This window comes from Micromys minutus (genome assembly GCF_963924665.1).
Source record: "Micromys minutus genome assembly, chromosome: 1".
Classification (NCBI taxonomy): Eukaryota; Metazoa; Chordata; class Mammalia; order Rodentia; family Muridae; genus Micromys; species Micromys minutus.
The window spans coordinates 91,731,083-91,845,282 of record NC_137969.1 but is presented as its reverse complement, the minus strand read 5'-3'; the positions used below and the strand labels follow the sequence as shown (position 1 = coordinate 91,845,282).

General features: G+C 43.7%; 3 protein-coding genes across 8 annotated transcripts; 1 reads left to right on the top strand and 2 right to left on the bottom strand.

Moving 5' to 3' along the window:
- Nucleotides 1-4,343: 4,343 nt before the first annotated feature.
- CDC14B (cell division cycle 14B) lies at nucleotides 4,344-79,993 on the bottom strand (the record flags this gene model as incomplete). Of its 4 annotated transcripts, none has more annotated exons than XM_080938529.1 (14): nucleotides 4,344-7,695; nucleotides 16,700-16,846; nucleotides 18,947-19,044; nucleotides 19,605-19,764; nucleotides 19,869-20,007; nucleotides 24,024-24,254; nucleotides 24,700-24,787; nucleotides 26,713-26,775; nucleotides 27,479-27,545; nucleotides 31,389-31,465; nucleotides 49,604-49,696; nucleotides 52,496-52,571; nucleotides 53,139-53,229; nucleotides 79,822-79,993. In XM_080938529.1, 13 exons carry the CDS (start codon nucleotides 79,979-79,981, stop codon nucleotides 16,732-16,734), a joined length of 1,458 nt encoding a protein of 485 aa, XP_080794655.1. In that variant the 3' UTR covers nucleotides 4,344-7,695; nucleotides 16,700-16,731. The 4 variants fall into 4 exon arrangements, with proteins under 4 accessions (XP_080794655.1, XP_080794652.1, XP_080794654.1 ...); XM_080938526.1 differs by lacking the exon at nucleotides 16,700-16,846 and adding an exon at nucleotides 7,969-8,031 and having other exon boundaries at nucleotides 79,822-79,981; XM_080938528.1 differs by lacking the exon at nucleotides 79,822-79,993 and adding an exon at nucleotides 54,345-54,439.
- On the top strand, nucleotides 22,217-22,582 carry LOC308437460 (small ribosomal subunit protein eS25-like; the record flags this gene model as incomplete). Its single annotated transcript, XM_080938551.1, has 1 exon — nucleotides 22,217-22,582. One exon carries the CDS (start codon nucleotides 22,217-22,219, stop codon nucleotides 22,580-22,582), a length of 366 nt encoding a protein of 121 aa, XP_080794677.1.
- A 928-nt stretch (nucleotides 79,994-80,921) lies between the features above and the next one.
- On the bottom strand, nucleotides 80,922-110,347 carry PRXL2C (peroxiredoxin like 2C). Of its 3 annotated transcripts, none has more exons than XM_080936814.1 (6): nucleotides 110,140-110,347; nucleotides 109,913-109,981; nucleotides 106,576-106,629; nucleotides 106,249-106,354; nucleotides 98,863-98,994; nucleotides 80,922-81,118 (listed from the first exon to the last, which is right to left on the bottom strand). In XM_080936814.1, exons 1-6 carry the CDS (start codon nucleotides 110,329-110,331, stop codon nucleotides 81,114-81,116), a joined length of 558 nt encoding a protein of 185 aa, XP_080792940.1. In that variant the 5' UTR covers nucleotides 110,332-110,347; the 3' UTR covers nucleotides 80,922-81,113. The 3 variants fall into 3 exon arrangements, with proteins under 3 accessions (XP_080792940.1, XP_080792939.1, XP_080792941.1); XM_080936813.1 differs by lacking the exon at nucleotides 80,922-81,118 and adding an exon at nucleotides 94,406-95,290; XM_080936815.1 differs by lacking the exons at nucleotides 80,922-81,118; nucleotides 98,863-98,994 and adding an exon at nucleotides 94,406-95,290.
- Nucleotides 110,348-114,200: the final 3,853 nt, after the last annotated feature.

The following is a 114,200-nucleotide window of genomic DNA, read 5'->3' as shown; positions in this document are numbered from 1 at the left end:
ACTTGTGACCCAGAAGCTGCTGCTAGAGATGTCTGCTACAAGGGCTTCATTAGCAGAGGGTCTGGACACTTGGCCAGGCTGCTCTGTAAAGTAGCTACAACCTAACATCTTGGCTGTTACCAGGCAGGCCAGGCAAACACCCTCACAGGGTGTGAGCAAGGCTGGAGCAGCCATAGCCTCTTGTGAACAGAGGAAGGTTTATCTTGCCACCCAGCTTCCTGTGAGGATCAACCTTCGAGGGTCCTATCTGCTTCCGGGACATGCAGCCCGAGATAGTCCTGAGTGGACCACAAGCATGGACAACTTGGTACTGCCTCACAGACTAGGGGCCACCTGCTTATAGGGTAAGGGAATGGATTAAGAAAAAGAACAGGTCCACCTGAAACCTTCCTTAATTACATGAAACTGCAGAACTCGTGATGACGAAAGCCTGATGACCAAGACACTTTCCCCCAGGGACCATGCCAACTCCCACCTCCCCTCTGTGTAAAGCACCATATCCTGACCCACCAGAACTATTATTGAAACAGTGCAACTCAGATCCCACAAGCATGGGTTGCTCCAGTTACACCTTCTCTTGGGCACCCCGGCTTCTCTGCAGTCTGAAGAATGGCCCACCTGTCTGTGGCTGAAGTGTGGGTGTCTGGAAAGAGGACATCTGTCCTGCCTGGCCACCCACAGAAAGGTAGCCAGAGATGAGAAGAGGGCTGGGCAAAGGCATGTCCCTGAACCCCAGTGTCCTAGACACTATAATGAAGAGACAAAGGGCCACGTGTACCATGCAGGACACAGGAATCCATGGTATATGGCATTTTTTTGTTTTAGCTACTGCAAGGGCCACTACCACAGGTACTGGGGCAGACTAGGGGCCAAGCTTCCAGTAACTTGGTAACAGGAATATCCCCAATCAAAGCATAGAAGTGCCTACAACTCAAAAGGAGAGTGACAAAGCATTCTTCCCAAGAACACCCAGTTCCTGGTGGTGAGTGTATGAGTCACAGAATTGAGAGGCGTCAGCCCATACAGACTCAGCATTCCTGAGAGCTGTCAAAGGCACACCAAAGGGTACCTGTGTGTTCATTCGTGATAAACCCACAGAACTGCAGCAGTGACACTGAGACACTAGCTGGTGGCCCCCATGGCACAGCAGCAAGTCCCAAATGCTCGGGAATGCAGTTGATAATGAAAGGGGCCACAGAGACATTTTTGGAGGGGGAGAAAGGGAAGAAATAATACCAGGTACCCTATGAGGGATACTGTATACCCGAGCGGTGCCTCCCAGGCCTGCTGTGTACCTGTGGAGCTTGCCACACTGCTCAAGTTGATTGAAGGTCTTTTGCCCCCAGGAGGCACTCACCAGGCTTGGAACTGAGCCACCCCCAGGGTTCAAGTTGCCCTCCCCCTCGCCCACCAACGATGCGACACCTAAGAGATATACTGGAAGAAAGAGACAGACACGTTTGCTGGGTGGCTGAGGCACCAGCCTAAAAAAATCAGGCTTCCATTACACAGGACAAGGAATCCCAGTGGGGAGAGCAGCGCCGTAGTCAGAAGGGACCTCCAGAGGACTAGGCCCTGCGGACCCCAAGCCACATCAATAGCCGGTCTAGAAAGGTTACAGCCCGAGACAGCCAGCCATCACTGGAAAAGGAGGAGATGGTTAGGCTGTTCTCAAATCTGTTCTCATCCCCAGTCCAGGGCAAGCCATTGTGCTCAGGCAAGGTGTCCACTGAGACCCTTGCAGAACTGTCACACCATGAGTCACACTACAGTGGCAGTCACTGGTTCCCTTTACCATCCTGTCCTGCCAATCTACAATGCCAGAAGACTTGCCAACCCCAAGTCTAAAGTGTTCCCTATGTTCTCCAGCTGGACCCTCAGCAGACCTCCTCCATCCCCAGGGGTCAGGGATAATAGATAATATTATAAAGACATCAAGAATCGGGCTGGAACCTCCGCCCTTAGACGCTCTGCTTCTCCACTCTAAGTGAGGTCTTTTTTTCTTCCCACTGATCTAGGGGCAAGGAATCACTATGTTAGTGTGGTCTCTAGGGCAGCTGCTTTGATGCTTCTAACAAATGTTGCATATGCACTTAGCCATTCTGAGGCGGGGCAGCAGGACCCCCTGAAATGGCAGAAATCTGGGAGGAGGGGAATGGGACTGTCCAATGGTTGGGAGCCTGGCTGGCACTGATTAGGTGTGGGTGGAGCTATGCCAGACACCCTTCCTACTCAAAGGAAGAACTGACGAAATGAGGAATCTGAAATGATTTGCTCCCTAAGCACAGGACCAGTAGAGTACCACCCACCAGCCTGCCTCCACCTCCTCCTCCGCTTCTCTCCCACCCAAAGCCTCCGTTTTAAAACCGTGCTGCCCTGTGAGGCCACTGGTGAGATCTGGCCCTCCAGGCCAAGGGCTTCTTTACCTGGCCATTTCCGACTGGACAGAACATTGGTCATCCAGGAGCTCGTCAAAGCCATGCAGACTTGCTGGCAAAAAGATGAGACTTAGTTAGAAACAAGGCAAGGCAGCAAGTGCGGCACAGGGCAGCACATAAGATTTAAACACACACAACCAGTGCCCTTGGCAAGGGAGCTGGGAAGGAGACTGTACGGATTACCCACCCCACCCCCAACAAATATGGTAGATGATAGCATACTGTGCCAACCACCAAGAACAAAAACCACGTCAAATCTGGATAACGGGAAAAGGAAGAGACCCCATGACCTCAGTACTAGGGGCCAATGTCCTGTCACTCACTAGCTCATGCATGTCCCACTGGCTGCTAAGCGGAGCAGTCACCATCCATTATAGGCATTACAGCAGTATTTTCGTTTTTTAACTGAACATCATACAGATATATTAGTACATGTCAAGTTCTTGCACCGAGTGGCTCGTGGCATTAACACACGCCACTCACACCCTATCCCAGCTGGAATATTACCATCCTCATCTCATGAATGGAAACAGATCTATGTAGGTTGACTAAGCCCAATCTAGAAGTAAATGGCCAGAGCCAAGTTTTGTACAAAACACTCTGGGCTCCAGATGATTCTATCAAGTGCTCCTTCATATAGGATATAAAACAGGCTTAAAAATGGCTTGCCATTTAATTTATGTGTCTCTTGGGATAGGGCATGTGCATCCTGTGGAAGGTGTGTGTGTGCATGTGTGTGTTGGGACTGGGGCATGTGCATCCTGTAAAGGGTGTGTGTGTGCATGTGTGTGTGTTGGGACTGGGGCATGTGCATCCTGTAAAGGGTGTGTGTGTGTGTGTGTGTGTATGTGTGTATGTGTGTGTGTGTGTGTGTGTGTGCATGTGTGTGTGTTGGGACTGGGGCATGTGCATCCTGTAGAGACCTGAGGACAGTTCTGTGGAGTCAGTTCTTTTCTACCTTTATGTGGGTCTAGGATAGAACTTAAAGTCACCATGCCTGTTTGGGATATTTGTTCATCTACTGCGCCATCTTGGAAGCGTTTTTGCCTATCTTTGCAATCTCAATCCCTTAGCAAGACCTCTACATAAGCCAAGACTCACCTGTATTGATCATATTCCCACCTTTGGGTAAAGACGATGTGAGTTATCACACTCTGGAGCATGAGATTGCACACCAAAAATATCAGAAACGGGGAACCATAATCTACTAAAATCAATCTTAAGCAGGTCACCCAGGGAGCTGAGACATTCAATGCAGACAGAGGGCTTTCCCTAGTCCTGCCAGCTACAGGACAAAGCTGCAAACCATGGCCCATGGCCTATAGGATTCTTGAGTCATATCCTCCAGTCCATCAAATCTCCAAGTTGTTCAAGTTGGCACAGAGGAGCGTATGGAATGATCTCAGAGCAGGAATTCACTTACTAGCCTCTTGTGTCCCTTAAAATTGATGTCCTGAAGCCTTAACCCCTCTGTACCTTACAGTCGGCTACATCTGGAGACGGGACCTCTAAAGTGACAAATGTAAAATGAAGCCAGTAGGGTGGCCCTAATCCATTCTCCCAGCTAAGCTTCTACACAGGAGGGGGAATATGACGTCCAGCATCTCTGAGTAAGCAGAGAACAAAGCCCTCAAGAGAAGCCCATCCTGTCGACATCTTGGTCAGAGCTTCATGCTTTTCTGGCACTAAGAGGGGACACAGTTTACTTGGCCTACTTAGTCTATAGTATTTTGTCATGATGCCTCTTCTAAACTAAGAATTAGATCCATTAGATTTCATAATTAAATATCTATTGGGCATGCTCAGTAAGTGAATACAACGAGCCAAAAGACTGTTTAATATTTTTAATTATATGATTGCAAATTATACAATTTCTACTATTCAGTATTTTGTATAAAACCACTTTACAATACACAAGATTTTTCAAATGCAACAAAAAGTATCAAAAACTACATATGTGCCATGTTAACAGGCTATGGTGAAGCTTTTATCTTAAAAATACCTTCATGAGAATAAACATCCAACCAGTTCTCTCAGCTTTAAAAAATACGATTAGAAATATGCAATTTAATAAAATACCAAGACAATGGCTGATCAAATACTGACTCATCAGTAACATTTTAAAATTCCATCTGTACATGAGTGTACAATAAAGTCTTCAAACAATGGATGCAAGACCGCAGTACTGTACCGACAGACATGTCTATCCACAGTGAGTTCTACTGGATCAGCAAGGAGGTCATTTCTTACACAGTAGAGGCCATCTTTTAAACCTATCTGTAGTGTTTCCACTCCGTGACAGGGGAAACACTCAAGGTTTATGAAGAAATGCAAGAGTTGTGGCTATTCTCACTAGTCCACGGCAGAGGGAGAGAAATCTTAAAATAGTTTTTGTATCATCTGTTTTTTGAGACAGGGTTTCTCTGTGTAGCCCTAACTATTCGGGAACTCGCTCTGAAGACCAGGCAGGCCTTGAACTCAGAGAACCGCCTGCTACAATCACCCGGCTTTAAAAAAAAAAAAAAAAAATAGGTTTTAAGGTTTCTGACTAACTGCTTTCCAAAATGCAAGTAAGAACTGTTAAAAAAAATATACAAGGGAAAGCAGCTGATGTTTCTAGAACACACACTCACTTGTCACAGACAGATATTCAAGCTAACGGAGGCCTGAGGAATTCCAGGTACAAACTACTCAGAAAGCTGGAAGGGTCTGCCGGACCTGATTCTGCTCAAAGAGCCCCATGAGAACACCTGGGAAGCCTCTATGACCTGTCAGGGCCCAAACCAAGAGGTAGAAGTCACCCCTGAGAGGGGACAGTAGGGCAGGGCAGGACAATGGATAGGGCTAGGTTTGGGGGATCAAGTTAAAGCTGGGAAGTTAGTGAGGAAGAGCAGCATGTGGCCATGTTAGTTTGGGCAAATACTGATACCCTTGAATCTGGATGATGCTCAGGGTCTACCCTTGCCTCAAGGCAAGAGTTTAAGCTGGGCCTCAGAATTGTATTAATCAGTCTACAAGTCCTGAAGTCCATCCAGCTTTGCAGACATTGCTCTCGGGAACTCCGGATGGTATGAGTTTCCCAAAAAGCATCAAGGGCACCTATAAATATACTTTTCTAATTTTAATTCTGCTGGAAGAAGACTTGATGTACTTACAAAGGTATTTAACGTTCTTAAGTTAAAGGGGTTCCTCTACCCAATATCCACTGATTCGTGCCCTATAGCAACAGGGTCTTCCATCCTAGAAGCTTCTGGGTAGTTGTAGTTTGGGCAGAGGAAGTCCACTAATTCCCAACAGGAAGGGACTTCCCATTAGTTTGATCAAAGACTTCCTGGGTCATGGATGTCACCAGTCAGTTGCTATGCAGTCCTCCCCAGACAACATTAAGTAGGTTTTCCTGGCAATATGTCCTCACCAACTCAACGTTTCCTAAGTAAATTCCACAAGGGAGTTAAATATAGGGAAGAGCCACAGTGGCAGCAATTCTAGCTAACGGAGCTGCCAACACAAAACTGTGCCTTTTAAAAAGCACCTTAGTTCAATTCAGCATTATTGGTAAATGAAATGTTTGTCTTATCTAGGTCTTAAACTCATTCATATCCAGGGATAACAACAAACCTTACCTTAACTGCCTTTCTGCCTTGTTTGAAAGCTATGTGTTGCCTAGGGAGGGGCTCTTTGTGTGAATTTACATTGACTCCTCAGGCCTCCAATCCAAGGCCAGCCAATGCAGTTTGAGGACAGAAACACTGAAAGGAGGGACTTTACATTACCTATCCTTTATCCTGTCAATACCAACTACAAGGAAGGCAGCTTTTTCAAGTGGGATTGCCTGCTCACCTGACACATTCACCTGTCTTAGGAAGGCGTTGGCTATCAATGGCTTTCAATATTGCATTTCTCCAGTTTCTAAACTGGGAGAGTCAAAAACCATTAGCCTTGATTGTGGAAGTAACCAAGACAACTATACAATATTTTCTAATTAATGGGCTGTCTTTGTTTTTTGGCAACAGATAGATTCTGGTTTTGCAATTGCTTCATGGCACGGGTGCTGCTGGCTTCCAGCAGAGTGAAGAGAAAAGGCACGCTACAGTTTCTAGTCATATTCCCTAACCAAAGGCAACAGTGAGTTCTCTTACGCAAACAGCCTAACTCTGGAAGCAAGTGATTGTCACTAAAATCAAACTGAATCACAAGGGAAAAACTCCACAGCATTACAGAGAAAGACTCTACAAAGGGCTAACAATTTTGGGATTTTTGGGGTTGGTTTTTGTTTTAGAGACAGGACTTCCTTGTGTAACACTGGCTGGCCTCTCAAATTCAGAGATCCACCTGCCTCTGCCTCCCAAATGCTGGGATTAAAGGCTTGTGACACTACCACAAGGCTCACAATTTTGTTGTTAGAGCCACCATTATTTAGGATGCTTTTCTAAAGAAAAATGCTAGGGTTGATGTTTGGTTCTAATGTAATGGAGTAAACACGCTTGTAACATGTGACTGAGCAACCCAACAGCATCCCAGCTCTGAAATCTTCATCCTAAATGACACAAGGAAGGATTTGTAGGAACCATTTAACCGAGAACGGGTTCCAACTCCCTCATCCACATTCTCTAGCAGGTTTCTGGTAATCATAACCACATACGACAGTGTTTAAATGCAGCGTTCACAGACTGTTAATAAAGCACTCTTTGGTGAAAGACAAGCAGCTTGGGTACTTCACGCAGTGAACATCACAACAGTGTTAACAAGAGTAAATAAAGTGAAGCTGATTGTACCAAGTCATACCTTAAGATGGAGGGCACCACTGGAGGGATGTTCATCTTTCATCTTTATAAACTGCAAGTCAGGGTCACAGGCTGAACAAAAAATAAATACCTAAGATTGCCATCACAGGGACACACATGTACCACACTCACCAGACAGCTCTCTGGTGGCAGAGGACAGGGTATTGACACCTGAGACTAAATTCACAACAGCAGCATTTGTCCAACTCCAGATTACAAAAGGGAGAGTCAGGCCCTCAAATCGTTCAACCACACCCCAGAGTCAGTGAGTGGATGAGAGGCCAGTGACATTTTCTTCATTGAATGAACTTCTTATGTGGAAAGAAGCTAAGGCCATTGCAGAGTCTGCTTTGTTCTCAGATCGATTGGCTAAAAAATCCTTCTGGGGTTTTCTGTTCCTAGTCTTCCCTGGAGTGCTGGTCACTGGTTTTTTACTTTAACGTAAGACCGTCTTAGTCCTTGAAATGGCTGGACTGAGGGAAAAAAAAAAAAGAGAGAGAGAGATTTACCACAAAGATTCTAAAGTGTCCCAGAGAAAAATTCCAAAGACAAGGAAGGCAACACAATGAGAACATCGACATGCTAAGATTAGCACACACTTGTGTGATTTTTTTAATGGCCTCCTTTAGAAGAGACAATACAACATCGACCACAAAGGCAGACATGAGAGAAAGGCAGGGCAGAGAAAAGTTCAAAGCAATAGAAATAAACAAAGACACAGCACGGGCAGCAGAGAAGACAGGTACCATAAGGCCAGCATGGGCGCTTGCTGCAAAGCACGCCTCCTCCTCTCCCTCCAAGGAGCCAGGCTGTGGGGAAAGAGCAGAGAAGGAAGAGATAAAAAGGGATTACTGGGTGGTTTCAAGCCTGGCCCAAGTTCTCGGAGCACTTGGCCTGTCTGTAAAAGAGATCTGGGCAGGGACCGCCGGCTCACCCAAAAATCAACCTGACTTACCCTTCCTCTCTGTTTTTTTTTCCTCCCACATTGTGTTGGTATAACTCAAACCAATTAGCAACTTTCCAAAAAAAAAAAAAAAAAAAAAAAAAAAAGGAAAAGAAGAAAGTAAAACTAAGACAAGACAAACCCACCCAGAAAAACTACCTCTGACTTGGAGATGACCCTGCTCAGAAAGAGAGGGCCGATCTGATCAGGTGCATACTTCTTCCAGACATGAGCAGAGGTTGGCGGACTGAGTCAAGTGGACACCTGTCTGCCGTTCTACACGGTGTTAACTATTTTCAAGTTCAGAGGGAACCAGCGCTTAAGAATAGAGAGAGATCATCCTGGGACTCCTGGAGACAATGGCGGATGAAATATGAACTCCCTGAAACAACGGACAGGAACCAGGAGCTGAGCCCCAGAGAGCTTGATGCCATGACAGGCAGGAATTTCACGGCGATGACTCCCTCTAAAAAGCAGAATGAAGCATCTTAAAAATAAAGAGGGCCATATTAAGGAAATGGGATGAAGTAATGGAAAAAGAAAAGATGACCGAAAAGAAACCTTAGAAGCTTCCAGAAACACAGCGGCAAAGAGATACAGAAAGACGTGTGAACTGAGATGAATGTCCCAAATAAGGCATCTGCGAGTTCTCCACTTGTAGATGTGATGGTGTTCAAGATTTGTTCTGAGAGTTAGTGTGGGAACACGGAAGAAAGAAAAAAAAAGGTCAATTCATTAAGTCAGTTATGAGCTGTTATAATGGATTTATGGTCCTAATAGAAAGTTTAAGTTCCTAATAGAAAAACCCATGACAACCGACTCCGCCCTACACAAGCTGTGTGCTCCACACACAGAAGCCACAGGACTGGATGTGGCTTCCTTCCAAATGGACACAGGACAGAAGGCCATCGGACAAGAGCAGCACAGTGGCGTTTCTCCAACAGCAAGTACCTCTGTCACAACCCGCCATCTTCTCAGGGCAAGGAGCCACTCTTTTAGGTTTTGTTGGGGAAGTCTCTGAAGTTAAAGTTTCTCTTGATATAATGTCAAAACTCAGGAGTAAACTCAGTGCGAAGGGAGGGGGTGTGAAAGGAGACACAGGATTAAACAGGATTAAACACCCATGCTGCTGTGGGTGTCACAGGAGATATATGAGTAAGGACCTGGAACACAGGGGGTCTCTCCCACAAAAGGACCAGGAGGCCTGGTGAGCCTGAAGGGAGACATAGAAAGAAAGTCAAATTTTTGTTTTGATGTGTGTTTTTTTTATTTTTTGTGGGGGTGGGGTGAGGGATGTGCTATTGTTTAAAAGGAAGAGATTTCAAATAAGTATGTTAGAATTACCCAACCATCTCAGCTGAGAGTCTCCCCCCACAGGTAGATTACATACCAATGTTAATTCCTTTAATCTCACTAAACAAAAGCTGAACATTATTCAGCAGGTTAAATGCAGGAGGCTATATCCTGGAAGTCTCTGATCTCTTGTTTCCTAGAAGTGGTGGAGTTGTATGCCTTTCTTTTGTAAGCTAGAGGTGATAATAGTTAAGGTAATAAGAATGTAGGTCACAGTACTCCTATCTCAACTTGCAAATCTCTTTGGCTTATCACTACCCTAAATTCTTGAAAGACACTTTGGTCCAGTTAATTTAACCCAGTTTATTTAGAATCCTCAAAGCATCCAATCTAGGACCTCAGAGGAGTCACTGAAAATCAGAAACCACTATCCAGGGAAGACAAGTGGAGCCAAGAAACCTAGACAGAAGGATCTATTCACAGTAGGCCTTCCTCAACGCAGTACGGCACAATATGGTTCAAAGTTTGGGCTAACGTCTACTACTCAGAATCAAATGAGCAAGTCTGATTTGACTATACCAAAAGATCGAGCACTTAAGATATCAATATCAACACCAAACCTTCTGAAAGTGTTGATGTTCTGTTTTGAGACAACATCTCACTACATAACCCTATTAGACTTTGATATGTAGACCAGGCTCCTTGTCTTCTAGGGGCTGGAATTAAAGGCCACTATTCCAAGGGAACTTTTGACAGTTTGCACATGAAAGGTATTCACATTTCCTGCAACGTAGTGAAAAAGTTAAAATCTAAAACCTCAGCTATCCTACCAATCTGAATCAAGAATGGGGGGGGCTGTGCTTAGTTTGTATGCATACTAAGAAATTTGCATACTGAAATAATTACAATACACTTCTCTATATAAGTCATATTGTATAGTTTCAAACTGGATTTATAGCTCAGAAGCTTTACATGAGATTTTTATTTTCCTACTTTTTTCAGAAGCTTTTAAGACATGGCTCGGGCTGGATATTTAGTAAAGCACTTGTTTCATCCACATAAAACCCTGAGTTCCAGCATCAGCATTGTCAACCAATAAGTAAATTAATGGTTCCTGATTAGTCATTAATTAAATTAAATAAGCACAACTCAGCCCATCTATTTTCCTGTCAGAACTCGGACACTGTGTTACAGTGTACCTAACTCTGACCCTGTTCTAGGACACTATGTTACAGTGTACCTAACTCTGACCCTGTTCTAGGATCCTATGTTACAGTGTACCTAACTCTGACCCTGTCCTAGGACCCTATGTTACAGTGTACCTAACTCTGACCCTGTCCTAGGACCCTATGTTACATTGTATCTAACTCTGACCCTGTCCTAGGACCCTATGTTACATTGTATCTAACTCTGACCCTGTTCTAGGACCCTATGTTACAGTGTACCTAACTCTGACCCTGTTCTAGGACCCTATGTTACAGTGTACCTAACTCTGACCCTGTTCTAGGACCCTATGTTACAGTGTACCTAACTCTGACCCTGTTCTAGGACCCTATGTCACAGTGTACCTAACTCTGACCCTGTCCTAGGACCTTATGTTACATTGTATCTAACTCTGACCCTGTTCTAGGACACTATGTTACAGTATACCTAACTCTGACCCTGTTCTAGAACCCTATGTTACATTGTATCTAACTCTGACCCTGTTCTAGAACACTATGTTACATTGTATCTAACTCTGACCCTGTTCTAGGACCCTATGTTACAGTGTACCTAACTCTGACCCTGTTCTAGGACACTATGTTACAGTATACCTAACTCTGACCCTGTTCTAGGACACTATGTTACATTGTATCTAACTCTGACCCTGTTCTAGGACCCTATGTTACAGTGTACCTAACTCTGACCCTGTTCTAGGACACTATGTTACAGTATACCTAACTCTGACCCTGTTCTAGGACACTATGTTACATTGTATCTAACTCTGACCCTGTTCTAGGACACTATGTTACAGTGTACCTAACTCTGACCCTGTTCTAGGACACTATGTTACAGTGTACCTAACTCTGATCCTGTTCTAATTTTGTCAGGTTGGAACCACAGTATAAAAGAAACATGAACACTTAACTACATATCTAAATAAAAATTTAAAACTGGTCTGGGAAGACATTAAGAGCACCTGCTTCTCTTCTACAGGACCAGCACACACATTGGGAAGCTAACAGCCACCCAGACTCCAGCTCCTGCTTCCTGGCTTCTGTGGTCACCAACACTCCACACATATAAAGCCCTTAAAATTAAATCCTGAACTTTCCAGTGGCTGACTGAAGATTCTCAAATACCCACTTAGGTTCTTCTTCTTGCTCTCAGGAGACTAACTCCGAAGTGAAATGTTACAAACAACTCAGCAACAAAGAAAAACAACAAAACTCAAAAGCATCCCTAAGAATCCTGAGTGCCCAGAGCTCTTGGGACAGACAGTGATGGCAGACCACACCAGGCATGAAGGTGAGAAAGCTTCCATCAAACCGAAAAAGAACAGATAAAGGAGGCAAGTAGAATGTAGAATCTGACCCTGTTTTCCTCAGAGCCACCCGTTTTTAAAGTCAAGTATCTCTGGATGGTGGTGGTACATGCCTTTAATCCCAGCATTTGGAAGGCAGAGGTAAGAAGATCTCTGAGTTCAAGGCCAGCCTGGTCTACAGAGTGAATTTTGGGACAGTCAAGGCTGCATAAAGAGACCCTGTCTCAAAAAACAAAGCAAGTGAAGTCACCATGACAAGTGATGGTGCCTGAGCATGAACAGGGCACCTGCTTTTCACAGGCCAGGAAGGAGCCAGGGCTGGGACTCAGAAGATGTGATGGAGAATGCTCTCAGAGCCTAGACTAAGTGGAAGTAACAACCGAGGAGATACAAAGGAAAGCAGCAGGTGGTTTCGGAAGAGCTGAGGCAGGAGAACAGGACATCAGGTTGAGAGCTCTGAGGCTCCGCCATGACACACTGAGCTATATCTGATGCACAGGAGAAGAAGCTTCCTTCAAGCCCAACAAGCACTTGGGCAAAGTTCTAGGGTGACGCTCTCAGCTTCCCCATATCAAACCACGCCATAGGCCACACTTCCAACAAGAGAGAGTTCCTCTGAACAAGTAACACAGCAGCTTCCATTCCCATCACAGAGCCTCCAACTTCCTATCTTCTCGTCAGACTCCGGACGCAGGGTCCAGAAGAGTGAACTGGAAACAAACGTGAGACTGTCCGGAACGGGAGTCTTTTCTCACCTTTTAAGACTGCTTTTCCCCGAAGCAGATCTGGTGGTTCGTTTAGTAATGCCTGCACTGCCAGAAAGGTTAGGTTCAGGGGCTTTACAGCTCTGAACACTGGACTGAAGAATTACTCTGAAAACAGTTGGAAAAGGTAAGATTATATTCACTAAGACAACTGTTAAATAGATGCTAGAGGAGGCAATTTTGCATAATCACATTTGCCATTTACACAGAAAACAAACAAACTTTAAGCACATTTTTGTACCAAGCATCTCATTTCTCTTTGAAGGCTATTACAGAAGTAGCCAGGGTGCTTTGCTTTAGGGAAATGAATGACCTGGCATTCTGTACAATTTACACACCAAAGAAAACTATTAGTCAACCCTGTCAAAGCAGGGTCTAAGGTTTCAGTCACAAGTCATAAACATAAATTTAATAAAAAACAAGTGTTTAAACATAAATTTAGTAAAAAAAGCTATAATATTCACTGGTCAGAGCAGAAAGTATAATAAACAACAAAGCAATAATTTTATGCCAAGCTAATTTTTAAATATGTTTTAAAAATTTTCAGTTTTGTCTGCATTGTAACTAATTACTAAATTTTCAATTATCATAACCAAACTAGTTACTTAAATACTGTGAAGCTTGCCTTTAATTAAAATCTAAAAGCCTTCTCATAACAGAAGACTGCCCAGGAGGAAAAAATCGTGAATCAGAAAGAACAACTACACAGAGCACTGTCTCTCTGTAAGTAATGCTCAGTAAACTGTCAGAAGAAAAATAACAAAGAACATCAAAAGATGTTGGCAGGTAATCCTCTGCTTCAGAACCATGCACACCAATTTATTCCCATCGCTGTTTGCTAGAGGAAGAAAATACTGACCAAAAAGCTTCCTCCCTTCAGAGTCAAACTACAGTTGGGAAAGCAACCTGTACGAGACCAGCTTCAGAGAGTAAAAAGAGGTGATTCCAACTAAGGAGGAATCTACTTCACAGGCCTGTCATGACCAGGGTGACTGGCACCAGTGCTTCTACTGCGGCCAAGGTTCCTAAGCTCAGATGATAAGTGAAGTTATCCACAGAGAAGGAAGCCGAACAACTCTCCTTGGCTCGCCAGTGTATGAGAAGAGCAGTGTAGCCCTGGTGAATCAGCCCAACTCTCAAAGCTGATCTGAAATACTCCAACAGAAACAGGCTCACACAGAAATGTGACTCGAGGAGGAACCAGCTACCCCAAGGCATGAACTCTCCTCCCCCAAACGGGATTTATTAAAAATGACTTACAACACTTTAGTAGGCACACCATCAGCATGCATATTTTCTGAGCGTGATGACTCACTTTTGGGGACATAATGTGTGACAGTAAGATGAACAACTAGCTCAGACATAGCCTGGTATGTCACACCTCCCTGTTGGGAACCTTCAAAGCCCTCTCTCCTTAAATTCTGTTCGTTGTTAATCATGCTTACCCTGTACTGGGCTATATAGAATATTAATGCTGCTTCTCTTATCCAATTGCTACACTTTCTGTTAATACAAATTAAAGAGGAAATATTTATTTATTGCTTAAGGATATGAATCTAGAATTTTGCTTAAAGGTAACAAAATCCATCTGCTCATTTCTCCAGGCAGAATGTATTACTTGATTCTCCTCTGCTGCTTCTTTAAAAGAGAGAAAAAATGAGACTTCTTTTTTCTGAAACACGACTCTCCCATTTCAGATTATCTGAAGTCAAATGCTTGGTTACTTTTTAACACATATACACATACTCCCACACACACCAATGCCTGCTCAAGAAATCTACCCCTGATCTTTTAAATTACTGAAATGCTTAAATGCTACACAAAACAAAAATCCACTGCTAAAATCAAAAAATATTTTCTTAGGCTAACTGAAAATAGAGTATTTATTTTTCTAAGAAATAGTTGTAAACCAATGTGAAATAATGGTATTACTGGTTACTAATTTCTGGGGAGCTTTGAAACTCAGGGGGAGATTTAGTAATACATTAATCACACCAGGGAGGCCTCAGATCACCTGGCCTGAGCGAGCAATTAACCCATTAATACAGTGGAAAGCTCCAGGTCCACACTTGCATATTACCAACGAGCAGCTCAGATAGGCTGAGGAGGCCAAATTCAAGTGTCACTCTGCCGCAGAAACACGGGATTCACTGCCACCTGCCCTGCCCTCATGGTACATCCCATGCAATACAGAATATACATTTTTTTTCTCTCTCTCCCTTCCCCAACCAAGTTGCCTTTGGGCTCCTGACCCTGTGCCCAAACCATAGACTGTTGCCCTGTCTGTGATATCTCTAAAGCCTCAGCAGCTCCAGATTTTAAGACAGTGACAACGGATGAGACACATAGCAAAATTAGAAAAGCAATCTTTTGGACCAAGAGTGTCCTGCCAACCCTCAAAATACCTGGATGGCTTTCTGTAGGACCACTGCCACAGAGTTTTCTGGAGGATACCCACAGACCCCTGTACCGTCCTGTAGGAGCATTGTCCCCCACTGTGTGCACTAGATAGAAAACAAAAAATGCAGCTCACAGCAGTGGCCAATCACTATCACCAAGAGCTCGTGCCTATGGAAAACACACTTGTCACTTGCCTCAATAACAGAAAGCTTCTTGCTTTTTAAAAAAATTTCAAGTCAGTAGGCAGGCTAAATGGAACACCCTGTTTTGGTCTTGAAATGCAGTGTTGACATCATCTATGGGAGTGATCTAACACACTTGCAGAAGACGCTGAAGAGGAACTCCCCAGTAGAAGCAACATTTAAGCTGAGCCTGAAGACAATCATTATCAGCAGCAACTCCACCCATTCAGAATATCTTGGCCTCTTGGAACAGTTTGAGAAGAATTAACTATAAAAGGCATCACTGTTCTTCAAAGGGTAGAAAAGTTAAAAAAAATGAAATTGAGATTCTAAACTCATCTAAGATATACAAGGAAATGCCGTCTTATAGATATGTGTTCGGCATGTTTTCTATAGTTTTAAAGAGTGGACTCTGATTCCTCTTTAAATCTTTCTTAGCTCCATGAAACCCTCAACAGAACCACAACGGCCAGGTTGCCTGTGACAGATTTTCACTTTGGAGGAGATCCTAGAGGGCAAGTCTGCATGCTTTGCTAATTTCTAAATCCAAGCTGGGACAAGAAGAGTAAATTTTGGAATGAACTGGAATAAAGAAAGGTCTCAGAAAACAGATACAGGATGGTGGTGGTGTGGGACAGAATCTCCCTCTGCAGTCCCCGACTTTGGTGTTACACATGGAGGTTTTCTGCTGCCTTCTGCTGACAAGTGTCTCCCCTGAGAAAGTGACAAGGTCAGGAGACTACACTTGTGTACATAACGTAACAAAGATGGTCTGGGTGGTGTGAGAAAGGAAGGAAGAATCCAGAGACGACAGAAACACAAGCAAGGGAGACAGCCAGCTCCCGGCTTCCTTTTCTCACTTAGAGAAGATGAGATACAGTTCTACAGACTCCAGACAGGTAGGTGTGAAGAAGCTGAATCGGGCCACGGTCCTCACTAGCCCCCAAGCCTGCAAAGCCCAGTCTTTTGATAAAAAGTAGAAATGATGAGAGAGCTCTTGACAGGAGACACACTTCAGTTCTGAACATGAGAGGTGAACACAGCCCCCTGGTGGACACAAAACCGGGCTAGTTAGCCCAACTACCTGAATGTTTTTTTGACTGGCGGGAGAACTATTCCAATGCCCACATTTATAAACAGCTAGTACAACTTTCGAAACTAGATGTTATTTTTAACATCCTTGACTCAAAAGAATTGTTGAGGCCCTTCTCTGCTGGTACCATCCCGTTCATTGAAAAGATTCAGAAAGAGAACCCTGGAAAACAAGCAAACCAAACAAAGCCAGGAGAGCCAGGAGGAGAAACACATGCACCATGAGAACCACACTGGACACCAGGGGAGGGCAGGAAAGAAATGGAACAGGAAACTTACACAGCAAACTATCTGTCAAAGGGTCCAGATGGCTACTGTGTTCTGAAGCCATCAAGACAGAACAGCAGGGTGGGAAGAATGTAGTCACACACAATCCACCAGATGGCAACACTACACAGTGCAGAGGTCAGCACAGCTAGGGGACATCTGGAAAGGGCGGAAGGGGAAAGAACAGATGTTCAAATTGGGAAGCCAAAATAAATCATATAAAATACATAGAGCCACCTGTGGATTTAAGACACCCTAAAAGGCCCAGGGCAGCAACTGTGATGGAGAGGGGCGGGGAAACAAGGGTGGTGGTGGTCCAGCTTCTGTTGAGACAAAAATGCCGACTTTAGTTTAAACAAGTTCAACACCCAGGAACAAACGGTTAGACTCCATCTCCCACCATACTGACTGACAGACAGTACTTGAGCTTTTCATTACACATACAAAACAGTACACCTGAACACAAGTAGAAGAGGACACAGAAGCAATCCAAGACTGTCTAATATGATCAGGCCAGGGGTCACTGTGACCAGGGAACTCCGCTGAACAGAAACAGAGCTCAGGTCAGTTGGGAGTTCCAGGGAATGGCAATGTGGATTACAGAAGTACACCTGACCAAGGGCCAATTTCACCATTGTGGCCAGGCTATATTTCTGAGACGGCCTCATAACCTCAGGCATTTAAACACTTGGTGTGGTTGAGACAGTTGGGGTAGGTGTAGGATGTGTACTCTTGATGGGGAAACACATCATTGGGCTTGGATTACGATGTTTTAAAGCAGCTTGCTATTCTCAGCTGGCTCTCTGTGCTTCCTGCCTACAGTTCACAATTTAAGTTTTCATTTCCAGCTTCAGCTGCCATGCCTGCCACTTCGTATGCTGTTGCTTCCCCAGGTTAGGGACTCCAACTCCCTGGACTCTTAAGCCCAAATAAACATTTCCCCCCATAAGTTACCCTGGTTATCGTGTTTTATCACAGCAACAGAAAAAGTAACTAATACACACTCAAAATTTGGTATTTATTTTTCCTTCTCTTCCTTCTGTCTTTAGGTCTCCTATTTTGCAGGTTGGTCCTGACCTTTCTATGTAGTGTAACCCACAAACGCTGCAGTTCAAAGGATGTCAAAGTCTCTCTCCCCAAGTACCCCACCAGCAGCAGCAAGGGGCAGACAAGGAAGCTCACTAGAAATGATCTCAGACTACACCCAGAAGCTCCAACAAGAAGCTGCACTATATGGTGAGCTTCCACATGACTCAAAAGCTCAGCTTGGCCCGTGGAGGGGTGCTGTGGGGTACAACCTACCTTCCTCTATCAGGAACAGAATTAGTTTGGGGAGGATTATTTCATAAGTAAAAACAACTAGTAAAAAAACTCAGATAAAAACATTAATAATCATAAAACACAGCATTTGAAGTTAATGTACCTCCTACACTATATTTGTATCTATTTATATGAGATAAATTATACAAAAGGCACTATTTATAAAGTAAGTGGAGAATTCTTAATTGACACTTAAAATCAGAATTCACCCAGGACTTTATGTTGAAAATACTGGCATTTTGTGTCCGGAACCTTCCCAAACCTCCCCCCAAGCAGCACCTGGACCCTGAGGCATGCTGAGAAACCACATCACTAACTTCTTACGGCATTGCCAGATATTTATGACCGAGAGGCACATCTCCATCAGTCTTTCCTCACGAAAAGGCTGGAAATATAGGGCCCCCAGAGAAAGGGGAACACCCGCAAGGACAGGGGCAATGGCCTGGGTGGAATTGCCGACTGGAGAGAGCCTAGAGAAAGGTACAGCTGCCTCAGACTTTGCTTCCTGTATGTGTGTGCTGAGCATGGATGTTCCCAGTAGTTAGATCCATATTAACATGTGGGAAAAAGACACCTAACACGAAACTTCTCATTCTTTTGATAATAGATACAAAGATAAACCTTTGTCTGCATTTTAATCCACCAGACCCCCTCCCCCCAAATTATAGAAACATAATTAGGGGATAGGTTTGTCATAACTCTAAGATATAACATGACAGCTGACTCGACTCTCCTGTGTACAGACTGATGGGGGACATGTGTGAGGGAGTGGAATAAGAAAGTAACCGTTTTAATACCTAGGGACAAATCCGTTAACCAGGTCTTGACATCTGCTGTCATTCTCTTGACAGCGATCATTGCAAAGTACTGGCGTGCAGCTGAGGGGAAAAGTATGCAGAAAACCTAACAGACAGGTGACCAGAGAAGGGAGGCACTCACGTGAGGGGGAGAGCGCTGGCTTTCGGCTGTCTCCGGCTTTTCAGGGCCCGAAGTCTGTCCCCTTGTGTCACTCCACTGACTTCATCATCATCACTATACTACATGCGTTAAAACAACAACAACAACAACAACAACAAATAAACACTGAGCTAACTTAGGTTCTATTGCAGCCCAAGTGGCTACTTACCCAGACATTCAGGCACCCACGCACACACACACACACACACACACACACACACACACACACACACACACACACGCTCTAAGTTTCTTGCTAACATTTGCACATCCATTCATTACACTTAACCTAGTACTGCTGCCTGTTACAACTGTGGTTCTTTGAAAGTTCTCTACATGAACTGCTAAAGCAGTTGAGATGAGCACGGTGTGCTCAGGTTGGGGCGTAACCAGATCCATTTTAGAAGCTTACTCCCTACTCGTAATTGTCATCTGTGTTTAGGAAGTCAACAAAGCATTCTGCAAGCACACAACTTTCTTTTCAAACACTTCTAGAGAAGGTTGTAAATATATGTAAACATGACGGGTAACAGCCCCTAAAAGCCACTTTATTAACTTTACCTACAGTTTTCACCGTGCCCTACGGATCTCAACAGCATTTACAGCAGTAACAACAGTGTGATGGGGATGGTTCCATTACCGGCTCAGGCTCTTGATTGTCTTGATTCTCAAGCCCATTCATCGAAATGTCATCAACATCCGAAAGGTGTTTGGAGAAGGCTTGTCTGAGGGGTCCGTTCTCCTGCCCTCTTAACTTCTGACGAAAATAGTCACCTTCCAGCCAGAGGCTCGATTGTTTCCTATAGTGTTTAAACATCAAAAATACAGCGTTCCATAAGGACACCCCCCCCCATATCCCCACACCCACTAGTTCTTACACGAGACAAGCTTCAAGTGCACTTACATGACCAGGAACTGTTGCTGGGGCCCAATCACTGAGCCAGGTCTACAGATTCTGAGCCAGGCAATGCTCTCGGCTGCTGTCATTCTGTAATGCTTCATGAGGTAGCAGCCTATAAGAGTTCCTGTTCGACCAAGGCCAGCTAGAAAAACAAAACAATCAATGAAATCTGTTTGCACGTCTTCCAGAAATCTCTGAATAAGAGAAAGGGAAAAAAACGTTATAGCCCTCCACAGAGGTTCTCTAAGTCAGTCTGGAAAGGCTAGGTGCCAGGTTTCACCCTCAAGGGCAGAGACTGAATCTAGAGCCTTCTGAAGTTCCCCCCAGAGGATTTGATGCAAAGCCAAAGATTGAAAATCACTTTCTGCACAGGGACTAACTAAGAGTTTGGAGCTGGAAAGATGGCTTAGTGTTAAGAGCACTTACAGCTCTTATAGGGAACCTAAACACCCACACTCAATTCCCAGAGCCCTGCTAATAACTGCTTGTAATTCCATTTCTAGGAAATCAAACATCCTCTGGCCTCAAAGGTACCTGCAGGAGTGTGGTACACACATATATTCAGGTGCACGCACACACACGCACACGCAATGATAACAGTAAGCTGTTTTCTTCCAGGTCTTGCATTTGTTACCACATACAACAGAATCGCCTATTCAACATCTGTGTCAGTTCACACTGCTTTACAGGAGTGTGAGGAACAGAACCCAAACCTGGGACGTTAGACAAGCACTCCAACCTAAACTATACCTCATTTTTACTTTTAACTCTTCCTTTATGTGTCTCTTTATGATGTGCATGTGAGTATGCATTCATGTTTGTTGAGATAATATTTTAGTATACTGTTTGAAGATGTTTCTCTTTCCTTCCTCACCTGTCTAAAGCACCTTCTGATTGGTTTAATAAAGAGCTGAGCGGCCAATAGCTAGATGAGAGATTTGCCAGCCAGTTGCAGAGGAAGAAGCAAGTGCAGGTACTGGAGAAAGGTAATGTGCCATGTAGCCAAACACAGGTTAGTATAAATGGGTTGATTTACGTTATAAGAGCTAGCTGGGAGTAAACCTAAGCTAAGGCCTAAAGCATTCATAATTAATAAAAGGTCTCTGTGCCATTATTTGGGAGCTGGTGCATCATAGATAGTCCAGCAGTACATGTTTGTGTATGATTGTGTGTGTCTGGCACACACATGCATAAAGGAGGAGGCCCTAGGTAAATGTCTAAGAATCTTTTTTGATTGCTTATTCATTAAAGAAGGGTTTCTGAACTGAACCTAACAGATATGGCTGTTTGGCTGGCCAGTCTGATCTGGAAATACCCTGTCTTTTTTCCTCCCCGGGCTGGAATTACTGGTGAGCTACAAGGCCTCCTAGTATTTCTGTGTCTTCTAGAGAACTAGAGACCTGCAGTCTCACATTTGCATGGCAAACACTTTATGTAATGAGTCATCTCCAGCCCTGCTTTTTTCCTCTATGGAGACCATTATAATTAACTCCTATGATGGTTAATGTGTCAAATCAAGAATCAACTTGGAAGGAATTGTGGTCAAGATCGGCATTTTACCCAGTGCCAATTTTAGTAAGCACACTGCTTTCCATAATGTGGGAAGTCCTCCTTCAATCCATTCAAAATCTGAATAGAACAAAAAGATTAGCCTTCCACCCAAAGCAAGTCCTCCTGCGCCCTGAGTTCATGCCTCTAGGTAGATGGCTCACAGTATAGACAAGGGACTCAGTGACTCCAGTTTCCTTTAATAAATCTCTATATAAACATGCTATTGGATTGTTAGAGGACCCTCCATGACGAACATATTTGAGGTTGCTAAAGCAAATACATAAAACTGTGGCAGCAGCTTTGGAAGTGAATCGTGTTGTATGGGAGAGGCCTGAAGTAGCTGTTAGAAAAGCCACCTCAGATGAGGGCAAGCAAAGAAAAGGTTTCAGAAAGAGGCTGTGTGAAGGTAGTTTCCTTCCAGCCCGACTTTGTTCTTAGTGGTTTTATCACAAAAGGTAGGTGGTGAATTCTGTCAAATGCCATTACTATACTAACAAGAGATGATTATGTGGTTTTTGAACTTCAGTTACTGTGGAGACTCACTGACTTTTCTATGTTACATTAGTTCTGTAATTCCAGGAAAATGCTTTAGTAGAGTGAGTTGTATTATAATATATTGTACTGTATTGTATTATCTTAGGGTCTCCTAAACTGCAGACTGGCCTCAAACTCACTATGTCACATTGTAAGGAGAGGAAACTCTCCAGTTACCAGATCTTCCATTAGAAACGGTGGAGGAACCTTTTCTTCTGACATTTTAGTGAGGTTGCTGTGGTCCATACTCCTCTCTGAGCTTCACCATGCTGCCCAAAGATGACAAGAAGAAGAAAGATGCTGGAAAGTCAGCCAAAACAGACAAAGACCCAGTAAATAAATCTGGTGGCAAGGCCAAAAAGAAGTGGTCCAAAGGCAAAGTTCAGGACAAGCTGAATAATCTTGTCCTGTTTGACAAAGCTACATACGACAAACTCTGTAAGGAAGTTCCCAACTATAAGCTTATTACTCCAGCCGTGGTCTCTGAGAGACTGAAGATTCGAGGTTCCTTGGCCAGGGCAGCCCTTCAGGAGCTACTTAGTAAAAGACTTATCAAGCTGGTTTCAAAGCACAGAGCCCAAGTAATTTACACCAGGAACACAAAAGGGCGGAGATGCCTCAGCAGCTGGTGAAGATGCATGAACAGGTTCAATCAGCTGTACATTTGGAAAAATAAAATTTATTGAATCAAAAAAAAAAAAAAGAAAGAAAGAAAGAAAGAAAGGACAGAGGCAGTTAACTGATAAGGAAGAACTTTATAAGCAAGAGCCCTATAAGCCTTCAAAACTCCCTCAAAAATAGAAGAAATCAATCCACTCTCAGAGGGTCTTAGAGTACAGGTCAAGTTGTAACAATTCCCCAAGTACTTTGGCTTTAGAATCTCATCATAAGTATCTTCATGTGAGTCTCTGAGTTTGTTCTGTTTGGAGTTTGCTGAGTTTTGAGAATGTTTACAATCATGTCTTTCATAAAAGTGGAAAATATCTCCAGGCAGTACGCCTCCTTTTGCTCTCTCCTCTGCTGACCTACCCAGCTCCATCTCAAAATTGCTACGCTCTGCTCCTTTCTCTTGACTCCCTTTCTCCTTGTTCCTCAGACCTGGTATCTTTCTTAATGGATCTACTCTTTACAGTCCTGGCCTTTACAGTCTGCCTGTTCAAGTCTGCTTTGGAACCCTGCCAGTAAGTTTTAATTCATTTCTAGAATTGCCTTTTGGGTTTACTTCATGTTTTTTATGTCTTCTATTGACACTTGGATTTCGCTCACATATTTTCTCCCTCCTTTCACACCTGTTCTTTTCACTGTGTGCACTGTTGAGGGAGCTGTTTTTAAATCATCTGCTTGGAAAAAATGCAGTATCTGATCCTTGTCAAGAATAGTTTTTGTGAGTTTTTCATACTTTCCTGGCTCCTCCTCCATTTTACTCTTTGGTATGTCTTGTCATCTTCCATTGCAAACTGAACATTTGAATGTGTGATTGTCGTTAGAATAGTTTTAGCTACAGAAATTACTTTGATGAGTCTTTTTTTTTTAACCTTGCTACTTAATATCCCTTGTTTTCTTAATTGAAGAAAATTCTACATTCACACAGCGCATGATCACAGTCATTCCTGGAACATTTCAATTCAGAAACTGTTGTAGGTCCTGAAGCACATGTTAGTCTACACCAAGCTGCTGCACGACCTTGCTCTGCTCTGCTGCTGGCAACTGGAGGACTCATCTCATAGACAGGACAAACATCTGAAGAAATATACACATTTCAGTGAAATAAGCTGTTGTAGGCTTACTTGTGAAGATAATTTACCATACTCTATACACAAATTAAGGATTTTAAAAATCACTCTTTCTGGGCAGCCAGATGGATCAACTGGTAAAAGTACTTGCTGCCAAATCTGATACTATGAGCTCCGTCCTTGAGAAGTACATGGTAGAAGAGAACTGAGAACTGATTATCGCATGTTGTTTTTGGATCTCTCTCTCTCTCTCTCTCTCTCTCTCTCTCTCTCTCTCTCTCTCTCTCTCTCTCTCTCTCTCTCTCTCTCTCACGCTAACCCAACCTAGCTGCGTATTTACCTTTGCAATGCACTGCAATGGCACCCTCGACATTTTCACAAATATCCAGAAATTCTTGGACAATTGCCTCAGCAGGGGTGCTGCCATCCGGGAAGAAAAGATCATGGTGATCGAATCCAGCATCCGTAAAGCGTTTAGCATCATACATCCTTTTATTCAGACGGATAATGGTAGTTACGTTGTGCTTCTTAAAATATGGAATATAAGTCTCAGGAGAATGTTGGTGGTAACCTACATAAAGAAACACACCACAGTTTGTAAGATGCAGGAAGAAAACAAAACGGTTTCACCTGAAAGTGGGTGGAAATGGTGTCTGGACTGGGGACTGAAAACCAATTTGATTATAACTGTAAAACACAAAGGTTTAAAAGTTAACATCCGGGCAGAACAGTGTGCTCAAATAACCAAGAGTGATTAAATCATAAAGACTGAGTGAAGCTTAGCTTAATTTTGCCTGTCATACCTCCACAGGCAACTACAGGTGACCAGAGCAAGGTTGAGCCCATCGCAGACACCCAAACCTTACACCACACCAGAAGTCAGGACTCAACGTGTCCTCCTGCCTTACTCATACTCACAAAGAGCTGGGACAAAAGGCAAATGCTGCAGTTCCAAGCTTACTAGTCTACTGCAAAAGAAAAGATGAGGCTACACCAGCCCCAGGGCTTTGCATTACCACTTTCCAGCCTGGATCTTGAATGCGGCCCACAGAAGGCAAGAAACCGCTCTGGTATTATCCAGTTGAAATCTCCATTTTCTGCTTTCTGCAAAGGAGAGACCAAACAATTAACCTTTGACCCACACCTCCTTCCTCCTCCCTTCTCAACACTCAGTTCAGAGCCACTTATTGTCTTTAGCATGTCTGTTGTTTATTAATAGACACAGATAGAATCTATTCTGCCCTGCTTTGAGAATTCCCAAGGGACAGCTGACTTCCCTGGTGTCAATCACTTTAAAACTGTTTCTTTGCTCGGGCCATCAGCCTGGAAAACATACTCCGTACTCAGCTGTTTTATTTCACCTACCCGGCTATTTTATCTGAATATAGCAAATGAGTTCCTATTATGAGAGCAAACTTTTCTAGTGTGTGTGTGGAGACTAGAAGCACACCCTCACCACTGTAAGAAACTTTCAATGGAGACAAATTTACTCCCTGAATAAAAAGAGCAAAGTGTCAGATAGAAGCACTCTCTCCACAGAGAGGAAACAACAAAACACACACATGTTGGACAGAAGACAGCCATGGATGCCACTCTTCAAGCCACCTTCCTCCTTTCTTTTCTAGGGCAGAATCTCGCCATGAAATAGCCCTGGCAGGTATGAACTCCTTCCGTAGACTAAGATGCCCTTGGACCCAACAGAGCTCTGTCTGCCACCTGCCACGCCCAGCAAGGTGCAGACTTTTAAGAAGTGAAAAACCAATCGACTTCGATGGAATTGGTACCAAAAGAGGGAAATAATTTTAACAACTGTGGTCATAGAAACATTGCACCTCATGCACCAACTGCCATTTTCAGTGTGTGTGTGTGTGTGTGTGTGAGAGAGAGAGAGAGAGAGAGAGAGAGAGAGAGAGAGAGAGAGAGAGAGAAAGAGAGAGTTTAAATGTGTACAGGCCCAAGGTTGACATCTGATGTTCAATGATTTTCTATTTCACCTTTTGGAACACGGACTCTTACTAAAGCCAGAGCTTGCAGACTCTAACTCAGGCTGGTCTAGCCCACCCCAGGGGTCATCTGTCTCTTCCTTTTGAGTGCTGAGATTACAGGCCTCAGCCATACATGGCTCCCTGCCTAGCATATGTGGATTCTAGGGATCCAAACTTTGGTCCTCATACTCAAACAGCAAGTGCTTTAAGCACTGGGCTCTCTACCAAACCCCAAGAAAGTATATTTCATTTTACATGTTTAGTTTTATAGGGACAAGGGAAAAAAATAGGATGTTAGTAATTTAGTTACAGTTGCTGAAGGAGGTAGTTAAATGCTGCACTTTCGAAACAATGGTATTACAAGATACTGCTGGCAGGAGTGAACCCCAGGATATGCTTTATCTTTGCAATGGAAATTAACTCAGACTTCAATTATAGGTCTTTAGAATTAACAGCCATGTGAATGCATGGAGTGCTGTCTGCAGAGCCTCTTCTCACTCTAAATATCTACAGCAGGACACAAAGAATCTCCAAGCTTTCCTGCCTAAAAAGGGCCCTTAATACTTACCCATATACTTGGAGGAAGGGACCCGAGAATCAAGGGCTTTTGTTTTTCTTAATATTTATATTAAAAAAAATATAGAAGATGCCTATGAGTTTGTCTGCCTAGATATATTCTCCTGCCCCATCTTTTTCATTTGATAAGGCAGGCTAGGACCAGCTCTCCCAGCAGGGACAGAGAATTCAGTCAGTCGATAATATTCCACATTCCAATAGGGCATGGGTGTTAGTGTGTGTGTGTGTGTGTGTGTGTGTGTGTGTGTGTGTGTGTGTGTGTGTATGCACATGCTTAAACATATGCTGTGTGTACATAGGCCAGGTCGACTTCCTCTCCACTTTGTTTTTCAAAACAAGTTTTCTCACTTGAACCTGATCCAATGAAGATAGGAAGCCGCAGGGATGCTGCCCACTGCACCTCCCATTACAACCCTGGGCTCTTTTCACAGGTGTGGGGACTGGGGGAGTCAGTAACCCAGAACTTACTTCATAGTGTTCATATTCGTCAAGGTTAAATGTATTGAAATTAAAGAAGCCATACTGCATTGCCTAAAATCCAAAGAAAATGCTTATGAACAAAGGTATAAGAAAAACACCAATTTTCTACATAGTATTTTCTATTAAGAACCAGGATGTATCTAGAAAGTAATGTATGAAAATGTTCACATTTTCAAAGGCCATACCCCACATTCTTGCAACTTTCTGACAAAGCAACTGTGACTCACTTATTTTTATATAAGACTTTGCAACAAATTAATTGTCCAAATTCTCCTGGTGAATTCAAAGTCCAATGCCTGACGACAAAAGAACTGAGTCTCAGTTACCATGTTGTAAGTGCAAGGGATGGGACCTGACTTGTTGCACACCTTGCAGTTTCTGTGCTGTATATACATAAATATTACTTGGAGGGAAAAGTATTTAACTTTTTTTCCTTTAGATGAGGCACACTCAAAGCTAACACTGTATCTAGAACCAAATTAACTCTCTTGTGCCTGGCTTTTGTGATGATGCTGGTATTAAACCCTTGGTCTCTCACTTGCTAAGCAAGTGCTCACCCAACTGAGCGACAATCCCAGCCTGTCTCCTGTCTGTCTGTAAGTGCCTTTTCCATCCCATTCAAGCACAGAAACAGTCAGAAATTCAGAATGAGCTGTTTATTCTTGGGGGGGGGTCCACTTTATGTTAACTAAAAATGGAATACTTCAAACCTACAGCCCTGTGTAGAAGAACGCACCTTCTGCAAGACACTCACCTTCTTTACTGCCTGGAAACAGTCAAGAAGTGTGATGTAGAAACTGCAGCTTCCGTAGGCAGCATCTCTGAAATTACCAAAGTGTTACTCTGTTAATGTTCTACAGCACACTCACCCCAAGACAAGGCTGACAAGAATTCAAAACCAAATCCGTTCTGCTTCAACAATCTGCTCAGTGTAGAAGCAAGCATTCTGCCCCTATAGTTACAGCAGAACTTTAAATAATTCAGTTTAAAAAAACTGGATGACTTTTTTTTTTTCTTTCTAATTTTTAAGGGTTAGAATCCCATTAAAAACCACAGGAGCGTCCAGTTGAGGCACGATCTCTCAACAAACCCAGAGCCCACCAATATGACTGGCCTTGACAGCGAGCTCACTCTAGGGATACACTGTCTCTGCCTTTCCAAGGCAGGAATGATAGTTGGGTTGTCATACCCACCCACCATTTATGTGGGCTCCCCTAACCACTGAGCCTAAGTAACGTGGGAAGGAAGCTTAAAAGCAGTCTCTGAGAGGGTGATGACTGACTGCACGGAGAGGAGGAAGACTTTGGGGTGATACTCATGTTCTATATCCCACAGTATGGCAGTTGCACACAGGTACACACGTGTAAGTGTTTTGAGCTGGGGTGCAGGCTCAGTGTGTGCCCTTGTACAATGTTCTGAGTCTAATCCCTAAGTGCACATATATGCAATGCTTATTTGACTGTTAATATTGGTGTTTCCTTCCAAATTGTATTTATCAATTTTTTGAAGGAGAGAATGGGCTATGGATATTATGCAAACTCTGTCTTAGGGCAGGTATTTTTTCCCCTTGTTTGTTTTCTTTTGGGCACATAATCCCTGCAGATAGGTACTGCTATTTTTCTTCAGAGTAAGGCTCAAGTTTGTAAAGGACACAGTAACAGCAAGGGTAAAAGTCACTTCTCTAACTGATAGCCAAAGTAGGCCATTGACAACCACGTGATGGGCATGGTGGCGCACACCCATAACTCTGGCCTTGGAGAGGTGGAAACAAGAGGGTCAGGGGACAATGCAAACTCTCAGAAACAAAGAGAAAAAAGAGGGACACTCACAAAAAGTGCAACAAAACTAAGCAGCAGAGCATCAGTACAGACAACAGCAATACACGTGCTCCTTCAGACTGCTTCCCTCACCAAACAGAAGATCAACGGCAGATTTAATCAGAAATCATAGGACACTGGGTGCGGTGGTACACACCTTTAATCCCAGCACTAGCAAGGAACCTTGTGAGTCTGAGGCAGTGTGGTCTATATAGTAAGTTCTAGGATAGCCAGAGCTGTCTCAAAAGGGAGAGAAGGAGAAATAGAAATTAGGGGGGGGGAGGGAAGGAGGGGGGAGGGATGTGGGGGGAACAAATAGGCTGGGCATGGTGGCACTGCCATGTCCAGTATGGCCTTGGTAGGGACAGAATACACGGTTCCTGCCCCTGACACAAGGCCAGCAAGCATGGGCTCCGTGAAAGCTGTGGGCTTAAGCTTGCTTGTATATTAATGTGCATATTTTCACGGTCCTCTGAGGAATGTCCACTATGTTGTTATTAATGACCCCATGATAATAAGAGACAGCATAGGCAAAGATGTGGCTAATGTCTCAGAAAAATAGGAAACACTGGGACCTTCAGGACAGTCCTTAATGTGGTGGAAACAAACTCTAAAAACATGAGTTCAAAAACCTAGTTTCTCAACTATGCAAAAACATAAAGACACACCAACATGAATTATATAAGGGGCTTCACAGTGGCAGTCACAAAGATGCTTACAAATGCAGGCAGATTCCTGAGTTCAGGGTGAGCCTGGGACAGAGCTAATTTAGGTCCAGGCGTGGTCAGAATGGTGACTCCAGGGCTGGGTTCTACCCAGCTGCCTTACTGTCTGGGATCACTTTGCTATCTCTTCCTAAGAGTCAAGGGGCTGGCGTCCTGAAGTGCAGACCTGGGGGAGGAAACCTGGAATAACTGAATTGATGTGTAAATAGAGTGAGCTTTTAGGGTCAGCATGAGACATGCCAGCAGAGCAGTTCTTTTAAAAAAAAAATTCTTTTTCTAGCAAGAGTTGAGTTGTCTGGAGATCTCTGGAGAGAGATCACAGCCCTTCAAGAATTTTTCCTAACAGGATTTCTGGTTTTAGATGGAAATTTCATGGAGAATGAGAACAGCTCTTTGGGGATTTTTCATAGTTTTCTAGCAGCTATCCAGAGAAGGCGCTCTCTCTGAAGAGCAAACGCAGCTTTTTTAGAATATTTTCTGGCTCCTGATTGAGTGGAAAACCCAAGAAGTACTTTTAGAGTTTTGAGATGATCCAAGAATTTTTTTTTTAAGAACGTTTTTTCTGACTTTGATCAGAACACTCATGAGCTATCCAGAGAGCTTTTAGAATTTATACTAGCAGAGAGAGCTGTCTCAACCATGGTGTTTTTTAGAATAGTAAAAAAAGCTGTCTAGAGCAGAGAACACAATGGGGGGGGGTGGTGTCTGGAAAGCCATCTCAGCAGAGCAGGGGCAGTCAGCTTGGACCACGATTGTGACCAGTCATTTTTGCTGCTCCCAGACATCCCTTCTCTCAGAAATCCCTCTACAAACTGAGGCTGATCCTTGGCAGTGGCACATACGTTTTAATTCCAGCCTTCAGGAGGCAGAGGTGGGCAGATCTGAGTCTGGGGACAGCAAGGCCTACACAGTAAGAAAATAATGATAAAACGTGAGCAAGTCAAATTAGGACTATCTGGGGAGGCTGTAGCAGGAACTGGTTTTGAGGATGTCTGTGCTACATTCTAGCAAGAGAGCCTGTTTACATTTTAAGAATGGCAGCAAGGGATTAACACTTTGGAGAGAACTCTCCAAACAAGGTCATCACTGTTCTGTAACAGCAGATCTATATGCTGGGAAGCTCACCCTGCGATCACAGATGCAAAGTTGCTTCTAACAGACACAAACGGTGGCTGCTACAAGTTGAAAAGGTGAGTGGCTTACTTTACCTCAGCACCGCCTTTTCTCTTCCTACACACCTCAAATCACAGAACACTTGGGACAGTCTGCTAGGCAACAAGGAAGAAACACTCTGGCTCAGTCATGGCCTTCAGCTATCACATCACTGAAATCTGAACACTGTCCCAACAATGGAAGCCTTGTTTCAAGGAGAGGATTCCACAGAACTATCTGAGGAGAGTGTCTTCAGTTAGGAAGACATTCCAGAATTCATCTATAGGACACCAGATTAATCAACTCATAGCTTTTTAAACATTTCTTTCCCTTTAAAATTTTTTCAAGATCACCATGCTAGTTATGAGGTAAGGCGGTTATCTACTCATAGGGGAGGAACAAGGAGGGCGGACACCTCACACAAAGGTGCCTGATAAACTTTGTTGCAGGTGTGTCTACATCCCAGCCACACCTACTACCTCTGCTGGCTGTGCTCCTGGGAAAAGGGGGTCCGGTGTTGTCCCATAAAGTTCTTCCTACTGAGTAGTGAAAACCCTCTGGTGAGTTGTACAGGAACCTGGAATAGTAATGCCCGTGGTACCATGAGGATTCTCCCCTGGCTACATTACAACTCGGTTCTCAGGAAAGTCCTTCATCTCCCCTACCATGTCAAAGAGGTAGAAGGCAAAATCAGGAGACATTTGATACTCTGATAAGTGGCTGTGGCTGTGTGTGTGTGTGTGTGTGTGTGTGTGTGTGTGTGTGTGTGTGTAGTCACCAGTGTCTTCAAAACAGAGACCAGAAGTGACAACATTCCAACAGTATCACTGTTAAGACACCTGGATCTCATCATTAACATGCCTTCCTGCCAGGGCTTCATTTTCTGTTCTGCTTCTTTCAAGAATTACCACCAAAAGGTTCCTGGTAAAAGCCTCATCAAATACACCTACCACATAACCTGGGCATTTACCTGAAAGGAATATAGGCTGTATCTCCGAAGATTAGTGTTCTATACGCGTCTTCTGGTGTCCTTCCCAAATATATAACCTACATTTGGAAAGAAAAAGGCATTTTATTCCTCAGTGACACAGTTCTGTCACCAAGAAGTCATTTCTGCACAAGCTGCAGCCAATCAGAGCCAAGTTCTCACCTGATCCTACGGGTGAGTTAATGGCTTGTCTCAACCTGCCAGAGATTCCTCTTTGCCACACCAACAGGGCAAACAACCTGTGCTAAGTGCAGCATTTTAAATGCACATTTTCCAGATCCATGTGTGAGCATCCTCAGAAGTGGACAAGTAGAGGTGGAGCTGCAAACTGGAGTGGGGTGAAGTGGAACTCCAAAAGCAGGGTGGATGAATTATTATTTATTATTGTTACTATTATTTTAGTATTTGTAAATATGGCCATCAGGACACATGTGGAAGTCACAGGACAACTTTGTGAAGTTGGTTCTTTCCTTTCTACCATGTCCGTTCCAAGAATCAAACTCTACGTCCCCAGACCCATGCATCAAGTGGCTTTACCTGCTGAGCAATCTCACTGGCCCCAAGCTATGTTTTTTTTTTTTCATTTATTTTTATGCGATGAGTGTTTTGCCTCTGTGTATATCTGTGTACCATGTGTGGACAGTGCTGAGGAGGTCAGAAGCAGGTGTAGGAGTTACAACTGTCAGTCACCATTCAGTGCTGGGGATTGAACCCAGATCTGCAAAAGCAGCTAGTCTCTTAAATACTGAGCCATCTCTCCAGCTTTCCCACCTCAGAGTGTGTGTGCATTGACAGAAGCTTGCCAGTGAACCACACCCTCTTCCAAAACAAGGCCTTGATTCACTCTCTCCACTGTGGAGAGTCTGCTACTGGACTAACTACATCTGCTTCCTACTTTCATCCGCTTCTGTCTTCAGAACTACTGTACGCTTCAGTTTTCCTCTGGTAAAATACTTTAAAAACATATTTTCTCTTTTTGTTGACAGAGTTTTCATGAGCTTCCGGTGTAGGCCTGGCTGACCTGGAACTCACCATGCTGGCTCTGAACTCCACCTACCGCAGGAATGCCCTACCACACCAGACCAAACCGTCTTCTTTGCCTACTTTGGTTCATGCTAGGAACCAAGACTATGGCCTGCAGTGTTTTCCTCAGTTTTTATTGTTGAGATCTCTCCACTTAAGAGGTGTTCACCCGCATCTACGCAACTGTTACTTTCACTACCTACCACCTGCCACCACTGGCTACAGGGTATTCCCACTCCACACAGGAGCCAGGGACTCTCCTGTGTTCGGTTAGACGCATAAAAAGACCAAAACTAAGTTAAATTCCAAAACCGATCTATGGGAAATATATTTTAAATTACAATAGCAGAATTCAAATCCAGGATAAAACTATAGTTCAGCAGCACAGCACAGGTTCAGCAATGCACAAGGTACTGAGTTTGATTCCTGGAACCAAGACACGGCATAAAAGGGAGAAAATGATACCGGGTTAATTACAAGCTAATTCTTTTTTTGTTTTTGCTGGTTTGTTTTGTTTCATTTGGTTTGATTTTTCCAAACAGGGTTTCTCTGTGTAGCCCTGGCTGTCCTGGAATTTACTCTGTAGACCAGGCTGGCATCGAACTCAAAGATCACCCTGCCTCCGCCCTCCCCCCTTAACTCCCTCAAACTCCTCAAATGCTAGGACTAAAGGTGTGAGCTATCACCATTACCCAGACAGGCTTCTTATCTCCGGTGCTTAATACTGTTGCGGAAGCTGTTTTCAAGGCTGTTTTCAACCTCTTAATTCTGGGTCCAAGCATAGGCTCTAGGGTTTTGCCTATTGTGTTGAACTCTGTACTTGTTGAGAGGCCTGCACACCCAGCACAGCCGTCCCATGCCTGCCGGCTATCTCATACAGTCGATGTAATATGCAAATATTTCATAGAACTTAACACAGAGCAGGGTCACACTGACCATGTCCCCTCTTGTGTTCTGTATATGGTTTTGTTAATCTTAAATTTCACAAAGCTTCACGTAGGACCCATCAAATCAAAGGCCAATATGAACTTATGTCTGAAATGGCTAGAGTCAGAGCTGACCACTGGGCAGCACTTCCTGCACCTGCATGTGAGCTCACTGTGGTTTTTTCCTTTATAAGCCTGTCCTGGAAATGTGTGCTGTCATAGCCTCAGATAATTCTAAGCTATGTCCATGATCTGATCAATATTAGGGTTCAATAAACCATTCCTATCTGACTGAGATGGGTTTCGTCTGGTTTGTGGAGAGAACACTTACGAAATTAAGGAAAACTTAAAATAGTTCCTAAGTAGTTAATTTAAATGTAAGCCTATCACTGGATTAAAAACATTTGCTAAGGGCTGGAGAGATGGCTCAGTGGTTAAGAGCACTGACTGCTCTTCCAAAGTTCAATTCCCAGCAACCACATGGTGGCTCACAACCATCTGTAATAAGATCTGATGCCCTCTTCTGGTGTGTCTGAAGACAGATGCAGTGTACTCATATACATAAATTAAGTAAATCTTAAAAACATTTACTTAAAAAAAAAAAGTAACAGGCATGGTGGCAGGCCTGTGCTTTTAGTCCCTGTACTCAGGAGGCAGACAGGTGGATCTCTGAGTTCAAGGCCAGCCTGAACTATAGAGCTTGTTCTAGGACAGCCAGGGCTACACAGAGAAACCTAGTCTCAAAACACCAAGACAAGGATTAAAAGACCACAGCTCTAGCTGCCATCTTGCACCCCCGAGTGTCTGCCTTCTTTCACCAGGTCTGCCCAAGACCCCTGAGCGTGAATCTTAGTTCCCGTGCGGCCCCATTTCCTGAAAGAAATGGTCATGAACAAGGAAAAGCTCTCCAAACTGCAGGCACCAGTCCACATTGGTGGGAAAGGAACTGCGGAAGATAAAAAAACTGCAGCTCTCCTTAAAGAAGTTAGGGGTAAACAATATCTCTGATATTGAAGAGGTGAAAATGTTTACAAACCAAGGAACAGTGATACATTCTAACAATCCTAAAGTTCAGGTGTCTCTGGCAGCAAACACCTTCAGCATTACAGGCCACACTGAGACAAGCAGCTGGTCTGACTAGTTTAAGGACTGAAGCTCTGCCCGAACCATCTGTGGATGGAAAAGCTCCACTTGCTCCTGGAGAGAAGGATGATCAAGTTCCAGATCTAATGGAGAATTTTGATGAGGCTTCTAAGAATGAAACAAACTGAACTGAAGCAACTTCTGAAGGTGACATTTGCAAAAGCTACAAAAGCTACAAAAGCTACTATTTTATATCATGACTGCTTTTTAAAATGTTGATTATGGAGCTAATAAAATCTAGGTCTCTAACATTTTTAAGTCCAAGCCCCATCAGACACTGCAGCTCTTTTCAGTTTTCGCTTATACCTAATTCATTTTTTGCGTCCAATTAAGTTGAGGAAGCCTGGGAATAAAGTTTGGAAAAGGTTAATAAAATTCTTTGCCTAGTTTAAAAGAGAGACCACAGCAGAGGCAGAGGTTCCATGGGTAAAGGGATTATGACTATACAAGCAGGAGATCTCCAAGTCAGATCCCCAGAGTTCATAAAAGGTGGTCACTGTACAGGTGTCTAACCCTAGTGCTGGAACACAGAAGCCAGGCAGACGCCTGAAGTGCAGAGGTCAGAATAGCCCAGCCAGATTGAGAAGCCCTAGATCCAGTGAAAAATCATGCCTCAAAAAATGAGGTGGACAATAACCGAGAAAACACACGTCTACTTTTGGTCTCTATACATATATGTGCATGCATGCACACAGAGCAAGCAAATTAATAAACCTAGCAACAAGATCTAGGTTTTAAACGTAAAACCAGATCTTAGAACTAAATATAAAAGATTTGACAGTTTCCAGTAGACATTCCAGTTTTTTTTTGCATTAACAGTTATTAATGAATTGTTTTCCCAAGGTCTGAATGGTTTCTTACTAGAATTTTATTCCGTTTACTCTTCACAAACAAGAGCTGTAATAGTTAATCTTCACTATCAACTTGACTGAATTTGGATTCATCCAGAAGGGCTGGAGAGATGGCTCAGTGGTTAAGAGCACTGACTGCTTTTCCAGAGGTCCTGAGTTCAATTCCCAGTAGCCACATGGTAGCTCACAACCATCTGTAATGAGATCTTATGCCCTCTTCTGGTGTGTCTGAAGGCAGCTACAGTATATATTCATATAAAATAAAATAATTCTTAAAAAAAAAAAAAAAAAAAAAAAAAGGAATCATCCAGAAGATACTCTTCTGAGAGTGTCTGAACGAATTCCCAGAGAGGATTAACTAAAGATAAAGGACTTGCCCTCCCTTGGGCTGAGGTTTTAAATCGAATAAAAAGGGCAAAGTGGGGACAAGACAGGATCCCCTGTTTTCTGCTTGTCAGTTGAGAAGAATCCCAGCTACATTCTCCTACATGAACACACCATGACAGGCTCACCTCTCTTCAACCATGAGCCAAAATAAATCCTCCTATTGCGTTGTCCTTGATAGGTATTTAGTCCCAGCAATGGGAAAAATGATACCCTAATTAACAGAGTGCTCGGCAGTAGGAAAAGGTCCAGCAAAATGTCAATCAATCCCAAGAACAAGAGATGTGTTCCCTGGCTGTCCTGGAACTCCACTAGGCTGACCTTGAACACAGAGATCCACCTGCTTCTGCCTCCCAAGTGCTGGGATTAAAGCCTACACCACTGACACCCAGCTAAGAAATGTGTTTTTAAATCTTACCTAATTACCAATGATCACCATCTATACTCTCAACTCATCTTAATTCATCCAACACATACATCTTTTAAACAGAGGCTAACAACGGTTCTATTACTATTTATTTAGGGGAAAAAAAAGACACCACTATTTCATAAAAACTACAAATTTAGAGCTACAGACTGCTCTTCCAGAGATCCAGAGTTTAATTCCCAGCAAGCATACGGTGGTTTGAAATTGTCTATAATGGGATCTGACTCCCTCTTCTGGTATGTGTGAAGTCAGAGCACCCGTATGAATCAAATAAATCAATAATGTTATGCTAGTTGGTGCTATTTAGCTTGGCAAGACCTAGACTCACCTAGGAGTAGATTCTTGCGAGAGGCTTGCCTATGGAAGACTATCCTACCTGCTAATTTAGAGGAAGGCCCATGTGAGAGAGGAGGAAGTTAGCTGAGAGCAAGAATACGTGCATTTGTTTCTTTCTGCTCTTGGTTGTGGAAGTGATAAAAGTTCCTACCTTGATTCCCCTTAACAATGGACTGTAAATTGCAACTGTAAGTCAAGTGAGCCCCTTTCTCTCCTAAAGTGCTTGTTGAGATCTTTTATCACGGCAACAGGAACTAGAACTTGAAACTAGCACATCCTTATAACCTCCAGGTGTCTCCTCCCCTGGCTGAGACTAACCACTCATCTAACGTGGGTCTGAGATGGCCTCCGCTGGCTCGGGTATTAAAGTCTGGTCTTTCAGCGTGTTGCCATGGAGAAGAAGGCCAAAGGGTTTAGGTCACCAGGGGTGTCCTTGAAGGAGACTTTGGGACTTTGCAGTTTCTTCTTTCAACCATTCTGAACAGACATGATGTAAGCAGGTTGCTCAGTCACATGCTCCTTGCCCTAATGCACTGTCCCCTCATCACAGGCCCCAAAGCCCCAGCACATACTGAACACAAGCATAAAGGCAAAGGCACAATCCATCATGAAGCTCCCCTTATTACAAGGCATAACCGCAGGTATGTTTACGTACTAGAAAGGTGACTAATACCCAATAAAATCTTGCCTTTTCTCCATTCCATTAAAAACAAAACCCTCTGAAACCAAAACCCCAAACTAAATTTAAAAACCCTGCCACAATGCCACGACCACCTGCTAACTGGTATAAACAAAACAGCAAGTAGCAACTGAACAAGAGAAAAGGGACTTTGAAACCTTTCCGTAGAAGCGGACTTTGGGGGCATTGTAGTTTGAACACGCCAAGTGCTCAACTAGGCTACACCATGACATTCCCTAACTACTTACCTTCAAAACAAAATAAAACCTGGGGATGCACCGTATGCTTGATATCTTAGGGAGAAAAAATTAAAGTCAAAATCAGGTTCTGACTGCGTGAGAACCAGGCTGTGTCAATGTTTCCAATACTGGCCCTATTGGCGACAATATAGGACAAGATAAGACATGAGGAAACCAGCATTCATGTGCATGTCACTGAATTCTTGGCATCACTCCAACCCATGAATTACAACTTCCCAGGAGCCTTCTAGAAGATAGATAGTTTCGGCTGTGAGTGGGAGGGCGCAGATTTCGCTTTCCATCTCTTGTGACAAAATGCCCAGGATAATAATCTTACACTGGGGAGGGTTATTTTGGTTCAGTTTGGAGAGGTTTAGCCCATGGCAGGCTGCGCTCTTTTGCACTGCCTTTGGGGTGAAAAGCCTTGGTGGATATATGTAAAGAGCCCAAAGCAAATGAAAAACTGATGATGCCACCCACTGAGCCGAACTGGAGACTCACTAGGAAAAGGCAACGTCTTTCTTTCGAATGGACAGTTCTCACATTTCAGGTAACAAGAGGGTGATGCACCGAGCTACTATTTCATCACAACTGTTTGTTTTCCTTCCTTCCTTCAAGGTTCACTATGTAGCCTGTGGCTGACCTGATTAATTGACTGATTGATAAGGGTTCACCTGTAGCCAGTGACTGACTGATGAATTGACTTTACCATGTAGTCCTGTGGCTAGCCAGATTGGTCGATCCTGATTGATTTAATTGATTGATTGGTAAGAGTTTACCATGTAGCCCTGTGGCTAGCCTGGAACACTCTGTATAGAGCACTCCCTGCAACTTACACTAATGACCAAATCAGACACCATACTATAAAATTCCTGAAGGCATGGGACACTTCAGACGAGGTTTCCTGAAGGTTACAAGAGTTATAATAAATAGAACTGTCAAGAAGGAGGGAAAAAAGCCTTAAGAAAAAACTCTCTAAAACAGTATATTCCTTAATGAATCACCGGAACAAATATGTAAAACCAAAGCACCTACTGAAGGAACTGGATTTGCTGTGTATCCCTGAACATGTGTGCTGATACAATTCAGACAAAATCCAGAACCTTTATTCAGAATTTCTGTAGCTTTCTACCTTCTCTACACAAAACTATACACAATTTCCCTTAAACATCAATTTAAAGCAATTTTTATTCCACAAGAATGTAGCCTTTGGTTTTTTTAAATACCAAAATAGTGGTGCCCTGATTCCTTCTAAACTTCAAAAGAAATAGCTTTTAATTTGGTAGTAACTGTGGGTTAGTCTTAGAACACAAGCTCGATTCAAAGTAATGCAGCAATTTTTTCCTATGGGCAGTGTCTTAGTCAGGGCTTCTATTCCTGCACAAAACATCATGACCAAGAAGCAAGTTGGGGAGGAAAGGGTTTTTATTCAGCTTACACTTCCACATTGCTGTTCATCACCAAAGGAAGTCAGGACTGGAACTCAAGCAGGTCAGGAAGCAGGAAGGATGTCACTTACTGGCTTGCTTCCCCTGGCTTGCTCAGCCTGCTTTCTTATAGAACTCAGGTCTACCAGCCCAGGGATGGCACCACCCACAGTGGGCTGGGCCCCCCCCCCCCCCCCCCGCTTGATCACTAGTTGAGAAAATGCCTTACAGCTGGATCTCATGGAGGCATTTCCTCAACTGAGGCTCCTTTCTCTGTGATAACTCCAGCTTGTGTCAAGGTGACACAAAACCAGCCAGTACAGGCGGTGAGGGAACACTCCAGATTCCCAATGATGAATTTTTAAAAACTATTTTAAATCTATTTGGGGAATGACTATACAAAAAATAGTTAACCCTAATGCTGCATTCAAGAAACTTAGAGATTTAATCTAAACCTCTGCACATAACTATTAACTATTTGTTACCAGGCAGGAGAGATGATTAGGTAAGAGAGCAGTTGCTGAACTTGCAGAGGACTTGGGTTCAGTTCCCAGTTGGCAGCTCAGCACCATGTATAACTAATATAATTCTAAATCCAGGGGATCTGACACCCTCTGTGCACTCCACGCAGGCAAACCTTTATACTTTCGTTTGTCTTTCAAGTCAGGGTCTCTGTGTAACGCCAGCAGTCCTGGAACTTGCTCTGCACACCAGGCTGGTCTCGAACTCAAAAGATTTGCCTGCTTCTCCCTCCCAAGTGCTAGAATTAAAGGTATGCTCAGCTTCAAAAATAAATCCTTTAAAAAAACATCTGCAGCTTTTGCTTTCAAGGCAACTCATTTTTCTGACGAGAAGACTTTCCCATGTGAAGCTACTTTCAATGTGGTCCTTAGGAGGAATCTTATTGATTTCTATACCAAAACAAGCGCTCAATTTAGCAAACTCTAAAATCAACACAATTTTATAATATATCACTGTTGCTTATTTGGACACAAGAAATGCCTCAGCAAACTCGTTCAGGATATTTATATCAGAAGTTGTGTATACAGAATGCCCACTCAAATGTCATCATGGTACTATTTTGAAGCCAAGAAACAGATATTACCAAGAAAAAGATTAGCCACTATGACAGCCAGATTCCAAGACAGTCCCAACAAGCCTTGGCTCCTTGTATTTCTACCTTTAACATGCCCTCTCACATGTCAGAAATTACAGAAATGACAGGCGTGTAGGGCTGAAAAGCTGGCTCCATAGTTAGGAGCTGCTCTTCCAGAGAACCTTTTTACTTCCAGGTTTCCCTCTCCTAAAGATTTATTAATTTATTTGTTCATTTATGTATTATGTATACAGTGTTTTGCCTGCATACTAGAAGAGGACATCATACCCTGGTATAGCTGGTTATGAGCCACCATGCTGGAAATTGAACTCAGCATCCCTAAAAGAGCAGACAGTGCTCTGAACATCTGAACCAGATCTCATACACACTCAAGTTTTTTCTCCCAACACACACATGGCACCACACAATGGTCTGTAATTCCAATTCTAGGGAATCAGACGCCTTCTTCTGGCCTCCAAGGGCCAGAACACATGCGATGCACAGGCAGACAACCCAGAGTAAGAGATGGCTTAACCTTTTATCCCACGCTTTGCCGGCTCCCGCTCGGGGACATCTAGCACTATGGGGATCTCTAACTTGGTGGCCTTAATTGGCCTCTATGAACTCTGGCACCGTTCACTCTTTGCTGTTTCTGTCCCGGGTGGACACGACAGCACCACCATGTTCCTTTCCTCCACCACCCAGTACAAACATTTCCTCCAAAGCCTGGTAGCTTAACAAATGGGTTTATATATCAAAGTCTCAATCCACAAACCCTCTTCACAATAAGCTTACAACCAATGGACAAAGATACAGACTGTCCTTCTATATGAGATAAAAAGACCCATAGAAATCCTTAGAAATAATAACAACCACATCAAGCTAGAGATGTGCCGAGAGGAACAGACACATCTGCCTCCATGTCCGTTCCTCCCGGAATCCTTTCTCCTCTCTACCTCTTCCATTTTCCTAGCCTTCCCCAACCCCCACTCCCAACCCCACCTACCTCTCCACTGTCCAATCATGTATCACCTTAACATCAACCCACACTGGGTAAACTGTCATTTTGGGGGCAATCCTCAGCAGATCACACAAGGAAGAGTATCTCCTGCTATAAAGTTCAACAGTGGCTTGCCAGAGATGGATGTGAGCCACCTTTGGAGACGACTGTCCAGATAATTAAAGACCAGGAGAGAAATTGCATGACCGTTGCAGAAATGTGATGCTAGCACTCATTTCTGTGCAGAAACAGAAGTCACAAAGGAAAAACTAAGTACCTGTAGCAATGGTCTTGCAAGTGATCACAAGGTGGGGAGAACTAAATCTCAAAGCGGTTGTCTGGTCTCCATAGATGCACACATACATACATGTGAAATGAATACACATAAAAATATTGTAGGGAATACTTAAGACTGTAGTGTGTTTCAAAGTTGTTTTAAATCCATGAAACAGCCAGCCAAAAATGGTGGTGGTGTGTGTGCAGGGAGTATGAGGGGGAGAGAAGGGGGTAGAGAGTGAGAGACAAACAAAGATTGTGGCCCTGACTACTTGGAAAATGAGGCAGAAAGCCTAAGGCCAGGTGCTCAAAGCCAACTTGAGTATTCAGCTTTCTGGGACAGGCAGAAAACCAAACCAAAACATGGGGTCCCTTCTAGACAACTTCACATCTTTTGTGGGGTTTTTCTTTTTGTCTTTTGTTTGTTTTTTAGGTCAGTGATAACAAGTTCTGGGTCATGTGAGGGTCTGTAACCCTCAAATACTGGAAGGTGCCCCTAAGTGACAAAAGGAGTCATAACCTAGAAAAACGTCCCTATTCCATCAAACATGGTTTTAATTCTGACAAGCCTGGCCTCTGGCAACAAAAGACCAACTAAACAACTAAACACGTGTTTCTTATTTCTGTTCTAAAACACACTTTGAAGCTTCATCTACACACTTAAGAGAGGCTCTGATAATGTGTCGGGACCAAACAGAACACCAGTTACTGAGCCAGACTTAAGAACAACAAAAGGCTTTTGGGTCCCAAAAACCAACACAGCCACAGGAGAAACCAATAAACTATTTGCAAATATTCTTTATGCAGAAAATGTCACAATGTTTGCAGCCTTTAAAAGCTCCTGTAACTATTTTCACATGTCAGCCAGATGACACTGTCCTTCCTGTGCCAAGAATTTGAGTTTAAAACAAAAACAACAAAACTCTCTCCAAATTACCACAGCATGTGCACACAATCAATATAAATTCACATTTGGCTACTAAAAGGTAGGCAGAAGAATATCCACAACAGATTTACAAAACTACGAACCAAACATTCCACAATTGGCTTTTCTTTTGATGTGTGTGTTTGCTGTATGCATGTGTGGAAGCTGGAAGACAATCTCAGTGTCACACTCCTTTGAAATGGGTCTCACTGTCCTGAAGCTCACTTAGGTTACAGTGGTGATCAGAAATCTTGTCTCCAACCTCCAGCATTGTGACTCTGTATCTACCACCACACCCAGCTTCTGTATATGGGTTCTAGGAATCAAACTCAGATCCTCAACTACTTTAGCAACTGAGCCCAACCCCTAACACATTTTTATAAACTAATCAGACTGTCAGGCCTGGCACAGGCCTGTTCTCAGTTCCAGGGAGGCCGAGGCAAGAGAATTGAGAGTTTGAAACCAACCTGAGCTACAAAGCTCTGCTTCAAAATTTAAACAAAAAATAAAAATAAAAACATCAGACGGCCTTATATTCCAACAGCCTTAGCTTTATTAATTACTTTTTAAGTTATATGCATATTATAGCCACCCTTACTTTGGGTATAGGAACTTGAAGTCCAGAATATCAAATACCTAGTTACCAGCCGAGGAAAGCATCACATGCCTTTAATCCCAGCACTCAGGAGACAGAAGTAGGTGGATCTCTTCGAGTTTGAGGCCAGTCTTGTCTACAAAGTGAGTTTTAAGACAGCTAGGGGCTATTACTCAGAGAAACACTGCCTCCACCCCCCCCCCCAATAAACAAGCAAACAAATAAAAACTCCTAAAGAAGCCAGTTAGTAAAAATGAATGGGGGGGTGATGAGTGAACTTGGTGGGGGATAGTGAGCTGGACTTGGATGTAAGCCCTGAACACTGCTACATTTAAAAAAACAGAGCAAAACTCTTGACTCTTTCTTCAGTATTTTCTGATAGTCTCATACATGTATATAAAAATGTTTAGTCATGTTGGCTTTGTTTTTGTCTTTAGAGGCAAGGATCTTACTATGTTAACTTGGCTTGCCTGTAATTTGCTATGTAGGCCAGGTTGGCCTTGAATTTTAAAAAGATCCACCTGCTCCAGTCTTTACAGGGCTGAAATTAATAAAGGCATATGCTCAGCACATTGATAATTTTTAAAGAAAGAAGATCTTCAATATTTTTTGTTTTGTATTTAAAAAAAAAAAAAAAAAAAGGTGTAGCCTAGGCTGAACTCTTGATCCTCCTACCTCTAACTCCCAAGAGTTAAGGTTTATAAGCATGGACCTCACACCAGGTTCATTCAGTATTGGAAATCAAACCCTAGGCTTGTTGCACACTAGGCAAGTACTCTCAAAGTGAACTATATCCCTAGCACCATGATCTCACACGGGGTGGGGGTGGAGGGCTACAACCATTTAAAAATACCCTGGGAGTTACATAACCCTTGCAGGCTGGTCTTCTCCAAAGGAGGCATCAGCTGCTCATCTGGGATCACCCCGCTTGTTACTGATAGGGGGCCACTGCTCAGCCCTTATTTATAGACAAGAAACCATCCCGCCTAAAACCAGAACTGGAATGAAGATAAGGGCAACAGATTTGTAAACAAGAACCACACGTAGTCCAAGGGTCAAAGTTAATACTGCTCAGCCAACATCCCAGGGGCTGGAGTGGACAGAGACGGAAGCCTCATGAGCTGGGAGCGGCAACTGCCTCCACCCTGGAACAGCTGAGTGCCGGACCTGTAGCCTCTGTCTGGGGGCCTGGCTGCTGTGTTTACAGGTTGTCTGGTTGTTCTGCCTCTTTTAACACATGAGGAGGTTCACAGAGTGTTTACAGAGCCTGTGACCATCCACCTGGCTCCACTTTATGGTCTCCACTGTACCGTCTGCACTGCTGGCTGAATGCAATCTGACCCTCAGCTTCCAGACACCAGTCCTAGGCCCACTTCACGGCTAGTTCCTTTGCCCTGAAGCCACTTTAGCTGACTGCTCAGAGTCCAAAACAATGAAATCCCTTAAGAAGTGGACCAGAGGGACAAAAGTTCACCACTGAAGTCCTAAATAAAGTTCTCAGCTTCACTTCAGACTGTAGGATTTTACTCAGACTGCTGAACAAGTATAGTCTCAGGAATTAATTAGGACCATAATTTTCCATATGACTGCTTACAAGGCAAGCCATTCTAAGGACTGTAAGAACTGCTTTTAAAAATACAATAATAAATTATTTACCAGGGAACTTACAAGTCACCACAATGAACTCTTCCAGAGTAATTTATTAACCCTGGAAGAGAGCAAATTTGCAAGCTACAAGGTAATTGCTCTGCTGTGTCATGGAATACACACTTTTTTATTTTTTAACAAAGGAAAATGTTAAAAGTCTTGCCCTCAAAGTATGAATAACCCAAGGAGGAGATGAAGCATCCAATAGAGAAGCTTAATGGGAGGATGATAACCAGTAACTGTTTCTAATTTAAAAAGCAGATCTCAAGACAGCAAGATAGCTCAGTGGATAAAGGAACCTGCCACAGAGGCTGACAATCTCAGCTTGATCCCTGGGTCCCAAGGGGTGGACATTTTGTCCTCTGACCTCCAACTGTGTACCATGGTGCTCACCAGCACATAAATACACAAGTAACACAAATACACATATACAACTAAATGTAGCTCAATGGTAGAGCATCTAACCAGCAAGCATTAAGTCCTGGGTCTAATCCCAAGTTAAAGGAAAACAAAACAAAAAGAAACATGGATGCTGAAAAAATGGTTCAGTGGTTATGAAAGCTTGCTGCTCTTTCAGGGAACCCAAGTTCAGGTCCCAGCAACCACATTACATTAGGTAGCTCACAACCAGAACCCCAGTTTCAGAGGATCTGACACCCTCTTCTGCCCTGTGAAGATATAAGGCACACACATGGAGCACACACACGCCAGAAGGCAATCACCCATATAAATAAATCTTTTTTTCTGTAAAGGGAAGTTGATAGGCATTTTTTAAAATGTTGAGCAAGTATGTTCAAAACCCACTGACCCCTGTTTAAAAATTTTAAAATAGATAATAAAATTTGTTTTGTGGCTATTAAAATACACACATACACATACACACACACACACACACACACACACACACACACACACACACACACAGAGTCGGGGTTTCTCTTTTTAGCTCTGGCTGTCCCAGAACTCACTCTTTAGACTAGGCTGGCCTTGAACTCTGAGATCTGCCTGCCTCTGACTCCCAGTTGCTGTTGGCATTAAAGTCACACACCACCACTGCCTGGTCTAAAAAAAAATTTTTTTATTTGCAAATAGCAAATGCTACTCACTTTACGTTTTCCTTTGGAAATTTGGCTTCTAGATGACCAAAAATTATTTTTTAATAAAAGGAAATATTGATTATATATATCTTCCTATATTTCTCTTTAACTTGAGACAAAAGCATCGACAAGAAAAATCAGATGGCCAATAAGCTGAGGGAGGATTAGAAGGTAGGACGTCTGGCAGAAAGAGGGAGAGGGAGACGGAGAGAGACAGAGAGAGGCTCTGGGAAATAGTCAGGTGAGGGAGATTCACCACCTGGACTCAGGGGAAGTCACATGAAACTGAAGAGAAGCAACCAGCTGTGGTAGACTTAGAACACTATAAATGGGATAATTTAGAAATGAGCTACTTGGGAACAAGCCAAAAAAGAAGCTTCCGGGTCACAGATGAGGGCCGAACTAAGAATGCAGATCCTCACACATGCACAGTGAGCACTCTTATCCCTCTTATCTGATGCTCGCCCTAGTCCTTATGTTTCTTTCTGTTGGTTTTTTGTTTTCCCCTGCAATGCCTGGAATGGAACTTGGGGTCCCTTTCGTGCTAGGCAAGTGTTCAACCGACCGCTGAGCTGAAAAGTTCTAGGTCTTTGGTTTGTCTCAACATTACTGATTAAGCATTATACTACCTCCAAACTTCAGCAACTCCAGGAAAAGTTATCAAGACGTCAGTTCCCAGGGGTTAGCACTCATCTCTACAAGACTTTAACCATAGAACTAAACTGGCTCCAACAAAAGCAGCCTTGCTCACTTAGGGGTTTTATCTTTTGTAGAGTCTTTATCACATGTCAACACTCTTTCCTACTATTAATAACTTTCTTTAACTGGAAGTCTTTCTCCTGCTTCCCTCCCAAGCATTATAACCACCCTAAGTTCCTCCACTAGCCCACCCATTGTGGCCACACCTGTCACAACCACAAACTCTGGGTTTCCCACACACTGGCTTCTATATAAGCAGAGTAATAAACTTGATGAACATCCAAATTATCCAGTTTCCCTGGTGCCTTAGGGTCTCTACTGCCATGACACCAATGACTAAGACCAAGATGGTGAGGAAAGGGTTTATTTTTTATTTGGCTTACACGTTCTGACTCTGTTCATCACTGAACACAAGCAGAGCAGGAACCTGGAGGCAGGAGCTGATGCAGAGGTCATGGAGGGGCCCTGGCTTCCTCAGACTGCTTTATTATAGAATCCGGAACCACCAAGGCTGGGCCCTTCCCCATGGTCTAATTGAGAAAATGTCTTACAGCAGGAGCTCATGGAGGCGTTTCCTCAGCTGAGGATCCTTCTTCTTTACTGATCCCAACTTGTGCCAAATTGACACACAAAACCAGGCAGTACACCTGGCGAATTCTCAGCCTTGGACTCAACATTGATGTGCAAGGCTAAACCTCTTGGAGGAATACTAAATCCATATATTAACCATGAAAACATAGAAACAAAACTAAGATTCTGTGTGCCCAAAATATAACCATTAGTAATGTCAACGGTGCATCAAAAAGGACCAAATACATCAAGACATTTGTCTACAAATACAAGAAGTTATCTTTCTCCTTCACTGTTGAAAAACACCAGCCATGGGCTAGGTGTACCACTTTGTGGTAGAACACCTGATTAGATGAAGGACCTGAGTTTACTCCACAGAACCAACAAAGTAAAACAGAAGAATGAGGCAGATCTGTGAGTTCAAGGTCAGCCTGGTCTACAAAGGAAGTTCCAGGACAGCCACTATTATTGCACGGAGAAACCATGCCTTTCAAAAACAAAAGGAACACAGCAAAACAAAACAGAAAACCCACCACAGCAAGAACAACTTCATATTTATAAAATTGTCCAGTACTTAATGGTTTTAACCCTAGGATTCCACCATCTCTCTCAACCATTTTCTGAGAGGCTCTCTGCCCCGGAGTTGTGGCCACTAGCTTCATACAATGTGGCCAAGTGGGTAGATATCAATTCTGAGGGAAGCCTGGTTAGGAATCCATGTATGTGGGCCTGTCCCTGAGGTGGAACTGTCCTGGCCATGCAGGCTTTCTTGGACAGTACGTAGAGAAGGCCCCACAAACAGCTTAGAAGTTTTTCTGGCACAGTGAAGACTGATTCTCCAGGTTGCCATTAATTTCATGAACTCTGATAATCCAAATGTCACTGTAATGGTTTGTACAAGCTTAGCTCAGGGAAAGGCACTATTTGTAGGTGTGGCCTTGCTGGAATGGGTGTGTCACCGTGGGCCTGGGCTTTAAGGCCCTTGTCCTAGGTTCTTAGAAATCAGTCTTCTACTAGCAGCCTTCAGATGAAGATGTAGAACTCTCAGCTCTGCCTGCACCATGTCTGCCCAGATGCTGCTATGTTCCTACCTTGATGATAATGAGCTGAATCTCTGAGTCTGTAAACCTGTCTCAATAAATGTTATCCTTTAAAAGCCTTGGTCATGTTGTCTGTAACAGCAGTAACTAAGGACACTCCTCTGTCATTTAGTCAAGGCTTCCCTTCCCCAGATGAGTTGGCCAAATAATGGCAGAATTAAGGTATCCACCCGCCAAGCCAGCGAGATGGCTTGGTAGATAAAGGGAAGAACTGACCCCAGCACACACACACACACACTCTCTCTCTCTCTCTCTCTCTCTCTCTCTCTCTCTCTCTCTCTCTCTCTCGTCAGCATTCTCTCTCTCCCTCTCTCCTTCCCCCCTTCTCAATGCATGAATTATTTTTCTTGCAAATTATTATTATAAAGTTTTAAGTATTAAAAGAGGCAGGGGAATCTCTGTGAATCTGAGTCTGGTTTATAAAGTGGATCACGGGCCAGACAGGGCTACACAGTGAAACCCTGTCTCAAAGTAAGGTGCATCTCATTTTTAATTATGCATATGTGTACATGTACATGCAGGTGCCCCTAGAAGCTTACAGGAAGTTAGTTATGAGTGAACATGGGTTCTGGGACTCAGAACTCAGGTCCTCTGTGAGAGGAACACGTTCTTTAGCCTTTCTTTTTCCTTTGTTTAAGGTCTTGCATAAGAAACACCAAGAGACAGAAACAACTCAGCTGAAGAACTCAGACTTCAACAGACACAATTCACTTCCTGTATCTCAGACCTCCAAGGATGAATTACTAAAACTTTAAGTTTGAAGTTTTCTCTGAAATATTTCTCTCTGCTACTTTTCTGAGCATAATCAGGAAAAGACAATCGGAAAGGCCTAGGCAGCTGGCAACAAGACACCCGAAACATCCAAAAGAATCTAATTTTGATGTGGAATTTCAACTAATTCCACCCACCATTTTTTTTTTATACTACAGCCTACCAAACTGTAACAGAAAAGAACTGTAAAGGAGAGTGAGGCTTGTGTTGGGGATGCAGCCCAGTGTCAAGAGATACCTAGTATGAGCCTAGGGTCAAGGTCACAAGTGTAAGCAAACAAATCTATCAAAGCAGGGGTGATGGCTCAATGGTTAGAGCTCTTGTTGCCTTATGCACAATCATAAGAACTGGGGTTCAGATTCTGGCACATGGTGGTGGGAACAGTGAGTGAGCTGAAATTCCAGATCTAACACCCAACATGTGCACACAGCTACACACACACATGCTCATACACTATACACTCACAAACACAGCTTTAAAGAGGACAGAGGTACCTGGAGAGATGGCTCAGAACGTGAGGCTGTTTGTCACTAAGCCTGACAATCGGAAACCCCTGAAGACCATCTTCTAACAGTCACACACACTGGGTCTGACCCCAATCAAAATGATTTTACAACTCTCTAAACAAACTACGAATTCATTTAAAAAAAAAAAAAAAAAGCAGGTTCGGGAGGCATATTCACTAACCTTAAAGGCTAAAAGATACCAACTTTTCCACTGTAACCAGTCAAAAAAACTTTAATTAAAAAAATATCTTTTTAAGTTCTAGGTTCATAGTAACACTGAGTAGACAGAAACTCACACATGCTCCCCACAAAGCATGTGTGTAAAATCTTCCTGAGATGAATGATTTTCAAAAGGCAAACACATGCCCTCTAGAAAAAAACAAGACAGTATCTTAGGAAAGAGTGGTTTCAAAATACCAGGCCTGATTATAAAGCAGGGCGGCTGTGCACCGACTGACCTTTAGACCCAGTGACACTTACCATATAACACCCGATAAGGAAGGCTGCATTCGCTTGTTTTCTCTGATCAGTGCCGGTAAAATGGATAATTTTCTTCCTCATCATTGTAATGGACTGCATCAAAACAAACTGTTGTTAGTATTTTTTTTTTTTTTTTTTTTTTTTTTGGCCACTTCAAGTTTCCTGAAATTTTGCTCTGTGATAAATTCTACTTCTCACATGCATAAAAGCAATCTCGATATTAAAACTCTAGGGACAACAGCCCTGAAGCCCCGAAATCCCAGGAGCCATACTGTTATGCTAGGGTTATTTGAAATAAAAGGGAGAAAGGGAAACACGAACAGATACATGCCTAAAGACAGGCCAACCTTTGGATCATATCAGAAAGCTATAGATAGATAGAGCCAAGAAAAGACCAAAGATTGATGAGTCCAGAGTCTGTGGGGACTAAAGCTCTCACTGGCAGCCACGGTCATTCCATAATGTCATATTTTTCTGGGGAGATAGAAGGTTATGGCACTATCCACAACCAGTAACAAAGGAAACTGGAGATGTAACAAGCTGGGAAAGTTGCCTGAAGAATCCCTATTTTCTTGAGTCAGGGTCTCATTCGCCCTGGCTAGCCTGAATTCATTAGGTAGACCAGGCTGGCCTCAAAGTCCCAGAGGCCCACCTGCCACATATGTTTCTAACTCCCGTTCCAGTGGTACACTGATATCTGAGGGCACTGCACATACATGGTACAGAGACATACATGCATGGATATACAGCAAAGATAATCCACGGGACAGCAGCTGAAAGGATTCTTAATTAATGAAAATTAAATATACACTAGGGATCTAGGTATGCTTCTTTACGTATGTTATACTTCAACAAGAAGTTAAAAAAAAAAAAAAAAAGGGAAGCCACCATCACCCAGCAGGTCCCCAGTGGTTCTTCACTAATGTGAAACGCGTCAAAGCCGCAACGGAGCATGTCCAGCATGTTTGAATACACTGCTTATCTTGTGCCCAAGCTTGTTTGAATGTTCAAGTGTCTCCAGCATCAATCACTGTGAGCATATTTTCCTGTGGTGGTTTACATGAATTAAGGGACCTAAATCAGTTAAAAACAAAGCAGCGCAGGCACCCTCTTCATCCAGGGAACTGCCAATCTCACAAGCTCAATGGGCAGTGAGACTCTCAGGCTGATTGCTCAACACCTCCTCAGTGCCTCCAGCAAGTCACAGAATAAAAGTCTCCAACAGGTTAGGCATGAAGGTGCATGCACAGGTGCACACATGCATAGACTCAGCCTTTAAAAACCAAAGCAAAGGAACAATAGATGGGAGGAGAGAGAATTATGTTTAGCCTCTTGGCCCCGTGGGAACAAAAGACTGTCACTGACAAGGGGAAAGAGGAGGGAGACCCAAAGACAGAAGGCCGTGGATGTTTACTTTGCTAAGAAGGCCTAGGAAGAAGTCTACACTTGTGCCTAAATAATATAGTAAATACAGCTGATGCTCAGGAGGGAGAAAGTATCTCCCTTACCCAGAAATTTGTGATGGTGTTGAGAAAGAATAAATGTTATTTGTTTTACATAGTTCTTGTAAGTTTTTGTTTGTTTTCAATTCCTGCTAACAAACTCAGTATTTTCTACTTGGCAGTTTATAATGACTAGGTACTTTTTAAAATGGTCTGTGTAATTGAGGCTAGCCTGGAACTTACTGTGTAGGCAGGTCACAAACTCACAGATCGACCTGCCTCTGCCTCCCAAATGCTGAGGTCAAAGGCACATGCCGCCATGCCCAGCTAGGTACTCCTTAAGTGTCTGATCAGTGATTCTAAGATTTTAAATAAAGGAATGGGGTTTGTATTCAATCAGAAAAATGCACTGTGTCCTCAAGGGCATACTGTTGATCCTTAGTTCTCTTACTCCCTGACCACATGTGTAAAAGGTTCACATTGAAGAGTTTCCAGCTCAGAGAGGGCAAAGTCTGTTTTCCCCAACTATTCACGGACACTCTCTTTGAAGAGGCAGGAGGAACACTGGGCAAAGCAAGAAGGTGTTTCCCTTGTCTGCTTCAGTTCCCATGAAGTCAGACAAGGGACTTAGTTAAGTAGCTGCCTTTTGCTTTGAGTTACTGTTCTGTTTGAGCTTCTTCAACCCAAATCGGAACCACAGAACCCAAATATAACCCATTCCATTCAAATTAGAAAACACAAGTTACATGTGTTGGTGTACCCATGAGGGGATGCAGACACTTTTAGGTCAGCCTGGGTTGCACATAAGTGTGTCTCAAAGCCCAGGAAAAACTTTTGGAAACAAGCATATAGCAGTTTAAGTTTAGGAAAAAGAGTGTGTGTCTTTGCTTGCATGTCTGTACTATGTGTTTGCAGATGCACACACGCCAGAAGAGGGTATCATGTCCTCTAAAACTGCAGTGACAGACAGGATGTGCAATGTGGGTCTCTGAAAGAGCATCCAGGGCTCTGGAGAAAAGTAAATTAAAGTGCACATTCTAAGTACCACACAATGAGAAACACCACTTACAGAATCTCCCAATGTGGGTCAGGCTATATGGTCTCAGACAGTCGCTGTGCACCGCGTGATCTCACAGTGCTCTTTCCAACGTGCAGACTCTAAGGGTGCACTGCACCCCGCCTTCTAAACCTTTGCTGTGTTCAAGGCACCCTACAGCAAACTTCAGTAGGCAACTAGCCCAGGCTTGCCTTGAACTTGGGGTCTCTCACCTGAGTGCACAGAAGCCAGCTGTGCACCAGCACACCTGGTCTCAAATGGTTTTTGCTTTGTAAGAGGAAAGCATCCTTTCAAATTCTGGATCTTTTAAAAACAGAAGATAGGCCTCCTTTGTCTTGCTCTAAAGTACTGCTGAGTGATCACTTCAGTCAAACCTTGAGTTAAGAGATTTACCTTGAGCTTCTTATTTATCTTGCAACAATATCTGTAAACCATGGCCAGATTGAGTGGTCCAAAATCCGCATAGAAGCTTTAAAAAAATAAATAGAAACAAGTATACATATTTTAGCTGCTCTGAATTTAAAATGCACCTAAAGTAATGGTGAGAAGGCATTCGTCAACCCAAGTTAACAATGGCCATACAATTCTAAGGTCCTACCCTACTAACAGAAGGAATATTCTGGTAAACAATACCTACTTAATTATGCAGCAAGTGAGCTTGAGTTGTACACCTCATTAGCAGAGAGCTCAGCTAACTTGCACCAGATCTTGCTACCTTCCCCTAACATACTCCTACACACACACACACACACACACACACACACACACACACCAGGTATAGAATAACAAACCTCAATTTTAAAAATTGTTCTTGCACATATTTTCCATTAGCAAAACCAGTATTTTGCACATTCATATTTCTCAGAACTCGGCAGTATAAACTATTAGAATATCAAACCAGGGTTTAAACGGGGGTTCACTGTATCCTCAACAGATCTATTTTATTACCACACCCAGCTGCAAGTGTTCATCAGATACACGATTCTTCCTCAGAGGGAATTTTAAAAGTGTGAGTCTTCCAAGAGGCGATACTTACTTCTCATATTCTAGCTCGTTATCTATGCTGAAATAGTGTTCGTTTGATGCACTCTTTGGTCTGCTGTAGAGAATGGCAAAACAAAGGCGATCTGAAATGGAAAATGGCAATGTTCTTTTCTTCAAGTTCTTAAACAGGTGTCCCAGGTCAAGACCCAACTCTTAGCTGATAAATTCAAAGATGGCTTGTTTATTTTTGCTGTTCCCCCACCCCCATGTTTCAGATGGCAGAGGTGACAATGTATAATTTGGAAAAGTCTCTTTGGTGAGTACCAATAAATAAGCAAAGCTTTAAAGAAGACATTGCCTCAAGTTCCCATGGTGGCAGGTGATATTTCATGTGGTGGTAATGTTTTGGTTTCTACAGCAACTGGACTAAGAAATCTCAGGAAATGCGGCACACCTCTGATGGCTAGCCTATAACCATGCATCAAGTTTATGAGGACACACTGAAATACATGCAGCAGGAAACCATTTTTTAAAGTAAAAAACAATGCTGTCAATATTGCTGTTTACAGCTATAGAACACAAGAAAGTATGCTTATACAATTACTCCAATGGATATATATATATATATATTTTTTTTTTTTTTTTTAAATTGGAATCACTGCTTTGGGGTTCTTACAAAATGCTGTTTAAAATCCAGGGGAATGAAAAGCCAGACCGGGGTGAAATCTGTGTTGTATGAATACAGTCAGAGGCTGAGGAGTTCAGCAAAAAGGGAAAAGTAATGTTCAAAGGCTCCATCCACCCTTACTCCCACCAACCCTCAGAAAAAGTCAACATCTGTACAGCAATTAGAAGGGCGGCGTTTGAAATACCTATATTCTTTTTAGATCAACTTATTAGTGTTAAGAAACAACTGGGCTGAGACTTCCTTTTTCTCAAATGGTAATTTAAACTTTTCAATCGGCATCTCCACTTACAAAGCGCTTATCGCTTATCTCCTAGTAAACAAACTTCTTGCAGCCACATTCAAATGGGTGACAGGGCTTTGTCCTTTCCAACCACAAATGACTTTTGATCTGAGGCTGGGAATTTCACCAGCTCCCACGCCGCGTGGGTGGAGATGGTGTAGGACACAGGGGTCACAAGCACACTAGGGCGTAGGTTTAACCCCACACTGGATCCAGAAGGGAGGCCAGCTGGGCTCCTGGGGCAGCAAGTTACTCCTCTAGCCATCCTAAGTCCTGCCCTATGCACTCACCTCGGATCACCTCAGCCATTAGAGGGGTCCCCGCGCCCTCCCGTCTCATGACTCCAAAGCATCTGGAAAGCAGGGCAAGAGGAGGACCCGGCGGGTCTGGGGTGACCGCGACAGGAAGAAGAAAGAAAATGTGACCACACCCCCGAAGTCTAAAAAACAGTGAAGTTTAAAGGGCCGCGCCCAAGCATGGGCACAGAAACGCCCTGGCGGGTGACAAGCAGCAGACTGGGAGACAACCCCGGAAGTCCAAACTCTGGGACGTCCCTAAGGAGGCCAGGGGCCAGCGTCCTGCAAAAGAAGCCAGGCCCATGGGCACATGCCACCAGAGGTCAGCTGCCCGGCAGAGAGAGGGGAAAAGACCTGGCCCACGAGCACACGCAACTAGGACCAACTGTCCTGCAAAGGAAGAAACCAGACATACAGGCACGTGCGGCCAGAGACAAATTTCTTGCAAAGAGAGCGACTCAGCCAGTTCCGGGTACATTGGGCCAGCTCAAAGCCGGCTATCCGGTACGACCCAGGCACCCATGATGAAGGATGTAGGGGTCAGGCCGGCGCCAGCCTTCGCCACAGACTCCGGACTCCCGCCATCACCCCACCGCCGCTGCCTGCCACCAGGGGGCGCTCCCCAACCCACACTACAGAGTGTCACAGCTCAGCTCAGACAGGCCAACAATTGGGCTCTTTCACCAGTTTAGAAACTACAATGCAACTATGCTGGAGTTGGGCATGAACATAATCCCAGCCCTTGGAAGCAGAGTGGAGCAAGGAAGATCAAGAGCCACCTAAAGAAAACTCAGGATCAACCTAAGCTACCATGAGACTCCCTCAATGAGTAGGGGCTAAGAAAACTTACGAGGTATAGTATTTACCCCTCAATGATGCAAGCCTGCCGACCAGAGTTTAATGCCCAGAACCCACTCTAGAAAGTTATCCTCTGACCTCCCCACATACAGCCGGTAGGGCGCACACATTTTTAATTAAAAATATGCAGCCCACAGGTCATTTTCTATGTTAAAGGTATAGGAATGGTCTAAAATAAGGTATTTTCAGCCTATGTTCTTAATCTCAAGGGAACAAGCTAACACACAGGAGGGGTTGATCCCACCCTTGTTGCCTGTCATATGGTTCTGAGTCTGTGGTACTTTATTTCCTCCCAAGCTTCCTACAGAGAAGTGCTGTGAAGTGGAAAGTTGCCATTGCCCTTCCCTTGAGAAAAAATGAAAATGGCAAATTTTCCTAAAAATAAGATTATTTAATGATCCCCAAAGACCTGCATATTTCCTAACCTTATTCTAGAATTTCAGATGTATCAGATTGAGATCATGAAAACACACACACACACACACACACAACAGTATGGGGCAGGGATTCTTTCTATACTTACACCTAGGGAGGACTTTTCTTCAATCAAAGCACCAAGTGGAGGGAGGGAGAAATGGTATAGGAAAAGGAAAAAAAAGAAGGTAAATTGACACATTCTTTACAGTAACTTTCACAGGGATAAACAATAAGTCAAGAGAATATGAAGAATAAATTCGCCAAGCAGACCCGGTTTCAGTTATTGCTAACATTACAGAAATAATGTATTTTAAAGTTGGAGGGAGTGTGTGTGTGTGGAGGGAGTGTGTGTGTGTGTGTGTGTGTGTGTGTGTGTGTGTCAGAGCACCACTCTCTGGGGTCCATTCTCTCCTGCCACCTTGTGAGTTAGAGTGATCAACCTAAAGCCATCAGGCCTTCATGCAAGCACCCCTACCCATGGAGCACTCTTCCTAGTGTGCCTTAAGACATATGTACATGCAACTACTGATATGGAAAAGTAGGAAACTGGTCAGCAGTTTTTTGGGGCAGGTGACTGGCATGCGACAAAGCAGGGTCCTATGCCTTTTTATAGCTTTTGAACTTTGGATTACATACATATTATCTATTCAAGATGACAACATTCTGAAAACTAAACTTGCAGGCAAGTGGTGTTTGTTCAAAGCTCAATCCACACCGACATTCGAAGCACTTCATGTGGCTGCCTGAAGAGGGCGCTCTCCACACACTGAAAGGTGTGGACTTTCTAATCTTGGGAGGTTCCAAGATTTGGGTTTTTGTTTGTTTGCTTGCTTTGCTTTGTTTTGTTTTTGGACAGTGTCAGTCTACATACTCCTGGCTGTCCTAGAACTTAATGTGTAGACCAGGCTAGCCTTTAACTCACACAGATCAGTCTGCCTTTGCCAGAGTGCTGGAATTAAAGGTATGTGCCACCACACCAAGCCTCAGGATTAAATAAATAAATAAATCTAAAAATAACTCATTGCAAACTAAAAGAAGCAGGGAAGATGTTTCAGTGGCTTAAGGCTCCTGAGAATCATCCTCTGATCCCACAAACACAAATACACACAACCTTTTAATAACAGTCTTTGGGGCCTAGGTGTATACAGGGTACTCATCTAGTACAGCCCTAAATTCAGTCTCTAGCAACAACAAAAAAAGCCCTGGGTTTTGCAAATTTGCTGTTTCCTTCAGGGCTGAGAACTAAACTAGTTAATTTACAACCAACAGTTGCAAGCACTGTCAATCGAGGGCTCTGCTGGCGAGCCATATCCAGACGGTCTTAGACTTACTAAGAACCATGGGGAAACATTCGTCTGGGTAGAAAGAAAGCTCCCCTGTATAGAATATTCATTCAGTGGCAGCTCTTCCACTGACCAAGATCTACCCATACAGAACCAAGGACAAAGCTCCAGACACTCAATCTCAATGAACAATGTGTCAGTGCCTCTAGCCTTAAGTTCTTACTGTCCCCTCCCTCAGTCTTGTCACGTTACTCCTGAAGTTTATGCCCAGACTGAGAAAACATTGACTCCCCCTATCTTTTATCTCTTAAACAAGGGGCCCTGAAGCTTCACTGGATCTACCCAGCATGCCTCTGGCTATGTGAAAAATTCCAGTTCAAATATTCTACTTTCAGCTGGAGATGCAGTTCAGTACCACAGAAAACCGGGCATGGCATCCCACACCTGTAATCTCAGCACTTGAGAAGTGGAACCAGAAAAAAATGGGAGTTCAAGGACATACTTGGCTACATAAACTTTGAGGCCAGGCCAGTTGAGGACAGACAAGACCTTGTCTCAGAAACAAATAAGACCTTGGAATCCAGCCCAGGGCTGGAGAGATGCCTCAGTGGTTAAGAGCACTTGACTGCTCTTCCAGAGGTCCTGAGTTCAAATCTCAGCAGCCACCCACAACCATCTGTAAAGAGATCCGATTCCCTCTCCTGGTGTCTCTGGATACAGCTACAGTGTACTTATATAATAAATAAATAAATAAATAAATAAATGAATGAATGAATGAATGAATAAATTAATTAATTAATAAACAAATAAATCTTACAAAAATAATAAATCTTACAAAAAATAAATTTTACAAAAAAAAAATGTGTAGGCCGGTGCTGCTGCTCTTCAGTAAAGGCCTGGAACTCCAAACTCCATTACCGACACAGAGACAGACAGACAGACAAACAGACAGACACACACACACATAGTCTAGCAAGACTATTATTCCAGATAATGTGGAGAGCATTGGCCCCTCTGAACAGTTGATGGCGGAGTAATATTAATATTATCCCAGGACACCTTGGGGCTGACCAAGGCAGGAATCTGGCTTCAGTGCTACGCCCTGTCATCTGTAGCTCTAGGCAGGTTCTCAAGAATAAGGCTATAAGAAAGTACATCTACATTTGAAGTTCGGGCAGGGCTTTTAAGAATGTGGCATAGGGAAGTACTTTTTGAAGCTCCAGGCAGTAGTATCCTTAGAAATGCAGCTCAGGGAAGGGCAGATTTCAGAAGATAGGCACCATTTTTGTCTCTGACCTTTTCAAATGACCTCCAGTAAGATGTTTGCAGAATCTTTTGTTGTTATCTCTTTTAATCCCTGTCTCAGAACTGATGTTCTTTTTGCATGTAACTAAAGTGATTTAAAAAGAAACGAATTAAACCAAGTTTCACTTCAGCCATGAGGCTTAGGCCTCAAGTCTGGCTGAGGTCATGCTGCAGCTTTGACTAACTTGTCTCTTTTTTTTCAATCCTCGCTCCGGCTCCAGGAGGACCTGTTGGCCTCGGACATGATAGCAGGTTTGGGATTTAAGCTTGGCTACCTATGCAGTCCCTTCCCAATTCCTTTCTATAATTACCAGTTGAGTGGTAACAATCTTTTATGTGAAATATCGTAAGAGTCTGCACAAAGCGAACCTGATCTGAGTCCACTCTCTCTTTTGTGCCTGCTTGCTGAAAAAGATTTGCTTAGTAAATGTCAGCTTTGCAGATCTTCTGATTGAAAACTGGCTTTTAGTATAACCATAGGAAGGGTAAATGTAATATTAAACTGCCTTTACTCATGCTTTTTCAGAAACAATGTTAACAACAACAAAAGTCCTAAAAGCTGGGCATGCTTGTCACTGATAATAAACAGACTTATCTAGGAAGGGAATCTACATCGAGGAGCTGACCCTGGCAGACGGTTTTCAGTTAATGGGAAAGAGTGGCCAGGGAGCGCCTCAGGGAGAGAAGAGTTTGACCTGTAAGTTTTAAGCTAAAATAAACCTTTTCTCTCCAAGTTGCTTTTGGTTGTGGTATTAAACACAGCAATGAAAATCTAGCTACAGACTGAATGTGATGACACAGCTTTAATCTTGGCACTCGGGAGGCGGAGTCTGGCAGATCTCTCCAGTCTGAGACCTCTGACTCATCAGATGGAGTAGAAGGATGGGGGTATGGTCACATTTTACCACAGGCCCACTGGGCACAATGGCCAGAGCTGACCTAGGGAGAAGTCACAGAAGAGACAGACCAAGCACTTTAGGCAGATGGATGCTCATCTAAGGTTATAAGCCAGGAACGTTAACAAATTCTTATATTTCTATTTAAGTAATAATAACTTCAGCGGGGAAAAGATGGAAGACAATATTTACCTCAATTCAAAACAAAGACTTGCCTAAAGGACCATCTTGGGGAAAAAAACTTCACTTCAGACACTCCTTACAGCAAACCACTTTTCCCACAGAAAATTTTTTATGTTAACCCAGGTAAAACACTGGTGTATAAAACAAGCGTGCAAAGCAAATATATAGTGGTAAATCTGGAAGAAAAGTAATTTTAAGCAATTCTTTGGGGAACACGTAAATTTCACCATTCAAGACTAAACCTAAGTTACATAATAAGACAGATAAAGAATTGGTGGGGTGATGGTGGTGCGCACTTTTAAACCAGCACTCTGAAGGCAGGGGAAGTTGGACCTCTGTGACTTTAAGGCCAGCCTGGTCTGCAAGGAGAGTTCCAGAACAACCAGGACTTTACATAGAGAAACCCTGTCTTCAAACAAACAAAAAAGAATTTTGGGACAATAATCATCCGTGATGAGAACACACCCCATCTTACACAAATATATAGTACAAATGGGTTACGTTAAGGTGATTTCAGAAACCGCCAATTCTCTCCCAATCTCAAGGCAAAACTCATTTTTGTCAAAGAAACCCAAGTCTGGCAATTTTTAAAATCAAACATTCTACCAGAACACAATCCAGAGGCAGAAAGTGTTGCTAAGAGTCTTTGCTTTCCATAATTAAACAAAATGTCTCTAGCAGATGAGAACTGTATGTGCAGTAAAAGCCTGCAATCTGAGACCTGTCATGCAGCGTGTGTTCAGAACCAAAGGGTGCAGCAAAGCCTCCCAGAGAACAGCACAAGATTACCCCCAACACCTCACAGCCATTTGGGCTTGGTTCTGAATCAGTATTTGCTTGCTGCACATTTTGGAAATGTTCTGCTATTTCTATTCCTTTTTTTTTTTTTTTTTTTTTTTTTTTGCCAACCCCCCCACATTCAGTCACCAGCCCTATAGGAGTTTGTACCCACAGATTAGAAAGCTGAGCCTTTTCTTATCAGAAGGTCTTAATTATAATTTATCTCCTATGTTTAAAGTCTCTCAAAACAACAATTTGGACAAGTCACAATTCTAAGCCATTCTAATAAATTTCCTTTAGAAAAATTCAGTGATTAAAAAAAAAAACACTATGCTAATATCGTGGTGTTTTTCTTCTGTGGCACACATAGATTAAACATCAGCGTAGTATTTTTTTAAATAGAACTGGGACAAAAGATTTGAAGATAGTTAACAAAAGAAAATAAATGGCCTGTAGCTCATGAGAAAGAAGTATTCAAAATCAGAGCAATGCAAATTAAATCAGTGAAGCAGCACTTCCCATCCACTAGAGTGGCTCAAGTCAGAAATACTACTTGCTGTGAAGAGAGTCATGAGCCTCTACTCCTAAGAACCCTAAAATAATATTAACATCCATTAACAGAAAAATGTCTAAGCGGAAGCCTGGCCCTCCTGCAGACAAGACTCCTTCCTCAGCACTAAGCCCCTTAGCCTTAGACACAGTCTATGTCTTAGTTAGAATTTCCACTGCTGTGAAGAGACACCACAACCAAAGAAACTCGTATTAAAAACAAAACAAAACAAAAACCACTTAATTGGGGCTGGCTTAGTTTCAGAGGTTCAGCCCACTGTCAAGCACGGTAGTATGCCAATAGACATGGTGCCGGAGGAGCAAGTTCTACACCTTGATCCAAAGGCAGCAGAATGGGAACCCACCGCCCCCCAACCCCCGCTGCTGCCTCTGGCAGCCAGGAGGAGACTCTGATTCTACCCTGAAATATAAACTTGAGCTTATGTATGAGACCTCAAAGCCCGCCCCCACAGTAACACACTTCCTTCAACAAGGCCACACCCACTCTAACAGGCCACACCTCCTACAATGCAACTCCCTATGAGACAAGCATTCAAACAAGTGAATCCACAAGGGACGAACCTACTCAAAACCACCTGGCAGATACACAAGCACTCAGCCAGCACCCATGTAATGACCAGACAGAAAGTCAAGTGAAAACCCTAACGGAGCCCATGCTGGTTTGAGCACTAGATACTCAGTCAATTCAGCATCCAGCAGTCAGCCCCCACTTCACCATAGGGAGTGTCACAATCTTGGCAGGAATGGCAAGAGTCTAGAGACTTCTGGCTACCAGATTATATACTCCAAGAAACTGGGATTTCTGGGGAGATCCCATGTTGAGAAAGGGGAATGTTGTTGGTGACAGCCAGGAGGAACTTTCTGATAACCAGACTGCCTTTTGGGAGACACTGGAGCCTAGCCAATGATGGGTATGACCATACCTCAACCAGTGTTGCCTAGTTAAAGCACACCTTGTCTTACTATGTAGCCCTGGCTGACTTAGTGGAACTCACCTACCTCTGCCTCCAGAGAGCTACAACTAAAGTATACACCGCTATGGCGGGCTCCAACACCTACTGTTACCTGAACTTCCTATCAGAACTCTAGATGGGCACTGGATTTCTTTATTCCACCCTCTTCTCTATGTAGCCACATTAAATAAGTTCATTTTTATGCTTTTCACTGTGCCTCCTTTAACTGGCCTAGTAGGAACAGAGGTGGTCTAGGCTGATTTCTCAATGCTGCCCCAGACCCTGAGCCTAACAAATAAGGTAACAGCAGAAAACATCAAGGGAGACAAAGCAACTGCAATGTCATTTGTCTGGGTGATTGCAAGCTCTGACCGCACAGAACCAGCCTATGCAGTGAGAACTGACTCAGGGTAGGCATGTGTACACACAGAGAGGTCTGAGGAAAAGCCTCTCTGTTCTTTGACGTGGGGTCTCGGCCTGACCTTGGATTTCTGAAGTTCCAGTCGCTACCTTCTGGTCGCTGAGAAAAGGCAAGACTGGCCTGGCGGATGCAGTACTCAGGACAAAATTCAAAGGCTTCGTGCGCTGGGCAAGCATTACTGACTGCGCCTGCCCTCCGGCTTGGTTCTCATTATTCCATCTCAGCATGATTTCTGTGAATGGCTGGAGGGAAGTAATTAAGTAGCACAGGGCGGAGAATTCCACACCAAACTGCCTATTTGATGAGATGGCATGCAGGATTTTTTTGTTCATAGGACAAGGTGGGTTAGGGGCAATGAAGTCCATGCAAGTGAGCTTTTCCCCAAACTCTGCATCTTGGGGACACACTGCCCAGCAGAGTGAAAGCAGAGGGAACAGGTGGGGTGCCCACCAAGAGCCCTGTATCATCAGTCAGGGCATCTGCACCTTTACTTACAGGCCACTTAATTACAGCTGATTTCCCTGCAGCGTCATTTAGCTCCCCGTCCCAGCCTCTGTGCTGCACAGGTCTGGCATCTGCTCCACAGGAAGCCAAAGTCTTTTAAGATAAACTGTTCAAGCTTTGATTTTTTTTCTTTTTTTTTTTTTTTCTTTTCTTTTTTTCTTTTTTTTTGAGAGCAAAAAACACTGTATATGTTGGGCAGTGGTGGTGCACACCTTTAATCCCAGCACTTGGGGAGGTAGAGGCATCTATATCGGAGTTCCAGGTCAGCCTGGGCTACACAGAGAAACCCTGCCTCAAACAACAAACATCCCGTACATTTTTCTCAAGTTGATATGACAATATAGGAGTACCCCATGTGAAACATCTCTTGACATCTGAGTTGTGATGATCTCCTAGCACCCAGCAACACCATCTATTCAAATAATATCAGACCTAAGGGCTTGTGGCATGCCGTAACACCCACCCACACACAGATACACAACAAAGAATTTTTAAGGTACACATAAAAATCTTATGTATATGGTACTGAGGATTGAACCCAGAGCCTAGTGCATGCTAAACAAGTGCGCTACCACTGAGCTATCCACAGCCCCCTTTATTCTGATACCAAGTTGTTAAGGCTTTGCAACTTGCAACCCTTGTCCCCACTGTCACTCCCAGACTTGTCCCTGAAAAGGGCAAATATTTCTAAATTACTAGGGATGATTTTATCCTTTTCAATGGTTCTCAGACAGTACAATGTGACCAGAAAGCTGACACACATAGTGTGTTAACCCAGAATAGTAACTGCACCCTTCGTTCAGGGAATTTACAGGACTGGGTAAGATCAGAGGAACTAATTAATCCAGTAAATTCTAAAGCTGCCAACAAGTATTCAGTAGGCTAAGGAAAAAATTATCTCTCATGCTTCCCAAGTCAAGGCTTTAGTCTCTGAATCAGGATCCCAGGAGAAAGCTTCAGCTTTGTTCAATTACACATCTGACAGGATGAGCAGTAACAAGTTTACTTTCCCCGTATAAAAAGGAATTAATTCTGCTGAAGAAACAAGGTACCGCACAAGGCAGTAAGAGAATGTAGTCATAAAGGTACCAGTGGAAGGAATCAGGTGATTTCTAAATCACATCCTGTAACCCATGATTTCCCTCCTTGCTAGCTCTATGACTTCATACAAGGCTATCACACTCAATCCTGAGCAGTTAAACATGAGGTCTGTCTTACAGTAGTCCCAAGAATTCCTAACAGTTATTATCTAGCTTGTTAGAAAACAGACTTAAGGTTGGCTTCAGACCCTCGCACACGCTCCATTTAGCTGAGAACAATGAGTTCCTGGAAATGGAACTTGACTCTGAATCTGCTGAGTCTCCATGGAGACCCATTCCTGGCATTGCACCTTGGCAATGGTTTGATTCTTCCAGTCTTACCACATCTACCACAGTCAGGATCTGCCTGCCCATCAGCCTTCTGGATGTTCCTTACACAACTGCCAACAGAACCTTAAAGCCACAGAATAAGTCCTTATTGCCTGCAAGTCTTTACCTTGATTCTTTACGCACCTCTGAAGACTTCAGGAGCCTCAGACTTGCTCCTCTCATCACAGCCTACCTAACCAGCATTGATTGTTCCAAAAACCAAAGGTTTCACTTCAGAGGCTCTGGTTTCTTGTTAATGACAGCTGATTCTTCAGCCTCAAATGACTAGAATCCCCAGATTTTTCCCCCTTTCCCTCCTTCCCCTGAATACACTGTTATGTAACAGTTTCCTCCTCCTGTACTGAAACATTGTACTGAAACTTCCGATCCTGCAGGGAAGCTTTAAAAAACAAGAAGGTTGTTGGTGAAGTTCATGCCTTTAATACCAGCACTCTGGAGGTAGAGGTAAACAGATCTCTGAATTCAAAGCCAGACTTGTCTATATAGAGCGAGTTCCAGAGGAACCCTGTCTCAAAACAACAAACAAAAAAACCCAGGAAGTCCCTGAAACTGATCAGATTCACTAGGCCCCTCTGCAAGTGTAATAAAGACAGTGAAGCCAAGCTGCAAAGACTGAAACCAGATAAGCTGCCTGGCAGAAGAAACTAGCTGAGGTGCCTGAAAGATATTTGGCCAATTGAGGCACCTGGAAAGGACACTCTCCAAACCTATTTGAGATGCTGGCAGGCTGTGCTAATGTGTTCCAGGATGCCATGCAAGTAAGTTCATTCACACTAGGGTGGGCTTTGGTGTCATTTCTGCTCAAGAACTTCAAAGCTGCACCCCCTTTCCCAAACCCTGATTGTTTATTTTTTAATGAACTATATTTTATGCATTTGATTGTTTTACCTGCACGTATATATGTGTACCACATGGTTGCCTGGTGTCTAAGGCAGTCAGAAGAAGTTATCAAATTCCTTAAAATTGGTATTCCTGACAGTTGTTAGTTGCCATATGGTATGGGTGCTAGAAATCAGACCTAGGTTCTGGAAGAGCACTAGCAGCCCCCCACCACCAATAATACATAAACAGGGTAAAAGGTCAGAGCTCACATCTAGGTCTGAAAACCCACCAATCCCTGAGCTCAAAATCTCACTAATTCCCCACTCTGGAAAACTCTGGGGGGGGGGTGGCAAGCAACTATACAAAGCCGACCTTGAGCAGAAGCAGCCATCCTCAAGCCTTTCCCAATAAATCTCTTATGTGAGGTTTGTGATATTCCTTGACTCCCAACTGTCAGGACACCTTTTCCCTCAGAGCTGTACTGCTTACACTAATATTCCTATAAGTGAATAAAACTCATTGGTTTACCAAATTGGACCTTGGTCTGTCTTGGGTTCCATATCTGGGGTGAGTAGATGGAACCTGTTGTGTCTCCCAAGGTAAAGTTTTGTCACACAACATCCACAGATTCTTACATTATCACACAAACAACCCTCATGAGCTGTGTCTGAAATTTCAAAAGACAGGCTCCAATATCTGCAACTCTCTCAGCATCTTCCAGGTTGTTATAGAACCAAACACCAAGCATTCGAGGCTCTTCCAGTTTAAAAATTCCCAAATCTTCCACAACCTTCCCCAAAACAGCGTGGCCAGGTGTGTCATAGCAACAGCCTACTCTCAGGTACCAGTTCTGTCCTACTTTGCTTTCTATTGCTGTGATAAACACCATGATCAAAAGCAACTTGGAGAGAAAGGGTTTCTTTCAGCTTATAGTCTATCCCAAAGGGTTGTCCGGGCAGGAACCCAGAAGCAGGAACAAAAAGAAGAAAGAAAGAAAGAAAAGAAAGGAGAGGAAAAGAAGATGAGGGAGGAAAGGAAAAGAAAAGAGAAGGGAAAAAAAAAAAAAAAAAAAAAAAACAACCCAGGAACACAGGCCTTTAATCCCAGCACTTGGTAGGCAGAGGCAATTGGATATCCCTGTTTTCAAAACCTGCCTCAATGAGAGGGAGTTCCCACAAGTGGAAGATGATTAAGGCTAGCCTTGGTTACACAGAGCTACCTAATGAGTTCAAGGTTAGCCTGAACTGCATATGAGGGGGCGGGGAGAGAGAGAGAGAGAGAGAGAGAGAGAGAGAGAGAGAGAGAGAGAGAGAGAGAGAGACTGTTCACCTATACCTCCTCCCCTTTTCCAGTGCCATTCAAATGCACCAACATCCCTTTCTCTGCCTAGGAGAATGATTGGCTCACCCTGACAGTCCCTGAAAACTGTCACCAGTAGCCTTTGGGCAATGAGTGAGTTACTGGAGTATAAAGCTAAGAGATCCCTAGACACTCTGGTAACTGCAGGCTGGACCCCATGCTGGACTCTTGCTAGACAATATGGGTGCAGTTTTACGCAGGCCTGTTCCTTTTCAACAGACTTCTTCATTCCAACTGCCACAAGGCAACACTGTCTGGGGGGTTTAGTTCTCAAAAGTGACCTTATTAACAATTACTCAGAGCACAGAACTCTTTCATATTTGCTTCACTAGCTCATAAACTCCAATTTGACTGATAAACAAGATTAAGGACAGCCCCTGCACAAAGCCAGCCAAGTTTAAAAGCAAACAAACAAAAATAACATCCTTATTAGCAGGGTGAGAGGTACTGGGCATTAAATAAGTTGCTAGCCAAATACCACCTAGTTACATTGTCACTTAGTTTTAAGAAGCATGCCTGCGACCCCTGGACTAGACAGTCTTAGGCAAGAAGTCTGAGCTATGTAAGTAATACTCTTTCTCAAAATAATAATAATAATAACAAGGTGGAGGAGACAATAGTATGTTACTTCTCACATTATCTTACATCATCATTTTGGAAATTATCAAAATGTTTTAATTAAGGAAAAATTCCTGAGAAAATACATCGGAAATCCCAGCACCCAGGTGGAGGCAGAAGGATCAGAAGTTTGAGACCATTCTTGACTAAAATTGAGGCTAGCCTGGCCACTTGAAACCTGCCTCAAAAATTAAATAAATTAAGTGACTGAATAAACAAATAAAGTCAGTTCCTGCTCTACGGAGAAAATAAGAAAAGTCTGAAGTCTGTTGCCAAGGCTGACAGTCTGAGTTTGGTTCTCCCAAGACCCTCAGGGCAGGTCATAACTGTCCCCTGCATGTGTGCATGTGCTCGAACTAAATAAAAGTAATATCACTGGGTGTGGGGGCATACACCTTTAATCCCAACACTCAGGAATAAGAGCCAGGCAAATCTATGAATTTGAGGCTAGCCTGGTCTACAAAGCAAGTTCCAGGCCAGCCAGGGACATATTAATGAGACCCTGCCTCAAAAAAACACTTTTTAAGTAGGAAGGGAGGGAGAAAGGAAAGAAGGAAGGAGGGTGGAGGGAGGGAAGGAAGGAAACTCTGAAAATCCCAGCTCTAACTTCCAGGTATCCCATCATCCCAAAGCATCCACTGATGACAACAAAGGCAGCACCAGCCACGCCTTTCCCAGCTCCCTTGCTGAGATCTCTTGGTGCCTTCTCCTGGCAGCCAAGGCAGGCATAGAACTCAAAAACACATCCAAATGTGTCTTGAATTTGTGCTTTAGGCCCTTTCAGATTCAATGATTTAAAACGAGAACACGTTAACTATGGAGCTGAAAGTCCACAGGAAGCTGTGTTCCTACCTTTATAAACTAAGCTTTGCTGGACGTTTCAATACCAAGAGGGGACGAAATACACCTTAGGATGCTTCAGTCTTAGCCATGAGGCACTTCCAGCAAGCTACTTAGTACTTCAACAATAAACTCCAAGTGCAGTTTGAGAACATCTTTCATAGAGTTAAGAACATAATTTGAATTACATTCTTTCCAAAACACTTCTTCCTCAGCACCCTAAAAATTGTCAAAGTTGGGGTGTTTTTCAGTTCAGCTCACACACCAAATGTAACTATTGAAATATTTATCAACTTAATATTCAGTGGCTTTTACCATAAGCAACTGGGGGGGGGGGGCTTATTTCATCTTAGATTTCCAGATAACAGTCTATCATTGAGGGAACTCAAGGCAGGAACCAGGAGGCGGGATCTGAAGTCATTCAGTAGAATTCCTGTTACCTGTCTTCACTAGGGTGACGAATCTACTGCTCTGTGCTCAGATTTCTTCTACATCTGTCACTAGCCCTGAAGTCCCACAGTCATGCCCACTGGTCAATCTGATAAAAGCCATTCCTCAATAAAGATTCCTTATCTCCAGAAGACTCTAGCTTCAGTCCAAACAGAACAAAGGTAAAAGGTGTAACGGATTTTTTTTTTAATGTAAAACACCACACAGAAGACACACGCAAAGCTACCCTGTTAAAATGGATCCTTTTTGCCAAACACTGGGAAAAATAACTGAAATCACGTGGGACCTGCCAAGTGACACTTCAAAAGTAAAACTGTCTCAAGCTGATATTTTAAAGAGAACAAAGCCATGTGGTTAAGTCCTTGTTAGCTGTCTTCTCCAAATCTACTGCTCTCTCAGTTCAGAGATAGGGACACGATATTATAAACCTTCCAGTCCTCTGCCCCCTCCTTCGGTAATAAATACTTGGTACAATTTCTTGCTTGTAGCAGTTGTGTGATAAACCCTTATCAGATAGATACATTAATTAATTCCATAGAATAATTCATACACAAGAGCAAACGCAGAGAGTGATTCAGCAGAGACGGTCCTAAAATAGAGAGCTTTGCAGAGTTCAAAATTCGTAAACGATATTAAAGCATTATGGATTGGGTATAAGAAGATCAATGTCGTAAACTGCATAGCAGAGCTGAGAGTAATTTCACTTTCAAATGAGAACCTGAAGGAACAACAAATTCCAGTGACATCAGGAACAAGACGTTTTGCTTTTGTGAAAAGTAGGCTGCCAACAGAATTTTAATGGGATAAAAGTGAACTACCTGGGAAGCCATGGAGTCACATGTGATGCTGGTCTAGAATTAATTCCAGAGCAGCTTTCCTCTGCTTCCCAGACAGAGGGACTAAATCTTCCCTGGTGAACAATGCACCCTCTAAGACAACTAACTGCCCCTCTGGAATAAACAACACCAAGAGCTAGAAAGAACTAGACAGGGCTAAAACGACAGCTCAGTGTTCAAGAGAGCCTGTGTTCCATTCGCAGCACCCACATGGTGGCTCGCTACCATCTGTAACTCCGACTGTGGGATCTGGGGGCTTTTCCTTGTCTCCTCAGGCTATGGAATACACAGAGTCCACTTCCATGCAGGCAAAACACACATTAAAAAATATATTTTTTATGCAAAAAATGCTTAAAATCTGTACATTTATCTTTGTTTTGTAAAATAAAGTTGTTAAAAAATACATATTTTTTATGATTATATATATATATATGATTACTGAAACATGTTATTAAATGCATAGGACCACTGACTCCCTTATTTGAGTAGCTTGAAAATCAAAATAAATTAGAATACTTTTTAAAAAGTGACTAATACTGTAATTTTGTGGTAGAGCTTGTCAATCACACGAGACCCTGGGATCCACCCCTAGCACCAAACCTGATTTCCTGTCTGAACCCCAAACAGAACATAAAAGCCCTTCCCTGTGCCCCAAAGTGAAACTAACATTTCATGAAATTTCCCTTGTGCTTCAATTTAAAAAAAAACCAAAACAAACAACAACAACAACAAAAAAAAAAAAAATACCTGCTAGGTAGGCATAGACATGCCTAGAAAACAGCAAGAACTATTTATTTTAAAGACCCTCTCTTGAAACAACCAAAAAGAATAACTGTTATCAGTTAATTATAAATATTAATTAAGAAAGCATATTTTAAGGTACTTCGATTTTAAAAGTCAAATTTTGGTACTAACCAAAAATATTCAACACTAAGCATTCAAAAAAAATAACCCAGAGATCACATTTGGTATTGTGCATACACAGAAGCCAATTCCCATTTTCACAGGAAGAGCAATATCAGCTTCAGTTGTAAAGAGGCCAATCTATAGTCAAGAGCTGACAGTCACCTCAAACTAAATTCATGAAAAACTATTTAGAAAGAGAGAGACTTTGAGGGCCAGTAAGATGGCATAACTTGTTGTAAAGACCTGACACCAAACTATGCTTGTTCATGTATACACACACACACACACACACACACACACACACACAGTCTTTCTCACAAACATATACAATAAATAAACGTAAGTTTAAAACTCTAGTATATATACATATGTATATACTCTACTTTGAGAAGATTAAAATCAGTCTTTAAGATTTACTTCTAATTTTTAACTATATATGTGTCAATGTGTGTGCATCAAATGTGTATAGGTTCTGAAGGAAGAAAAGAGCTGAAGTTATAAGAAGCTATAAGCTGCCTGACACAGGTACTCAGAATCATCTGTAAGAACAGCACATAGTCCTAACTGCTGAGCCATCTCTCCAACTTTATTTTCTGGAAATGTTTTTCTACAATAATCTCTGCATATTAAAGTCAGGTCATCTAAAAACCAAAAAACCCACTAGAAACTATGAGGGCTTGAGAGTACTTAGTGCTTTAGTAGAGGACCCGGGTTCTATTCTTAGCACCGCACAATATTCTGTAACTCCTGGTCTAGGTGATCTGACACCTACTTCTGGCCTCAGCAGGCAGGAGACACATGCACACACCACACTCATGCACATACAGTCTCCATTCTGTAAGTCTAGTACAGTTTCTTCACCTTCTGATCCTGCTTTGCAACTGGGTAAAGGTGCCTTCTGGGTGACAAATGGCTTTGAGATGGTCACATAAACCATTATGTCAAGTTCTTTGCTCCCAAAATTTAAAAAAAAAAAAAAAATCCAATAGAAAACATCTTAGAGGGCTGACTTAGGTAAAAATATTCTGTAGCTAGGGTATGAAGGAAAGTAAAATGCTGTCTACCCAAATGAACGTTCCCAGCAGATTTAAAAACATACATTTTAAAATCTTAGCCAAAATAATAAAGTACTGTTGTGGGTTGTCCTGATGTTTGCATCCTGATGTTAATTCTGCGTCCTCAAGACGGGTTGCCCTGGAAGAGCATTCCACTGAGTCGTCAAATACTCAGGTGATCTCATTTGAACCTTCTCCCCATTTTCACTGTTCAATAAAAGCGAGAGGCTGTGATTGGGCACTGGAGGGGAAAGGTGGGACTGGAGGTTTCAGGTGGAAGGAGAGGAGAACGGGTGAAAGGGGAGGAGAGAGGATAAAAGAAGTGGAGGAAGCCTCGATGAACCTGAACCACAGGGCCAGGAGAAACCGCAAGTAGCAAGGAGTCTTATAGCTGGGGAATAAGTTAGTATAGTGTTGTGCCTGTCCATCTAGGCATATAGCTTACTATTATAATAACTGGATTGTGGGTTATTTTTTAGAATTATTTTATGTAGGAGTACACTACAGCTGTCTTCAAACACACCAGAAAGGGCATTGGATCCCATTTCATATGGTTGTGAGCCACCATGTGGTTGCTGGGAATTGAACTCAGGGCCTCTAGAAGAGCAGTCAGAGCTCTTAACCTCTGGGCCATCTCTCCAGCCAGGAATTTTGTGTTTTCATACGGGCTTATATGTTTTATTGGGGTTGGAAACTACAGCAACAAATTATTTCTTTAATTCCAGCACTTGGGAGGCAGAGGCAAGTGGAACTCTTTGAGACTGAAACCAGCCTGGTCCACTTAGTAAGCTCTAGGGCTACGTAGGAAGACCCTACCTCAAATAAATAAGTATAAAAATAAAGACATTGATTTGGGGCTGGGAAGATGGCTGAACAGATAAACCTGCAATCTAACCCAATCCTCAGAATCGGTATACTACAGTCTCCCAAGCAAGAGAGAACAGGCTCACACAAGTTCCCCTCTAACCTCACGCATACGAGGGCATATGCACTCACACACACATAAATGTAACTCATGATAATTTTTTTAAATGTGTCTCCAGGTTTTGACCCTCACATATAACATGTCTCTGCTACTGATGAAGTAACGGAATGGATAACAGAATTTATCCATGTCTGTTGTTGAATGCCCCCTACGTCCCCCCTGTAAACAACCCCAGATCAAACACGGAGTGGCTATCTGTGGAATACTAAACATGCTAAAATATGCTGGGACTCAATCACGCTTGCAACTAACAACTCTGAAAAAAAAAAAGATCATCAGCTCAGTATCTTCTTTGGCTTTCTAAAAACCTCCCTACGGCTCCTGCGTGAAGCCTTGAGAGGCAAGTAAACTCCAGGACAACAGCTCAGATGTGAAATCAGAGCTTTGGTGCACTGGTGCTCTTTGAAGTCTTTAAAGGATACTCAGTGTCTCTGAAGGCTGGCCTTGTCGCTGACTCTGGCATGTCTCTTGCCAGCAGTGTAGCAGCTGGGAGCTGTCAGCACAACAGCCTCTGTGCCGATTCCCGGTGGGGGCTGTGTGCTTCTCAGCTGGGAGGAGCCTTCAAGCATAATGACCTCCACCTCACTGCTGTCACCTGGCACCACCACACCCCTGTAACCTGGGCACCCTGAAGCCTCAATCCAAGCATCTGGAGATCAGGCCATGCATGTTCCCAGCACTCCCTCTGCTTCATCTTTGACACACGGGAATCAAGGCTCCAGAAGGTTGTGAACAATCAGCCTGGGCTCGTCCATGTGACTGGCAGGGACAAAGTAAGGTTCCCCCTGAGTACTTCAGCCTTCCAAAAGCTTGGCCCAAGACCTCGCTCTTCCAAACCTACCCCGTGGGTTTCAAGCACAACACACGCTTGCCACCCTCTCTCTTTCACTCTCACCCTCCAAGTTCTGTTTTCTCCACACAGAAACAAATACAGGAGAACAGAGATGTCCTAGCAACATGTCTTTATTTCTTGCACCTGAGGATATTACTCAACAGGTATTGCTGAATAAGTGACGTGTGAAAGTTGGGCCTGTGCATGTGGTCAGTTTGGGAAACAGCCTGCAGCGAAGAGGACCTGCACGTTGTTTTTGTGCTGTGTAGTTGTCCAAATCCACTAATTTTTCCAGTTCGAAATTCAACTTGCAGGTACTGGTGGTCACCAAGAGACCATCATCCCATGCCTGCTTGCCTAAGTGGAGTAAGAGGAGCCGGTAAATGTCTAACGTGCCAAATAATTTTTGTACAGCTGTGGAGCAGTTTTATCTGTTGGAAAAAGTTAAGAGTTGGGCAGACACAGCTTTATTAAACAGACACCATCCATTTGCCTAAATCACCAATCTCCAGCACTTGTGGGCATCCTCATGGGAAAATGAAGGGCCATATTATCTCTAGATGACCACTTAAAACTCACATACATGTGGGGCTGGAGAGATAGCTCAGTGGTTAAGAGCACTGACTGCTCTTCCAGAGGTCCTGAGTTCAAATCCCAGCAAGCACATGGTAACTCAACCAGCTGTAAAGAGATCTGATGCCCTTCTATGTGTCTGATAGCTACAGTATACTTATATATAATAAATAAATCTTAAAAAAACAAAAAATCCCACACATGGCTGGGAAGATGGCTCCATGAGTAAAAGTGCTTACTGTCCAAGCTTGATGGCCTGAGTAACTCTAGGACTCAGTGGAAGGAAAAACTAGCTCTCTGACTGCCATATGTCCACCCACTCACAAACCACACACGAGTGAGACAATTAACAGGATTTAAAATGTTAACAGCGGCACACCCACAAAGCACCTATAATTCACAATCAGAATTTTTCCAGAACTGTTATCCGTACGCACCACTGCCTGCTACCTATGTCCTAGGGATTCAGTGTGGTTTTGGCTCAGCTCTTGACAGCATTGTTTATAAACACAGAGCATAGAGGATGACCACTGGCTGTGATTCCCTGGCTTTAGGCCTGGTCCTGCACCACTTCCCCCTTGCCTATTTGCCTGGCCACTCCAAAGCCGTCAAAGAAATAGCATGTGAGGCTTAGCTTTCTGCCTGTATGTGGGGTGGAACTGCCAAAGCTAGAAGATGCATTACAGCTAGGAGCAGAGAGATGAAGATGCCACAGATTCAGAAACGCAGAAGCACGCTGCAGGTGGAAAGACCAACAGACATTTTGAGGAGTATCGGTTCCTGAAACTTGGCCACCTCAGCTACAACAGGAGCAACGGAGATGAATATATTTTGTCCTCTGTGTTCTGTGTCACAGTATTTCCTCTGCTACCCAGAAAAATACACTTCCATGGAGCAAACTATGAATATGCATGAGGATTTTACATCGTAAGCATTCAGTAAACACTTCTTGGATTAATGGGAAAATTTCCCTAGCCAAGGACATCTGCTGTGAATTTTAGAAACCCCTAAAGAGAGAAGGGAGGGGCTTGCTGCTTTGGCTGTTCCCGTTTGGTGAGGAGCCTGTGCTGACAATGACCAGACTATCATGGCCTCCACTAGAGTTTCTTCAGTAAGCTACTAGGATACACTCTAAATCATGGCAGACACGGAAAAACTTAAAAGGAGGGAGAACAAAGAAACTTAAAACGGGCTTCGGACGAAGCTCAGTCAGCAGAGTGCTTGCTGAGAGGAAGGCTTGATCCCCCAGCACTGTATAAACCAGGCCTGTAATCACAGCACGACAGAGGAAAAGACGGGGATAAAAGTTCAAAGTCATCCTTGGCTACCTATCAGCTTCAAGGTACACTGACCCACATGAATAAGACGCTGCCTCTAAAAACATAAATAAAGCAAAAAGTCCCGAGTCAGCCAATAATGACAACAGTAACCGTCACTATTAACTAATTTTCTTCAATAACTTAGAAAATAAAATTGTAAGATAAATCAAAGTTCTGTATCAACTATGAGATCCTGCAAATGACCAGATTTTGCAGCTGTGTTGAATTGCTTAAAAAATGTCTCAGCCGATGGACGGTGGTTGTCACACCTTTAATCCCAGTACTCAGGAGGCAAAGGCAGGTCTACAGACCTAGTCCCAGGACAGCCAGAACTACACAAATTAGTCTAGGATGGGTGAGGAACTCAGGAGGCAGAAGTAGGCAAATTTCTAGGAGTTCAAGTCTTACACACAGTGAGACTCTGCCATCACTGCCTACTTCCGAACAAAACAAATGTTCTTAGATGGGGGAGACTGTCCTTGTTATTAACAAAATGAGGAAGCCTTGCACTCTCATTTAATGGGAGGCTCTATTTAAATGATTTGATAATTGAAAACAGCTTTGGTATTCTGGCACCAAAGAGGTTCATAGGGAGATAAAATTCCTGCCTTTATCCAACTGTTTTTTTTTTTCTCATTGATTTCCCCAATTTTGAGTCTTACAGTTCTCTTTTTTTCATTTTACTTTTACTGGATTTCAAATGTTATCCCCTTCCCCAGTTTCCCCTACATAAACCTCCTATCCCATTCCCCCTCCCCCTGCTTCTATGAGGGTGCCCCTCCACCCTCCCACCCCTTCCCACCTCCCAGTCCTGACATTTCCCTACACTGGGGCATTGAACCTTGGCTGGCAGGACCAAGGGCTTCTCTTCCCACTGATGCCCAACAAGGCCATCTTCTGCTACGTATTGGATGGTGGTTTAGTCCCTAGGAGCTCTGGTTGGATGATATTGTTGTTCTTATGGGGTTGCAGACCCCTTCAGCTCCTTCAATCATTTCTCTAACTCCTCCACTGGGAACCCTGTCCTCAGTTCAATGGTTGGCTGTGAGTATTCGCCTCTGTATTTGTCATGATCTAGCAGAGCCTCTCAGGAGACAGCTATATCAGGCTCCTGTCAGCATGCACTTCTTGGCATCAGCAATATTGTCTGGGTTTGGTGGCCGTATATGGGGTCTTACAGTTTTCAATACACTAAAAGCCCATGTTCTCTTTTCTCTCTGGTTCCTTAACTAATAGAAGCTTCCTTTGGTATTTTTAATATCCCAGGGCATTAGCTACACAGTTCACCATATTTAGGAGATTTGGTTTTCATGGTATATCAGAATACAGTTCAAGTTTTTTTTTTTTTTTTTTTTTTTTTTTCAGTTCAAGTTTTAAAACAAAACAAAACCAGTAACAGCAAAACATACTGGTTGGATTGGGGTGGGAATTAAACCCTTACTGAGAAAGTCTGCTCCTGGTAGGAGTAAACCCCCCTAGCACAGCCATGATGCTAATTATAGCCCCTGGACAAAACAAGAGTGATCAAACATCTAATATGAACAGCAATTCAAAGATCCTAGTGTCTGCAGAAATTCAATTCACAGATTTAACAGGCTGCTATAAAAACATCAAGGGGTGGTGGTGGTGGCAGCACACACCTTTAATTGCAGCACTCAGGAGGCAGAGGCAGACGACTCTCAGGGAGCTGAAGGCCAGCCTGGTCTAGTTCCGGGATACCCAGGGCTACACAGAAAAACCCTGTCTTGAGAAAAAAAAATTTTTTAAAAGGATCTTTAGAGGTAAGAAAAAGTTTAGGACTAGAGATGTGGCTCAGTGCTTGCCTAGAGTTCGTGAAGCCCTTGGTTTAGTCCCAAGCATCACACGACACCAAGCACAGTGCTTTGTGCTTGTAACTCCAGAACTCGGGTGGAAGCAAACGGCTTAGACATTCAAGGTCATCCTCGGCTACACAGCAAGCTTTAGCAAAATCTGAGGGCAGAGCAGGCAAAACAGACACGCCTTCATATTTCCAAACCAAGACTACCACAAAAGTCTTCCTGCTCAGGAACAAATGCTAATGAAGATGATGGAGAAATGACTGGCACCTCGGACGTGGGAAAACTCACAAGGAAAGCTTTTTTCAAGAGTCTGGCATCTGCCCGAGATGTGAGAATAAGCAGGTACCACACATCCCAACAAGTTACACGCATCCAAAGGTGCTGAAAGCACGTCCCTGCAAAGAGCTGCTCATGAATGTGCATGGCAGCAAGATGCATGGAAATCCAAAGGTCCACTGAAGCTGTGTTACGCTGGCCCAACATTTGCACTTCTCAAATTCACGCACGGGGTCACACGTGTGAAGAAGTACGAAGACTCCATCCACGGTTGCTTCTGCGGCCGTTTGCAATAGAACCTAACCTGTTACTATACTACTGAAGAGGTGATTCAGCCATATAGTAGGACAGGACTAGGCAATTACACGGAGAACATTCTAATGGCTCAGCTGGTAAGAGAGCCTGCGACCAAGACTGATGATCTTAGTTCAGTTTTGGAAATTAACATGGTTGAAGAAGTGAATCAGTTCCCAATGGGCTGTCCTCTGACTTGTCACGGTAAAAGTGAAATATCCTGAGTATGTGTGTATGTCACTCCCTTCCCCTTCCCCAACACACATAAAGTAAAAGCAATTTTTTTAAAGTGAAGGATTAAAAAAGAAAGAAAAAGAAAGACCAAACTGCTCATATCTCATTTTGGTAATAGATCTCTGTGAGTTCAAAGCCACTCCTATCTAACCAGAGTCCCAGATCAGCCTACTACATAGTAAGACCCTCTTGTCAAAAAGCAAATAACAATAAAACAGTGAGTGATGGGGAAGTTGGAAGTGAAGGGACCAGCTGCCATTTGCTGAGCGTAGAGCCTTATTCCTCCCTCCCTCCATGCTACCTCTCACAAAGTAAGAAATGAAATCTAGACTACATAATGAGACCCATTGTTTTTAAAGGTGTGTGTGTGTTGTGAGGGTGCAGAGGGCAAAGTCCGGGTCCTAGCACCTAACCACCCATAACTCCAGGATGATGCGTCTTGCTGCCTCTTCTGGCACGGTATCCATGAGGTGCACAAAAATGTACTCAGGTACCCACACATAAAATTAAATCATTTAGATTAAAAAAAAAAAAAGCAATTCAACTTGTTTTGCAAACAGCACATAAGCAAACTGTTTTAGTGTCTTGGGCCATTTTTTGGTTTGGTTGATTTGTTTTTCTTTTAGGAAGCTGACTTATTCCCTGAAGGGCTGAAAACCTTGTCCCCTGGAGCTAGTTTAGTATCTTGCACTAAGTCTGGATGGCTTCGTTAGCAATGCTTGTAACTGGACAGTATTTTGATTTTGTGCATAGAATGTACCAGCTCCTTCAGTATTATTGACCTTTTAAAAAGTTATTTCTTTGATGACTTCCTTGGGAAGGCTTGCCAACTTACACTTTATCTCCATAAAAGAGAGATTTCCTCCAGTGACTGTGGTCAATATTCTTTTGGTTGGTCATAGCTCAGAGCTGAAGAGCTGGCCCTAGCAGGCACAAAGGCCCTGAGTGTCAGCTTCAGGGCCACTAACAATTTTTCTTAATGGGAACAACCACCTAAATCTTACAATTTTTTTTCTTTTGTTTTTGTTTTCTTTGGTGTTTTGAGACAAGATCTCTCTACATAGACCTATCTGTCTTAGAACTTGCCAGGCAGACGAGGCACCTTGAATTCTCAAAGGTCAATCGGATTACCTCCTGAAGACTAGAAGTAAAGGCGTGGGTTACCACACCCAGCCTTACAACTTTTCTTGTGGAAAACAACCACCTAAATATTCAACAGAGAACTGTCTAAAATGTTCACAAAACACTTAAATCTATAAATGTAGTTAAATTCATAAACGTTTTTATAGTTTAATCCTTTACAGCCATGTTCCCTTTGGCCTGTGTAGTATTTAAAATCAAATGAGATTTTGATCATACCAATTGGAGGCTAGCATTCTGCTAGGAGCAATGCAAAATCAACCGTGTGCCATCCTGCACGAGTTTGCAAAAGACAGATACACGTGTGCTGGTCCAGGATATTTCTGGAAAGATTCATGGGAACTTGGCAACACCAGTTACATTTAGAGGGCACTCCTTTGTCTTTGTCACCAACTTTTCTCAACATACTCTGCGTGTCTTCACAATTTAGAGCTATAAACGGATAAGCTTGCCTCATACAAAAATGCAGAAGGAATGTGCAGATGCCACCAGCACGAAGTCTACGTAAGAAACCTGGGCAAGCTGGTGTCTCCTCCTGCAGGGCCATTCACTGTAGACCTGGGCAGACACTAGTCAGGGGCTGTAGTTAAAACAACTCCTTCCTTTTCCTCCTTCAAACGCTAAGAAACCTTCCTTCTCTTCCAGCTCCCTTTAAAAATCGGTCTTACTTTCTAGTTGCCCATCAATCTAGAATATACTTTCTACTAAATTTCTATGTCTAAACACTTCCTAAATAAATAAAAGTTGAAGCCCAATCGAGCCCCACCTAGCAAAGTCCAAGTTCAAGACCTGGAAACCTTTTCTTAAAACCCCAAGAAGTGGACACCAATCCATCCCAGAAAAACGCGGCACCTTCCCTCAACCGCGCAGACAGCTATGCAGCTGACAACGCATTTCCACGTACATCAGTACAGCGAAAGCAAGCTCTGGCTTCTACATCAATCCCGGCAAACCGAGCATCTGCCAAATGTATTGCTTTCGTCTTCAAGAACTGAAGCTCCAAGAGGCACTAAGAAAAAATCACCCTCGAAAGCGGCTTTTCTACCTGCACCGAGCTGGCGGGGATTTCTCAAAAGTGACACTTCTCAGCTCTTAGTATGCTGGGTGGTTCAAACGCCATCAACGTGACACCTTTCTGGAGGCACGGGAGGGAGGGCAAAAATCCCTGAGGAGGCCTTAGAGGGCGCGATGGCGTGGGGGGGTGAGGGGGTGCCGGACGGCCAGGGGCTCGGGCGGGATCCCACGCGCTGCTAAGGCTCAGCGGGGCTTTGGGCCCTCGGGACAGCAAAGACCAGCGGGACTCAACAGAGGCTCGGACTCGCGTGGGGACAACCGCGCGGGCTTATCCCGGGGTGAGGTGGGTTCGAAGGCAGGGCCGCCCCGCTCCCGAGGCCGGGCATACTTGCAGAGGTGACCCCCTCGGCCCATCTCCCGTAAAGTTGCTACCGCAGGCGCGCGGGCGGCTAGAGGCTCGAGGAGGCGCGAGCCTCGTGGGGGTGTGGCGGGGCTCACCCGTGATGTCCAGGTACAGGTCGTCCTGCTGCTCCAGGCGGTGCAGTTCCTGCGGCGTGGAGCTGCGGCTCTTCTTCACGCCGGGAGAGGAGGACGAGCTGCGGCGTGAGCAGGGGGGCGCGGTGGCCCAAGCCGAGCGCCGCTCGCTCTTACGCTTCATGGAGGCGGCCGCGGCCCGTCAGGGGACCGCGACCATGGCCCGGCAACCCGGCCCGGGTCCTCGCGCTGCGTCTCCCGTCGCCCACGTCCCGGGGGCCCCACAGCGCTGGCCGGTGGCTGGAGCAAAGCGCGCGCTCCCTGGGACGCTGCTGCCGGGGCGTCCGAGCTCAGCGGGCCGCGACTCCCGGGGACCCCCAGGAGGGATGTTCCGTGGAGCTTCATTCACAAAAAGAAGGGCCCACAACCCTCCTCGGGGCCTGCCGGCTCGGGCCGTTCATTGGTCAGTGCTGCGTGACGTCACGCAACTGGAGCCTTCCTACAGGCAGGTACTCGGTGACGCCATAAAGAAAAGTCTGAGCGCTTCCGCCAATCGGGCAGAAAGCGTGTTGGCGACCCTCTTGGCGGGACCCCCTTAACTTTTGTCTCCTGTGCCCAGGTTTGACGCCCCAGTCCCCAGTTCCTCGAGTGAGTCCCCAAGTTCCTGCACAGCCCTCCCCTAAAAACTCCACTCCGGATCTTTGAGATGGATTTTTTTCCCTTTTTTTTTTTTAAGTGTTTCTTAAGTTTCCTTGTAATTCGCGCCAAGGGAGCCTTGTCATGGCCGCCTGCTAGGAGAGTGTAGCCTGCTGAAACGGTCCGCAGCTCTCTGGATGCAAGGCAGAGTGGACCTCAGAACTTAAGAAGTTCAGACCAGCGCTGTTTTCTCCCCCATCCGAACACAGCAATGAGGGCTTCTTAGCGTCGGTTAAAAACAAACAAAACAAAACAAAAAAAAACCACGTGGAGACGCGTTTTACCGCGGTGGCTTGCACCTTCCGACACCTCACCTCGGAACCCAGGAGCTGCGCTAACTCTTGCTGTGGATAGCCGAGGTGCCCACGGTCCGACTTAGCACGTGGCCGGCGGAGCCCTCGGACTTTTCTCCTTTGGGTCGGCAGGGATACAGCCCCATATTTTGCTACTGGGTTAAAAAGATATCAGATCTTTCTGGAACTTGACCATAGCTGCCATTTTGAAGAGCCCAGCTCCACGGTAGCATCATTTCCTTGGGCGAGGAGACTGGAAGCAGCCTTTAGAGTCGGTGGTCCCAAACTCCCCATCCGCAGGCCTGTTTGTCTACAGTGCTTTAACGTCTAGTCTGAAAGGGAAGTCAGAGTTAATGGAGATGAATTTCAGCCCCTTCTTCCCTCCCCCCCCAAGGAACCTCTCAGAAATGCAAATTTCACGGAGTTCCTCCCCACTTAGGGTCCTTTTGGCTTCTTTTGTTTTGAGGCCTTTAATTAAGTCAGCTAAGGAGGAAAAGATAAGATATGGGATGGCCTTTCTTAGCCAGTGGCCATTAGGAAGAACCTGTGTGTTCAACTTTCGGGTTTCCATAAGGGTATCAAAAGAAGGCCTTGCATTTAAAATGTTTTTAGTGGAGGCAAGAATATTTGCCCAGGAAGAGAAGGCCCTACACACTGTTCCAAGGACTCATAGTAAAAGGCCACCGGAAGTCACGATCAGAAATTATAAGAATAGATTTTTTTAAATCCCCACTGTAATCTATAATCCATAGGATTTTACATGGAAGAAAGTATTCTAACAGACTATTTGTCGTATACACAGACCGGTTTGGGCTAAAATGGGATTCCAGGTGTGAGCCACCCCAGGCACCTAACTGAATCTCCCTCTCTCTACCTCCCCCTCCCCCCTTCTGTGTGTGTGTGTGTGTGTGTGTGTGTAACGTGTTCATTTTTTTTGAGCTTTTGGGTCTCCAACCTTGTTTGCGATGGACAAAGATCTACCAGCAAGCCACATTCCTGGCCCACGTGCATTACTTTTTGAAACTGGCTTAGTTAAATGTCTAACAGCCAAGTAGTTTCCATACATCAGTTGATTTTCTCTCATCTTCAAATTGAACGTTTTGACTAGATTCTAGCCACTAGAAGTCCTAACAAAATGCACATAGTTTAAAGGGGGAAAACCTTAGGTGTAAATAGTTACACCATGTACGAATTTTCCTCCTACTTTTCAAATACATAGTTATGATCCTGCTGAAGTAATGTATTTAAAAACAAGGCTTTTGATTACTCCTCATTATTCAGATAAGTTTTGGGAAACTAGCAGTCCATGTACTATTCGTCACTTGGGTATGGCCACACTGCCTGCACTTGAAGGTGGAGGCGAGGGGAACAGGACTTCAAGGTTATCCTCTGCTACATAAGGAGTTGGAAGCCAGCCAAGGTTACAACCAGTTCCTATCTCCAAAAAAGAAAAAAAAGACCTGTCAGATGGTACAGGGAGGAAATTCACTTACCAGTAAGTATGACAACCTGAGTTCAATCCCTGGGAACCCATTTATTAGAAGTTCCCACAAGCTGTCTTTAACACAAATCTCCTCCACACATATTAAGGAAATAAGTAAATGTAGCCCTCAAACTCTATGTTTTGTTTTCCTGTCATGTTTAGACAGTGGCAGAAAAATACATTAGCTGATTTTCCGTGTGTGTGTGTGTGTGTGTGTGTGTGTGTGTGTGTGTGTGTGTGAGACATTTCCTTTGAATTGTCTAATTTCTCTCAGCAAGCTGGCCCCTGGGCTCTGAGAATTTGGCTATTCAGGAAAAAAAAAACTGAGTTTGCTTGCATGAGTACATTATTGTTCATTGAGTGGTCACTGGTCATTGGATTATGGATAATTTTTGGCCCAAGGATATTATCCATGACAGTGTGGACAGGGAACATTATTGGGGACCTGAGAAGGAGAAGCCCCTCACTCTGGAATATGACTAAAATTTCTCAGCAGCTGAGAGTCAAGAATTTCAGGCTGGGCCTGGAGAGATGTCTGAGCAGTGAACTGTGACAGCTGCTATTTCAGAGTACCTCAGTTTGGTTTCCAGGACTCAGGTCAGGCTGGTCATACCTGCCTGTAATTCCAGCTCGGGGATCTGGCTACCTAGGCACCTTCATTCACATACAGCTACCCACCAGTGCATGTAAGAAAATAAAAAGAAATAGACCTTTTTAACAATAATAATAATAATAAAAGAGTTCCAGGCTGGGATCTGGTTTTAGCCTTGGCTGGCTTCTAGATGGTGCAGTGGGTAAAGTGTCTGCATGTAACAGTGAGGACTTGAATCTGGATTCCCAGTACCCATGTAAAAAACTGGATACGTATCTATAATCCCAGCACTGGGGAGACAAAAACAGTAGAGTTTCTAGTGCCCGGTGGAAATGGGCTAGCTGAATCAGTGGAAACTACATAAAGACAAAATTCCAACACGCTATTTGCTGGAAAGGTTCCAAATTGGACAACGTATTTCTTTTATGTAGAAATATTGTCAGGGGCTGGTGAGATTCTCTATTTAAAATAAACTGAGATGGCCCTGTGTCAAGCTCACTGGCTGCTCTTCCAGAAGACCCAGGTTAAAATTGTTCCCACATGGCAGCTCATTACTATCTGCATTCCTCCAGTTCCAGGGGATCTGACGTCATCACACAGACAGGCACGCAGGCAAAACACCAACGCACATAAAAAACATTTAAAGCGTTTTCATAAATAAGCTTTTTTCCTGCTGGGCATGAGGACACACACTTTTAATCCCAGTCCTTGGGATGAGGCAGGAGAAACACTGTGAATCTGAGGCCAGCCTGGGCTACTTTGTGAGTTCCAGGTCAACTGGATATAGAGTGAGCAGTATCTCAAAATCCAAAGTAAATTAATTTCTTTTCTTGAGACAGGGTAGCTAGATAGATCTTGAGACTAGATAGCTCTAGTTGTCCTGGATTTTGGAACTGGCTGTGTAGACTAAGATGGCCTCAAACTCATAGATAACTGCCTGCCCCTGCCTCCCAAGTGCCGGTGAGAAATACACCATGTTTGGCTCAAAGTAATTTGGGGCTAGAGGTGCTTTTTGAGACAGGGTTTTTCTGTAGAATAGCTCTGGCTGTCCTGGAACTTGCTTTGTAGACCCAAGTGTCCTCGAACTTCCAAAATTCAGTTTGCTGCTACCTCCCTAGTGCTGGGATTAAAGGCATGAGCGGCCACACCAAGCTCTCGAAGTAAATTCTTTTAAAAAGTATAATCAGCATGTGATCAGCACGAAGATTTCGCAGGGTTTTGCTGGTACTCCGAAGGCCCGTGTGTCAAAGGGTCAGTTACCGGAGGCATGCCATTATAGGGAACTGTGAGACATGGGATTTTTATTTTTCTTGGCTGTGACGTAAGCAGCTTTATTCTACATATCATTCTCATCATAATCTATTGTCTCACCCATGGCCCCAAAGCAACGGGCCAACCAAACTTAAGCATCTAAAACTGTAAAGCAAAATACCTTTTCTTCTTTTTAAGTTGATTATCTCGGGTATTTTCTCACAGGAATAAAAATCCAACACAGTAGGTGTTCATTCCGTGAGTTGTAAATTTACATCTTTATTTATTTATTTATTTATTTTAATTTTTGACTTGGTTTGGTGTTTTGTTTTGAAACAGGTTCTATGTAGCTCTGTCCTGGTGCTCACTATGTAGACCAGGATGACCTCAAGCTCCATCTGATATCATGTAGGGGTTCCCAAAGAGTCTTTTAAAAATACCACCCGTTATGGTTTAAATATGATTTGACCGTATCTCCCAAAGATTTGCATGTTGGGGGCTTGCTGTTCTTCATGGCATATTGGTATGATGAAACCTTTCAGAGAAGAGATTACTGGGAAGCCAGGAGGTCTGGGGCACCACCCTCATAAGGATTAAGGCAGATCTCCTGGGTTATTATAGGAGAGGGTTGGCACTTCCCACCAATCTCTCTTCTGCCTGTGACACTTGCTGCTCTTACACTGCAGCCATTGTTAAGCTGCCCACCAGGAGATCCTTCACCACTTCTCCAGTCCATACTGGACTATGCCTCAAGTGCTGTGATATAAGGTATGTGCCATTTCCCTTGGCTTGTTGCAATGCTGGTGAACTTAAAACAGTGTGAACTAAACAAACCCTGTGTCTGTCTGTCTGTCTGTCTGTCTGTTTAAAATACCCAGCTCCTCTGACATTACGTCACAGCAGTAGACCATGAGCTAAGAACCCTCCATGCAGACATGTGCATGATTCCCTGTGTCAGAACTCCATCAAGACCACATCTAGACATCCCCCTGCCTCTGCTTGCTGCTCTCCATGTCAGAGGCATCTTCTGGCAATATTTTGGCTTCTGAAATTTATTTCTGGCACTCTCATCCTGACCGAGTTGGATCAGCTCTTCTGGCTGAGTCCTGGTCCTCTAAACATACTGGGTTCCGACAGTCTCTCTTGAACTCTGCAAAAGTGGCTGCCGATCCAAGTTGACGCTGCCTGTAGGTCCAGCTGCCAAGCCAGGCCGCCTCCCCCCAGGGCAGTACACAACCAGCTTCACGGTCCTAATCAGCAAAGATAATCAGGTAATTAGAGATAGCTAACCACCTCCTTTACCCACACACTACACACATTTTTCTTGCCAACTATTACAGAACAAGAGAGACATTCTTGTCTAACTCCTCACTGACAAGGAAGAAACTGAAAGGCATCAATTTCAAGTCTGGAACTTATTCTTCATCAACGGTTGTGTGTTGTGGCTAGGAAGAACATTCTTGTAGACTTTTTGGTTTGAGAAGAGAACTAACTACCAATTCGAATACAGTGATTTTTCTCTGTGTCTTTTTTTTTTCTTTTTTCTTTTTCTTTTTTTTTTTTTTTATTAAAGCCCCTTCTTGAGGAGGAAATCCTAACCACCCCTGGGTCTTCATTCGCTCACGGAGGCTGGAAGAAGGCCTCAAATCCCTTGGAGCCTGAGTTCTAAGAGGCAGTAATCTACCATACATGTTCTGGGATACGAACTCTGGACACATAACTACTGAACCACCCCAGCCCTGTTCTATTTTTAAATGCAGTCATGTGTTAGAGGTTATGGGGGGGAAAAGTCCAAAGGTTAAGGAACCCTTAACATAGACAATCTACTTCTGAAAATTAGTGAAAGTGACATGTTTTCTGTGTGCCTGTGCTTGACTTAGTGTTTGTGTGCATGTGTATGTGTATGTTTGTATGTTTGTGTGCATTTATGTAAGTACACGCATGCACCTATGCCATTGTGTGTGGTGGCCAGAGGCTGACATGTCTTTTCCCAGTTAATTCTGTCTTTTTTATATTAATTAAAATTTTTTAATTTCTTACATTTTATGTGCATGGATATTTTTCCTGCATTTATGATTGGGAACCTCTTGCATGCCTGGTGCCTGTGGACATCTGGAGAGGACATTGAATCCTCTGGAACTGGGCTTACAGATAGTTGTGAGCTACCATATAGAATAGAACCCTGTTTCTTTAGAAGAAAGTATTTGGAAGAAAGAAAGCCAATGTTTTGAGCCATCTCCCCAGTCCCTCCACTTTTATGTTCTGAGGCTAAGTCCCTCACTGAATCAGAAGTTCATCTGTCTCAGTGGCTGGCTGGCTACTGAGCTTCAGAGATCCACCTGCCTCCACCCTTACACTCCCTTGCAGGAAACACATTGGTTTCTACAGATGTGTCCTATTGTTTCTTCACCACAGAGATCCTCCTGACTGCTTAGTCCCCATCCCTACTGGATTTGGGGGTATGTGGTTTTGTTTGAGTCAGTGCCACTGCAACCCTGGATGGCCTGGTACTCTATAAAGTTCTGTTTGCCTCTGCCTCAAGTGCTAGGATTTTAATGGATGTTGTGTGGTTGGATTGAAAGCCTGGGGTTCTCCATCCACAAACTCAGTTCTCAGTCGAGGGAAGTGATACATTTTCCCCCCTCTCCTGGGAAAGTGTCAAGTGCTTATGTTTAAATGTGGTGGTCTCTGGAACTCAATTTTAATGTCCTAAAATCCAAACAATTATGGACCGTTTGTGTGGGTAGACAAATTTGAAGTGCTGGGGGACCAAATCGACAGTCACAGGAAGCTAGGCAAGAGCTCAACCACTGAGGTACAATACTAACCCTCTTTGTCAGTTTTAAGACAGGGTCTCACCAAGTGGCACAGTCTGGTCTTGAGCGAGACATTCTCTCTTGTCCTCTGTATAGAAGAGAGTGCTATGTTCCCACACAGTGCTTGGAAATAAAAAGCTACTCCCCATTTACATTAAGGCAGTGAACGCGTTCCTGTATGGCATTTTAAGTCCTGATGGGTTGAGAACTGGAAATGTCAGTGACTCATGGATTCCAGACTGCCACCTGAGTCAAACGAAGTAACAGCAAGTTGTAATGATCGCTAAAGAATCTTTTAAAGCACGCCGAGAACCTGCTTTGACTCTTACGTCATTGTGCGAAGACTGGCATAATAAAGACCCTTTTCTAGAAACACATTTGACTTCGATAAATGCTTTCTTCAAACACCTCATTGTGGCAAACAAGGCTAATTGCACTGTGGTGTTTGGGAGCTGCTTGGAGGCACCTCAGAGAAAACCTTTTGGAGTGTTCAAGTGGCTACAGTCCCAAAATGTTTTCAGTTCCCATGAAAGTGTCTACACCACATAAAAGAGAACTTGTGCTTTCATTGTCCTCTTTCATACATTTTTTCTGAGTCAGGGTCTCATACTTGGAGCTTCTGCTCCTCCTGCCTCCATCTCCCAAGGGTTTAAACTACAGAGATGTGCCACTGTGTGTGGGCCTATGCAGCGCTGGGGATCTGAGCTTGATGGATGGATGTCAACTACTAACTGAGCTGTGTTCCCTAGCCTAGTGTGTTTTAAAATTACACTTCTCTGTTTTTGTGTGTGAGTTTATATCTGCATGTAATTACTTGCATTGACACAGTATGTCTGTGTGTATGCATGTTTGTATGTATATAGAGAATTTTTTTCTGCAACTGCTTTGTTTTATGGGGTTGTATTGTGTGGTGGTGGCCCCCAAAAGCTCATATATTTGAATACTTGGTCCCTAGTTGGTGGACCTGTTTGGGAAGGATTAGAAGGTGTAGCCTTGGGGCTGGAGAGATGGCTCAGTAGTTAAGAGTACTGACTACTCTTCCAGAAGTCCTGAGTTCAATTCCCAACAACCACAAGGTGATTCACAACCATCTATATAGGGAGATCTGATGCCCTCTTCTGGTGTGTCTGAAGACGGCTACAGTGTACTCATATACAATAAATAAATCTTAGGGGGAAAAAAAAGGTGTGGCCCCACTAAAGGTATTGCTTTATTGGAGGAAGTATGTCACTAAGGGAGGGTTTTGAGGTTTCAAAAGCCCATACCATTCCAGTGCCCATACCATTCCAGTTGGCTCTCTGCCTCACTGCTTTAGCATGTGACCTCTCATCTACTGCTCTAATCACCAAGCATGTCTGCCTGCTGCCATGCTCCCTACCATGACAATGGCAGATTCTGAACTCATAAAACCATATTAAATGCCTTCCTCCCAAGTTCCCTTGGCAATGGTGTCTCCTCACAGCAAGAGAAAAGTAACTAAGACCCAGCCTCTCAGATATGCACACCTCTTGGTCATTCTTCACAGGTGTATATGATAACCCACAATGTCCTCATCCATTTCCCAATGCTGGACATTTGGGTCATCCCCAGTTCATAGCTGTTACCATCTCCAGCCTCTTGTCTGGCTTGTGAGGTAGACTGAAGATGTGCACGGTGCTGGTATTACAGGTGTGTGCCATGCCTGGCTTATTATTGGGATTTTATTTATTTAAAATTCTTTATGTATGTCTGAGTGTATGCACATATGCATACAGTTCCTGAGGAGCCCTTAAGAGGGTTTTGAGTCCCCTGGAGCTGCAGTTACCTTTGTTTGTGAGTTGCCTGACATGGGTTTGGGAAGTGGATATAGGTCCTCTGAAGAGCAGTGAGTGCTCTTAATACTGACTGATCCTTAGCTAAAAGTAAACAGAATGTGCTTAAACATTTTTTATTATTTTGTCTGTTTCATTTTGTCTGAATCTGTGCCTAAAATCAAAACACAGTATTTTTCTAAGAATTCTTTTTGGGTTTTTTTTTTTTTTTTTGTGATTAAAAAAAATACTTAGGGTATGTATGTGCATGTGTGTACATATGTGCTTGTCCACACCACAGTGCATGTGTGGTTAGAGAACAACTTTCAGGAGTTGATTCCCCCTTTCTACCACAGGCACTGAAACCAGGTTTTCAGGTTTGGTGACTAGTGTGCTTTCCTCACTGAGTCATCTTACCAGCCCTTTAGGAATTGTGGGGGTTCGGGGTAGTTTAGTTTGGTAGTTGTTGCTGTTTGAGGAATTGTGGGGGTTCGGGTTGTTTGGTTTGGTTGTTGTTGCTGTTTGAGCAATTGTGGGGGTTCGGGTTGTTTGGTTTGGTTGTTGTTGCTGTTTGAGGAATTGTGGGGGTTCGGGTTGTTTGTTTTATTTGAGTGGTGGTCTCACTATGTAACCTAGGTGTCCTAGAACTCACTCTGTATGTAAAGCAGCCTGGCCTCGAACTCAGAGAAATCTAGCTGCCTCTGCCTCCTGCATGCTGGTATTAACGTGGTATGTGACCATGCCTAGCTGAAATGAATTCCTTAACCTAACTTGAAAACTATCTTTTACAAAATGTATGTAAGCCAAGTGCTTGTCTTAAATGATCTATTTATCCATTCATGTCAGGCAAGCATCTACCACTGAGTCACACCCCAACCCCAGAACACACAGCTGAAAATAACTTGATTTTGAAGTAGACATGATACATCCTTAGGAAGTTTCTCCCCCAGATCTGCATTGTCAGATTCTACCTCAGTCTTGTGGTAGGAGGTACGGAGCCAATGTTAGTGGACGACTAGTCTATCCCAATCTCCTTGGCAGTCATTCTTTTATTTTTTAATTAATTTTGGAACTCGGGGATGTTGTACATGCTAAACAAGCATTCTACCATAGAGCTACCCACCCATCCCCTAAAACAAAAATCTGAGCATGATTTTTCCCAGTGTAGACAAAAACTGTTACCGAGCTATAGACCAGTGTAGCTGCTTGTATTCTAATGCTAATTTTGCCCCCCCCCCCCTTGAGAGGGTCTGCATTTGTAGCTCCTAGGAACCTGTCCCAGTTAATTCTGATTGGTAAATAAAAATGCCATCAGAAGAGGGGGCAAGATTTAGGGTACGTTAAGGAAGCTGGAGGAAAGGGAGTCAACATACCTTGGAAGTGTGCAAGACAGAGATAAAGCTGCCTTGGGATACAAAAACAAGAAAAGGGCCTTGGGACTCTGGGCCAAGGAAATGTGGCCCAGAGGGCTGACTAATTGAAGTTAAGAGCAGCCAATATGGAACATAGAGATCAGTAACTCAGAGTTATCGGTGGGAAGTAGATTCTATCAGCGCTGAGGTTAGGCAGTTGCCCAGCTATTGTGCTATATAAGACATACTAAAATATAAAGGCTGTGTGTGTGTGTGTGTGTGTGTGTTTGTGTGTTTCATCCGTGAATATAAACCATTGAGGAGGGTAGCAACCCTGAGCCGAGACTTATTCAAGTATTTATACTATGGACCAGCCTGATTCGTTTTGTTTTCCTTTATTCGCTGAGATCTGCTGTTGCCAGGGCTGGTCAGCAACCTGTGGGCTCAAGAGGTCTTCTTGCCTCAGCTCCCTGAGTAGCTGGGACTGCAGCAACCTTGATGTTCCTGGCTTCAGCCATGCTTTTCAAAACTTGCTGCTGTATGTATTATCAAGTTTTTTTTTTTTTTTCCTCAGCGGTTCACTGCAGAAAGTTCCCAATAAATTCCCTCATGGGGTCATGACCCATGGAGAGATCTGACTGTTCTAAAAAGGCTGCAGCCCTTGGGTCTCAGGCCCCAGGTTGTAGTTTTAACTCTACCATCTCCGGTGTTTGAACTGACTAAAGAACAGCTTTCTCATAAGCTGGGAATGAACTCCTGCTTCCCAGGTGCTTGTAGCTTCACGCGCTGGCATCAGCCTACCTTCTGGTTGTTTGTGGCCCTTCTGGAATTTCTTGTAAAAAATGTTCGCTGTGAAATGTGTTGTTGATGATGGTTATAACAGCAATTCCACACAGTGTGCAGATTGTATGGCTAAGATCTGGTGACACAGAGCACCAGAAAGTGCATTCTTGTTTTGATTTTTGGTGACACTGGGTATGAACCCAGTGCCTTGATCATACTAAGCAAACACTGAGCCAAACTCCCCCCTGCCAATATTATTGTTTTAGGTACAATTTCTATGTTTTTCCCAAAAAGGGTTTCAGGATTTCAATTCTAGTATAATCATGGCTTGGACCTGGGAAGTTCAGTGTGCATTGCTGCCTTACAGCTAATTTTATAATACATGCGTACATGCACGTACACATACACACATACATACACACTTACACACACATACATGGACATATACACACATATACACGAGCACACACACACACACACACACACACACACACACACACACGCTCAGGTTGATCTTGAGCTCCCATGAGTGAGCTGTCTCCCAAGTAACTGGGACTACCGGTGCATGTTACTTGTGGCAGTCTGAATAAGAATGGCCCCCATAGGCTCATATATTTTGAAAGCTTAGTCACCAGGGAATGGAAGTGTTTGAAAGAATTAGATGGGTTAGGAGCTGTGTCCTTGTTAGAGAAACTGTGCCACCGGGGGTAGACTGAGGTTTCATAAGCCCAGAGTCGCTCTCTCTGCCTGCAAACCTACAAACCAGGATCTAAAGGTCTCAGTGCCAACCCGTCTACGTGTCACCATGCTCCTCACCACGACTGAATCCCCAGCATCTGAAATTCAATCACATGCCTTTTTAGCGCCTTTTTTTTTTTTTTTTTTTTAGTGTACATTCTACCAAAGACATGAAATGTGTTACAAATCTGTGTGTCATCCTCGATTGGGGACCTAGTGCCTTGGCATTACATGGACTTACGTGGCAATCACCTGCACAGTCACTACGAAAGTGTGCCTCCCTAAACCCACACAAAGAACACTTATTTAGACTTTCAAATATGTAAATCTGCCGAGTCCAACATGGCCATGCAAGGAACAGAATGACATGCTTCCTGCCCTGGAACAGAGCCAGCAGGGCTTGAGCCTCCAGAGTGTTGATGGTTGCTGTGTGCATAAGGTTTGTATAATAGTATACATATTTTCACATGCCTCCCTCCTAGGCAGTCCTCTCTGCCAAGGTTAATGACACCATGATAATCAGAGGCAGTACTGGGTCCTGGAGGCAAGGGTGTGTCTATGTCTCAGCAGAATAGCAGAATAGCCCAGACAAAATAGCTGACCTGAAGGCTGTGGGAAAGAAAGCTAAAAAACCGTGAGTTTGAAAAATATATAATTTCTCAACTATGTAAAAATATAAGGATGCAATATGAATTGTAAAAGGGGCACCACAGATCTAAAGGAACAGAGGCTGTTGCACTAGGAGACAGCTTGTCAGAAAAACACTAAGGAAGGAGATAAAGAGAGTTAGGAGTGGTGACTGCCAGGCAAGATCCCACCCAGCTAAGTTTTTTGTTTATGCTTACAAAGGCAGACAGGTTCCAGAGTTCAAGGTCAGCGTGGGAGCTTAGGTTCAGGCTCAGCTTGGTAGGAAAGGCAATTTTGGGTGGGGTGGGTCCTAACCAGCAAGTTTGCTGTCTCCTAGTGCAAACAGAATCAAGGAGCTGATGCTGGTAAAAGGGATGATCGAAAGGGAACCTGGGGTAATGACTGAATTGATATGTAAACTAAAAGCCTGGACTTTTGGTGTTCGAGAGATGTGCGATAACAAAATTTTTTAGCACTGCACAAAAGTCATCTCGAGCAGAGCTGCCTAGAGATCTCCAGAGAAAGCAGAACATGGAGAGAGCAGTCTGAAAGCTGTTCCAACAGAACACAGGCCATCAGTTTGAAACCCACGATTTGACTTCCAGTCATTTGTTTGGCTGCCGCTCCCAGACACTCCCAGTCTCTCGTCTCTCAGGAACCCCTCTCCAAGCCAAGGCTGGACCTTGGCTTCCATTTTAGCTAGAACTGGCAGAAAGGAATCTGGTTATTACTCTTTCATGTTCAAAAAGGAACAGGCTGGGTGTGACAGCATATGCCTACAATTCCAGCACTTGGGGGGCTGGGGACAGAGGATTAAGAGTTCAAGGCCAGCCTATGTTAGAAAGGTTTGTAGTTGCTGTTGCTTTTGCATTTGTTCATTATATTTTATGTGTATGTATCAGTACAAATATGTATACCATGTGCAGGTGCTGATAAGATACTCTGGAACTGAAGTTTCTTTTTTTTTCTTTTTCTTTTTTTGTGAGGGGCCTGATATGGATGGCAGAAAACGAACTCAGGACCTCTTTTAGAGGAGCATGTATTCCCAATATCCGAGCCCTGTCTCCATGGGCACTATTCTTCCTTACCCAAAACAAAATAACCCAAACAAAAAAAATTAATTTTAAATTCTGAAAATATTTATTTTTTTATTGATTTAAAAACATGACCGTTTGTATATACTCGTGTAAAAATACATTAAAATACAGTTTTGTGACTTGGTATGTTTTCTATAAAAGTATAAGGTCCTAGTACTAAGGATTACCAGTGGTTTAATTTTATGATACATTTTATGAGAATTTCTGGGACAAAAGTAAAATTTTTGAAAGGTAAAATATGAAAATAGGTTTCCAAATAAGACAGATTTGGAGTAAGAAAAAGCAGATGTCTACAAATGACCAAACCCAATGCACTTGTCTTTAATTGTTTTGCTTTTGAGACGGGATCTGTGTAGCCCTTGGCTGTCTTGGAACTCACAGAGACCCTCCTGCCTCCTCATGCACCACCGTTTCTGGCTGCACACTTCTTATTTGTTATTGTTGAGACACAATGTCACTCTATACAGCCTAGACTGGCCTGGAACTCAGCTTCTCCAGTCTCACTGTCTTCTCTACCTGGGCTGAGATCATAAGTGTGGACTAACATACCGCCATACAGCACACATTTCCATTACAAAGGATTTTTAAAAATCTTAATATTTTTGTGTGCATGTTTGTGTGTGTGTGTGTGTGCTGGTAGGAAACAAATCTAGAGTTATATATTCTAGGTGCCCTTTGGTCTAGATATTTAAAATATGATCAGGGATGGGAATGTTGCTCGGTAATAACAGAATGTGCCCCCCCATGCATAAAAACTTTGGTTTTTATTACCAGCACAGCCCCTAAACCAAACCAAATCAAGCATTTTCTTCAACTCACTTATTTCACCAAAACCTAGAACAAGAGGTAGTGGGCGTGTGCTGAGCAGGCATTCTGCTGTCTGTAAAAGGTTCACTGAAACCTCCCTCACTTAGGAGGCAACTCCTGTGCAAGAAATCACCTGCACCTCTAAAGACATCTAATGTAGGCAGGCATTTTCACTTTAATGTTTAAGGATTCTTTCCTGACCCACCCCCAGCTCAGCCAAGGTTGTGGGAGAGCTTGGAAAGCAAACAGAAAGAACCTATACTTTCACCACAGACACATAAGGTCCTGTTGGCAGTGTTCTGTGTTTATTTACCATTTTCTCTCCAAGCATACAAAAAAAAGTACATATACATATGTGGCTACACTGTTTACGAAATAACTGTCTTGAGTTGCTTTTCCTCTCTTCCACTAACTATTTTTCTCAGAAAGACTCCTGATACTTAGCTCAGGCCAGACTCTTATCTCCAGTTCTCAGGGCCATCATATCTGGCCCTTTGCTTCCCTTCCCTACACACATATATGTATGCATTTCTTAAAAGATTTATTGTTTTATGAGTATGAGTGTTTGCCTACATGTATGAATGTGTACCACACATGCATCTGGCATCTGAGGCCATAAGTTTGCACCGGAACTGGAGTTACAGAAAACTGTGAGCTACCATGTGAGCTTTGGGAAACCAAACCTGGGTCCTGGGACTTCTGCAAGAGAAGCAAGTGCTCTTTAACTACTTAGTGATCTTTCCAGTGCCCCCTTCTTATATTTTAGTTGCCAAAAATCTTTTATTGAATGGATATTCATAAAACGATATTAGCAATGGTATGAATAGTTTTATAACGTTTGACTCTTTTATATATTTTATATAAAATTATAGAAGCTATAAAATGTAAGATGTCTATTCCATTTCTGACAACTGAAGCCCCTCAGCATGTAGTTCTATAGGCACATAAGCTCCGTGTTTCGTAACCCCATGAAGCCATGGTGCCTGGCATTATGTTCACAGTTCAAGGGCCCGTTCACAAGTGGAAGATCCCACGTTAAATCACACATGGATGACTGTAGGTCTGCTCATGAAGTTCACAGGCTGAACCCCCACAAGCTGTAAAACAGAGTTTATGGGTTTGTGATCCAACCTATTCCTGTCTCGGTGCACAAAGTGGATGTTGTTACCTGGAAGAGAACAAGGACAGACTGCTGAGGGCAAACGTCACACTAGTCTTTAGAGTCACTGCTTATCAGGATCAAGGGAAGCATTCCGACTCCTAATTAGCCCAGAGGGAAAATTAATTACCTGGAGTCCCTTATAGTCCCTATGTAATGCCACCATAATTCTTCATCATGGCAATTAACCACGACAAGGCAATGGCTGAATGAGAGAGTTACTTAATATGTTATGAGTTCCGAGGGGACAGCATCCTAAATTTAACCTTCTATTCAGTTTCATCAAGTATGATTAAATAAAGCATCCGTCCAGACAGGAGGAATCTGGGACTAACATACACATCAGCTGGGAAATTGCATCTATTCTCTAAGCACATGTACTAATAAATTTCACTTCAAAAGATTTGCTTGCTTCAGTTTTACTTCTGGGTTAAGGGCTACCTCACTCATGAGGATCTAGGTCATTCCTAGCACTGTATAAACGGGGTGGGGGCTGATTTCATAGGCTGTTTTATAACTAACCTGAGAGAAAGCAGTAAGTCAATTAGCTACAGAATACCTAGACACCCACAATCCTCCTATATCCACTCAATTAAGCTATAATTTATCATCTAAGTCCTGTTAATTCCATTTTAAACACAAAATCAGAGTTTCTGTTTGTTTTGAGATAGGATCATTCTATTATGCAACCCTGGCTGTCCTAGAACTCACTATGTAGACCAGGCTGGCCTTGACTTCACAGAGATCCTCTGGTCTCTGCCTCCAAAGCGCTGGGATTAAAGATGTGTGCCACCTTATTCTCAAAACAAGAGTTTAGCTTGAGACCTTAGATCAAATGGCATTGTCTCTAGCATTACATTCACCGGCCACACCTACAGTAACAGGTTTAATTTTTCATTTCCTGAAGACCTAGCTGTGGTGATTTCAATGAAAATGGCCCCCACAGACTCATAGGGAGTGGGATTATTTGAAAGGATTGGGAGGTGTGGCCTCACTGAAGGAAGTGTGTCAATAGGAGTGGGCTTTGAGGTTTCAGAAACTCAAGCCAGGCCCATCCAGATGTAGAACTCTCAGCTATCTCTTCAGCACCATATCTGCCATGCTTCCTCCTGTGCCAATAAACCTCTGAACTGTAAGCCAACCCCAATTAAATGTTTTCCTGTCTAAGAGTTGCAGTGGCCATGGTGTCTCTTCGAAGTAACAGAACCCTAAGGAAGGCAGCAGCCAAGTGAGTCAGTGACATGAGGTCAGACACAGGGTAAGAAAAACAAAACAACACCCCTTCCAGGTCTGAGAATGCAAACTAGTTATTGAAAATACGACTCTGGAAGATGAGGTGTAGCTCAGTGTTAGAAGCACCCTCACAGGCCTCAGCAAAATAGCAGCAGCAGAGAGAATGGGGAAAATGTGGGCTGATGAGATGTTTCAGGGGACAGAGGTGTTGGCCTCTAAGTCTGACAACCTGAGTTTGATCCCTGGGACCCACATCATGGAAGGAGAGAACAAGCTGTTCTCCAACTTTCACATGTACCAAGACACATATGTCCTGCCCCCTGTGCATGCATGCTCACCCAAATACATACCAAATAAACAAGGACATGCAAAATGATTGGTGGCAAAGACAGGCAGATCTGTGAGTTGGAGGCCAGTCTGCTTTGCAGAGCCATTTACAGATAAACTAAGGCTACACAGCAAGAACTTGTTGCAAAACAAACCAAAATCTATTTCAAAAAGACAGAGGCAGGTGAATCTCTGAGTCCAAGGCCAATCTGGTCTACATAGTGAGTTCTAGAACAGCAAGGGATACACAAAAACAAATGTATGAATAAACACACAAACAAACAAACAAATAAGAAAAGAAGGGAAGGGAAAGAATTCTAAACTGAGGGTGTGTTGTGAACACACAGCCTTGCCCTAGTGGGCTCAATTCTCAGCACCAAAAGCAAGCTTCTAAGTGGTTCAGTGGGTAAATTTATAGGACTCATAAAATGGCCTCCTTAACTTACTTATTGGTGCTAAGCCCAGGAAACACGCACCTGCCACCAAGATACAACTCCAGCCCCAAAGGGCTTCTTTCTAAATTAATCTGATCTGAATTTGTGAGAGATGGCTCTAAGCGTGCATGCCTGCTGTAAAGAACTAGAACCCTCCTTCCAGCAGTCTGGGACTTTAAAAGTGCTAATTTAATAATTCTTGGAAGGTATGTTTACTAGCAGGTATGACTTTAAAGAGGCTGAAGAATGAAGACAAATCTGCCTGTGCAGAACCTGACTGTGGAGACAGCTACCTTTCCACACTGACCAGGATGGAGTCAAGAGACCTCTGTGGCCCAGACCCTCAATGCAGTTGTTGACGTCTGTGGCATGTTACAATTCTCAATTCCAAAAGGGCCCACACAGTCACAGGCTTGCTTTCCCAAACTGTGCAGTTCTCCTTGTATGGCTAGTAAAAATAAAGATTCTTTCGTTTACAAAAGGAAGTCCGCTCTCCAAGCATGAACAGGAAGTATCCTTTCCTGGGAAGCTATCTAGATGGCCCCATTGAACTCTGTGAATGCCATATTCTCATTGACACTGTAGATTTATTATTATGCTTTTAGCTTTTTAGTTCTTGCTGTAGCCACAGCTGTCCTGGAACTCACTCTGTAGATCAGGCTGGCCTCAGACTCAGAGATCCACCTGCCTCTGCCTCCCAAATACTGAGATTAAAGGCTTGTGCCACCACTGCCCAGACTTTTTATCTGTTTGGTTTTCTGTCTGAAGATTTCTGAATGTGGTAACAGACACTGGTTATCAACATGCGGAGCTTGTTTGGTGAATCGTCACCCTCATTACATTTCCTGGACAAATGTACCGGGATCCGCTCTGTGGTATTCCTACTCCTTTGGCCAGATGGCTTTGTTGAGCCTGGCTTTGCTATGCACATATGAATCCCCCATCTCCTTCATGGGAAGTGTCCAGATTTCTTTGAGCACCCAAAGGAAAATAAGGAATCCTTTGTGAGTTGTACGCACCTTTGTGTTGTATGCTGTCCTTTGTGCATAGGCCATGCTAATCTTTACATTGTTCTGGTTAGAATATATGTTGTCAAAGTGAGCATTTTATTCTTTTTACGTGTGTTTGTGTGTGTGAGGGGGAGGTTTGTACATATGAGTACAGGTGCCCAAGGAGGCCAGAAGAGGCAGTCACATCCCCAGGAGTAAAAGTTACATGTAGTGGTGCTTTACCTAGTATAGGTGTGGGATCTAAACGAAGGTCCCCTGCAGAAGCATCAGGTGCCAGTAAACTCTGAGCAATCTCTTTAACCCCTGTTGAACTTTTTCAAGACTATAACAGTCATGTATTAATTAGCAACTCATAGCTTACTTTCTGTGTCTCAAATCCTTGCCCTCACTGGGGATCCTCACCAAACACAAACATCAACACACAGAAGCCTCTGAAAAATGAGAGATGCTTCTTACCAAAGCATGCCACCTCATTAGCCACAACTCCCATTTTCACAGTGTTCTAGGACGTAGGACAAGTGGGGTGCCTCTTAGACTTGTAGAGAGCACTGGAAAGTAGCCTACCCTTGATGCTCACCTGGACCTAAAATGAGGGTTCCTCCTTGTTGAGCTGGGTCTCCTTGGAAATCAAAAAGTGGGCCAGTGACTGCTCGCCACAGGCTTTGCAGGCTTCCCGAGAGCAGGTTGGACTTTATGTGGGGGCTCTCTCCTGAAATATCGAAAACTGCCTTTAGGTGTTATCATTTTATCTTTCAATAAGATATGATGCCAGTTCTCATATACAACATTCTTTTAAAAACATTTAACGTATGTGTTCATGTTTGTATTTGTGTGTGGTTGTACGTGTGCACGCTGTGCCACTGGAGGCCAGAGGAGGGCACTGAATCCTCTGGAGGTGGAGTTACAGGCCGTTGTGAGCTCTTAATGGTGGCGCCATCACCTCTCCAGCCCCACAGACGTTCTCTACTCTACCCCATCGTCCTGTCCTGACCCTGCAATGGAAATCACAGCACTCAACATTCCGCTCGCTCAACTTTTCTCTTCTTTGAAACAATGGCCTCATCTGTCACTGACACTGGCTCAAGCAGTCCTTTTCTATTGCACAGCAAGGCATTTGGCAGCATCCTTGCCTTCTATACCAACTAAATGCCAGTAACACCGGTCACTGAGTTGGACAACCAAAAACATCTCCAGGACAAACATGCTGGAAGGGGGTAATGACCCTGCTGAGGACATTGTCTTCAAAGGAAGAAGTGACAACAGACCTGGTCCATCTGCCAGAGAGAACTCCAACGGCCCATTTCTCAGATTTGTACCCCTTCTATCTTAGTTACCCATATGTAGTTTCTCACCTCATGCTCCTCACCAGGACACACTCTGCACAGGCTGTTAATGACGCGCAGCACCTTTTCCTCCTCCTGGGACCACGGCTAGGTTGCTCCTTCCAGTTTCCCTCACATTAGCCTTGGTGATGTTCTAGCTAGTGAGTCAAGTGGCTGCTTCCAGGCCAAGCTTCCAAAACCTCCCGCCAAGTTCTTGGAAAGCTTGGATTGGAAATGACAGAGCCACAGAACGGCAGGGCGTGGGCCTCAGAAACGCTGCTTGATGCCTGTCATCTTTTCCTCTGTGACTGACATGTCTGCTCTGTGACAAATGTTCCTGCTCCTTTTGAGCTGAGAAACCCAGTATCTGCCTGTTTTATAACGATTTTATCTCTTATTCTTACCTTGCTTGTGCCAGACTTGAAGCTTTAAACATTGATGACTGTGGAGAAAAACACCCAGACTCAAACTTTCCTTCCCTGACTGCAGCCTTCTGACTCGGATCAGTTTGACCCTAGCTACCTGTGGACGCATTTCTACACATGCCAATAAATAAGCAGTGACTCAGTGGTGACACAGTCTCCCAGAAGATAATGCCAGGTCAGGCAGCCAGAGGCTAAATCCCAAGATGGGGCCCTACTTAATGCAGACACTAATCACAAGCCTGGGTTGTTTGATTTTAAAGTATTTATTTATATTTTATGTAGGTGTGTGTTCCATCTGTACATATGTCTGTACAGCAGAAGACCGACTGGCTAGAAAGTGGGATTTCCATAAGCCCTTTTGGGATACAATGAATTTTCTTGAGTGGCTCACAGAATTCAAACAGTCTATGATGGCTAATTCTTTCAATTAAATTAAATTAAATTGGTGTGATCTAGAATCATCTGGGAAGGGAGTCTCAGTGAAGAACTAGTCTATATTAAATTGGCCTAAAGACATGTTTGTGGGGAATTAGGATTAGTGTGCCCACTGTGGGTGGCACCATTCTCTGGTTAGGGGATTCTGTATTATGTAGAAAAAGGAGGCTAAGCATAAGCATGCATGTGCTAATTCAAGGCCCTCTGCTCTTGACTGGGGATGTAATGTGACCAGACATTACATACATACATACAACATACATGAAGTTCCTGCTACCCTGAGTTCCTGTAGTAATGACCTGCAACCTAGAATTGTGAGCCAAGTAAAATTCTCCTTTAAGTTGCATTTCACAGGATGTTTTTATCACAGCAACAGAAATGAAACCATGACACGATCAACCATGACTGAACACTTAGCATAAAATATCTAAGTGCTTTAACTTTTGAAAATAAAAAATATATTGTTTTTGTGCCTTGTGTTTTTATTTTATGTGCATTGATGCTTTGCCTGCATGAATGTCTGTGTGAGGGTGTCAGATTTTGGGATTGCACACAGTTGTGAGCTATCATATGGGTGCTGGGTTTTGAACCTGGATCTTCTGGAATAGCAGTCAATGTTTCCAATTGCTGAGCCATCTCTCCAGCCCCAACTTTTTTAAATGCTTCGTTATATTTTACTTGTATGGGCATTTTGTCTGCATGTACATCTGTGCACCACATGCATGCTGTACCTGCAAGGCACCCATCCACCCATCAGGTCCCAGAACCAGATTATAAACAGTTTGAGACACCATGTCTGTTAGAAGAGCAGCCAATGGCTTTATTTTTAAGTGAGGATCTAAGAATGACTCTCAGAGTTACATTTTCAAGGAGGAACCTTTAAAAAGTATTTTACGAGGCTGGGGGATCTAGCTTAGTTCCTAGGACCCTAAGGAGTTCACAACAATATGAAACTCCAGCTCAAGGAATCCAGCGCCCTCTTCCAGTCTTCATGGACACTGCACCTGGCACATGCGGTTCTGAATTTTGCTTCGCCACTGGTTGCCGAATCAGCTCTGTGCTTGTGGGATGCCAACACAACACTCAGGGGAGACAGTGATGAAGCCTAAGATGGGTTTCATCGGCCAGGTGAGAAACAGTGGGTGGGGGATGGGAACTGAAAGAGTTGAAAAGAGGGGAGGGAGGCTGGGATGAGCTGGGTGAGTGCCAGGAGTGGGGAGGGCCTTCTGCAGGAGACCTAGACTCTCCTTGATGAGGGGCAGTCCTTGCTTGTCCAGACTATTTAATCATGGCAGGAAACAATGCATACAACTTACTCAGGGTGAACCAGAGATTAAACATATATTGCAGGAAGGATGCCCGGGAAGGGAAGCTTATTGGTTAAACCCTCATGGCCCACTTAACTACCTCATTAGCATGGAGAACTCTGGGTTTCTATGCTTTCTGGCCAGCTGTCATGGTCCTCTTAGTAAAGTATTGTGGTCACCTGCTCCAGGACAGGAATCTAGCCGGGAGTTAGTGAAAGCCTACCATTCTCAATTAAGAGTTGGGGTTCTGAACGTTTGCTACTACCTTAACGGTTCCTCTGTCTGGTGGCACAGTCCACCGCTCCACAGGCACATACATATATACATACATACATACAGGCAAAATATTGATACACACAAAATAAAAAATATTTAATAAAAATTACTTTATAAAATCTTGCTGGGTGGTGATGACGCATGCCTTTAATCCTAGCACCAGGGAGGCAGAGCAAGAGGGTCTCTTCAGGCAAAATGCTCACACATAAAATGCTCAACACATAAAAACAGTTAGAAGACCATGGCTTGTCTGCTTCACAAGCAGCTCCCAGCCCTATGTCAGTGAGACCTCCTTGGCTGACAACGTCTTTGTCACCATCACTGGCTTCTGCTCCCCTGGGTCTGATTCCTTCCTCACAACACTCTGTGACTCCTTCACTTAGCTGCCACAAGACACCTGAGGATTCCCAAGAATAAAGCCAAACTCTGAGTCAACCTGAATTAAGTGTGAACCAGCCCAGCTTATCCAATGACTCACACCAGTTCAGCTCGAGGCAGGTACCTGCCTGTCTTCAAGTGAGTGGTATTTCCCAGAGCCGTTGTATATCCGCCTTTGTCTAGAGCACCCCTCTTTCTTCTACCCTCACCCCTCTTCTACCCTCACCCCTCTTCTACCCTCACCCCTCTTCTACCCTCACACCACCAGTAACTTTCATGGTGAACTGGGACTTTGTCTCCAAAGTCAATTGCCTCTAGACCCTTTTCTCCCACATCCCCAAAACAGGCACTTGTCCCTTCCACTTCTCCTGCATGACAGGCCACTAAGCTGCACTAAAATCTCTGGAAGGCAGAGGCTGTCCTTTGTCACCGTACTCAAGAAGCATCCTACACTCTGGAAGTCACAGGTAAGAACTCAGTAACTGTTGAGAATGCCTGCCTGGAGTGTGAGTTCTGTTGGATGACCTACACCCATACAAATAGTATCACATGGTTATGTAGGTGTGGTCCTGTATTTCCAAAATTTAATTGTGCTGGCATCACCAAGCGGTGGCAGGATATTTGGTACTTTCATTTCTACGGACCTGCTTTCTATATGTAAATGTTTGTCACCTTCTCACCTGCTCGGAAAGAGGAAAAAGCAAGCTGCCATGGGGGACGTCACGTATGGCCATGTTGCCCTGTACCTAGCCAAAGCCACAGTAAGATTTGGACTCTGTAGTCCTGCTGCTGTCTGGCTCAGAATGAGTAAGCTGTGGAACCGCTCCCACTACACTAATAGCTTTTGTTAAATAAAGAGCTGGTGGCTGGCTGGAGCTGGGGCAGCAGGGACAGGAGCAAAGCAGGACACAATGGCAGGGAAGTAGGGGTAAGTCAGAGGCGAGCCGAGAGACTGCCTTGTTCTATACAGGTGTCTCCCAATCTTCATTACCAAACCTCAAGCGGGTCCCCAGAAAGCTCCACAATAGAGTTCTCACATCTACAAAAGACAAACATGTCAACTCAGCTGGGCTTAGTGCTGTGAGCCCGTCATCCCTGCACTCAGAAGGCAGGCGTGGTAGAACCACAAGTTCGAGGCCAGACTGGAGCTACTTGGTGAGACCCGATCTCAAAATAAATACAAATATAGATAGCTAGTGCTTGCTAAGCCTACTAAGTGCACTAAAGTTATAGCAAGCACAGGGACCGTGGACAACACAAAGCTGAATAGCACACAACTCTGTAACTATTTGGTACAATGAGCATACTGTGAGCCCCAAGGGATCATGAGCGTCCTGGGAGAGAAGCCTCGCTCTCTGCTTCAACTGTTATTCAGAAGCTGGGTTTACTATCCAGTGACATGCTGCTGAGTCACAAAAGCATGTAAACTCATCATATTTTTATATCAACCATGGGAGGGGGATGCTTATGAAAAGTATAAAGGTTGTCCAGGGTGCCTCTCGGTGGTAGACAGCTTGCCTAGCATATACAAGGCTCCTCCGCTCCTCCCAAAATGCCAGTTTTCTCACTTCAACTTTGAGGTAAATGCTGTGATATTTTCCTTAAGTATAGGAATGAATACAGAAGGTCTCTATGGAAAATTATTTTTGTCTACACACACACACACACACACACACACACACAAACACACACACACAGGGCTAAAGAGATCACTTTTCTCCCGTTTGCTCTTGTTTATTCAATGTCCCCGACGTAATTTTCTGTGGGTTATAAGGAACTTCCTAAGGAAGCCGCAGACCGCCAGAATCATAACTTCACAGGAAGACCAGAATGCCAAGAGAAAGACTGTGGAGGCCTGGCTCATGGGGCATACAGGAGAACAGGACTTAAGCTTACACAACATTAGCGCCACACTCTGACAAACAATCTGGCTACGCTATGCCCACATCCTAAAAAAAAAAAAAAAAAAAAAAAAAAAAGACAATGAGGCTGAACTCAAAATACTGGATGAGGCTGTCTCTTGAAAGCCGCCTCACGACAGGTAAGGTTGGTACAGGCTGAGCATGGGTTATAGTTCACTAGTCCCCATCAGCCGTGCAGTCGGAGAGGGAGGGCAGAGATAGGATAGGGCAAAGAAAAGAGGGTGTGAGCAAGTTCCACAGACGAGGCCTGTGCTGAGGAGGAGGCTTCAATTGTTAAGGAGACTGGGGTCACCAAATAGAACCTCTGGCTCGTCACAGACAGGAAGAATATGGAGGAGATTCATAGCATGGAGGACAGGACCCCAGCACTAGAGCCTCGGGCTTGAGAAAATGTAAATCCATCTGAAGAAGAGTCTGAGCTGACAGGATTACTCAGGGGCTCTCTGCCCAAAACAACCCTGCTTAGGGACCCAGGTTCAAGCAGGAGACTCAAGTCATTATCACTACGGTAGAAGGCAGTCAGTCTGAAGCTTGTGCTGGCAGAAATGGGCAGCACTGCCTATGGGGGCTGTAGACATGAGAAATGCAGATGGTATGGGCCAAGACAGTCTGTGCCAATGTCCCACAGAGTCGCTGGGGCAATGTGAAGCTGTGTCACACTCCCTGCAAGTAGCTTAAGAGGCTATCACATAGAGTTGTGAAGATAAAGCTTACGTTGCAATGGGAATCCCGGGGTACTAAAGATGCCAGGACTGTGGGACATCTGCTAAGGAAAGCCTGCCACATGGTGTGGAGCCAGCTCAGCAGAAAGGCAGCATGTGCTGCAGACAGCAGAAACAGATGGGCGGGGCTGCCTAAGCTCTTTGGAACAGGGAGGATTCCACCAAGAGTCCCAGGTGTGGGACATGGAGTTTAGCTTTTGGTATTAGTCCTGCTCTATTTGGGTCTTTCCTTGCTGTCTTGGTTAGTTTTTGTCAACTCAACACGAACTTAGACATAACCGAGAAGAGAAAATCGTGACTGAGAAAATGCCTTCAATAAGACTGGGTTGTAGGCATTTCTGTGGGGCCTTTTGTTAATAGATGATTGTGTGGGAAAAGTCCATCTCACTGTGGGTGAGGCCACTCCTGGGTGTGTGGTCCTAGGTTGTACAAGAAAGCAGGCTGACCAGGCCATGGGGACAAGCCAGTTAGCAGGGTTCCTCTATGGCTCTTGCTTCACTTCCTGCCTTCAGGTCCCTGCCTTGAGTTCATGCCTGACTTACTGACAGACTGATGTGTAGGTATAAGATGAAATAAGGCCTTTCCTCACCAAGTTACTTTTGGTGATGCTGTTTATCAGCACAGTAGAAACCCTGAGACACAAATATTCTTTCCTCTTTTCTTGAATGAAGGTGTTTATTCTGTACCCTTGTTGTATTGAAAATGTGTAAAAAATTTTTTTTAAATTATTTAACAGGAGCTTGAAATTCAAAGCCTGAGTCTCAGAAAAGCCTTTGGGTTTCTAAACAGTGCTAACACCTTAAATTTCCTTTGCCAAGAACTATTTTTTTAAGATGTATTTATTTATTATTATTTTAAAAAATCATATATGTGTATGTGCTCATCTGTACGGGAGCCCTTGGACATCAGAAGAGGATGTCATATTCCTCAGAACTAGAGTTACAGGTTGTTGTAAGCCACTACGTAGGTGCTGGGACTTGAACTTAGGTCCTCTGCAATAGCAGCAAATGCCCTTAACCACTAAGCCAACTCACCAGCCCTTTGGATACCTATTTTGTCATAGCAAAAAAAAAAAAAAAAAAAAAAAGTACTGAACACAACAGCTATGTACAAACCCTAGTGTGAGAAAACACACGTGTCTGAGAGAATCTCATCATTAAATGAAACATGTCTTACCGGAGGAGGAAATTTCTTCACCTCTTTTCATTCCCAATCTTTTGTAAATTTCTCTCTCAGGATCAACATAGATTTCATGAGAATATCCAGTCAGTTTGCAGAAAGGCTAAGAAGAGAATAAAATAATTGGAATTACTCATGAGAACAAATGAGAGACAAGTAAAGACAATGTAGTTTCTGCCAAAGAGCTTACATCTTTGTAGGGCTCAACAAATGTAATTCTGTATCTGAAACTTATTTAATACTGTGGCTCGTAGGGCTCAACAAATGTAATTCTGTATCTGAAACCTACTTAATATGGTGATCATCAGTTTGCTAGGCACTTACCTCAATATGATGGTATGATGACTGTCCAATCACTATGAGGGTGACATTTGCTTCCTTTGGGAGAAAGAGGGACAAATACATATTATTAGAAAGTATGTCTTAAAAACTTATTTTTTTCCCTCTAAAGCAATTCTTTTGTTTTGTTCTAATGCCACCTATAGGCTTCGAGGGGAACAGAAAACAAAGTCGCAGGAGTAGGAAGAAATGCATACTCAGGTATTTGAATAATTCAGATGATTTGTTTTCTCTAGGTAAGAGTTTCAAGACCTGAGAACCAAACATAAAACTACTAGAAGGAAACTCAGAGGGAAAGCTCAGAAGTAACATTGTGTAAGCAATGGTTTGGCTCAGTGAGTGCAGGTGTTACTGTGCCTGATGACCTGAATTCCATCTCAGGGACCCACAGGTTAGGAGAGAACTGACTCCTGCAAGCCGTCTGACCTCCACACACCCTCATATAAGTCAATCAGACATAGCAACAAAAGTAAACATACCAAGAAAGTTGTGCATTCTATATATAGCCAAGGAAACAGAGAAAACCCCCTGACTGGACTAAGAAAACCTATGCCAAGCACGCGCTTGTTAGGAGACTTATGAAATCAATGTTATGAATTGAAATATAGCAAGAAGATAATCCAGTTTTTTTTTTTTTTTAATGGACAAAAATGGGGTAGGGATCAGGACTTGTCTAGTATGCCCAGGTTCTAGATTTGACCTCTAGCAAGGAACGGTTAAGATTTAGTTCTCAATAGGTAAAAGACATAAGACTAGCCAGTTGTATGAAATAATTCTTGGGCTGGGGAGATGGCTCGGTGCTTGGTGAGGATCTGAGTTCTATCCCTAGATTCATGCAAAAAGGCTAGTGCAGCTGCATGTGTGTGTAACCCCAGCAATGTAGAGATGGAAGCAGGTGGATCCTGTTGCTCCCTGTCCAGTCAGCTCCAGACCAATGAGAGAAGTTACATAAAAAAACAGCATGAATGGCCCCTGAGGAACACTTGTGGTTTACCTCTGGCCTCCATGCATGTGCTTGTGCAAACCTGTACATCCAGGCACACAAATTTGTACACTCTCAATACAAAATGTGGAGTATTGCTTATCATTAGAGAAATGAAAACATAAATGAGGGCTGGAGAGATGGCTCAGTGGTTAAGAGCACTGTCTGCTCTTCCAGAGGTCCTGAGTTCAATTCCCAGCAGCCACATGGTGGCTCACAACTATCTGTAATGAGATCTGATGCCCTCTTCTGGTGTGTCTGAAGACAGCTGCAGTGTACTCACATACATAAACTAAATAAATAAATCTTTTTTTTAAAAAAGAAAATAGAAATGAAATATTTCTTCACCTTAGGAGAGAAGCTACTAATCAGAAAGAGGTGAGGGCACGAACAAAGAGAATCTTTGCATGGTGCTGATAATAAATTAGTACAGCTTTTATAAAAACAGTAGCGCACAGGTTCTTACAAAGATTAAAAAGAACTGCCACATGATTCAGACTTGCTACTGTTGGTTACATATCCAAAAGAACTGACGTGAGCATGCCGAAGAAACCCCACACTTCCATGTTTTCTGTGGCACTGTCAACACCAGCTAAGGCAAGGAAGCAACCCTGGTGTCCATCGGTGGACAAATACATAGAGAAAAGTGTGGTACCCAATGAAGCACCGTTCATCCATAGAAAAGAAGCTTGTTTTGTAGCCTAAGCTGACCTCTCTCTGCATCCTAAGTGCTGGGATTAAAGGCACGGGCTAGCAAGCCTGGTTAAGGGTTTGGTTGGTTTGTTTGCTTTTGTTATTTATGAAAGCATGGAGGCCATTATGCAGAGTGAAATAAACCATGAACAGAAAGGCAAATACTGGATGATCCCATGTATGACACATACGGAGTCAGACATTGTACCGCATGGAAGTAGAAAACAAAACAATGGCTGCCACGGGCTGGAAGAAAAAGAATGGAACATCCAGAAAATTGCTCAAAGGGTACAATTTCAGCTAGACATGAGGAAGAGAAATCAGTTTAGAAAAGTACTGTCCCGCACAGTGACATAGTTACTAGTAATGTGCAATTTCAAAAGCACCAAGAAACATCTCCTTTAAATATTCTTTGTGGGGGCTGGAGAGATGGGTCACCGGTTAAGAGCACTGACTGCTCTTCCAGAGATCCCGAGTTCAATTCCCAGCAACCACATGGTGCCTCCCAACCATCTGTAATGGGATCTGATGCCCTCTTCTGGTGTGTCTGATGACAGCAATAGTGTACTCACATACATAAAAAAATATTTTAAAAAAATATAGATAAATCTTTAAATGTTCTTTGTAAGTACATGCACATGTTTATTCATGTTTATTGCTGCTTTATTCACAATACAGAACCTATCTGCCAGCAGATGCATGCACAAACAACCTAACAACCCCCCTCTCTCTTTCATACACACACACACACACACACACACACACACACACACGCACACACACACAGAAACACAATCATCTGTAAGGAATGAGGTAATGATAATGAAATGCAGGAAATGAGTGGAAATGGACATCATTATGCCAAGTCAAACAAGCCACAGACAAGACAAATATGGTATTGTTCACATCTTTATATGGAGTATGAAAGTAGGAAGGGGGTTGTGAGCATGAAGTCTAGCGGCATGAGGAAATGAGAGGGTAAAAGAATATCAAGAAAACAAAAAGGACCAATGTGGCTCTGGAAGAGGGTAGCAGCAAGAAGGGGTGACCACGAATAAGAACAGAGTATCCACAGATGAAAATATCACAGCGAGACCCATTTTTCTGTATGCTAAGTTACTCGTGTCAACAATATTAATAATGTTCACAACGCAAAGATGCTTCAGAATATTAGAAACAAAAGGCATAGAAGGGAAGGCAGAAGTTTTTAATTTTTTTCCTCATGCATCCTAATATAAATGTGTGCTGAAAATAGATCTTAGTTTTACAAACGCTGTCTTCAGTTACAACGTTCATCTGGGGACTGAAGAAAAACGGGGCATGCTTGCATCTCACTGGTAAATACAAAGCCGCATTTTCAATAAACGTTACATTTTCCTATAATGAATAACTATTTGGGTTGTAAAATTAAAGGGTCCAAAGCATCAGTTGCTGCCTGTGTTTTGATTTTTGCATTCTTACGCAACATTTGGATACAGGCAGTTTACTAGGTAAAATTACGATAGTCGGTTCTCAAGAGGGCGCAAAGGAGCGCATTAGGACAGAAATAGACCCTCCTGGGTCAGCCCCAAAGGATGGAGGAGGGGGGACACCCATCCACAGCCCACCCTACTGCACTGGCCACCGCTGCTTACTCAGGAAACTTACTTGGAGGAAGCTCTTGGGGATTTTGGCCAGATCTTCGACATATTCTTTACAGACGTAACACAAGAAATGCTGAAAGGCAACAATGCAGAAGAGCACGTAAGCAAAGTAGCAGCCAGGTTCCAGAAGGTCCAGGCACTCGGTTTCCAGGCGAGGTGCTGCACCCGCCGCGGCCCAGGAGCTGGGCGGCCAACGAGAGGCCCTTCCCCTCCCTCCCCGGCCGTGCTCACCCTCACGAACACTACCACGGCTCGCCGCTCTCGGAACAGCGCTCCGAACGTCACCCGTCTCCCAGACGCGTCCAGCACTGGCAGCTCCGCTACGGCGGCCGCTAGCGGCTGCCCGCGCTCTGTGTCCGAGCCAGTCGGGCTCGGGACCCGGCCTGCGAAGCCACTGACCTGCCGCGTCACCGGCGCGGCCATCGCCGAGGAGGGCGACCGCTCAGGTCAGCCAGGGACCGTGGGAGGCGGGGCCAAAAGAAGAGGCGGGGCTGATGCTGGAAAGGCGGGGTCGCGAGGGTGAAGAGGGGACTGGAGGCGGGGCCACGCGGAAATGATGCTTGGAAGGCGTGGCCACAAGACTTATGACCTACTCCAAAAAAATTCTTCCAGTTTGAGTTCTAAGGGAGGGGACAGTGCTGTGGGAGGTGAGGCTGGGCTACGCTCTCTTTCTACTGCCTACAAAACCTTCCAGCTAAAAACCTATTTTTTACAGACGGAACACAAGGAATGCTGAAGAAGGGATGGAAAGATAGATCAGCGGTTAGCAGTACTTGCTTATCTTCTAGAGAACCAGGGTTCAGTTTCCAGCATCCACATAGCAGCTTGCAACTCTTAGCTCTAGTCCCAGGGTATCTGATATTCTTATTCCAGGTTCCACAGACACCGTACATCTACTGCTCTTAGAGAGGACTCAAGTTACATTTTCAGTTCCCACATCAGATGTTCATAAAATTCCAGTAACTGTAACACCTTCTTTGGGGACTCTACAGGCATCTGCACTCACACAGAGAGAGTGACAGAGGGAGGAAGAGAGAGTGAGACAGAGGAAGAGTGGGTGGGGAGGAAGAAATTAAAAATAATAGTTCATTAAAAATTTTAGGTTAATAGCTGGATGGTGGTGGTGCATGCTTTAATTCCTTGGGAGGCAGAAGCAGGCAAATCAGTGAGTTTGAGGCCAGCCTGGTGTCTACAAGTGAGTTCTAGGACAGCCAGGGCTCCACAGAGAAACCCTGTCTTGATAAAGAGAAAAATAGCAAACAAAACTTAAATTACACTTTACTTATTTTGTGTTTGTGTGTGTATGTTGTCTGAGTGTGGGTATAAACAAACCTCCTTTTGTGTGTGGAGGTCAGAGGACTTTTAGAAGTTGGCTCTCTGTTTCCATCATGTGGATCTCAAATATTGAACTCGGGTCATTAGGCTTGGTGGCCATCTCCCAGGCCCAAGTATTACAAATACTTGGTATTCATAATCATCACCTTCCATTTCCCATTCTGCATTCCCTTTTCCTGTAGAAGCCACTTCAGCTGGTTGTGGGTCTTCACCTGATACAGCTACCAAAATCATTTCCATTGACTTTAAATACTCTATGGGCCATCCTGTTTTCCAGAGACTTCCTTTTCCGCTGTTTTCCTCAGTAAGTAAGCAGGACCAGCCATTGTAGGTAGAGCAGTAAGTCCCTCCTATACCTGCTGCTTCGGAGGAGACCTCAGAAACAAAGACACACGAAGAGTGCAAAAAGAGGAAGAATTCCTAACACAGTTTGGGCTTCTATCCTGCAAGTGGGTTCGATTTGAGTCAACTTTTGATCTTGGTAACATTGCACTTATTGTATGTGTGCATGTGGACACACAGTGACACTGCATGTATAGAGATCAGCAGACTACCTGTGGGAGTCAGTTCTGCCCTTCCCTCCAGTGGGGCACAAGCGATTGCATCCAGGTTGTCAGGCTTCTCAGCGGGTGAGCAGAGCTATATCCCGATCCAGTTTCTTTCTACAAACAAAGCACTTTAGCTGTAGAATGTAGGGAAGAATCTCCTGTACTGTGTGGAAGTATCACCTGTCTATAAAAAGCTGGTGGCCATTGCATGGAGGCAGGATTAGAGAATGGGACACCTGGCAGAGAGAAAGGAATCCTGGGAAAGAGTCAGGTGCAGGAGATTAATGACCTGGACTTGAGGAAATCATATGGATAAAACGGAGGAGAGGTAACCAGCCAGGTGACAGACATAGAACAGTATAAACTACATATCTGAGTTATGAACTAGTTAGGGAACAAGCCTTGGGTTTTTTAAATAAATACTAAGCCCCCCGAGTCATTATTCTAGAACTGGAGTTCAGGTGGAAAAGAACACAGTAATAATAAAAACTGTCCGGACTCTGGGTGCTGTCCTTGAACTCTGAAGGAGACACTGACCTGTATGATGTTCTCTATAACCCAAATCATGAAGTCTCCCCAAAGGCAGCTGACATCACAACTCACTGTTCAGAAGTCAAATAAAATATAATGGTATATTTATTTATGTGAATTAATCCAGCATGGTTGAAAACCGTCAGGGATCACAATTTGTTGGGGATTTTTTTTTTGTGCTCTGTGATTCATGTACACCGAATACTCATGGGCACCGTGTACTCATGGGCACCGTGTACTCATGGGCACTGTGTACTCATGTGCACTGTGTACTCATGGGCACTTTGTACTCATGGGCACTGTGTACTCATGGGCACCGTGTACTCATGTGCACTGTGTACTCATGGGCACTGTGTACTCATGGGCACCGTGTACTCATGTGTACTGTGTACTCATGGGCACCTTGTACTCATGGGCACCATGTACTCATGGGCACTGTGTACTCATGTGCACTGTGTACTCATGAGCACTGTATACTCATGGGCACCGCGTACTAATGGGCACTGTGTACTCATGGGCACTGTGTACTCATGGGCACTGTGTACTCATGGGCACTGTGTACTCATGGGCACTGTGTACTCATGGGCACTGTGTACTCATGGGTACCGTGTACTCATGGGCACTGCGTACTCATGGGCACTGTGTACTCATGTGCACTGTGTACTCACATGCTTATTTTTCTTACCCAGAGATCTGTACCCAGTCCAGACACTGGAATAACTCAGTATTTTGTAGAAAATTGTGTCCTATCGCCTCCTGACTGTTTAAATAAAGAGCTGACTATCCTATAGCTGGGCAGGATAGGACAGGATGGGATTTCCGTGCCTGGACAGAGAGAGGAATAGGCTCTCAGGTAGGAGGGGAGTTACCATGAGAACACAAATGAAGAAGGAGGTACCAGAATTAGATTAAGATGGCAGGTAATGGGCCGTGTGGCTCAGAAGTAGGCCAGGCCAGTGTAGTTGGGTTAGAATTGTAGAATAACGTCATTATACCACAAAGTGGGTCGAGCCTATCATCAGATGAGAAATCTGCTCAAAATCTGCCCAGCTTTGTGCCTGAAGCTTTTGATAAATATATCAGGTCTCTGTAAAGGAGGGCATAAAAAAGATCTGTACTTTTACAAGAATTCTTGTTCTATTTCACATACTGGGGTGGTTTATTTAATAAAAAGGTACCAGTCAACATAGTATGAAGAATCAGTTTTTACATACAACTGCCAGATGCAGTATTTTACGAAGGGCCTGGCAAGATGTCTGAGCTGATAAAGACTCAAATGGGAGCAGGAAACTAACTTCTAAAAGTTGTTCTCTGACCCTCACACATGTGCTATGATGTGGTGTGTGCATGTGTGTGTGTGTGTGTGTGTGTGTGTGTGTGTGTGTGCTACTTGAGCTAATACCACTAGATGGCATTGTTTACATTTGTAAGTAGAAACTTTTTAAAAAAAAAAGATTTATTTATTTTATGTAAGTACACTGTAGCTGTCTTCAGACACACCAGAAGAGGGCACCGGATCCCATTACAGATGGTTGTGAGCCACCATGTGGTTGCTGGGATTTGAACTCAGAACCTCTGGAAGAGCAGTCGGTGTTCCTAACCACTGAGCCATCTCTCCAGCCCAGTGGGAAACTTATAAATGCACATTTGTTCTTTTACATTTTGGTGGGACCAGGGCAGCTCTTCTACTGTTTAACATCTGTTCAAGAGATTTTCTTTCTACATTTCAGGTATCCAGATAGGCCAGGGCTCCCTGGAACTTAAGGGCTCTAGTTTTGTCACCCCTGACATCATTTCCTGTTTTTCTTGCTAGCTGGCCCCTGGCCATACTGAACTCCTGCACTTGCCTAATTTTACCTGTTTGCTCCTCCTCAGAGC

Bases quoted from the DNA above. Each gene is read 5' to 3' on its own strand.
- PRXL2C (XM_080936813.1), bottom strand. From the start codon at position 110,331: ATGGCCGCGCCGGTGACGCGGCAGGTCAGTGGCTTCGCAGGCCGGGTC. The intron at 106,630-109,912 runs GTAAGTTTCCTG...TTTCTCCCAAAG, and splicing joins TCCCCAAGAGCTTCCTCCAA to GAAGCAAATGTCACCCTCAT. The intron at 98,995-106,248 runs GTAAGACATGTT...TCGATATTTCAG, and splicing joins TGAAGAAATTTCCTCCTCCG to GAGAGAGCCCCCACATAAAG.